General features: G+C 35.2%; 1 protein-coding gene across 3 annotated transcripts; it reads left to right on the plus strand.

Moving 5' to 3' along the window:
• Positions 1–1009: 1009 nt before the first annotated feature.
• On the plus strand, positions 1010–96400 carry LOC145286129 (caspase-3-like). Of its 3 annotated transcripts, none has more exons than XM_080134836.1 (11): positions 1010–1144; positions 21917–22261; positions 36498–36739; positions 39109–39150; positions 43334–43414; positions 50687–50932; positions 60052–60093; positions 79981–80058; positions 89060–89374; positions 94719–94881; positions 96179–96400. In XM_080134836.1, the coding sequence occupies exons 2-11, from the start codon at positions 21930–21932 to the stop codon at positions 96306–96308; spliced, it is 1671 nt and encodes a 556-aa protein (XP_079990962.1). In that variant the 5' UTR covers positions 1010–1144; positions 21917–21929; the 3' UTR covers positions 96309–96400. The 3 variants fall into 3 exon arrangements, with proteins under 3 accessions (XP_079990962.1, XP_079990964.1, XP_079990963.1); XM_080134837.1 differs by lacking the exon at positions 1010–1144 and adding an exon at positions 3255–3278; XM_080134838.1 differs by lacking the exon at positions 50687–50932.
• Positions 96401–131673: the final 35273 nt, after the last annotated feature.

Consider the following 131673-nt stretch of genomic DNA (forward strand, 5'->3'; position numbering starts at 1 on the left):
ATTTGAAGGATCGTATCAAGGCCGAGAGAGTTAGACTCTCTCCGTCAGACTTTGTTGAAAAGTGGGTGTCAGTTGCGCGTGTGTGTCGGGTGAGAGAAGCAAGTCTTGACTGGTTCTTGGATGTTCCTTAGGAAAAAGAATTTTGGGTGACAGGAACGAACGTCAGCCCTGACTCGTTTTTAGTCCAGAGTAGGTCACGATATAGGCAAGAGTAGGACCATTATTTAGGCTTCTTTGTTCATAACCTAGCTAGTGTGTGATAGCGATCATTAGGTCCCTTTTAAGTTTGCCCCCCCCCTTTTTTTTTTTTTTTTTTTTAACCCCACTCCCCTCCCCAATTAGGTGACAGGTCACTTGATTCGCCAGAGATGCAGGTTCCCTTTCGAAGTTTTCGTAAGAGGTGTTTTAAATAAAGCGTTCGGACCCGCATCACCCTTTCGACTGGCGAATCGGTGTATCTGCCATAGTTTAACAACAGGGGGGTCTTTTGTTACTAACATTGTAAATATTTCATTTGTATTTTGTATATAAAATTTTTATCTTCCCAAATCCCCCTTTCTTATGGGTTTTAATTAGGTTATCATGGTATGATGTTCTTATGGTGATTGATGAAGGATGTATACGCTGATGGATGTATAGTATGAATGTGGTATTATGGTGTAAGTAGAGTGAAAGTAGGAACTAGTTAGGTTAGATTAGTTAGCACTAGTCAGAGAAGACCGTCCTTTCCCCTCCCCCATCTTCGGCCTTGTGCCAAATTTTTCTGATTTTTTACTTGTAAATTTTCTGGAAATAAATACCTTCTTTCACTCTCTGAGTGAAGCGAAGCGGGCGTTGTCAGTGGTTTGCACGATTTTTTTTTTTTTTTTTTTTACTACATTTTATTTATTTATTAAGTTGAACTCTGGATTCGCACCCTAATTCATTTCAGGAGAGAGAAGGCAGTGCCTGTGAGGAAGGACCTCGGATAATATAACAGAATAAATACAACAGCTTGATGGCAGGGTACTGTTTCCATAATGGCTATGTCTCTCGGACTGAAGCGCATTAAAGATACATAACAAAAAAGTTAGCGGGGTGTGGAATTTACGTCATCAAGCAAAGGGAGACAACTCCCGAAAACGAAAAAGACGAACCGAATCTGGTAATGTTTTTTGGTTATTCTTTCTTTTACACCTGTTAATATTCGGTATTTAAAGTATTTTAAAGTAATTTATTAACTCTTAAATCGATTTATATATATTACAAAAATAGTAAATTTGTTATAAACAGTAAAATATATATGCTTAGTAATACTGAGGTAGTACTTTTTACTGTTGCGTGTTGCGACCAAACTTTTTTTTAATTTCATTTTCCTTGTTACGTATAGAATATATTAGTAAGAATCGAGTTGATACAAATATAACTTTTTTTCTTCTAACAAAAAGTTAGTTGTTAGTGGCACAAAATAGTTAACAATAGCCCACCTCATTTTAAGAATGGATTTCTAAATTATAACTTATTTAGAAACCCATTTTTAACAGAGTCGGCAGGGGATGGGGGGATGCTTTGTTTAGTACTGTCACGAGTTCGTGTGACAACACCTTTTAGTTTATTTTAATTATTTTGGGGTGCTTACACAGTTCAGCTTTCATGGTCGTCAATATCGAATTGCTTATATTCGGTAATGATTTACGACAAGAAATCCGAAAAGCAACTACGCAAAATGAAACCCGTGTTCCTGAACCAAAAAAAGGAAAAAGAAAGCACTCGTTGATTTACATTGAATCGTAGGTGCTTCTACAGTTTATCGCCGAAAATGGAGACACCATTTTATTTCGCGCACCTATCGTTGAAATCCAAGGGTGAAATAAGTATTTTAAACTATGACCGAAGTTAGAAATAAATAACAAAAAAATTAAACTAGATATTAATTACTTCCCGGAAAGAACTATGAAAAAAAGTAAATAAAGAAAGTGAAAGAGAACATATATCCGTAATTGTTTAATTGGAAATGTTTCGACTTAATTAATGGGTACTATGCACTTATTGATCCGTGCTGAAATAATAACGTTATTATTTTAAAAGCCATTCTTAACATGGGGAGGGGAGGATGTTTTGTACCTATTCTGTACTTTAACCTTACAATTGAATAAAAAAACATAAAACTTTGGGTGTGTATACTGTACACATAAAGTTGTCAAAAAAACAAATATATAACAAATAAATATTATCAAAGGCAAGATAAGTTACTTTTCTACTAAACTGGATACATTTTTTTGTTTTTATTCAATGTAACATGTTTATTCAGCTCGAAAAACATGCAATGTTTACCGATGTATTGGAAAATTCAAAATGGCGCCCGACACTCTCTTTAACATGGTAAGTTTGGGAAAAGGTGTTATAAATAATAAACTAGATAAAATACTATTTAAAAAACACCGAATATATGTCAACTTATGTCACGGTAAAATATAATGAGCGAATTTCTAACAGTATTTTGTCTAGTTTATTATTTATAACATCTTTTCCTGAACTTACCGTGTTAAAGAGAGTGTCGGGCGCCATTTTGAATTTTCCAATACATCAGTAAACACTGTATGCTTTTCGAGCTGAATAAACATGTTACATTGAATAAAAACACGAAAATATATATCTAGTTAGGTAGAAAAGTAACTTATCTTGCAATTTATAACATTTATTTGTTATATATTTGTTTTTTTGACAACTTTTTCGAATCTATGTGTACAGTAATACAAACCCCTTGTACAGTTTAATCAAGACATTAAGAAATGAAAATATTGAAAAAATGGTTATATTGTGCGTATCCGTTTTGAACTGAAGATCTCCGAAAAAAAAATTTAATTTAATTTGATCGAGTAGTTTCTTTTTTTGTTTTTGCACTTCTACAGTTTATTCAAGACATTAAAAAAATGTAGATCTCGAAAAAAGGTTATATTGTATGTATCCGTTTTGGACTGAAGATCTCCGAAAAAAATTTTCGGTAAATATATATACAACAGAACACTGACCACTCTAATTTATTTTTTTAGGGGTAATCGAAGTCGCTGACAATGAATCTGATAATCAAACCCGGGGCAAATTTACCGTTTTCATGGTATTAACCCCTGAACCCGCGAACTACTTTCCGCCATTTTACAGCTTCCATTTACGCTATGCGCGAGCGGTAACATAAACGACGGCTGCCTTCACGTATCTAACTGCCTTTTCACATGGCGTACGAATCTTTTGTGGAACATTTAAAATTATATGAAAAAGAAAAGCACTCCAAGTGTTGGGTAATGTCGGAAAGACTTTTTTTTCTTTTTTTGTTTTTAGAACATAGAATTAAAAAAAAAATTTTTTTCTCATTGGCGGACAACTTAAAATTCAAAGAAAAGGTTGTCTAAAACAAAATTTAAAGAAAAAATACATTACAGTACTTTGGGGGGATTTTTTTTTTTTTTTTTGTCTTACATAGTTTTAATGCATTTTAAACAAAGTTTTCACGAGTGGTTTACAAAAACATAAGCACCAAACATTTTTATGTTTTTCGTTCTTTTTTTTGGGGTGGGAGCAATTATAGACTTGTGTGGCTTAACAGGTGCTTGTGACGTTTAATTAACCGTTATTCCCTAAGTAACGCGCCGATATTTACCAATTAGAATACATTTTAAAGAGATTTTACTGTTTTCATTGGGGGAGGAGACTTGCGTGACTTAACAGATGCTTGTTTTTTTACCACTTTTTCAAAGGACTGTGGGCAGTAAAGCATACCTAAACAAAGATATAAAACTTGCATTTAACTTGAAAATAATATTTCAAAAGAGGAATCTCGGTACTTCTATATTATAATAACGAAAAAATATTGAATTTCATTTAATACAAATGCTACGTACATAATTGTCATGTCGCAAATAGTAACATTCAAAAATTCCAAAAAACGATAGGTAGAAAAATAATTATTTATGAAAAACAGTTCCGATAAGAGTAAAAAAGTTTACATGCTGGGTCACGTGACATAATCAAAAGGAGAAGTTGTATTAAAAAATAATGGGGTAATGTTGACCGAGTCCTTACCCGGCTTCGAGATGTAGAATAATTCATCTCAAAGTTGTATTCATGAACAGAAAAAGTGAATTTATTTTTTTTTTTAATCACCACTTTTTTGAATAATTGCTTTGCAATATGTAAATTTCAAACCTCACACATACGATTAAATAAATGGCAAATTTTTATATTAGGTCCTGTGAGAAATTCTACAATTATAAGCAAGTGATTTGGCCACCTACTGTCTTTGTTTAGACTAAGTTGTTGTTTTAACTGCCGGCGATGCTTTTTCTTCAGTTCCAGACATGCAGCCGATGAAGTACATGGAACTCAACTCTATGTATATGAGGCATTTGGGTACCCTTACCCTTTTCGTCTCCTTGAGACTTTATTATTAAGCCTTAATTAAATGATTAGGCTAAGTTATTATTATATGTATCTTCTAGAGACTTTTTTAATGTTTGAATTATCGACCTGTCATTACTGACTTTCTTCAAAAGAACATTAATTATGAACTTCTGTAATGTCGACTCTAGTTGAGAATGGGATCTTTTCATCAGAAGGCATCATACGAACCACCTTCAAACGGCTGTAATTAATCCAATCTTCAAACAGAGCTGTATCTGAATACCAGTTTCTGCTGAAGATAATGAACTATTACCTTTCGAGGTTGTTACCAGTTCTATTTCAGAGGCAAATTAGGCATTTCCTTTTTTGCAACGAAAAAAAAAAAATTTGTGTCAAATTTTAGAGGTATGCTTGTTGTAGTTATGTTAATTTTTCCCACTGTCTGGGAGCCAAAATAGGAGAGAAAATATCTTACAGTCCACCTCTACAATTTTCTTTAAAATGACCACTTTTATAGGTTTTTGACTACACTCTTTGAAACTATAATTTCTTCATATCTTAGAAACTATTTGTTTCCTAGAATTTTAAATGTTATTTTCGTTTTCAGCGCCCTTGAAAGCCTACAATGGTAGTAATTTTACAAGAATTTTTTGAGGGTGGAAAGATACTGCACCTTTACCTAAAAAAAAAAAAAAAAATGAAACATAAAGTTGTTTTGTTTCATTTCGATAATAAGTAACTGAGAAAAATAGAAATGTGATAATATGAAATGTTTCGTTTCATTTCATATTTTCATTTCTGGTTCAATGTTTTGCTGTCTTAATTCCAATTCCAAGCAAACTATTTCCTTGGGCCGAATCGCATCTATGGTAAGGACTCCGTCAACATTATCAATAACGGTACTTCTGCATTTATAAACCCACGATTTCCACGAAGTTAATCAAGTGTGCTGGCAGATGATGAGAAGAACTGGAAACTGTCGACAAGTAGTTTTTTGAATGGCGCAATTGATAGAGACGTTGAATCTCTACGGTTCCAGGTGAAAATTGTCTGAAAATAGCAGCTTCAATCCTACCCAAAGCCAGTCAGAGGCTTACTTGGCCAAAAACGTGGTGAGACGACAACAACTACTGAAGGCAGTAATTGCAGTGAATGCAGTCAGAAGATTCAGAGTTCCTATCCGTCGCGGTTACCACCTGACGAAGGCCAGAGGAATAGTTGGCTGAAACGTCATGAAACAACTAATAAAAGATGAGGATAATTGTCCGCAATAAATAAAAATTAATAAATCATACTCATCTCAATAATGAATTCCAATTAAAATAATATAAGTAGTTTTATGGATAGTAAAATATTTTTTCTAATGGATTACTTAATAAATTTCAGTGGTTTTCACCATTCTTAACATGGGGAGGGTATGGCTTGTAACAATTTGTGTTTTTTTTTGTCATAAGTCTCGACTGGCCATTTCACATTCTTTTCTGTCGTCTGCTAGGTACACCCAGGTAACTTTGTGAAAATGCAGAAGCACTAAAATAACTTTTTTTTTTTTTAACTGTTTGAATTTTTATTTTTGTTTTTTTTTTATATAAAAAAAAATAATTGATTGAATTTATGGGAAGTTGAAAGCTTAATTACCTCCCCTGTTAACTTCCCAGCTCAAATTGGTAGATTTTGAAACTAAATCGCTAGATTTTACAAATGTCTTTTTTCATGAATAATTAATTTTCTACCGTATTCGTTTTTCATAATTTGTGGATATATTACTATTTGCGACACGACAACTATGTAGGTACCATTTGTTTGACATGAAATTTAATTTTTTTTTCTTTTATTATAATATAGAAGCACCGCAATCTCTAACAATAACCAGGATGATCGATAGCGAGAGCCACCAAGCATGAAACAAAACACAAAACCAAACAGAAAAACCCTATTTCAAAAAAAAAAAAAATTTTTTTTTTTAAAAAGACTTTATAAAAATGTAAAAAAAAAAGGGGGGGGGGGATTTCTGAATTTTTTTTCATTGTTTTGTGTGTGATAGCATGTAGAGGTGTTTTGAGTTTAAATGGGTAAAATTGACACTTTTGTGCTTATTAAAAAAAAAAATTGATGCCTTGGATTTTTATAAAACTTTCTGAAAGGTTGTAACAAACTGATTTTTATGTAATTTTGGTTGTCTATACTTCACGATAACTCTTGGGTGTGCCCTAGGGGCTCTTAGAGCTAATAAAAACACTCCATTTTTGGGACTATTTTACCATATTTGTCTGAAATTTTCTGTGTATGTCTAGTTAGCAGTTTTGCATGGTGCTGAGCTCAAATTTAAATATGTTAAGACCTTGGGGACTTTTGGGGCTAAATGGGAGGGGGGGTCCAATGATGGACTTAGTCATTTCTTTTTTTTGCATGGTGCAAAACACAAATTTACATATGTTACAGTCTAAAACTGCATCATTTGGTCATTTTCACCAGGATTTGATGTCCCCTGGGGACTTTTGGGGCTAAATGGTGGGGGGGGGGGCAATGCTGAACTTAGTCATTTTTTTTTATGCCTCGTTCACTGTGCACTCATGGGGGATTATGTATGCTTCACTTGTTCAGATTGGCATTTGTAGCGATAGACAACAATGAAGAAAAAGTTTTATATTGTACATACTTGTCGCGGAATGAAGATTGTATATTTCAAAAATCACGAAAATTGAGCAAGTACTTTTTTTTTATTCACGAAAAACAAAATTGCCATTTTTTTACTGATAGGTGTAAACAAATTCTTGATAAGCCATCCCCTTAAGTAATCCAATTTACCAAATTTCCTCTAACAATTACTACGATATGTTCCATTGACTACTGTTCACTCATTAACTCTTATCCTCGAGTGGCCTCCGAGCCTTGATAAGTGGTGACTCCTATGTAGTTAAAAAAGAAAAAAAAAATAGCAGACGAGACCATGTTTCTGTAGAGAATAGTAAGTGGAGGTAATCAGTGATTATTTTGACAATTTCCATCTTCATTAGGATTGTCTGCCCTTGTCTACCAATTTGATTTTCTTGAATAAAAAAAAAAAAACTACTTGATTGAATTATGTGATTTTTGGAATTTTTCATCTTCATCCCATGACTGGTATGTACACCATACGGACATTTCTGTGTTTTCTTTAATTTTGAATACCGCCATAAGTGCCAATCTGTATTCAACACCAAAATTCTGGACCCAAATCAATAATATTAATTAATAATAATATAAATCAACAATATTTAATGAAAACAACATAAAATTACTTTTAATGTTTAAGCTGAGTTTTTCTTACATTCTTTCATAACCGCAACCTTTATAAATTCCCCACAAATGACAGTTGAAAACTTTTTGCTGCTGTTATTGTTATAGTATTTCACATATTTTGTTCCATTTTTTTTTGCCAACATTTTGTCAGTCTTAAATTGTATTTCTTGTCTAAAAATAAAATTTTAATTTTAATTTATTGTTTTAAATCTTTGGGAGCTGTTGTGATCATCATTTATTGTTGCTTTTTATTTAGTCACCTAAATTAAAATGAGATAGATTACTCCTAAACAGCATATGTCTTTTATTTAAACCAGGGTAGTACTTTTTATATCCCATCCTGCCCATCACCAATCAAAATCAAAGATTTGTCTTACATGACTCAAATTAACCAATCAATCGCAAGAATTTTAATTGAAAGAAAATTTGTTTGGTTTGAGCATTAAAAAAGAAAAAAATGTGCTTATTTTTATGTCCCCTTTTGAATATTGGCCAACGTGAGAAAAGCAGTCCAAATAATCCAAATTATTAATCCACGTCTAAAAAATTCCAAATTAAGCCAAAGTAATCAATCCAAAAATATTGTGATGTTCATCAAAGAAGCAAGCGGCCATGCGTTTGTGCTTTGTGTGGCTATACAAACCATAAATAAATAATCAACACTCACATCAGACACGTCCTTTTGTCCTGCGGGCAGAGAAGAAAGAAAAATCAAATGATCCAAAATGGCGTCCATAATCTTTTAAAGCCCTTGATCTCGCACAGTTCTCGCATGGTCACATGACACCTGCTAATGAGGCATGTTGGACACGATAAAAGAAGGTCGCTGGGAGCAGTTGGGTCAGTGTTCAGACTTGCGTACCGTGAACAGTGCTCTGCATCTCATCAGACTTTTTGATACAACCCGTGTAGTGAAATTTGCTTTGCGTCTCGTTAGACCTTTTTTTTTGTTTTGCTATAAATATTCAACTATATTCATACCATTCTGAACCCCCTTGTACATTTTGATCCAAGTGACATGGCGTTTATGATGATTGGAGTTTGTCAGAGCACTTTCCATTAAAATATTGATAAAATAGGCACAGGGATGCAATATTTTGTCGATGAAACAGAAATTGGAGGTTGTTTGCCAGTGCAAGATTTACTAGATTGGTGACTCTTTCTTGAACCCTTTCTAGGAGTGAGGGATTAGTAGCAAATGCACTAGCCCAAATGTAACAATAATATTTCATGCATGGGCAAAGAGTGGCCTTGTAGAGGTACAGGATTCTGGATTCTCTTGGGTGTGAGTAACTTTCTAGCATGGTAGAGAGAGCCCACCTTCTTCGCAGCAGCCTTAGCAATGCCCTCAATGTATTTGTTCCAATTCATACTCCCTTTGAACATTAAGTTGAGGAGTTTGAATGAACAGCTTTCAGGTAGTGTCTCATTAGCCATAGCTATCAGTTGTTGATCAGCAAGTATTGTATTTAGTTATTGAATAACCCAAAACAATTTGATATATCTTTAAAAGGACAAGCTAAATAAAGATATGCATTATTTAGACTATTTGAGCTACTATTATCATCTTGATGGTTATTTTAACAAGATTCCCACTGATCTAATCTTCAATCTTTTTCAGGAGTTTTTGTTTTTTGAAATTTTGGAATCTTTATCAAACTCAAAAACTTCTGTAGAATTTTAGATTAACGTTGTGAAACTAACAACCAAGATGAGAAAAGTAGTCCAAATAATCCAAACTATTAATCCACATCTAAAAAAGTATCCCAATCATTCAAAGTAATCAATCGAAAAATATTCACACCATCCTGAACTCCTTTGTACATTTTGATCCAGGTGACATGGCCTTTATGATGCTATATATAAGGTGTAACACTGTCCACAATATTCCTGTTGATCCTCACTCTGGTTACATCCATTAAAGTTCAAATAGACGCTCATCATAATGAGAGACCATTTGTGCCATCTCCAAATCTAAATACTTTGTTGCTTTGGTTATAGTGTACCATCATGAACTCCCTCGTACATTTTATAATCATGGTGATTCAGTTAAAATATAACTTACAAAGTATTTAAAAGTAGTGATTCTGGTAGCAAATATAGGATTTGACATTGAGAGAGGGTTATTGCCTTTAACTCTAACTATAAAATTAGTAATCACAATAGAAACTGATTTTTTTTTTATTCAATTTTCACTCCAAATAAGGCACAGTGCCACTTTGAAGTAGGGGGCTACTATCGGGGACATACGTTGCAGGGGTATTATGAAGAGGGATGAGTAGCAAGATGTCTGTTCACATTATACTTGAACTTCTGCATGTCAGTACAGTTGGGAAAGCAGAATCTCGGAAGGGAGTTCCAAAATCTAAGAAGAAACTATTGAAGTAAAAGGCCTTCTTACACCTAGGGATCTCTACCGTGAAGGGGTGGGATTTGGCTGCTTGTCGGGGGTATTCACATCGGAGGTACAAGTGCTTGTAGTTCGTCAGAGCATTCACCATTAAAGTACTTGTAAAACAGGCAGAGGGATGCAACATTTCATCGATGGGACAGAGGCTGAAGCCTAGATGATTGTTCAGGACCTATCAGGTTGGTGACTCTCTTTTGAACCCTGTCCAGGAGTGAGAAACAAGTAGTAGATGCACCAGCCCAAATGTGCCAACAGTACTCCATACATGGGCGAATGGTGGCCTTATAGAGGTACAAGATACTTTCAGGTGAAAGTAGTTTTCTAGTATGGTAGAGAGAGCCCACCTTCCTTGCATCAGCTCTGGCAATGCTCTCAATGTATCTATTCCAATTCATGTTCCCTGTAAACGTTAGGCCAAGGAGTTTAAAGGAAGTACTTTCGGGTAATGTGTTCTTGGCATTGCTATTGGTGGTAGAGAAGGTTTCTTGTAATTATTGAAGGAGACAAGCTTAGTCTAGGCAGCATTGAATGTAACGATCCATTTTTGTCCCTATTTCACTACAGATTTGAGGCCATCTTCTAGTGTTTCTGCCATTTCCTTGGATATGTGTTCATTTATTTTCCCCTCGTGCCTGTTATAGAGAGTGGTGTCGTCAGCAAATATACCCATCTCCAAAACAAGTTTATCAGGAAGGTCATTTATGAATATCAGGAATAATAAAGGTCCAAGGATAGAACCTTGAGGTGTTCCAGCATTTATACCATATTGTTTAGATGTACGACCGTCGAGGACAACCTGGATTTTTCTCTTACTTAAGAAGGATTTAATTACATTATGTATTCTTCCAGTGATACCATATGGTCTAATTTTCCTTAGAAGACCATTGTACCACACCCTGTTAAAAGCCTTAGATATATCGAGGGCTACCTTTCTACCCGACCCTGTTTTGTCCAGTGAACAGTATATACATTCAGAGATTACTTAGGATGTCTGCTGTGGAACGTACTTGCCTAAATCCATATTGTTTGTCAGTCAGGAGTTTAGCAACTGTAAGGTGATGGACTAGAGCTTGATTAATTAAGGACTCAAATATTTTGGCGAAAAGCAGGAGAAGGCTAATGGGGCAATAATTTAATGGGTCAGTTCTTTCACCAGAATTCTTGAAAATTGGTACCACAGAAGCGGTTTTCCAGCAGTCAGGAAAGAAGAGTCGTTTCGGCACTTATTGAAAAGTTTGGAGAGAACTGGAGCAACCTCAGCAGAGCATTTTTTTAATAGCACAGCCGGGATGTGATCTGGTCTACATGCTTTTGCGGTGTCTAGGTTGTTTATGGTACCATGTACCTGAGAAGGGGTGATTTTCCAATCATCTAGTGTGGCATCTTTCCATAAAGGAAAGTCAGGGAGGGAGTGGTGTACCGGGTCGAATGTAAAGTTAGAGGCAAACCGACTGGAAAGTAGATTAGCCTTCTCGGTTGCCGTGCAAACAACCTCACAATTGTTTAATAGTGTGGGAATCGCTGACTGCCCATTATTTACTACACTGTTGTAGATTTCCCAAAAATCACAGGTTCCTGATTTCTGTGCTTTTATGCATTTTCTGATGGTTTCAGTGTATTCAGTCTTAGCTGTCGCTATTTCTCTCTTACAATTACTTCTAGCTTCTATATACTTCCGTCTGTTTGAACTGGACTTATGTTGGTTGAATCTGCGGTATGCATGCTGCTTTTGAGCAATGGCAGCTGTACAAGTAGAAGTGATTAACAGACTAAATATGAAAAGTGTCATTTAAAAAAATCCCTTTTTCTATTCCCTTATTTTTTCCTCTGAGCAGGATGTACAAAGTCATTAAAATAAACAAAAAAAAACTTCCTGTTTCTAGTTTTAAAGAATTGTTTTCAAAACAAAATGTAGTAAACCAAACTTAATGTTTCTAGTCACAAGTTAAATGTAGTAAGTCATTTAAAAAGCTCCCTTTTTCTAGTTCTCAATTTTTCCCCCCAAAACAAGGTGTAGTTATTAAAATAAACAAAAAAGACTTCCTGTTTCTAGTCCCAAAAAATTTATTCATCTCTTTGTTGCCAAACATTTGAATTATTCTTAACGTAGCTAATTCATTCATATGTAAATTAATGCATTTATATTTTTTAAACCCATGCCCCCCTCCCTGGTCTTTAAAGACTATTTCACATCATATAGACTTGTGTCCAAATTGACATTTACATCTCTAGGGCTTCTTACATGGTCAGACTTAATTAGCTGTTGATACATGGCCAGACTAAACTAGCTGTCGATACATGGCCAGACTAAACTAACCGTCGATACATGGCCAGACTAAACTAACCTTCAATACATGGCCAGACTAAATTAACCTTCAATACATGGCCAGACTAAATTAACCTTCAATACATGACCAGACTAAATTAGCCTTCAATACATGGCCAGATTAAATTAGCCTTCAATACATGCCCAGACTAAATTAGCCTTCAATACATGCCCAGACTAAATTAGCCTTCAATACATGCCCAGACTAAATTAGCCTTCAATACATGCCCAGACTAAACTAGCCTGTGATACACAGCCAGACACAGCTGGCTCACACTACATGGCTAGAGACAACTAGCCCTCTACACATGGCTAAACAATCCATACTTCATCCAAAAGAACTTCTTGTTTTTAGTCCCCCAAAATTTTGTTACAGAACCAAATGTACTAAGTCATTAAAAAAACATCCTTTTTCTAGTCCCCCACTTTCTTCAAAATCAAATTCAGTGGGGAAAGACTGTGCGAGCCTTTTCTAGTCTCGCACAAAAACACACATTCACATTTCAAGCTATGTCATATACATACGTGCACGCAAACATACGCGCACACGTCCACACACGTACATATATTCACGTTCGCGTACATACGCTCACATTCACGTATATATACACACACGCTAATGTATACACATATACTCACACGAGTGCACACATGGACAACGTCACTTCCACTTTCAAAGGAAATATACACATACGTAAAAGACACTCTGGAAACGAGTATAAAAGGAAGAGCAATAAGCGACTCCTTTTTTTAGGCTGAGCTTTTGAGCCGGTCGGTTTTCGGACCGACCGCGTGCGTCACGCCCACTTACTACTATGTATGGGGCATGAGCTAACGGACAGTATGTACACATTCACACTCTTTCTCTCTCTATCTACTACTGGTCCCTGAGAACACCTTCGTGTAGCTGACTGCTAACTGACATCAACTCTCCATTCTTTGTCTTTGTCTACATGCTGGACTATCATTCCAGTTTCCACTACAACACTCATTTCTCTTCCCACGCGCGAACAAACGATAGTGACCCGAACTTGAGATGAACACACATTTCCTATTCTTTCTACAACACCAGTCCCGCAACGAACATTGGTTACACACGCGCGGACATGAACACGTTATATCTAAAACGTTCATTCTTTCAACAGTAAATAAACAACGTTTATCTTATCCATCAATTGAGTCTTTGTTTCCTTCAATTCCATTCGTTTCATTATTTTCTTGTGGCGAACTGGGGTAATTTATACTCTGGTCCGCAACAAGACTTGGCTGGTTACCTTTAATGCATCTAAAACCAAACTCCTATCTTTACATCATCAATGCTCTGATCTCCATCTGGCATCAATTGAAATGGATGGCTCTTGTCATATAAATCAAGTCTGTTGCCAAGATCGCTGGAAAGATGGTGGGATCCTTCTACCGCTCCAGAAGATATCTCACTACTGATGCAATTCTCTATCTATATAAAAGCCAAGTACGTCCAAGGATGGCGTACTGCTGCCATATCTGGGCAGGAGCTGCTAAAAACAGCCTATCCTGCCTTGACAGAGTACAAAATAGACTTTGTGGCTTAGTGGGAGATGCCCTTTTCTCTTCCCTGTAACCTCTCTCCCACAGAAGAGACGTTGCAAGCCTATCTTTGTTTTAGCGTTATTTCCATGGCAGGTGCTCGTCTGAACTCCAATCTCTAGTCCCCCCCTCGCCAATCTTTTACGAAAAACACCTGTCTAGCTGAATCCACTGTCAAAAACTTTCCCCACTCTTTATCTATGCCTAAATCAAAACGTAGATTCCATGAACAAAGCTTCTTTCTTAGAACTGCATGCCTGTGGAACTCTGTTCCGTCTGCCTGCTTCCCACCTGACTACAACCTGGATGTCTTCAAGTCCAATGTAAACAAATTACTGATGAACCGCCCCCTTAAGTAGACACTTTATTAAATCTCCACACTAATGTACTGTACTTACAATAACCCTTATCCCTGAGTGGCTTCCAGGCCTTAATAAGTGGTGACCACCTTGTAAAAAAAACCAAAAAAAACTTGCTGTTTCCACTCGCAGACATTTTTTTCAAAACCAAATGTAGTAAGTCATTAAAAAAAAAATAACTCCCTTTTCTAGTCCCCTACTTTTTTTCTTCAAAACCAAATGTAGTAAGTCATTAAAAAAAAAAAACTCCCTTTTCTTGTCCCCTACTTTTTTTCTTCAAAACCAAATGTAGTAAGTCATTAAAAAAAAATAACTCCCTTTTCTAGTCCCCTACTTTTTTCTTCAAAACCAAATGTAGTAAGTCATTAAAAAAAATAACTCCCTTTTCTAGTCCCCTACTTTTTTTCTTCAAAACCAAATGTAGTAAGTCATTAAAAAAAAAATAACTCCCTTTTCTTGTCCCCTACTTTTTTTCTTCAAAACCAAATGTAGTAAGTCATTAAAAAAAAGTAACTCCCTTTTCTAGTCCCCTACTTTTTTTCTTCAAAACCAAATGTAGTAAGTCATTAAAAAAAAATAACTCCCTTTTCTTGTCCCCTACTTTTTTTCTTCAAAACCAAATGTAGTAAGTCATTAAAAAAAAAATAACTCCCTTTTCTAGTCCCCTACTTTTTTTCTTCAAAACCAAATGTAGTAAGTCATTAAAAAAAAAATAACTCCCTTTTCTAGTCCCCTACTTTTTTTCTTCAAAACCAAATGTAGTAAGTCATTAAAAAAAAAAACTCCCTTTTCTTGTCCCCTACTTTTTTTCTTCAAAACCAAATGTAGTAAGTCATTAAAAAAAAGTAACTCCCTTTTCTAGTCCCCTACTTTTTTTCTTCAAAACCAAATGTAGTAAGTCATTAAAAAAAAATAACTCCCTTTTCTTGTCCCCTACTTTTTTTCTTCAAAACCAAATGTAGTAAGTCATTAAAAAAAAAATAACTCCCTTTTCTTGTCCCCTACTTTTTTTCTTCAAAACCAAATGTAGTAAGTCATTAAAAAAACAAACTTACTACTTTTAGTCCCAAGTATTTTTTTTTAAGTAAATGTAACAAGTGATTGAAAATAAAAAAATTTAATAAAATGAAAGCTTCCTGTTTCACTCAAACTATTTCATTGTACTGGAATTATCAATATGAAAAATAACTTTTCAGCTGATCGCACAATTTGAACCACTTTAACACATTTTCCAGCACTCTTTTTTTTTTTTTTTTTTTTTTTACACAGTGATCACCACTTATCAAGGCCCGGAAGCCACTCAGGGATAAGGGTTATTGCAAGTACATTACGTTAGTGAGGAGATTTGCTGAAATGTTTACTTAAGGGGGCGGTTCACTCTTACCAAATGGCCAATTTCAACAATTATGCAACTATTTCAACAGTTATGCAAGGTCAAAAAATAAATCCTATTTATGCCATGATGCAAATAATATTGTCTGTTGTATTATTGGCGTGGGGTTCCATCAACAAGGACCGACTGCTGGCTGACCACTCCAGATATTCGTCCTCGCTTGAACTTGGTGGTGCACCGGTTTCCAGGGGGTCTTACCCAAACTGGATCCCCTACCTTGTATTTGTCATGACTCTCCTCGTTGATTGGCTGGCAGTATCAATGCCCTTTATCCTAACACGGTATGTGTGTATGGCATTGGCCGGTGCTGTTGTTAGTGTCTTCCCATCCTTTGGTGTGATGTTATACCAATACGTGGCCTCCGTAATGGTGCATTGCTGTCTGGCAGCAATTCTCTTGATGCTGCGATAGCTCCTCTCAGCAATGCCATTCCCTGATGGCACATGAGCACATCACAGTCGTAGTCGGACACCCCACTCATTCAACAACTGCCGAACTTGGTGGCTACAAAAAGCAGCATCGTTGTCCGTCAATATCTCTTCCGGCGCACCTCGCTCAGAAAAGATAGATGACAGTTGGCGGACAACATTCGCTGAGTCCTGCCTGGTCATTTGCCGTATTACATATGTGTGCCGATCATAGCTCGTATGGTCTAGGGATTTATCAGCACCCACATGTAATAAAATTAAAACAAAAGAAAAAGATTCAACGAAAAAGAAATTTATTAAAAAATAAATTAACAAGAAAAAAAACAAAAGAAAAGATTACCATGTTTGAAGGGCAACAACTCGCTAATAAATTGTCTCCCTTAGATCATAAAGAAAGTATTTCTTAATGTATTGTGTTTTGAAATGTTTTGTTTAGTGTATTTTTATATGTATATGTGTTTCGGTCAACAAACTCAAAGAATAAATAAAACTTTACCAGAATCCAGACAGCCAGTTCTTCAGTGAGGTTTGTTTTTACGGCCTTATGTGGAAGCCGGAATTCGGACGTTGGTTGCCTCTTTTTGCATCCCAAAATATGTCACGAACTTGTTTTTACGCCCTTATGTGGAAGCCGGAATTCGGACGTTGGTTGCCTCTTTTTGCATCCCAAAATATGTCACGAACTGACTTTACCCACCAATAGCGTTTCTTTTATATGAGTTTTAAAAGGAACTTCCTGGAACCTTCTAGAGACTCAAAAAAGGAGCAAAAAGGCGTTCTACGCCTTTTTATATTTATAGACGCCGATTATTATTTATTTTTATGAATAACAACGTTCTAGAAACGTCTTTATGTTTTAATTAATATATCAATAAACATATTTATATATTATAAGAAATATTTATATATTTCTTAATCCAATCATAGGAGAGAATATGTTCTCCTATGACATGCCGCCACACCACAAAACAAGTAGGTCCACAGTCGATAAGGGTTAGAAAGGGCTTACCACTGTAATGGGTAATATCCATCGCTACTCGTTGCCACACATGCTCAACCTCCAATCGCCCCTTCTGCCATTGCTCAGGTGCAGTATCGATAGACTGCCATGCCTCACAGTGCTTGATGATCTGCCTGATATCTGCCCTTGTCACTGCCAGGTCCACACGCCTCGCAAAATACAGAGTTCTTTTGATACCTGGATGTCCACTCTGCACATGAATTCTTTGTATCTGGCATGAGCTAATCGCGCCAACTGCGCAAGATCAAGCAGTGAACTCCACGCCTGTCTTCACAGCTTCATACCATTTGTGAGGCACACGGGTTAGTTGGTCTGCACAATTACAGTGTGATGCCACGAGCGTTACACTCACCGACAGGTCATACTCCGATACCAGACTCTTCAGGGTGTTTAGCCTCCACCGGATTAACATCTCACTGGCTGCCTTAGTGCGGACTCTCGTTCGTCCCGAAAGAGTGTCGGACACCCAGTGGTAGACGCAGAGAGAATCCGTGTACAAGTGCAACTTCTTTGACTGCCATTGCAGTGCCAGATTTAAACCCTTCACAACAGCATCCAGTTCCGCCAGGTTGATGTGTTGAGCATCATTCACGGGTCGCAGCCAGCATGCGTCCTCAATTACATTTCCACGTTGCTCCAATAACACTCTCAATGCCAAAGAACTAACGTCAACCCACACATTCACAGTGTCCCCATTGACACACCATTCTCCACAGGTAGGGTCCTCCTTGTCAACTCTCTCTAGAGTTTCTGTCGTCATCAGAGTTAGAAGAGCATCATCAGATACATCATCCCAACCTGTAGTTACTAAACTTGCCCTGCGTTTGATGACGCTCACAGCTGCTCGGAGCCAGTCACATGCTGGTAAGTGACCAATAAGTTTCCCACACAAGGAAAAAATAGTCCGCCGCGTAATAACATTAGGGATGTTTCGAATCTCACTGCCACGCCTCCATCGTAAGGTACCGTCTTTCCCGCAGACGTCCAATCCTAATACCCGTGCTCCATCCCTCAAACATTCGGGATCCTTGTACTCCAACCCGAATTGAGCTAACTTTTCTCTGACGCACAACGCAGATTGTATATCTTCATTGACGTACACATCGTCAATATAGGCCGATGTTGCGTCCTCAGTGGTCTTTTCCTGGGACAACACTGCATTTACAATGGTCTTCATGATTTGTGGTGCCACATTCAGCCCAAAGCCAAGTCGAGTAAGGCAGTATCTCTGACCCCGGAACCACACTGTCTGGAACGGCCACAATGTCTCATCCACTCGCACCTGCAAATAAGCCTTCTGCAAGTCTACTATAGACACATTGGAGCCCTTCTGGCGCCATTCTCTCAGCTTGCTGGCGCACACGTCAGCATCGGCAGTGTACGTCTCAGTGTATCTATTGAGTTCACGATAGTCCAGCACCGGACACACTTTTGATTTGTTATGCTGGACTACCGCTATTAAGGGAATCAGACCCTTCGGTGGTCCCAGCTTGTTGGGGTAGGGGATCAGCCATCCATCCTGGATCCATGCCTGAAGCTCCTTCTCATATTCGTTATGGGCCTTGTCGGGTATCGAGTACTCTGCAATGCGATTCTTGAGTTCGGTTGGCGTCCTTCCTTCTGTCCACTTCCACGATGCAGTCCATGCTTTTTGGTGATGGTCGTAGTCCACCTTAAAATCAGGCCAATCAATGTGAACTGCAACACACACTGGGCTGTCCAAAAACCGCACAGTCCCATCTCTTCCGATAACAACTCCCCCCAGTGCTTTAATAGCATCATATCCCAACAGTACATCGAATCCCAGCAAATCCCCTCGCATCACCAGCACATTAATGTCTGCGGCCACACCAGAGTCTGTGTGGATTTTGACAGTTCCGGCTCCACAGCAAGCTTGCGTATTGCCATCTATTGTGGTTACTTTGATGTTCTGCTTTGTCCAGTTTCGACACAACTTGGCACTCATGATGGTGTGTGAGCACCCGGAGTCGAGAAGAGCTGAACAAGGCACTTGGTCCACGTACACATTTATTGTCGGTTGCGCCTCAACTAAATCTTGTCCGGGGAACAGGGCGGCACTGACGTCCTGCCCCCTGATGCATTTCCCGCACAATTTTAGGATAAACGTCCATAACTACCACATTGGAAACAGCGCGGGTGCCCTCGCCCCTTGTTAGTACAACTTTTTGCAAAATGGCCTCGCTGGCCGCAGCAGAAACATCTCCCATTGGTCGTGGGTCTCAAACTGGGACTCTTTTCAGCATTAGTCTTGGCTGCCTGCGCCATCATTACAACCGGTTCCCTCAGGTCCTCCTCATCTCTGATAATGGCTCAAGCGCGTTCCAACAAATGTTTCATGGGCGTTACAGATACGCTGGTGGAAGCCCTCAACAGTTACTTAACATGGGTGGGAAGGCCGCTACAAACGCATACGCCAGTGTCTGCTCTGACACTCCATTGCCAAATAAAACTGCAAGTTTCTTCAGCTCCGCGAAGAAGACGTCCACGGTTTCTCCTGGCATGAGCTTCCTAGAGGCAAATGTTTCGTAGGCCGTGCAGGGATCCATGGCAAATGCGTTGTATGAAGCATTTTTTATAGAGGTAACATCAGCCTTCTCCACGGCACAAAGTTTCTGACACATTCAGGGCGCCTCCAGCCAATCTCAGGGGAATCACGGTATGCACCCCCTTTACTTCACAGAGGTTGCAGGTCAGCTCAACCTTTTCGACCCAGTCGACAACAGAAGTAGATCCGTCGAATTCGGGTATCAGTTTGAAATCAAATTTTGCCCCAGCCATAGTTGTCCAGGAAAAGAGACAAAACGAAATTGCCGAAATAGCTTATGACCTTCACCTTCACCGAGGTGCACGACTTATATGACCTTCACCGAGGTGCACGACTTGACACAAAAAAAACTTTTTAATCAACTGCTAACGCACGCGTCACTGTAACGTCCAATGACAACAACAACCTTCTCACTGAACCTGCCTTTTATACCACTCTCTCAATCCCTCCTCTTGCGCATGCGCCCGGAGATTCCTGACAACCTCGAGACTTCCGCTTTTTTTTTTTTTTTTTTACATAGGCGTCACCATTTATCAAGGCCGATAGGCCACTCAAGGATAAGGGTTAAAGAGTGTAGAGTAGTCAAAAGGACAATATAGTAATCGATAGTAATGGAAGTTCGGTAAATTTGTTAACTTAAGTGGAACGGCTCATCAGAAACTTGTTCACGTTGGACTTGAAGACAACCATATTATAGACAGCTGGAAAGCAGGAAAACGGAAGACAATTGATAATGTTTTCAGCTAGTCTAGTGTTTCTTGTGAAAGTCTGGCGAGGGGGGGACCATAGATTGAAGCTCAGTCGAACACTTTCTATGAAAATAACAATAAAGCAGAGACAAACTCGCAACATCTCTTCTGTGAGATAGATGTTGCAGCGAAGATAAAAGGACATCTCCCACCAGGCCACGAAGTCTATTTTGAACCCTATCAAGGCAGGACAAGTCTTTTCTAGCAGCTCCTGCCCATATGTGGCAACAGTATTCCATCCTTGGACATATCTGGCTCTTATATAGATAGAGAATTGCATCAGCAGTGAGATATCTACTGGATCGATAGAAGGATCCGACCATTTTTCCAGCGGCCTTGGCAACAGATTTTATGTACGTATTCCATTTAAGATCAGGAGTAAAGGTCAAGCCCAGAAGCCTGTCAAAACTGTAGGCCTCCCCAAGACGAGAGACATTCATTTTAATTGATGCCAGATGGGGATCAGAACGTTGATGATGTAAAGATAGAAGCTTTGTTTTAGATGCATTAAAAGTAACCAGCCACTCCTTTCCCCATTGAACTTCCACTTATAAAAACCCAAGTTTTGTTGTCGCGCATGCCTACACAAGGCACAAACACGTGGGCGTTTGTTTTGTTGGTAAGTACTACATGTAATAGTTTTTGAAGACAATTATTGAAAATTGAGTTTTGAAAAAAAAAAAAGAAACCAGACAGTTCTAATTGTAAGAAAACGGAAATAAATATTTTCTGAAAACTGAAAATCATTTGCCAATTTAGCAAAACTTAATTTTTGCTAATTGTCTTCAAAAACTGTTTTCATTAATAATTAATTTTTATCTTATTTTTTTTCATAATTTTTAGATATTTTCATTATTGTAACACAACAATTCAGTAGATACCATTGGTTTCACTTGAAATCCAGTATTTCAATTTTTGAATTTTGCTACAATAATGAAAAAGAACCAAAATGTTTTAGTAATTTATCCTTTTTTATTAAATACTTCTAATTATTATTCATATCAACAAAACTATTGTTATATGGAGCAAAAATAGAACAATAAAATTACAAACAAATAATATCAAACAGTAAATAAACTGTTCAAAAAATAATTATGAAAATTAGGCATCCAAGTTGTTTATTGATACTATATATGAGAGTATTTCAAAATATGTTATATTATTTATTTAAATCACAATCAGCTCTTTTGATGGTAAAATAGAAGTGTTAATTGTAAAAACTTTTGTATTTATTCATATAGATAGGATACTGTTTGACGGGAGAAGTTTTTCTAACCTTGTAATAGGAGCCTATTTTCTTTGCAGCAGACTTGACAACATCGATGCACTTGTTCTAACTCATGTTGCTTGAGAATGGTTGAGGAGTTTGAATATTGGATTCTTGAGAAGTTTGATATATAACATATAATATGTCTATTTTATTTTTTCTTTTATTTCAGTTAAGATTACAAGATGGAGAGTGATGCTGAAAGAGTCGCTTTTGGAGATGATCTCTTCAAAGTGATAGAGGGTATGACAAAACTCGAAACTGAACAATTAAAATTCTTGTGCTTCGGACATATCCCAGTTGGAACCATTGAACAGATGGATATAACTGATCTTCTACAATCTTTGAAAGAAAGAAGGATTATCAGTGCTGATAAATATGATTTTCTTATAGAATGTTTAATATTGATTGGACGAAATGATATTGCTCATCAATTAGGATGCGATACAGATGACATGCACGCACTTGATTCTAGTCTACAAAAATATAAAAGTTTTGCTGGCTTGGAAAGTTTCATGTAAGTTACATGTTTTTTTTTGTCTTTTTTTGCCTTTGTTTTTTTTTTTTGGTCTTTTTTTTTTTTGGTCTTTGTTAATATTGTACGAATGCAACTCCTTATTTAACATTTAAGATCTTGCTAAATTTATCGACAACTCCTTTCACACCAATGTATCAATATGTCAAGATGGCAACCAAAACCAAGTTGGTTCTGTACCTTATCCAGAGATTTTTTTTCACTCGAACAGCAAACACTTTCCATCTTCTACACATCTCTAGTATGGCCCAATTCTTGAGTATACCATCTAAGCAACAAATTCTTCAGAAAGATATTGTACATCTGAAACATTTCAATGGTTGACTCTTCATGCTTACCTATGAGTGTGCCCTGGGGTCAATGTTAAGTTGTAATTAATTGTGATACTATTGTGCTGTGAATATATCCCTTGGTTGGATCCTGGGTTGTAAAGTATCAAGCTGATACTCTTATCTTAGTCTTACTGCTATGGGAATATAAACCACAAAATATAGTCCAAGTTTGAATATAGAGCTATAAGAACCACAGGAGTTTTAACCACCACTATCCCTTTGCAATTCGCAACAAGTGAGCCAAGAGGTTTAATCTTTGAAAGTTCTGATAGCAACCCCCAGGAAGCTGCCAATTCAGTCAAATGCATTGGCTCACCTCGAACCCTTGTGAAATCCACTGACTTTGAGGCATCTAAAAACATAAAGTGCATGCTTTCCTTCTTCACCGTTGGGACGAGATTTTGGAAATCGTAATACTGAATTACACATGAAAACAATGGTATCTACATATTCTTTGTAGTTTTAAGATGATTATATAAAAAAAAATTAAGAAAATCGATAAGGTAGAAAATTATTTATTAAAGAATATAAAAAATACAATTTGAAGAAAACAATCATAAAACACAGGAGAGTTCAAAAGGGAGGTAATTTTCCGTTTTGATTTAAACAAAATGACAGAAACTTTTCAATTGCTATCACAATTAATGTTGTTTTTTTTTTAATAATTCATTAGTATTCAGGTAATTCCGGCTGCATAATTTGGAAGCTACCATTGTAACTTATTAGAATTGACAAAAAAAATCGGTTGAAACCATTGTTTTTTATCTGAAAACTCTATTATTGACTACAAAATCTCGTCCCAATAATGTAGAAGCATCGCATAATCTTTCAAATTAAATCAGTTGTAAAATAATATTTAGCAGTATTTCATGCATTCATGTAAAAAGATTGGCTGTTTAAATTAATCGCCCCATAATAAATTAAACTCATTGTGCCACATCCCTACCCCATCTATCTTATCATTTGCACATGGGCTAAATGGCAAAAGTTATCAAGGCAGAGGCACAAAGAACACATAATATCATAATGTTAAATTATATGCATTGTTGTTTTTTTTCTTTGAAAAGAAGAAACATTTTACTTTTATTTTTAACACTAGAATTTTTCATTTTTGTCCAGAATTTCCCCTTATTAAAAACAAAAATAAAGAAAAATCTTTATGATGTACATATTGTGACAAACCGAAAGCATCATATTTCAAAAGTCACATAAATTGATCAAGTAGTTTTATTTTTAGATAAAAAAATCAAATTTGATGAGTATCCAAGAAGTGAATGTCTCGCATATAATTTTGAAAAGAAAATTTCAAGAAAGAAAGGGAAGTAACTCAACAATAATTAATACTTACTAGATTTTTGTTGTAATTCCTATGAATTCCCATTATTTGCTTAAAAATGATTTTGGATAAGAATTAAATTTTATTTCAATAAATTAGAGCTGTTTTTGTGTTGGAGGTTGTTTTATAGGAAAATCTCCTTGTTTGTAGTTATTTTTATTTTCTGGTTGGTTGGCTGGCTGTTGTGTACTCCTATGCCACACAATTATGCTATTTCACCTTTGTTTAGTGACATTCTCTCAACCCTTCCGACACCTTTGTGAAAATTTATTTGTTCATGTGCAAATCTGGTTCATTTTAATTTAGGTGTGATGGGAGAGCCTCATTGCTCATCCATCTCCATTGTCTTACATGCCAGTTATTCTCTCTCAACCTACCAGTAATTCTATTGCACTTTTATAGTACCACACAAAAAAACTTGAGTTGCATTCGATTCCTTATAAACTAAGCAGGAAAACTTTCCTCTTTATGGGAACTTTCCAACAGTACAAACACTGACTTCATTTTATTTTAAACTTATTAAACTCTAATCAATGCAGAAAAAAAAACCCAATTAATTTAGCATAATGTAATTGCTAATAATGCTTTTTTTTGTTTTTGTTCACTCCAAACAGAAATGTCTATGGGATTTTGACAAGAAAAGAGAAGGTTTATACTGGGTATTTTGTTTCTTTGTTTTTCTGACAGGGCTGAGTGGAAATGCTGCAATGGCTGCATTTCCCCCATAAGGATGGAAGAGATATGACACTAATTGGTGTCATGAATGCATGCAGCGAGGTGCATATTGTGGTGAGAGGGGTGTTTGACCAGACGGGATAAAGGAAGAGAGGAGGCGGATATGGCAAGACCCCGGGTGACACCAAATAGTCTTGTTGCCAAATAGAGAAAGAGAGAGCAGAAGAGAGGGTGTTGATGTTTGATTGGGACAGGGCAGAAATGTCTATGTGATTTTGACAAGAAAAGAGAAAAAAAACAAAGAATTGTTTTTATCTCATTGTCGTTATATATTTGTTAATATGAAAGGTTGTTTTTAAAACAAGCCAACTTGTAACGAGACAATGTACGATCGAGAGAACACCTGCCACATCGAGGGGAATCCGATGAGGTTAAGGACACCCGGTGTGGTTGTAACGGTGGGAATGCTGCAGGTATCGGGTCATCGTTATGAATGGTGCTGTGACCAGGATATCACATCTCTATGAGATGTCCACGAGCGAGTTACCACAAACACATATATAAATTGTACCATTAAGCCAGAATAAAATCCTGAGAAGATATGGGCTGTTTCAACAAAACAAAAAAACAAAAACAAAAGAAAATGCTGAAGACTAGACACAAAGAATGCTAGACTTTGCAAAGAAAAGACGAAAAGAACAAAAAGAAATAATCATAATCATGAAGTAAAAAATGCACAAAGCAAAGATTGAAAAAGAAACAAACTCAAAAAGAAAAATAACAACAAAAATCTCGAACATGAAATGAAGACGAAGACAGATGGTGGAATGTAAGGACGGTTCATTTTCTCCTTTTGTCTGTCTCAGTGTCACCTGGATAGGTTAAGTTTGTTGTATTGGTTGAGACATATTTGTAATATGTAATGTATTGTTGATTTTCTTCCCCACCCCTCGAAGGAAATGTGTAAATGTGTATTTTTCTGAATTATGAGTCTAAAAATAGTTCTATCCACAGGAGTAGATATGGGGATATAGACAGAGGAAATGGGTTGATATGTCGCCGTACGTACGCGCATATGTTGTTGTACAAGCGAGCGAGAGAGAGAGAGTGGGGCAGAGAGATAGAGAAATGAGAAAAAGAAAAAGAGGCAAGTCCCCTTAAAAGGCATAGCAGTAAACAGATTTTAGTAGATATGATAAAGAGGAAGGTAGGGAGGGAAGAGTCAATCCTTGAATCAGGCTTAACATGAAGGGGAATTTAGTGGCCGTGCGATTGAAAAAAAAAAGAGAAACAAAGACTAGAAATGAATGAAGCAAAGAAATAAGCAGAATGGAGAGAGCGGTAGATATGATAGATAGATAGATATGGCGAACGGGTTTAGAAAAAGAAAAGACGAAGTAGAGATGAGTGAAGAAAAGAAATTGTTGGCAGTTTTAGAAGAAAAAAATGCAATCGTTTTTGTAGTTTCTGAAATTGAATTGGTTTATGGTAAAAAAAAACAAAAAAAAACGAAATGTGTGATTTTGTTGTATATTTTAAATCGTAGTCTATCGTTATAGATCGGCATAGACCATCAAGAGATAGTGAGAAATAAATAAGGAATTTCACGAAGTTACCGGTTGATTGGGGAAACCATAGTTGATGGTGTCGTGTGGGCGGCGAATTGAGATCCAAGGGAAAATGCGGTGAGGAAGCCGGAGAATTGTCCCAAATGTTATGCAAACCCTGCAGAGGGTGTGTGAAAAAGTGCAGAGTGCACTGAGTATGAGCTAGAAAGTTGAGGTTGAGAAGTGTGAAATGTGCACTAGTCGTAAAGGCATGAAAAATTGAGTGGTCAAAGAATTAACGAGACACAGGGTATGTTTGCGTGAGGTTCCAGAAAAAAAAAGACATGAAGAAATGTAATGGAAATGCGGTGAGGAAGCCGAAGAGAATGGTCCCAAATGTTATGTAAATTCCGCGGAGGGTGCGTGAAAAAGTGCGGAAGGCACTGTGCGTATAATATATGGAGTTTGACGGTAGATTTAACAAGACACTGGCTGTGTCTGCGTGGGATGCCATGAACAAAAGGCATGAGGGAATACAAAAATAGATATGTGATCTCTCCGCCCGATCCGCAGTGCATGACAGACACTGTGACCCACGGATGAACGGGAAAACTCTTGATAATAATGCACCATGAGATAGAATGGTCAATAAGTGAGAGAGAAAGACGCTCATGCCGAGATAACCTGAAGAATGGTTGTGAAAAAGGAAACCAAACAAGGATTGAGAGAAGTATACCGATCCTTAGAGAAATAGAAACCGGCAGTATCGATGCCGTTCTGATTTTGTAATGAATAGAAGCTCTCATAAAAATAAATTCAAGTAATGATTTGCCTGTGATTAGTTGTGAGACATTTAGACTGTCAAATAAAGGAACATTTGGTTGGAGAATTTTATGAAAATTAAAGGAAAAAAAAACTGAGATTAGGGGAAGCAAGGTTCCTGTCAGCCTAAGAGCAATGAACCAGATAGACCAGAAGTAGTTAACCGGGTAGCAATCTGATAATGGACTGGGTTGCAACTGTTGGTGCTGTCATGTGCATGTCGGGCCCTTGTGCGCACGTGGTATAGACAGGCTGTGCCACGGACCACTCTCTCAGATGTGCTAGGAATTAGAAACCAATGGGGATAGACAGGAGAGAAACTAAAGCATGTGTACCATGGAATTTGAACCTTAAATCTTGAAGGATAGAACAAATGAAAATTGATAGAAACGTGATTTGATAGAAGAAAAAAAATAAAGGGAACTGTTTCGTCTATTTTAATATTTGTATTGAAATGCACTATTTTTTTTTTTTTTTTTTTTTTTTTTTTTGAAAAGGAAAAAATTTTTAGATCAGGATTGATAACGTCTGTAATTGTTGTGTAGCATTCTCACCTGCGTTGAATAGAAAATTATTTAGTGTGAAAACTTTCATGAAAGGTGAATAATAGATTGTTGGAAGTGATGTTAAGGCATTTAAACTGCCGAATAGCAAGTCATTTGGCCTGAGAGTTTTTACAGGGTGTGAGGTGGTAAATTGGTTGGAATTGGGCATTAAAACATTTAGGCTGTCAAAGAAAAAAATCATTTAGCCTGGGAATTTACATAAAAAATGAAATCAATCGCATGGTAAATAGTTTTGAAGCATTTAAACTGTCAAGTAGAATGTCTTACAGAAACTAACGTTGCTGATATTATTCTGTTTTGGAAAAAATTAAAAATGCTTCAGTCGAGAAGGATTTCTCCTTCACAGGACGGGGATTGAATATGTTGAGTGTAGTGTTGGAACAGTTGTTACCCTTGGTCCCAGGCCAGAATGGCGCTGCTGGGACAAATTCTGGGAGTGAAGAGTAGGATTGCCTCGGTTGAGGAAGATCTTCACTTCGCTGGATGAAAATGGTGCATGTTGGGTACGGCATCAGGGCGGATGCTGCGCCTTGTTCCGAGTGAGAGAATGCTTATGGGACAAGTGAAGGTACAAAAAGTTTAGGTATCATAGAGTTTAGTAAAGGCTACACAGGAAAGTGTGACATTGTGCAAGTATGGTTTGGGAAAGATATTGGCTGTGGTGGAGACCTAGTTTCTTTGCACCAGGGTAGTTAGGAGGGACGGTGTTCACCTTCTTTGGCTGGCACATTGTGTTGTTTTTATATTTGGGACTGCTGTGAAGAAATAATGGGGTGTAATGGAGATGCTCGGTGAGATAGCGGATGATGGTTGTGCAATAAGCAAAAGTGTTCTGCAGGTTGGCGGGAGATATGCAGTCCATTGAGAAGGTTCTGACATTGTAGAAGTATGAAATATCATTGGGAAATTTTCCCCAATGCCAAGAGGTGTGCATGAGCTGAGGAAGTGAGTTATTTCTATTCATGTAAAGAATTGAGTGAAAAAATAATAAATAAATAAAATAAAATACAAAAATAGGTTGAAAAATTGGATGTGTGTAAAAATAATCCCCCAGCAAACAATTTTAGAGTAGAATTAAATAGGCAGAAAGGCCTAGAACGAATTGAGGACACATTATTTTGGGACAGCAAATGGTGATTGAAGATGGGCTGAGCCTTCCCAGTTACCGAACAAAATTATGGTTGAACTAGGACTGAAATGAAAATCTAAAGAAAAAAAAAAAGAGATTGTTTTGCATGCATATAGACCAAGTCGTATAGAAGGACTGAAATTAAAAAAAATTTAAATGAAAAAAAAAAACGTTCTGCATACACATGGTCTGATGGGTTGTAGTTAAAGGGAAGAAAAAAAATGTTTTGCATGCACATAGATTAAGTCGTGGAGATGGACTGAAAGTAAATAAGAAAAAAAAAAAAGTGAAAGAAACCCATGTTTTGCATGTACATGGTTGGATGAGTTGCAGTTATAAAGAAGAACTGAAGATAAAGAGAAAACTGTTTTGCATGTACGTAGTTTGCAGTCACCTTAAAAGGACTAGTAGAGTGAAAAGAAAGAGGAATTAACCCCTGAGAAAAACATGATGCATGTGTAGATGAATATAGAATCCCTGACTTAGAAAGTGTTGAGGTTGCAATTGAACTTTTTACTTGGGGTCTATACTGGGTATTTTGTTTCTTTGTTTTTCTGACAGGGCTGAGTGAAAATGCTGCAAATGCTGCATTTCCTCCATAAGGATGGAAGAGATATGACACTAATTGGTGTCATGAATGCATGCAGTGAGGTGCATATTGCGGTGAGAGGGGTGTTTGACCAGACGGGATAAAGGAAGAGAGGGGGCGGATATGGCAAGACCCCAGGCGACACCAGATAGTCTTGTTGTCAAATAGAGAAAGAGAGGGCAGAAGAGAGGGTGTTGATGTCTGATTGGGACAGGGCAGAAATGTCTGAGATTTTGACAAGAAAAGAGAAAAAAATCAAAGAATAATTGTTTTTATCTCATTGTCGTTATATATATATATATCTGTTAATATGAAAAGTTGTTTTTAAAACCTCTGTTGAGAGATCTGAAGAGATCCAGACCCTTAGCTGATTAAGGCTGACAACTTAGAATGGGGGTCAAGGGTAGGGGTCGCCACCAGGCATTGTTCGACTTGGAATGACTAATCACTCCTAATTTGATAATAAGTAAAAACCTCAGTACAAATTAATAAGATAAAAAGGAGGGGGAGAGAGGTGCTGAGTGGACAAGACGAAGGGTAAGCTCTAAGAGGAAGAAAGAAAGGGGTTTGTAACCACTCTCTGAAGGAGAGGTTGGGGAAAAAGGAGTTGGATTTAGAAAAAGGATTAAAAAAAGAGTTGAGTCGTAGCCAGCAAGCTGAACGGCTGGGCTTGTCAAGCGCTCCCGATTTGGGAGCCCTCATGGCCTGATGTTATGATGTTAACTAACCTGTGTTAATGGGAAATCTGTGACTTTACTGGTCTGGTCTTACATCGTTTCACCTCAAATTAGACAGTAGCTGTCATGAAGTAATGAAAACAATAAATAGTTTGTTATTGTTATAAACTGGAGTTCTGTTTGTTTGTGGTGAGGACTCTTCATTTTGCAGCAAGCCGCAAGGATCAGTGGAGTGATTGATGTACCTGGAGACTACCTACACAGGGTAGGAGATGATTCGATCGAGAGGCAAAGTACCCCACCATGAAAACACAGTGGGTAAGGACGATCAACAGGTCAACTTGTAACAAGACAATGTATGATCGAGAGAACGCCTGCCACATCGGTTGGAATCCGATGAGGTTAAGGACACCCGGTGTGCCCGGTGTGGTTGTAACGGTGGGAATGCTGCAGGTATCGGGTCATCGTTATACAATGTAGAATATATTAGGGGAGAAATTCTGTTTTGCACTTTGTCCTAAATAGAAAGTATTGTGTTTGGTGCACCAGCCTAGATGTGGCAACAATATGTCACACATGGATTAGTGGTATTCATCTAAAAGGGAAAGAAAGTTTAGGGATCCTCGATTATGGAGTTGAAAAGAGTCAGATACGCCCTTAAATAGATTACTGCTGCTATATCGGGGGAGGTCGGATCATTTTCCCGTTCCAGTAGATATCTCACTGCTGATGCAATTCTCTACCTGTAAAAGAGCCAAACCTGTCTCTGCTCTATCGTTATTTTCATGGCAAGTACTCATCTGAGCTCCTATCTATAATCCCCCCCTTGCCAAACTTTCACGGAAAACCAGCCATCTTGTTGAAATCACTATCAATAATTTCCCTCACTCTTTATCTGTACCTAAACTTAAACATGGATTCCATGAACAAAGCTTCTTCCTTAGAACTGCTCATCTGTGTTCTGTTTGCCTGCTTTCCAGCTGATTTTCTTCAAGTCCAATGTAAACAGATTCTTGATGAGCCATCCCCTTAAGTAATCCAATTTACCAAATTTACATGACTAACAATTACTACAATAGTGTCCCATTGACTACCGTACACTCATTAACCCTTATTCTCAAGTTGACTTTGAAATCTAGTTGAGGATAGTCTTATTTCTACAGCCCTGTTCTGGTGCTTAACTAAACTCCAATCTCCAGTTCCTCCTTGTAAGACACAAATATCTCCGTTACAGCCAGATGGCTGCATATTGTGAAAGAAAAGCGAGTAAGCACAGTGTATTTACACAATTTTTATTTACATGAAAGAAACAACAACAGTATTTCTACTGTCTCGTCGCTCATCAGTCCTGGGTTGTATCTCCTTGAGTGCTCTCGAGTGGGTCGTTTTCTTTCATCCAGCACCAGATTTAATTGTTGTAGATTCTCTTGGCGGAGGATCTGACCATAAAGTCATGGACATAAGGGTTCCAGTCTCTCAGATGCTGCTGGAGAATATCAATGACGTTCTGGAGAATCTGCTTTTCATGGACAGTAGCTGATGGTGGAAGGGTTACAGTAGCTAGCCTTACTTCATTCTCTTTTTGAGCATGATCAGCATCCATAACATAAAGCTGGGCAAACCTGGGTTCTTGTCAGTCCCCCCCATTAGTATGGATACCTTTCCTTGTATGGTAACTGTTATTGCCATCCATGGTGTCCAGGTGGTCCTTGTGGGTGATCAACTTTAAGACAGGCCATTGCTAGGGAATTGTTTATCTGCCTAATGTACTTGAGGAAGTATGCAGAGTGAGGTGATTTCCTTCCCAAAGCTGTTTCAATGGATCAGGATGATCAGGGAATGTGGGTGGGGCAACCTTTCCGTTCTTACAACACATGCCTCTTGTTTCATTTTTCCATTTAATCGCATAACAACTTAGGCATACTGTGGCTATTGGGGAGGCTGCGCCGTCTTCAGTGATGAGAGATCCAACACTGGAGTAGGAAACCAATTGGTCTCCAGAGAGGATTTTTTCAGCAGCACGTGCTTTATTGTAAGCAAGGCCTAGTTGTTTTCTCTGGTGCATTCGCCGATCAGCTGTCTGTCTTCTGTCCTGATCACGCCATAAACTCCTGGTGTGTAGTGACTCGCCTTGCATTAGCAGTGGCCTTCCAATCCTCTTGCAGTCTTACATCCCTGGTGTGTGGTGCTTCCTGTCACCTCGCATCAACTGTGGCCTGCCAATTTCTCTCAAGCCTTTTTTTTTTTACTCTGGAGACATTTGTTGTGTTCTCTCTTGAAATTTCACAGCTTGATTCATTTTCCAACCCAACAAACTTTTCCGTCTTTTAGGCATAGTGATCGCTGGAACAATAATACTATAGAATAAAATGATGTTGATGAAATTGAATATTAGACATGGACAGATAGACAGACATACATAGACACACACATACATAGGACATTATAGGCATATAGATATATAGATACACAGAAAAGTATATAGACATAGACACAGATATATAGCCTAGATATATAGATAGACACATATATATAGATATATATAGGTATATAGATACACAGAAAGTTATATAGACACACATAGATACATAGGACATTATAAGCATATAGATACACAGAAAGTTCTGTCAGACACATATAGACACAGATATATACGTATATAGATATATAGAGACAGGGATTGAGAACGCACTAAAAATGTGACTTTTTTGCATTTTTGCATGCATTTTATTGCATTTTTTTTTTTTTTTTTTTTTTTTTTTTGCATTTCCATACACCAAACATAGATATAAATATTGCTAAAACATCCGCTGAGTTATAAGCTTCATTTTGGTACCTAACTTGCCTGGGTGGGTTGCTTGTAGGCTGAGATAAACTGCGTCACCCCCCCCCCTCCACAGACACACACAGTAGGAAAATTTATAAATAGTCACAACAAGAATTCATAAAGCTGCCACAATGGAAAAAATGCTTCCCTTCATATACTCAGCATCCCATCCCATGGAATTTCAGCAAACAGAGCTTCTTCTCCTCTGTGGAACACTTTACTGTGAGAATGCTTCTCTACAGATAATAACATAGTCATCAACAAATACTTGTTCTAAACCATCACATAAGTTATCATCATCAATCACATTTAGTACTCCTATAGTGCTCTTCATTTGTCGATGGTCCTGGATATGACCTTAAACTATATCCAGTGGTGAGGCCTCAGCTTGTGGGCTTTGGAGAGTGTGGAGCCACCCCTTAATTGTCATTGCTCCCAGCTCCACTCTGATCCGGAGTGGTAGTACCTGTTAGGGTCCCAACTATGGGTTAAAGAGAAACTGGCTTGAAAAAAAATATATTTTCTATTAAAAAATTTTTCTTCAAAATCACTGGATTCTGCATTAAACAACCTGAAAAGGGTTGATATGCCGTAAAACAAAAACAACCAACTAACCAATCATTTTTCAATTGATGATCATTCCATCTCTTTAACCCTTTTCCTAGAATAGCTCTTGACATTGTCAAGTGTTGATCCAACAGTAAAAATAACAAAACAAAAAATAAATAACTCTGACTATTCCAAGACATACGGCTCCTTTTTTTTAAGTCTTCTAATATTCAGTCTTCATACAAGGAAACAGAATTTTTGTTTTCTTTATTATTCGAAATCTGGTTGATGATAATCTCATCTCTATGCTGCATCTTTTTTCTCACAAAAGAGACAATAATAGCCTTAACAGTTTAACAGTTCCTGGATCATATGGAATTTGGCAATTGGATTAGTCCGGGATTGATCCGGAATTACAATCTTATCCAAAAAAAACTGGCCTTAATCAATAAGAAGCAGCCCATGCCACTATAACCCTTTATAACTTTTTCCTTATTTTTTACATAGGAGTCACCACTTATCAACGCCCAGAGGCGACTCGAGGATAAGGGTTAATGGGTGTACAGAAGTCAATGGGACAATATGGTAGTAATCGTTAGTAGTGGAAATTTGGTAAATGGATTACTTAAGGGAGACGGCTCAGCAAGAATTGGTTTACGTTGGACTTAAAGATGACCATATTGTAGTCTGGAAAGCAGGGAAATAAAGAGAGTTCCACAAGCGGGCAGTTCTAAGAAAGAAGCTGTGTTCATGGAATTTACATTTAGGTTTTGGCACAGCTAAAGTGTGGGGGAAATTATTGATAGTGGTTTCAGCTAGACGGGTGTTTTTCATGAAAGTTTGGCAACAGGAGACCATAGATTTGAGCTTAGACAAGCACCTGCCATGAAAATAACAATAAAGCAGAGACAAGCTCGCAACATCTCTTCTGTGGGAAAGAGGTTGCAGGTAAGAGAAAAGGCTAGGCTACGAAGTCTATTTTGAACTTTGTCAAGGCAAAATAAGGTCTTTCTAACAGCTCCTGTCCAGATGTAGCAAGAGTACTCCATCCTTGGATGTACCTGGCTTTTATATAAGTAGAGAATTGCATCAGTAGTGAGATATCTACTGGAACAGTAGAACGATCCCAACATTTTTCCAGTGACCTTGGCAACAGATTTGATGTATGTGTTCTAGCTCAGATCAGGAGTAAAAATCAAGTCCAGAAGCTTGTCAAAACATGGAGCCTCCCAAGGCGAGAGCCATTCATTTCAATTGATGCCAGATGGGGATCAGAGCATTGGTGATATAAAGATAGAAGCTTGGTTTTAGATGCATTAAAATTAACTAGCCATCTCTTTCTCAATTGTACCACATGCTCAAGATTAGAAGAGAGAGAATCAGAGAGAACTTGGTCATTTATGGCCTTTGATATGTTGCCATAGATGGTAGTGTCATCAGCATAAATGTCTACGAATGATCTTAGGATGTGATTTGGAAGATCACTGATGTAAATCAGGAAGAAAGTTGGGCCCAGGATGAACCCCTGAGGGACTCTGGCATTAATACTAAGTTTCTGATTTCTGCCTATCAACCACTCTTATATCAGAGAGAAGTGATTTAATAATTGATAAAACATTCCCAGCTATACCATAGCTGGATATCTTGTGGAGTAGACCTTTATCCCATATCCTATCAAAGGCCCTTGATATGTCAAGAGCAATTATCCTAGAAAGGAAGCCTCCATCGAGAGATTTGCTAATTCTATAAGATATAACTGTCAGCACATCTGCTGTAGATCAAGCAGAATGGAAACTATATTGCATGTCACTAAGAAGATTATTTTTACTGAGGTGGTTAACTACTTCTCTATTTAATATGGATTCCAGTAGCTTACTCATGACGTAAAGGAGACTTATTAGTCTGTACTGAGAGGAAAATGACTAATCATCTGCATTCTTAAATACAGGGCATACGGGTGAGGTTTTCCAGGGTGTTCAGAAGCAATTCTCCTTAAGACAATGCTTAAACATCTTTGTAAGTATGGGAGCTAGTTCTGGTTGAAGTTTTTTCAGCACTATAATTGAAATGTTGTCAGGGCCAGTTGCTTTACTGGAATCAAGATTTTTTTATTAGTTTGGCAACATCATGCACAGATATTTATATGTCGCATAGCGTGTTTTCTTATACAGGAGGAAATACGGGAAGTTGACAGCCTTGGTTGCATAGGGTAAAATTAGTCGCAAAGTTCTTGGCAAAGAGTTTGGCTTTATCTGATACTGATGATATTACCTCAGGTTCATTGATGATGGTTGGGATAGAGTACATGCTTCTGTTCAGGATCCTGTTTGCTATTTGCCAACTTTGGACTTAACGGACTGAGCATACAACTCTCTCGCGTTCTTTATTACTCTTTTACAGTAATTGCTGAAAGTCCTGAAAGCAGCTTTAGTCTCAGTACGGTTTCCTGTTTTTCCTTTGATCCTCTTTCCAGAAAGGCAATATTATCTTTTAAAAAATTTCTTCTCTGGATAACTTTACTCCCCTCTTCTGATGAGAAGTGTTTGAAGAAGTGTATTCCCTTTTGAACTGATAGCATAATAAAATTTCATTTTAAATTTTTTATCCCTTGGGAGGCTGATATATGGATCTGCAGAATAGATTTCCACATAGGGGTCAAGGAGTCCGGAGTTGGAGTTGGCATCCTAGGAATTCTAGTTGGACTTTTACCATCCGACTCCGCAAACCTGCCAAATTGTCAAGTGGTAATATGCCTAAAAAAAATTTTAATAAATAGACCATAAATAATCAAAACTTAGTTCATTCCATCGATCAAATTTAGTACTCTCATAGTGTTCTTCATTTTTTGGCTGATAATCATTCCATTGCAATAACCCTTATTCTTGAGTGGCTCTTGGCCTTGATAAGTGATGATCCAATAGTAAACAAAAAAAGTCTGACTTGGACTATTCCAAAATATCTTTTATTCATTTTAATGCTTGTTTCGTCCAATTTCCTTTGTCTTTCCAGCAGTTTTTTTGTTTCTTTTCTTTCACAATTTCCAGGCCTGTTAGCAATAGAATTACAGCTACAAAATGAATTAAATACCAAGAACAACCTTTTGCTGTTTTTTTTTATATGAAACGTAACAGTAATTGATCAATATATATTATTCCCATTTCTCTTACAGAATTTTGCTTCATACTGTGGCTGATAATATGGAGGAGAAGGAAGTCAAGAAAATAGTTGTATATTTCAGTGAAACTGCTTATATTTCAAGAGGAAAACTTAAAATGTGTCACAATGGATTTCAACTTCTGTCATTGCTGCTAAAAGTTCGACATATCCATGCCAATAATTTAAAAACACTTTTGGATTTAGTACAAGTACTTAATCGAAAAGATTTAGAAGAAAAAATTAAATTATATCAAGGTAATTTGAACATTTGTATATTTACGATTCTTTTTTCTTCCTTTCTATTTTGTTATCTGTGTTCTAATTACATTAAGGTTTCAATACTTTTTCTTTTTTTATAAACAATTGAATTTATGATAACCTATACTAATACATTTTTAGTCTATGATGAAGAACATGTTATGGACTGGTAAAGGGTCCAGAAGGATGATACAAACTCTGCATTAAGTGAAACAAAGTATATTGAAGAAAATATAAATACAGCATACAGAGTGGAACAATAAATGTGTCGCCATAAAGAAAACAACGCTACAGCTTTATTTTTAAACATTTTATTGAAAAAAAATCAATTCAGGTAACTTGATTATGTAGTAGAGCTGACATCTATTCAATGTAGCCACCTTCAGCTTCAATCACCACCTTGATACAGGTCCAGAACTGGGAGCATGCCTTTTCCACATTTTGCTGCAACAGTCAGGGTCTGCCAGCAGCCACCTGATGGCACCAGGGGATCTTAAAAGCATTAAACTCTAACAGACAATTGCCAATTTTCTTACCTAGTTTGCACTCTCGAGCTGCGCACATGACTGCTTTGCCGTAAGGTTCTGAAAGTTTGCCAGCATCAACGTTTTCTTTTTTTGTTTTCATGCAATCTATCTACAATGTCTCTGTAATCAACTAGTCGATCGCGATTGACATCATAGGTACCTCTGGTTTAAAACATTCATTTATACTATATGTAAAAATTAGTGGGATCTGTGTCCCAGTATTGCCCGGGGAAATATTATTTATCAAGAATTGCTTAAAGTGATGAGTGTAAAAGAAGTTTCCAGTTAAAACTGTTGATGACAGGGAAAATCAAGAACATTTTATTATATATATATATATAGATTAAGAATTATTGGAGTTATTAATTATATTAATTTTGAATCGCATAGAAAAGAAAGCTACTTTTGTGGCAATATTGGTAGGCTAGAAAACGAAAAACGTGAAAAAAAAGGATTGATATTTTGCTCCCGATAAAAGCGGATAAACAGTTAAAACAGGCAGTTAAAAACTGAGATTACACTGTGCATTGTGTTGCGAGATATATGCTGAATTGACTCTAAAGGAATGGTAACACTATTTTTCGGCAAATAAAACTCAAGTGGCTGATTATTGACCTCAATATTTGGGGGAAATGATGTTAAGCCTCTCAGACTTGGAATGCTAAGTGATTATTTTTATTACCATCATAAAGTCGATGAATAGGGACGGCCAAGCCGAAAATGTATTATAGACCTCACACGCATACTTGCACTCTGACGTATCCGTTGATTAAAACATGGGTGAGAAAGCAGAGGAAAATAAAAAAGATGTGTTTGCTTAAGTCCCATGAAGGGGAGCATAGACAAAAGCACAAAGCAAATCTACTGGCCAATCCCAATAAAGAAGGTTGGACCCTTACATATTGGGAACCAGTAAGTGGAAGAGGGTTGAGACAATGGTGTATTCACAATAAGTGAGAATCGTATGCAAGCGGGGTGGAGCCTAGCCCTATTTTTTAAAATATAACTCAGACAGCCGTTGAGAAAACAAGAGAATAAGCTGCCAATAAGATGCAACAAACCAGACAAAGACTCTCTCTTGCTTCTCCACGAAAAATACTCATTGCTATAGGTCTAACCCCCTAAGCTTTTAGCGACAGCCACACTCGAAAATCACCCAGACTTTATTAAAAAGTGCCATCCAGCCATGACCTAAGCTGATGATCAATGCGTAAAATCTGTCTCTGAATAATTATTGTTGTGTTATTTAAAAAGACTGTTGTTGCAGTGTTTTTTGTATTTTTTCTTTTGTCTTGAAATAACCTTTGCTCCCCAGTGATACAGCCCTTGGTGATCAGTACCAGATGGCTTTCCCTCCTCCTGATCTGTGATAACGTGGGGGAGGTGATAATTCGCCGGACAGGACCCGTGAACATGCAGAGCCACCACCAGAGTGACCACTAAGCAGCAGGAAACCGACTCAGAGATCAAACGGCTAAATTAGTTGACATCACTCGCTGAATGTCGTTGAGGTGCAAACAAGGGTACATTTTGATGTTTGTAATTTTGAGAAAATTGAATGTCTTTTTACTTAGTTACCTCAGATTGAGAAGAGTGCCCTAGTAGTAATGTTGTTTTTTTCTCCCACAAAATGTCTACATCTGCTCTAACATAATTCGAAATTGTATCTTGCCATGTGAATTGAAGGCAATAAGTAATTAATAATACAAAGTAATATACAAGGCATTCCTACTTAATTTTTAAAAAAATATTTTTGTTTTCCTTATGCTAAATATAACATACTTTTATTGCAATTCTCTCCAAAATAATCATGTTTAATACTTTTTCTTTCAATTTTAGATATTAACAGTTCAAGTGATGAATCATATAAGCCTACCAGTTGTAAGTATAAATCAGATATATATATAAAATGAAGATATTTTCTTTCTCACTGTTTGAAAAAAATATCATTGTATATAAAATGATATGATAATTGATAAAAAACGATATTTTATTCTAACAAGCCAATCATTTATAGAAATTACCAGTCTGTTTTCTTTACAATTAATTAAGGACTAAGGAGAATATTTTATAGAATAATAATCTGTCATGAAACAAATATATCTTTAGAATGAATATGTAACTGTGTTTATTTTTGTTTTGAATAAATCTGTGATTGTTTTTATAGGGGCAAACCTGGAGAGGGAAGTTGGGCAGCAAGGTGCTTATTCACATTATATAAGAATTTCTGCATGTGAACCTGTATAAAATTACATATGATATAGAAAATACATATATATAATCTATATATAAAAAATTACATATAATATAGACAATACATTTATATAATGTATATATATATAAAATTACATATATAATATATAAATTACATTTATATAATCTATATATATATATAATTATATATAATACAGAAAATACATATATATAATCTATATATATAAAATTACGGTACTTGTACAGTTTAATCAAGACATTAAAAAATGAAAATATTGAAAAAAGTTTAAATTATATGTATCCGTTATGGATTGAAGTTCTCTGAAAAAAAATTTCACTTGATTTCATCAAGTATTTTTTTTTTTATTTTACAGCGAAAAAAAAATTTGTTATGATACTGAGCAAAAGGTTCGATTTTTAGGAAGAGAAGCTAGTATTAAAGATGGGGAGGGAGTGTCGGCGCTTTAAATTGAGTTATCTTCCCATGACGTGTTCAATAAATTCCATAATGGCTGACTTTAACGTGTTCTCATAAAACATGTTTTTCCGCTGTAAAAAAAAAACTACTAAATTAAATTAAGTGAAATTTTTTTTTGAGATCTTCAGTCCAAAACGGATACGTACAATATAACATTTTTCAATATTTTCATTTTTTAATGTTTTGATTAAAATGTACAAGTACCAAAATTACATATAATATAGAAAATACATATGTATAATCTCTATAAAATTACATATAATTTAGAAAATACATATATATAATCAATATATATAAAATAGAAAATACATATACATAGTCTATATATCTATAGATGTGAGAATGTGTGTGAGGACACTTCTCAACCTATATACTCAGCAAATTTTTTATCTACAGACTTGAAATTTCGTATATAGGGCATTCAGACATGTAGAAAACTTTTAAATCCATTTTCATCTGGAAAAAAAAAGGACTGCTAAGGTGTAAAAATTGAAAAATTGGTACGTGGGGGTGATCGGATCTTTATCTGTTTTCAACTGTTTCATAAATGCGCATGCTCGGCCTTGAAACATGGCAGCTTCTTTATGTTAAGAATAAGTAGGTTGGAAAATACTTTGTAAAGATCCTGGCAAGCTGGCCTAATGGTTATCGTACTTGACTCACTGTCCTTAGGTTTTGGTTTTGATCTCAGCTTGAATATTTCTTTCTTTTTTTACTTACAAGAAATGAACTATTTAGAAAAACCATAATATTCATGTGCACAGCTCTCAATTTCTGTATGAATTAAAATATAATATTTATGCATATTTTATGATTGGGCAATGCTAAATATAATATAAAAAGCTAGTATAATATAAAATTATAGTCAAGCAAAGGTGTTCATTTACTCTTGAAATTTGATGTATATTGACAAAATAACACAGGTAGTTCTCTTTAAAATATACTTACATATCAGGCAAAAATAGATATTTACACCAAAAGTTATGGAAAATTATTGAGTAGAATTTGATTGTTTCTATATTTCTGCAAAGATGACCATTTACTTGATTTAGGATTCTTCTTTTGATATTTGAATGTACTGTTTCTTTCCTTACTGATGTTTGCTCACAAAATAGTGTATTGCAACTGAAGCATGACATACTACTGTGATGGGTGGATTTAGTCACAAGGCAAATTTGGAGGTGAAGTTGGACCCCAAGACGTTTATTCACATTACATTTAAATTTCTACATGTTGGTATGATCAGGGAAACAGGGAGCAGCAAAGTAATTCCAAAGGTAAGCATTTCAAGGAAAGAAACTATAAGAGTAGAAAATCTTCCCGCATCTAAAGATCTCTATAGTGAAGGGGTGTGATTTTGCTGCTAGTCAAGTTAATTGCGGATATTTACGTTGAGGGAGTATGTGTACAGTAAGTTCATTGGAGTATATTCCATGGAATTACTTGTAAAACAAGTGTAGGATGCAACTCTGTAGTGATGCAACAGGGGATGGAGCTTGGCAGACAGTACAGAACATGTTAGGTTGGAAATTCTTTCTTGCAACCTATTCAAGTAGGAGAGGCTTGTTGTGTGTGCACCAGTTCAGATATAGTAACAATACACCATGCATGTACAAATGGTAGCTTTATAGAGATATAGATGTGATACGTTTTCTAGCTTGATGAAGAGAGCCTACCTTTGAGACAAACTTTCAGAGAAGCTTAGTTATATTTCCTAATTCTATTCATACCTAAAGACAGTGCAATATCTATTTAGGTTAGAAATTTTTTTTTTGCACCTTGTCGAAGAGTGTGAGGCTAGTGGTTGAATTACCAGCTCAGATGTGGCAACAATGCATGAGCAAATGATAGCTTTATACAGATATTATGATGGTGTCTTATAAAATAATATCCCTTTTGGTTGATTGTCTCTGATCTGATGTAATTGTGGACAGAATCTGAATTTTAAAAAATAATCTCTCCCTTTAACAAATGCAGTTGAAATTTATAAGATTGCCCAAATAGGGTTGTTTTCGTAATATGTATCTTTTTTGCTTAGTCGAAGATTCACCTTGATTCCAGTATCTAATGAAATATAACATAGTTCTTTTACACAATCTTGGATTCGAACACAGAAGGATGACTTAAAGTATAAATACAAATAAGCTTCAAAAACAATTCCTTGCAGTGAAGCTTGGAGAGTTATTGACCTTTTTGATGGCCAAAGTAAAAATATCTTTTTCATTATGTTTCTGAATTTTTTAAATGAGGATCAGTTATTTGTATAGTTTCAACATTAAGCCTGGTGGCACTAGCTTGAAACCACAGCATTGCTGTAGAATTCTGTGAATAGGAAAGTCCGCAAGGACCCATGGCACAGTGGTGAGAGTACTTGGAAAAATGTAAAAGTGATATACTCCTGAAGGTTGAAGGTTCAATTCTCAGTGTAGATAACTGAAAAATACTATTGTGAATTACTTAAAACCTCTATCCAATCATGGCTGACAGAATGGGTGCATGCTACCTCCGTGAAGTAAATAAAGGGTTCTGTTTGAAATTCCATCCAAATTCTTGAGTTCAACAAGATACACTTTAAGAAGGTTGAAGATTACATCGACTAAAACATTGTGAAAATGACACTCAAGATGAGAACAGTAGTCCAAAGATTCCAAATAATATGAATCTTTTTCATTGTCCGATAAATTAATCACCTTCCACAATTAGTGCGTCAATGACTGACCTATTCAACTTGGCTGAAATTTAGGTTGACATCTATCAGTAACTTTTTTATTGAAGTCTCTGACACTCTGGCACCAGTTATTTGAATTTGCAAATTAAGAACATAGAGAGGATATATTATTCCATGACAGATATTTAAAAGCTTTTAACTTGCAAAGTTCATATCAGGGATGAGAATGGAAGGTTTATGGTTTCAATAGAACTAAAAGAGGATATGTTAGGAGGTGGCGGTAGCAGTTTGTTAAAACTAAAAAGTGAAAATCTATAAATCAAGTTTTGACATAGGTCACACCTATTACAAGGTTATGAGTTTTGAATTAAACTTGATTGGATTTAAAAGTAATGTTAAACATTTTCTTTTCTATTTTAAAACTAACTCTAGCCAGATTTTTAATCATTCTTCTTTCTCTCAAACCCATTCATGTCACTTCCTATGTTTTGGTTTTTTTTTTGCCTTTCTCTGCTAACTGAACTATTCTATATCTAATAACCCAATAACTCTTTCTGTCAATGTGATCAAACCAACAAAATTCCCTTTTCTACATATAAAGTTTGGATATATGTCATATTTCTTATAAGGTTATGAGTTTAATATTGGATTAGATTTGACAGGATTTAAAAGTAATATTGGATCTCTTTTTTTTATTTTAATAGATGTGCCGGAAGAAAACAAAAATAAGAGCGATGATGATGATGATGATGATGATAACTCTGATAAAAATGCTGATAATGGAGGTAAAAGCAACATAAATAATACAGTTGAAAAAAAAGTTAAAACAATATATTTTGGTTTACTTACACATTTCTGCATTTAAATTATCTTTTAAATAAATTCAAATTATTTTACTTAACATAATTGCCTATAAGTTACAAGTTTGATTTAATTTCCATAAATATTGGTTGTGAGTAAGGTATATAACTGGGCCAGAAGAACCATATTTGATTTAATGACTTGAATTCAAGTTTAAAATATAGAAACACTCGCTCCTTTCCAGTTTTGTTACATACCTTACTTCATGACAATAATCAAGATGATGGTGACCACCATTACACTCATTGTAACCAATCTTCAGGGTAATTAAAATGCTTCTAACTTACATTAAATATCCTCTTTTTTAATGCGAATGAGTAACTAAAATATATTGTATTTTATTAATTTCTCAACTGTATTTCTGTTAATTAAAAATAATGTCATCAATAGTAACGCTTAACTTTCATTCTATAAAGTAAAGCAAACTGTGGTTAAGAAATTAAAGAGAATCTCCACATAATTCACATAATTCCAAACACACATGCAGGCATGGTGGCAACAAAAGATGACAAAAAAAATTGGTTAAATAAATATGCATTCATTCACAGTTTGTCTTCACAAACTATAATAACACAAAAAGTAAACAATGAACACGTCCTAACACAACCAAATACACATAATAGTAATACAAGCAAAAAATCCGTGTGAAACATGCAAAGAAATTGTAAACAATTAACAAATGAAAGTTCGTAGTAAGAGCAGGTGTGTTTAGTCCAGTGACCAGCAAGAAAAAGAGTAAAAAAGAGTTAGAGTCATTGAACCCTCACTGAAAAAGAGAAGGCTTTTAAAGATGTTAATTTTGTTGTCGCCATTAATCAATGTTAAGACATGTCCTTCCCTTTTCTCTCATAACTTAATATTAGTATTTTAAACAGACAAGAATTAGATTTATCAAGGCTATTAGGCTATAATCATACTTCTCCACTTGGTTCTATCTTTACAGTTGTTGGTTCTGATATTTCTCCGTTTCCACTGTATCTTTGAAGTTTAGCCTGGGTCTTCCCTGCTTTCTACTTCCTACACACAATTGTGAATACAGAAGTTGCTTTGGTAGTTGTCCAGATTTATTCTAAGATGAAGTATTGCTGCTCGAATCACTTTTTCTTGTATTAGGAATACAGGTGATTGATTGCATCTCATCTGTACAGCCTCTGCAACACAGAAGAGATGTTGCTAACATCTCTTTATTCTATCGTTATATTCATGGTAGATGCTTGAGTGAGCTCCAATCTCTAGTCCCCTCCTATAATACATTTACAGCAAGAACTCTTTTAGCTACAGCCACAGCAAATAATGTTTCTTTCCCACTCTCTGTACCAAAAACTACACTGAACTCCCATGAACAAAGTTTGTTTCCTGAAACATCTTTATCTGTGAAACAAGATACGAGTCTGCTTCTCTACTGACTACAGCAGGGTTATCTTCAAATCTAATGTAAACAAATACTTGAGCCATCCTCTTAAGTAATCTTCTGCCCATTCCATCCACCGTTTCCAATTCTCTAATGAAAGTGATTATTGTCCAACTAACAATCTTTTTAACCCTTATCCTTGAGTAGTCCCTGGGTCTTCATAAGCAGTTACACATCGATTCAAAATAAAGTTAGATCTGCCAGAGATGATAGGTCCACACATTTCAGTATGTCCTGGCTGATTACTTTCTCATACCAGACTACATTCATCATATTTTATTTATTTATAAATCATAGCTGTTGTTTCACAATGGCGGTTGTAGAATTTTTACAGCCTTGTCCTTTACTGTTTTTATTCCACCTTCCTGACAATTTCTACCTAAGAATATCCTTCACTAGATAAAGCAATAATTTGTGCTCTTTTAATCTCTGGAAGCTGCTTCTTTGGATGCATTTTCAATTAAATATATGGTTGTAGCACTCGCAGGAATCAAATATTACCTGAAAAATAAGAAACAACGTTTAGTATAACAATGAATAATTTTGAATATATAATTATAGTTAATAATAAAACGAAAAGAAAACGTTTGTGTTTTGGTCATTTATAATTTTAAAGGTACTTTCAACTATAATAGTTTTGAACATTGGGATAAATTTAGTATGAAACTCAGCTAAAACTCTTGAGAGAGGCTTTCAAGTAAATAAATATTATAATCTGATGTTAAATATTTTACATTTGCTCTCAACTGTTCATTGTACAATCCTTAACTTTTAAGTGTGTAGGTTTAAACTATTATCTACGTTTTTATAGGTGTTCCATAATTTTGACCATGTCTATATATATATATATATATATATATATATATATTAATGAAATCAAAGGGATGTCGTGTTTACCTGATATACGCAATGGTAAACTTCAAACTAATATAAATAACAGTATTTACATATAGACTAGCGGGGGGGGGTACCCGGCGATGCCCGGGTGTCTTGAGGTAAATCGAAACTCCGGGGGGGGGGGGGGATAAAAAAAAAATGTTTTGGTAGGTAAGTATGAGAATCGAACCCGTACCCTTGAGTTGGAAATTAATGTGTGAAAAAAAAACCGGGAGACGTTACCAATTAGGCCACCGCGGCATACATACAACATACTCAGGTTTGAATTTATTTATTAAACTATAAAAACAGGCGTGCGCAATAAAAGTTAACTCTGCTGCTTCCATTTGACCTAATTAAGAAGGTCAAATAGAAGTCACGCAGTTGTTTACCCAACTTTGACTGTTTTTTGTTTCCCCCCCCCCCAACAGATGTTGGGGGGAGGGGAACTAGCTCCCAATTGTCCAGATTGAATAACAATTGTCTGATGTACAACATTGATCAAAGCTGATTGCTTCTGGACATTTCCCGGCGCAATGCCGAGAACGTTGTTCGTTGTTAACTTTGAATTAGTTTCGCTTTTTATAAGAAAAAACCTCATCAACATGCGAGAAGCCAAAATAGCAATAATTTTGTAAAAATCGACGTAAATAAATCTAGATGTGAAGCACTTTCCCAAATCGTACATATTATTATTTAGGACCCATATAAACAGTTGTAAGCGATAGTAATGAACCCGGGACCATGTGCGAGAAAAGCCTTTTGAAGACATACACGAAATGGTCACACACATTTTGCCTTTTATATATATAGATAATTTAATCCCAACCAAATAAGAAAGCTCAATGCGCAATAGAGAGTAGAGCTTAAAGAGCTAAGTTCAACTTAGTTTTAATTTTCTTTCTCTTCTATATATATATATATATATATAGCTCATTCCATAAGGGGTAGAACCCTATTCGACACAGATTTTTTCAAATTTGCTACACTTGAAAGGAATTGAATGGCACCTATAAAACTTTTCAAGGTCAAGGGCTTCTTGAGATATGACCTTGACCTTTTTACGGAAATGTCAAAAACTGTGAATGGTGATCAACTTCGAAAGACCATATCTCAGTTGTTTATTGACCTACAAAGTTAGTTCATATATCATTCTAAAGTACTTAGATTGATGTACAATTTTATTTAGGTATATATATATATATATATATATATATATATTTTAGAGGTCAAATAAAAAGTTGACCATGACCTTTTACCTGACTTATCTCAAAAACCGGTATTTTAATTTTTTTTTAATTTTGGCAAAAGATTTGTTTATCTTAGGACAGTATATATTACAAATTTCATGATGAGCCTTCCACTAGAACTATTGCTACAGCGTTTTAAAGAAGTGGGCAAAATTTAAAATGGCGGAATGTAGTACCGGCTCCTTCATATAAAAAAACATTTTACTCTTTCACAATGCTACAAAGTGCATACAAGATCTCATTTCGATTTGTGAAGGTTTCTTTGCAAGAAAGCAACAAATTAGCAAGAGCAGCGAATACATCGTTGAACGTTTCCATGGCACGTACAGTTGCTGTATACACCCACGCAATTTTTGCGATCGTAAAAGCTAGAAATTGTCTTGTTTTCGCTGACGTGGTTGAAAGTGTGTTTTCAACCAATCGCATTGCAAGGAAAGAGAATAAAAAAAATATTTTCCCTAACAGCCCTTACTGGAGCTGGTCTGACCACTATAAAAAGGTGGCAAACGCGCCAAAACCAGTCAGTCGAGCCCAGAGTCACAGTCAGTCAACCAGCATGAGGTAATCATCGGCTCCATCAGATTTCTTTTTCCCGACGTTTAACAATCACTTTCGTGCGCATCATTCATCAACTTCTCCACATGGAAGCACCAACAGCGAGAATTAACATTTACATTTCTTATTTCATCATGATTCCTATTAGCGCCCGACTTTTCTCTCCTAAAAAGTTACAAACATCAACTTTATGCCAAAAATCTTCATTCCTGAACATTCTAACATTCTTACAAACTTTGAACACTTTAGTTTGTTTTTGCTTTCGTTAAGTTTTTTTTTATTTTAAATAAACAATTGAGAAATCAGTCATTTAAAATTTAAATCTATATTGTTTGTCTGGTTATACCTAATATAACAACAATATGCTCAAGTTGTATGTCTTTGCAAAGCTATTTTAATGCTGATTAATGTTCACGTAAGGACCCGGGTCATGAAATCAATAAAAAAAATTTCCGGTGATGAAACTGAATTTTCTTTCTTTTTTTTTTTTTTTTAGGCAACATACAAGGTCAAGATCAACTTTTTTATTTGATCTCTAAAAAAAAATATACCCAAATAAAATTGTACATCTCTCCAAGTACTTTAGAATGATGTATGAACAAACTTTGTAAGTCAATAAACAATTGAGATATCGTCTTTCAAAGTTGGTCACTATTCACATTTTTTGACATTTTTCGTAAAATAGCAAGGTCATATCTCAGTAACCTCTTGACCTTGAGAAGTTTAACAGATGCCACCAAATTTCTTTCATGAAGATCTATAAGTGTAGCAAATTTGAAAAAAATCTGTCGGACATGATATCTGCCCCCCCCCCCCCCCAAAAAAAAAATTTGTTGATTTTATATGAAATATATTGAAATAAGTGTTATTGAAAAGCACAGAATTTTTCTGTTTCACTATTTTCTTTTTTTTTTTATCTTCTCCAATCTCCGAATAATTTTTTTGCATTTTTCTCAAAATTGTTTAGGTTGGATCCATAAATGTCTTTAGCGAGCACTTTGGATAGGAATACTTCCAGGCATATTGTGCTGTAAAAATTATGTTTTTAATTATTTATATATATATATATGCACACATATTTTTGTCACGGTCACATGGTGGCTTATTACGAATTAGGTGGGCAGACAATTTTTTTTATATATACATATATACATATTTAACATTTACTACCCTATGCATTTCAAAATATTTCAACTATACTCGTAATTAACACTCTACCATGATTCTTTGGAATTCAGAATGATGGCAGCCATGTTTTATCCAAATGCTGCAATATTCAAGATGTGGCAGACCCTGACAAAAGGACCAAACAGTAGATGCAGATATATTTAGAGTTGGCTAGAGTGAGCACTTTGTGAAGTGGCTGTGATTTTTTGTGACAGTTCACAACAGTTAGGGATAGTTTACAATAGTTAACACAAGTTACAAGTTGAGAACAATATCAAGTTTGGTGAACTGGACACAATAGAAGGCAGCTTGTGGCTTGGATCAAGTCAGGAGAGCTTTGGGAGATCAAAATCAAGATCAAGATGAGCTGACAGCAACTGATTAGCACAGCCTTGACAGAAAAACCAAGATATGAACGTTAGCACTTATAGGGTAGTTTTGCTTGAGTGTCATAAACACCCCCAGAGCCCAACTGACATCCACAGAATGTGTTTTCTATGTTTTCTTTTGAGTCATTTTTTTTATATACTTGTGAACCCATGTGCACCCCCTCCTCCCTACAGCCAGTTAATGTGAGAGATGACAACCTGGCCAGAATAGAAGACGGAAAGAAAAGAAGACGACGGAAACAACAATTAGGATCAGCAATGTTGTTGGTGGGGGCACTATGTGTTATCACATATGTAAAACCTGGAATCCTGTTTTTATTTTGAACTAGCAAGGAAACTCGATAAACAGGATTGCATGATGATTAACGAATGTTTCACAATCCTATATTTTTATTGTCATCGAAATCAATAAAATCATCCATTTTTCAATCAAATCAATCAATTACCTGTTCTAGTTGGGATCCATTGCAGTGCACCGGGATGAAGCTTCACTTGCCTATGCAGTGAATAGTCTACAGTACATTGTGAGAACCGACTGTTGATTTTATAAAAAATTTTTATATATAATGGCTTGAATTAAAGTTTAAAATGCAAAAGTCAAGTATCATACTTCTATTGTGCTCTAAAGAGAAACATTCATTTGGATGCACCCCTATCATATCAATGAACCTATTATTGATTTTATATATCTGGCCTTTCTGCTTGTGCAGTGATAATGGTTTGAATTTAAACTTAAAAAGTCAAGTATCATTCAGTTGTGCATTGAACAGAAATATTCATTTGAATGTGCTCCTTTCATATCAAAGAACTTACTGTTGATTTTATATGTTGGACCTTCTTGCTTGTGCAGTAATAAAACTTATCAAATGAACTTGTGATGTTATGCTTCTAGAAGTGTAAGCCATGTTTAGTTTCAGAACAGTTTCCGATGGTTCATTGTTCTAAACAAGTCTTGAGAGGTGACTGGTTTGCAGTAGACAGAACAGTTTCCGATGGTTCGTTGTTCCACACAAGTTCTGAGAGGTGACTGGTTTGCAGTAGACAGTTCCACAGAGCAAAAGATTCTTACCGTGTCGAAACGGAAAAAAAACATGCGAAATTGCTACAGAAAAGGTTTAATATTTATGGAGTAATTCTGGTTTCTGATTGGTTGGTAGCAGAACGTGAATTAATTCAATTCGTCAGTTCCTAGCAGCATCGTTTATAAATAGAATCGCCCGACTGTGTGGGATCATACCCCATTATGAATAAAAAATATTGCAACAAGGCTGTATAAGGTGTTAACTTTAGTCAAAATTGTCTGTTCCTTTTTCATCATATTTTTTTCTGATTATCGATAATTGATACTTATTGAAGACATTCTGATACAGAAACTAAGAACACTACTAGATACATAAAGTACATATGTGTAAAATTTCACAAAAATCAGTCCAACCGTTTTGGAGTTCATAGGGAATGAATACACAAAGTTCCTTTTATATAATAGTAAAGGTTCATGTCTTTCCTTTTTGTTTTCCATCAAGATAATTTTTTTCTCCTAATTTCTAGGTTGGAAAGAACTGATAAACTCTGTGCCTTCTATAAAACATTATGCACTGTTTGAAAAGCTGGGCATTTCAGAGACACAATACAAAATCAGCAATAAAACAAAGAAACTGGACACACTTTTAAAACACAATTTTGAGCAAAACAACTTTGAATTGTCAGACTTGGAAAAGGTTTTCAAGGAACTAAAGATACGTTTTCCCCCAGGTTTCAAGGAGCATCCAGATATTTCTTCAAAACTAGAAACAGGTAAATCATCGTCATTATCATTATAATTTAACTAATCTCTTGCCAGGTCTTTATTTATCCCTCTTTCTCTCAAACCTATTTTTATTACTTCCTCCTATGTTTTTCTTGCCCTTCTATGCCAACTGAACTGTTCTGTGTCTAATAACCCAGGAACTCTTATCCATTTTTTTTCGATGTAACCAAACCAACAGTGTTTCCTATATGATTTTATTCATCCCTCTTTCTCTCAAAACCATCCTTATCACTTCTTCCTATGTTTTTCTTTCCCTTCTCCTGCCAACTGAATCATTCTATGTCTAATAACCCAGGAACTCTTATCCATTCTTTCAATGTGACCAAACCAACAGTGTCTCCTTATACTCTCCAGATTCCATTTTCTTCTGTGGTCATCAGATATAAGTCTTATATACACATTCATTGTATCAGTGTTGTGTCATTTCTCTATAAATGTTACTATTGGTGACATAGATTATTTTAAAGGGAATATATTTGGGAAATTAGTCAAACACAGCTTAGTTTGCTTACTCATTTTTGACAGATTTGCATTAAGGGAAGTCGCTGAAAAAAAATATAAAGCCTGTGAAGTTACCCTAAATATTGATTGTTAGTAACATGATCAGTTATTTACTTATATACATTGAAGACATTGCCAAGATTGCTGCAAAGAAAGTAGGCTCTCTCTACCATGCTAGAAAATTATTCGCACTTGACAGTATCCAAAGCCACCATGTATGAAGTATTGTTGCCAGATTGGGGCTGGTGCATCTACCATTAGTCACTTCTTCTTCGACATGGTTCAAAAAAATATCTGTAAGCTAATAGATCCCACATTATCCACCCAGCTTCAACCTCGGTCCCATCATTGATATGTTGCATCCCTGTGTCTGTCTTAAAAGTGCTTGAATCCTATTCTCTGCATGACAGTTCAACTAATCTCACTTCTAGTTACGTCTTTATGATAGTTTCTTTTTTTTTTGTTTTTTTTTTTTGTTTTACATTCTTTTGTTTTATCTTTTTGAAAAAGAGATTATATTCTCAAATTATTATTCTACCATCTTGTTAATATCAAATACTAAGTTCATATTTACTGATTCGTATTTGTGATTGTTTTTGGAAAAATGAATAGACATTCGAGGATTTAAAAATAAAATTTACAAGACTTTGTTCATTTGTCTATTTTGGTTCATATCTCACATCCTTTCAACACTCGGTTTCCTGCATTGCTATAGCTTTCTCATCTATATATATATATATATATATATATATATATGATGATTGCAATGTCTTGTCAGACGAGTGCAACTCCCTCAGACACTTAAAAGTCCATGAGCCCAAAAATGACTTCCATTGCCACGGGACCATTTTAATAGACAAATGCCTGAGGGAGTATCTATACACAGATGATGTTACAGAGTCCTAGCTTTGTACGACAGCTAAGTCTCTCTCTCTCGGTTCAGAATGTTGAGATCCAGCAACAAGCAAGAGCAAGATAGCCAGCAACAAGTTAAACTGCAGACCAGCTTAATGCGGGTACTGGTCTCCCGCTTTATGGTTTTTTTAAATCAGAGATTTGCTTCTCCTAGAAAAGTTGCCTTCACCACAGCTTACGGGAGCCCTCTCCACCCCAACACACACATATATATACACATAAACACACACAATGCTAGTTGGCCGTTGACCCCGAAAATAATATACAGGCAGCAAAAAGAAAGTCCGTTCATATTTGACTTTTAATCTTTTAATTGAAATATTCTAGTGTTCACGTCAATTTAAAAAAATTATAGAGAAATAAAAGGCGAATCAAATGAGGTATATGTTGTTAAACAGTTACATTAAATTTAGCTTAAATTTGCAGTTTTTGAAAAAATTACAAATGCAGACTTTCTTTTTGCCAGCACTGTATATATATATATATATATATATATATATATATATATACATATATATATATATACGCACAAGATGCTTTCAGTACGTTTCTAGACTTCTTTTCAACAATTTGTCTGCTTTGATTCACTCTCCCAAATACGACATTCTTATGGTGATAATAGAACAACTTAGCTACTATTTATTTTCTACTTTAATTACCTCAGTTTTCACCGGAGCTAATTAATTATAATCTATGCTTATCGTGAATCACCGTAAGTATTTTGTTTTGACATTACGTCTCTTCATCTTCCACTTACACCTATTTTCATAAGCAAATAATCTGATTTTAATTCATTACTGATTCTAACGGCAATTTCATTGGCTACTTGGACATAAACCTTCATTCTGTATTTCCCATTTAACAAATACTACAAAGTACGTTCAGTTACATCCAACATAGCCATCACATTTTATTATTTCCGAATAACAGATCCTTTACTTATCCAGTTTTACTCAATTACGACCAACGTTTTACAACTTAAATTATTATTGATATTACACACATGAAACTCTAGTCCCCTTTGAAGTAATCTCCTCCAGTTGCAATGTACTTTTTGTACCATTTCAATAAATTCTGGAAAGTGTCATGGAAGTCCTCTTGTGTGAGCATGTCAATGACTCTTGTCACAGCCTGTTTCATCTGCTCAATTGTCTCATAACGATAGCCTCTAAGGTTTTCCTTGAGCTTAGGGAATAACCAAAAGTCACAGGGAGCAAGGTCTGGACTATAGGGAGGGTGAGGAACTGTCTTGATGCCCGCCCATCTTGGTCTGTGACAAAGATGGAGTTGTGGACGTGCATTGTCCTGGTGGAAATGCCACTGACCCGATTTGAAGAGTACTGACCTCTTTCAACAGAATCTCTTCCTGAACTCCCTTAAAACATCAACATAGTATTCCTTGTTGACTGTCTATCCAGTGGAAACCTAGTGCATGCCTATGCTGTCAAAAAAAGGGATCATAATTTTCTGGGTGGATTTGCTTTATCTGGCCTTATTGGGCATGGGAGAGCCAGCATACTTCCACTGGGAACTCTGTCTCTTGATCTCTGGGTCATAGCAATAGATCCAGCTTTCATCGCAGGTCACCAGAGCATCAAGAACTGTGGGATCTGAATTGATCAGCTCGACCATCTCACTGCTGTCATGAGAACCCTTCTTTCTGATCTTACCCTTGACTACCCTTGGGACAGACTTTGCGCAAATTTTCTTCGTCTTCAGTTCCTCGCAAATAATTTTGTGTATAGCTGCCACACTAACATCACCTCTCATCATCCCTCACAGACTCCCCGCCTTCCTTGAATCTCTTATGCCACTCAAAACTGATGCTTGATTCATGTAAGATGGTTCAAAAGCAGTCTCATGCATTCCATACATTTCTGTGGCATTTTTCCAAGTTTAAAACAATTTTATTGCATATTGTTCTTCTAAAGTGTACTCATGTCCGGATTGCATTTTTGAAATTCACCAGCTGTGACAATCAGGCTTTAGTAGGGTTCATTCCAGTTCCTGCTGTAGCTGTTCATTTGAACCTGAAATCATAAAAATTGGTCAGTTATTTCATAGTATGTATAGCATAACATACTGAATTTTCAATTTTTTTTTTTTTTTTTTTTTTTTTTTTTTTTACAACAATTTTAAATACCTCTACAAAAATGTCTGGAAACTTATTTAAGGCACCTCATACATACATATATATATATATATATATATATATATATATATATATATATATATATATATATTGGGTGTTTATTTTAGAGGTAGCAAACTTTAAATTGACAACTCTATTTTCTTTAACTGCAGTTATTTTGAGTCCTAAAATTAATCTTTTTGAATACACCACATATTTGTATAATATAAAATACTTTTCTGTGATTCATTTTAATTTGAATTTTGCCACCTTTAAAAAAAAACACCCTTTATATATGGGTATATGTATATACAAGTAATGTAATTAATCAATCAACATATATATATAGATATATATTATGTATGTTTATATATTATATATGTGTGTATATATACACATATATTTTATTTTTTTACAACAATTTGAAATACTTCTACAAAAATGTCTGCAAACTTATTTAAGATGCAGTAATTACTTCATTTAATCACATAAATTAATATACGAATGTATAAATTTATGTGTAAACTTTAAGTATTTACTTCAACAGTGCTCAATATGTAGGTAGAGCTAGGTAGTAAGTTATAAAATATATATGGTGATTAAGCTACACAGAATATCCCACGTTTTCATTCACACGGAATATTCCTCGTTTCATTCACGCGGAATATACTGTGTAGCTTAATCGCGATATATAGATAGATAGATATCAGGTGTTTATTGTAGAGGTAGCAAACTTTAAATTGACAACTCTATTTTCTTTAACTGCAGTTTATTTTGAGTTCAGCTTGGTTTGGCAATTCATCATGTGGTTTCAGCAGAATTTACTTGAAGAAATATTAAATGAATGAATAATTTCATGAAATTGTCCTGTGAACTGACCACCTCATTTGTACAATTTGACTCCATTAGATAGTTTTCTTGGGTGATATGTTAAGTCCTTTGTTCATGCTGGTAAACCAGAAACAATAGACCATTTGGAAGACAAAATTCAACATGTTATTACCAAAATACCACCTAATTTAATGCACTAAGTTCTGAAAATTGGACCTGTAGATTACACCATATATGGGGGTATATGCCCGAAATTGTATTTTAATTATAAATACCAAAATTAATCTTTTTGAATACACTACATATTTGTATAATATAAAATACTTTTCTGTGATTCATTTCAATTTAAATTTTGCCACCTTAAAAAAAAACACCCTTTATATATAAGTATATGTATATACAGATAATCAATTAATATATATATATATATATATATAGATAAGTCTGGGTAGGTTTATCCATTAAAGGCGTTGAGTGAAATTTGAAAATCAAATAAGAGACGTGTTAAATTTAACACTTTAAAGCCAAATAACAACGCAATTTTTTTAAAAAACTTTATAAAATAAATGGATGCTTATTTTTAAAGAGAGAGATATATTTCAGAGATATACACTCCTTTTTCAATCTGTATATATATGTATATATATATATATTTTTCTTATTCTTCGTCTCTTATTTGATTTTCAAATTTCACTCAATGCCTTTAATGGATAAACCTACCCAGACTTTCAAATCACGCGCGACCATGCGTAATTATCCGGCTACAGAAAAAAAAAACCCACAGCTAACATCAAGTGGACTTAACTTAAAATTCTTCCATTCAACATCATGATGAAGAATAAGAAAAAAATATATATATACATATATATATACAGATTGAAAAAGGAGTGTTTACTTCAGAAGATCTCTAGCTATGGAATAGCTGGAAATGTCTTCTCAGTTATTAAATCATTTCTTTCTGATAGGTTCATAAGAGTAGTAGTCGAGGGGCAAAAATCAGAAGCTCACAATATTAATGCTGGAGTCCCTCAGGGGTCCATCCTGGGCCCAACTCTATTTCTGATCTACATTAATGATCTTCCAAATCACATCCTTACATCCTTTGTAGACATTTATGCTGATGACACTACCATTTATGGTAGCACATCTAAGACAGTAAACGACCAAGTTCTCTCCGATTCTCTCTCCTCTGATCTTGAGCACTTGGTACAATGGGGAAAGGAGTGGTTGGTTACTTTTAATGCATCTAAAACCAAGCTTCTCTCTTTACATCATCAACATTCTGATCCACATCTGGCATCAATTGAAATGAATGGCTCTCATCTTCAGGAGGCCTTAAGTTTTGACAAGCTTCTGGACTTGACCGTTATTCCCGATCTTAAATGGAACACGTACATCAAATCTGTTGCCAAGGCCGCTGGAAAAATGGTGGGATCTTTCTATCGATTCAGTAGATATCTCACTGCTGATGCAATTCTCTATCTATATAAGAGCCAGGTACGTCCAAGGATGGAATACTGTTGCCACATCTGGGCAGGAGCTGCTAGAAAGGACTTGTCCTGCCTTGATAGAGTTCAAAATAGGCTTCGTAGCCTCATAGGAGATGTCCTTTTCTCTTCTCTGCAACCTCTATCTCACAGAGCAGATGTTGCGAGTTTATCTCTGATGTATCGCTATTTTCATGGAAAATGTTCGACTGAGCTTCAGTCTATGATCCCCCCTCGCCAAACTTTCACAAGAAATACTCGTCTAGCTGAAAACACTATCAATAATTCCCCCCACTCTTTATCTGTGCCTAAACCTAAACGTAGATTCCATGAACAAAGCTTCTTTCTTAGAACTGCACACCTGTCGAATTTTCTTCCGTTTTCCTGCTTTCCAGCTGACTACAATATGGTTGTCTTTAAGTCTAACGTAAACAAGTTCTTGATGAGCCGTTCATTATAAGTTAACAAATTTACCAAATTGATTACTATATTGTCCAATTTCTACTGTACACTCTTTAACCCTTATCCTCGAGTGGCCTCTTGACCTTGATAATGTGGTGATGCCTGTGTAAAAAAAAAATATATGTATGTGTATATATTATGTGTATGTATATATTATATGTGTGCATATATTATATGTGTATTTATGTGCATATATATACATATTTGTGTGTGTGTGTATATATATATATATATATATATATATATTTGTGTGTGTGTATATATGTGTATATATATATATATATATGGGGGAGTTAATAGAATAAGATTGATTCTTTAAGACGAGCCTTATCAGGATAATGCAAAGCTCAGCAAATTGCTTTGAAGCTTATATAGAATATCAATAAAAAATAAGAAAATGACAATATAAAAATATATACTAATGTATATAGATTTATTCGTTTATTCAATCGGGATGATACATCAATTAAGGGTATACAGTAAGTAAGAACTCTTTATACCATGGGATTTCGAAGTCTAATGCTTCTGATTAGAAGGGGAGAGAAGATCCTAGGTAACATAATAGGAATGTGATGTTGAGTAATAGCTACATTAGGAGCAAAATAATTGTGCAGTGAAAGGGAATGGTAAAACTAAAGTGATTTCTGTGAAAGAGAAAGAATATAGCTTTGATTATAAAATGAAGGTAGGTGTATATCATGTGTGCCACAGTGAGTTCAATATGTGTGCCTATGTGCATCTATACTCTTGAGAAAAATATGGGAGATATGATCGTAAGAGGATGTTTATTTAATCATGTATTTATGCGTTATAACTATGGATTTAATTGAAATAGGGAGCTTATGCTAGGTCCATATATATTAATAGGAGTATTGGAATTATAACTTAGTATTTAAATTAGGTATAAATCATTAGAAATAATTAATATAATAAAAGAACAAAGGTAAAAAAAATAAAGTATAAAACGATAAAATATACAAAATATAAATGAATAAGACAGAGGATTAACAATACAAGTGGAATATGGAATAAACAAGTATAAAATCGTAAAAATTCATATTGAATAAACGAAGAAATCGATATGCATTAGTATATATTTTTATATTGTCATTTACTTATTTTATTGATTCCCGTTTTCTCTCTATATATATATTTATATGTATGCATATATATATATATATATATATATATATATATATATATATATATTACTTGGATTTTACTTGTGCAAATGGAATTTCAATTAACTTTCTTGAAGTTATATATTTGGATTTTACCGTCATTGGATTATTTATCTTCCACCAGACTATCCATTCATGTGTAATCACCTTTTTCTTCACCATATTCCCTCTGCTTCACTTTTTTTGTTATACAAGTAAGATCTTTGACTTACTTGTTGTTTCATCAAATACTTTTGCATGCAAAATCCGATCCCGCATTTTGCTAATTCCTACCCTCTGATGAGAAGGAAAGTATTTTTTTCGAAACTCCGCGGATTAAGGACTATCCACTTATCTAGTGTTTCCTTTTCAGATTAAATATGCTTTTAACTCTTTTTCAAAGTGTTTTTTAACATGTTTTATTAACTGTTTGCTCGTATATATATATATATATATATATATATATATATATGTGTGTGTGTGTGTGAACAAATGATTAATAAAACATGTTAAAAGACATCTTGAAAAAGAGTTAAAAACATATTTAATTTTAAAAAAGGAAGCACAAGATAAGTGGATATATATATATATACATACATACAGGGTGACCAAAAAAAACAGAAGACATTCAATTGTTTTTCTGAGCATTTTACAGTCAACAGAGAAAAAAAAGGCCAAAGACCCTAGTGTTTTGATGTGATGTTTTGAATATAATAAACTAGTTATACCTTTTTATATTGTTAATAAACAGAAGCCTTACTGTGAGAACTTCCGTTTCAATCCAATTCAAACAGTGATTTAGGGTAGTGTGTGATGGTGATGGGATTTTAAAATCTTTTTAAATAGTAAAGCCAGAACAAGAAATATAATGTATGGATGTGACCGCTCTTTTTTGACAAAAGGTGGATTGAATTGGTAATTATCTCAGGATGTAGTCTTGTGATTCCAAATTTCTCACAATAAAAGTGGCAAATAGGTTGGTCTGTGGTGGCTGATTTAAGTAGTCCTTGTTCGAGTTACGTATCCACAAAGGTTAAAGTAATGTTTTATTTACTTCTATGAATAAACCTTGGGTATATATTACTTTTTTTATTGATACTCATATATATATATATGTGTATGTGTATGTGTGTTGTTATAAGTTCAGACATCTCCAATATCTTGTGAAATTTTAATCATAAATATTAGGCATCAATATTCTCCAAATTTCAGTTTCCAGACATAATATGGGTATAACTTCACGTTTGAAAATTCAATTAATTCAAATTTGCATTAAATTTGATTTTTATTCATTTCACCATTTCGGCAAAATTCCAAAATTTCGATTTCTTCATAAAACCACTTAAGCCTTTTTAAGTTTTTTCAGAAATCAAAACCATGTAATGGATTTTGATGTAAAATTACAATAAGAATTACTTATATAGGGTTTACTATCATTATATCTTGATTTTAATGTTTATAAGGAAGTGTAAAAATAGTGCAAAACTCTTCTATTCAATGAATTAATTTTACCCATTCTGGGGTGGGCATTCTTCTAGTTCATTTATATATTTTATTTTAGTTTGTTTCACAATCTTTAAACTTGAAAATCATTAACTTTTAAATATTGATCTTTGCAGAAAGAAATTTACAACATTATAAAATGACAGCTAAGCCACGTGGTAAGTACTTATTTTTCTTATCTTTTTTATTTAAAAAAACATACTTTTTAGCATGTTTCTTATAAAAAATAAAGAAAGAATTCTCTGCCTCAACGAAAAGAAAACAATCCAACATGTGTTTTTTTTTGTCATTTATGATTTTGAGGTACTTCAACTATCATGGATCTCAAGTTTCTTATAAAAAGTACAGTAAGGAATTAATATATATATATATATATATATATAAGAGTTTATTTGTGGTACAAAATTAAAAAATAATAGAGAAAAGAATTCTTTTAGACCCTAGACATCTTTCGCCATCCTTATCAGGGGCAAACAATGGCATTTTCGAACTTTTTAAAAAAAGAAAATATGAGGCTGAAATTAAAATTAATAATGAACATGGGAAGGATTAATTTACAATTATAATAAAATATATGTACAGGAAAAAGTTGGGGGAAAGGATAAAATAAAATGAATTACCGAGTGTATGTGTGTGTGTACATAATGAGTATGAAAATAAAAAAAATTATCACGAATAGAAAATGATAATCCGCATATAAATATACGGGGAGAGAAAAGAAAAAAAAAAAAGAGGAAAAAGTGGGGAAACATGTAAAATATCTCTACAATTCGCCAAAAAAGTCCAGGGTGTTCACAAACCATTTCTGCCTACAGAGAGAGGGTTTAAGGCATGCAATAGTGACTGATTCGAGAGTTTTCAAATGACTACTTGATCGGCCTCGAAATAAGATTGAAAAAAAGTCGTCCTTATAAGCCTGCCCACATTTTGGGTTATTTAATAGATGATTTCCAACCGCGGAATCAAAATTATTGTAGGTGGGGTTGAGGATAATTTTGTTTTTATTTTTATTTTTATTTCGAAAACCTGAAGGAACATGCTGTCCAATTCTAGTTTCAAAATGAACGCTGGTTCGCCCGACAAAGACAGCATCACACTGACATTGGAATTTGTATATAATATTGCCAAGTTTAATGCAAGGCAAACCGTCCTTTTTGAAAGGAGAAAATGCAGGTTTCGTATGAAAAACAACTCTAGGTACAACAGACGGAAAACAGTTGCTGATAGTTTGTTTAAGTTGATTTATGAGCAGGACACATTTTTCACCAACCCACAGCAACTTAAGATAAACAGGACATTTTGAAGGGCCACAGGTTACGGCTTTATTAAATTGATTGATTTTGAATTTGATACATTTATCAATCAAGAATTCTGGGTAGCCATTATCGACCAGAGTTTCCTTAATTTTAACAATTTCAGTATCTAGTCGACAGGGGGAACAAATAACCAAGGCCTTATGTACCAACGTATAAATTAATGTCAACTTAGTGGTTTTAGAGATAAAAGAACACCATTTAGTATAAAGACCGGTAAAGGTAGGTTTTCTATACATAGAAGTGAGAAAACCTCCTCTGGACTTTTCAATCACCATGTCAAGAAACAGGAGAGTTGTCCTTTTCTATCTCCATAGTAAAAGATAAAGCGTGATGTAAGGCGTTAAGACGTGTAAAGAAATCTAAAGCCAGGTCCTGAGAAGTTTCCTGTGTTTCTGATTCTTTCTCCAAAATCATTAGAGATACTATTCCCAATCAAAACAATGCTTTCTTTTGCTCATTTGATATCTCTAGTTTATTTACTAACATGCCTATCGATGAGACTATTACTATTTGCTGCAATGTGTTCTATCATAGTGAACTTATTCCTCCTTCTTTACCGGAAAAGTATTTTATTGAACTCCTTTCTCTCTGCACTAAATCCGTCGAGTTTAGTTTCAATAACGTGATGTACTAACAAATTGATGGGGTCTCCATGGGCAGCCCTTTAGGTCCACTTCTTGCCAACATTTTCATTGGGTTTTATGAATTAAAACTTTTCAATTCACCCCATAGCACCCCTGCTTTATATTTTCGTTTTGTGGATGATACGTTTGCGGCTTTTCCTTCTCTCCTCGTATATTTATATGCGGATTATCATTTCCCATTCGTGATAGTTCAATTTTTTTTTCATACTCATTATATATACATATATATATATTTATATACATATATATATATATATACACAGACACACCCAGTAATTCATTTTATTTTATCCTTTCCCCCAACTTTTTCCTGTACATATATTTTATTATAATTGTAAATTAATCCTTCCCATGTTCATTATTAATTTTAATTTCAACCCCATATTTTATTTTTTTAAAAAGTTCGAAAATGCCATCGTTTGCCCCTGATGAGGATGCCGAAAGACGTCTAGTGTCTAAAAGAATTCTTTTCTCTGTTATATATACTAGCATGGGTGCATGGCGTTGCCCAGGTGTTTGGAGGTGTGTGTTGAGCAAAAAAAAAAAAAGTGGTAGTAGGAAGGTAGGCTCGAACCCGTACCGCAAAAGAGGAAAAAAACTTTGCTATTACGACTATCGCCAAACCGGAAGTGACGTAGGTTTAAATTAAGGCTAGACAATCGAAAAGAGGAGATGCCTTTTGACAATATCAGCGAAAAAAGCAACCCCTCCTTGTAGGAAAGTGCCCAGTTGAGGGTGAAGAAATTAATGTTTTTAGCCAATTTTTCTAACTTAATAACTTGATTTGAGCCCAAAACAATAAATGTTAAAGAGTAATAATAGGGGTCAAAGATAAAAAAAATTTGATGTCCACGGTCTCTATCAAATTACTCAAACAATTTCTGGTCTAAACATTTTTACATGAAGGGTATTCAGAGATAAGGCAAGCTTTTTAATTGGTTTGGGTCAAAAATTTGAGCTACCAATATATAAATGTATGTATGTATGTTTGCATGTCTGCCTAAAACTTTCGACAGAGGCGACGGATTTTCACAAGATCAGTATCGTTTTGAAGCTTGACCCTTCAGATGACAAATACCGAAAAATTGGCTAAAACATTAATTTCTTCACCCTCAACTGGGCACTTTTCTACTGGGAGGCGTCGCTTTTTTCAACGATATTTTCGAAAGTCATCCTCTCTTTTCGATTTTCTAGCCTTAATTTAAACCTACGTCACTTCCGGTTTGGCGGTGGTCATAACAGCAAAGACGTCAGGTTTTTTTCTTGTTCTTTTCCTCCTTTGCGGTACGGGTTCGAGCCTGCCTTCCTACTACCACTTTTTTTTTTTTTTTGCTCAACACACACCTCCAAACACTCTGGCAATGCTGGGCACCTATGCTAGTATATATATATATATATATATATATATATATATATATATATATATATATATATATATATATATATGATAAAATGAAGTAAATTTTTCCCCTCTCAATTCAGTCACTATAAGATTATAAACACAGGTGTTGCATATAATCCAAATATGATCACACTTTCCACTAATAACAGATGCATGTTTCTGAAAATTTACATTCACTTTAATTTGATTTCAGAATTTCCTACAATTTTTCTGTCAAACCTGACTATCATAAAGTAGTAAGACTTAGAGGAAACGGGCGTAACTTTTATTCACTCAAAAAGACTATTTTACACTCTTCCATCAATGACTTGGAATTCTTCTTCATTGACTATGTATGTATACATGGAAAACAGGTGTTAAAATATTTATTTTAGTTGAGCGAACATGTGTCTTTTAGTTAATGAATTTATGGTGCTTCAAGTATAATTGATCTCAAGCTTGCTATGAAAATAAAGAAAAAATTCTCTTCTTTATCATGTCCATGGATGTGTTTTGTTTTTAAGTTTTCAGATTAATCTTTAACTTTGATAAAATATGAACATGCTAAGGAATAAAATTCTTTCTCTATCTATTATTATATAAAAGGAACCCTGTGTGTTTGTGTGTGTGTTTATTCCCTATGGACTCCAAATTGGCTATGCCGATTTTTATGAAATTTCACACAAATGTACTTTATGTATCTTTCAGTGTTTTTAGATACGTTTTCTCTTGGAATGTCTTTCATAAGTATTGATAATCAATAATTGAAGAAATTTGATGAGTTTATACCATATACAGCCTAACATCAAAAATGCCCGTCTAGCTGAATCCACTGTGAAAAATTTTCCCTGCTCTTTATCTGTGCCTAAATCTAAAGGTAGATTCCATGAACAAAGCTTCTTTCTTAGAACTGCACACCTGTGGAACTCTGTTCCGTCTGCCTGCTTCCCACCTGACTACAACCTGGATGTCTTCAAGTTCAACGTTAACAAATTCCTAATGAACCGCCCCTTTAAGTAAACACTTCATTAAATCTCCACACTAACGTACTGTACTTGCAATAACCCTTATCACGGCCCGGAAGCCACTCAGGGATAAGTGGTGACCACCGTGTAAAAAAAAAAAAAAAAAATTTGAGAAGTTTTATTACTGCACAAGCAGAAAGATCCGCCATATAAAATCAACAGTAGGTTCTTTGATATTACAGGGGTGTGTTCGAAATGTATGTTTCTGTTTAGAGCATAACTGATGCATGATACTTGACTTTTGCATTTTAAACTTTGATTCAAGCCATTATGTATAAAACAATTTTATAAAATCAACAGTTGGTTCTCTAAAATGCAACGTATTGTAAAATAAGTCACTGCAGGAGGCATGTGAAGCTTCTTCCGGTGCATGACGATGAGTCTCCAACTAGAACAGTCAATCAATCTATTTGATTGAAAAATGGATGATTTAATTAATTTCGATGGCAATGAAAATATGGGAGTGTAAAACATTTGTTGATCATCATTCAATTCCGGATAATGTCAGGTTTCCCTGCTTATATAAAATAAAGTTGACAAAAGTTTAATTTGATATCAAATAAAGTTATATCTTTTGGAAACGTGAGTACATAGAGAGCACGTTAGAAAATATTTTTCCAAAATTTAGTTTGAATATTTAAAATTTTATCGAATATGTTTAGTTTATCCTCCACCCTATAATAAAGAACAATGTGTATCTGTGTACCTATATATATATATATATATATTTCGCCCATAACCTCTGACCTTGATGGAGCGGAGACTAAAACTTGCTAATATGATTTCAAATAATCTGAAATAACAACAAGAGGAGACTTGATTCCAAACTATTTAGATTATTCTCAATGCTTGTCTATAAATTTGGTGAAATAAAAATGTTAAATCATTTCTATATTTTAATTAATATATTTAACATGTTTATTTCACCAAATCTATAGACAAGCATTGAGAATAATCTAAAAAGCTTGGAATCAAGTCTCCCCTTGCTGTTATTTCAAATCATTCGCAAGTTTTAGTCTCCCTTCCATCAAGGCCAGAGGTTTAGGGGAAAAATATCAGATATTTTGTAATTTAAATGCAAAACTTGGATAATAAATAGCAATGATTGACACATTTAATGCGTGACATAAAGGGCAAAGTTTACATTTACTATTACATAAACTAAGCTAAAGGCTGTTCAAAAAATCTTAATTGGTAAAAATCTAATGATTGGTTGCTTATTTCTTAAAGGTTAAAAAAGTGCAAAAAATAGGGGGTGGATGATCCCCTTAGTGTAGCAACACCAGACACCTTAACATTCAGCACTGGACAAGGCGCACACTTCTACTTAATTTGATGCTCATAGTCTTTAAATCAGTAATAAGTACATTTCACCTATGTCCATCAAAATAAAACTTATATAACTGGATTCACAATAAAATTTACTTTAAAATGGTATTTTAATATTTTTGTTGTGATTTGTATATTCGAAGAAATTGCTATTTAAATTGGACTATTAATGACAAAACATGCCAGCATAGCATGCCCGCTGGTGGTAGATCACTTCTTTGCAAATAAGTAGTCGGGATGTGTTCACAAAAATGTTCGAAGTGGAAGTTGTACCCGTCAACGATGTTTCTAGTTGTTTTAGCTAATCAGGGAAAAGAATTGTTTTTGCTAAGGAATTTGAATAAAACATGTACATCTTTCCAGCCAAAAGTTAGAATGTCTCAAAGTTGATGCTTTGTAGTATAAAGATAAGTAAAGATAAAAACTGTGTTCAAACGCTATTTAATACTGAATATATTAATTTTTTTTGTCCTAAAATTTGAAAAGAATTGGATAAAAACTTTAATTGCATGCATCAATAGAAATAATGACAAACGCATATAAACATGAGATTTTTCGTGTGTCGTGATGCGCACAAAAAATCTGTAAACAAAATGTTCATCAACTAACTTACGAACATAAAGTATTCACTTTTTATTTTTGTTATTATTTAGAAAACATGTTTTTAATTATGGAAAGGAAAAGAATATTTTTAAAAAAATTAATTCTTTAAAAAAGAATGACTGATATGAACACTTTTTTACTTACATAAAACCACTTTTAAATGTGTTAAAACATATAAACCACTCATCCAGTTGAGTAAAAGAATAACTTACCTTGCCTATGATAGCATTTATTGGGTTTGTTTTACAATTCGATGAAGTATGAAAAAGTGGTCAAAAAACAAATGTATAACAAATGAATGTTACCAAAGGCAAGTTACTCTTCTACCGACCTCGATAAATTTTTGATGTTGTAAATGTTTATTCTGCTTAAAAAACAAATAGTGTCGAGCGTTACACAAGAACAAAAAAAAATGGCTGCAATGTCTCTTGAAGTCTCGACAATGACTTAAAAATAAAAAATTATACAAAATAGTGGAAGAAACTCGCCCGATAATTGTCATGGTAACTTGAAGCCATTAAAATGAGAATTAATTATCCTAATTAGTTTAATGTACTTGAAAACATAATTGTAATCTGTACAAAGTTTCCTTTCATTTAATATGTTACAAGGTATATTTTGTTAATAATTTCTTTGAATAGTGTCATGGTGGCCATCTTGGATTTCCTAGTCGCCATCTTGGATTTTTCATGATGTGATAATGACAAATGATAATGTCCATCAGAATATTATTTCCTATGATGATAAAGTCTTACCATTTTTCTTAGCTGTTTTCTTAAAGCCGTTAAAATGAAATCAAAATATGCTAATTAGTATGCAAGTTACCAAGTGAGATGGTTGTAAATAAAGCCAACTGAACCTTCATGGTATTATGATAATATGTTCAAAATTTCATCATAATACCTTAAAAAAATCTGAAGATACAGCTTTTTAAAGATGTGTTAATGTGTAAATTATGCAAATTTCCTACCATTTTCAGTCACAAGCTTATATGCATTTGAATAGGACTGCTTTAAGGCAAAAGGTCCAGGGAACCACACATTTTTGGATGCTTTGAATGGTCATAGCAACCAGTTCTAATGAACTTAAATGAACATTTAAAAAACTAAAGATAATATTTCTTTGATTTTTATACTCTTTTCAATAATGCTTAATTTGAGTTTATTCGATCTAAAGAAAAAAATGGTATAGTATTGCTACTTAATGAGCGACCTTAAGGGCCAATGTCACGTAATGCACTACACAAATCAGGTCATTACCTTTACAACGAGCCTTCATTTGTTAAATTCTGACCAACAGTTGTAGAACTTATAAAATTGCCAAAAATGGTGATATATATACTGAATTGAATATTGAAATGCTCATATCTTTGGTTCTATCAGACGAAACTACATTAAAAATTTGAAGGCTTTTTAAAGATTATAATACTATTCTATGGTTAATATTTTATGGCAATTGGTAAAAAAAAAACCTACATTTTCAAACCAATAAAATATGCCCAAATTTGCCTACATTTGTATATATAGTGTCTTAGTAGGCCAGCTTCAGTTTTGCTGTTTTGGGATGAATTTTGCTTAGGTTTTTTTTTTTTTTTACTTGGTTGTCTCCTCTGTGACCTTGTCAGGCCACTAACACAAGTAATATATACATATATATCATTGTGAGTGAAACACTCACATTTGCAGATGATTTTTCAAAGTGGCGACTAGAAATAATGGAACACTTATCTTTTGGCGATTGTATTTATTTCACTGACAATCTTCTGAAGCTCACTACTGAGTGAAAAAATATCTTTTCAACTTTTTTAGTTAACTTATTTAAACAATAAAAGTTTAATAGAACAATATACTCTTTTTTTTTCTTTTTAAGGTTGTTTAAAAAATATCTGAAGAAATTAGAATGTTTATGCCTTCAAATATCAACATAAAATTTATTGTATATTTAGAATTACACTTATAAAAAAAAAGCACAGAAAAATCTTTATGATGTACATACTCATCACAGAATGAAGATGTCATATTCTAAAAATCATGTGGATTTGGCTAGTAACTTTTCTATTTAGCTAGTAAACAAAAATATTTGTATGTGTATATATATATGTGTGTGTGTGTTTATATATATATGTGTGTGTGTGTGTGTATATATATATATATATATGTGTGTGTGTGCCTATATATATACACACATGATGAATAAATGACAAAAGTCTATATTCCAAATTTCATGATGTTGACCATCTTACAATTTATTCCTTTAATTCAGTTGATATTTACAATTCTTGACAGTATCTGTTTCATAGCACAAAATCAATCACTTATTTATTATATCAATCAATGAATCTCTTTTACTCTTAACTCATCAGAAGAAATAACAACAATCAATCCACCAAATGAAATAAAATGCATTTGGACATGATTATAAAATCTGAAAATTGGAAGAGAAGTTGCAAATCCTTTATATTTTTCTTTCATTACGCCATTTTAAATTCTAGAAATAAAGTCAACTAAACCCGCATATATGTATCGACAATTTCTATTAATTTAGGTATATCCTGTCAGAAATGTCCTCTTTATTAATTAGTAAATTTATTATTTATAATTAATTCATTTTCGGTCCTTGCGAAAAGTTTCAGATCATCCATGTACATCAGGTGGTTTATTTTTTTCTTGCGTGTAAGAGAACTTGTATCCAGCTTGGCACTTTCTCAAGGGCATCATGGCTGTGATGAACAGTAGTGGTGATAGTGAATCTCTTTGGAAGATGTCTCTTTGTATGTTAATTTCTGTTATGTCTTGTCTGTCAGCTGTCAGTTCGAGTCTCCATGTTTTCATTGCACTTTCTATTTTTTTTTTTTTTTTAATTACATTTTCAATGCAGATCTTGACATGAAAGGCGGGTGATGAAGTTTTGATTATGAAGAAAGCACTGAACAAGGATTTTTGCTACACCTTATATAAGAATTTTAAAACCAAATTATTCTGCAGCAAAACCCAAGAGAACCGTCTTACAAAAAAACTAAGAAACTTCTCAACATGGCCAAGCACTTCGAGTTGAGATGGGTATGCCCTGGTTCTTTTAAAGATCACTTGTGCAACATTTAAAACAACAAATCGTGAAGAAATTTTATTATCCACTTTGTCCCGTGGAAGTTAATTCTTCTTTTCAACTTCTATTATCTTTTCTCGATAATAGTATTAGTTTTCAAGTGTCTTAGAAAACTAGGTTCTTCTTTTCAACGAATTTAATGTCTCGTCAAGACAGAGTTGTACAACGCCTTAGTAAATTCCAGGCGTCCCTTTTTATCCGAGACCGACAGTTCGACCGTTCTAGTCTCTTCGAAGCCTTGTTCACAACTGACTATTTTAACTCAAAATATCACACACGTGCCTCAATTTAGCGCGAAAACGTCGCATCCAATCAACGGGCATAAGGGAGTCAGGTGACATAAAAAAAAGGGGGAAGCCAGGGAAGGGGGTAGGAAAGGGGTTAAGAAGAAAGGAAGGAAGAACCGAAACAGGAGAAAGAAAAGGGAAAGAAAGATAGTGAAAGATAATTTTCACAATCGATAACTTCAGATAATGATAGTCTTTAGATGTGTTTCCAGTGCAGGTCACATCATCATAGTCCTAACCTCATACTTCGAAAAGAAAGTTGGGCTCAAATTCAGATGGCTTTATTGAGAGTGTGGCTGTGGGAAGGCCATATGTGTAACAACAGACTTCTGCTTCATGTCACACCACCGAGAAAACTAGAAGTAGTTGTCCAAAAACTTCAATAACTTCATCAGTTTCAATATCTGCTCCTCCTCAATACACATAATTGCAACTCGATGGACATGTGGGAGCACAATTGAGAAAAACACCAACCGTACCATCTGCAGTACCAAGTACAAACTGATTATCAGGATCAAATTGGTGTGCAGTCATCTCTTGAAGGACATTCGGCAAATAATAACGAAATCAATTAAGTGTTTGTTCATTTTTTTTTGTTTACTATTGAGTCATCACTTTTAAGGGCCAACAGCCACTCTACGATAACGGTTAATAAGACAAAATGATTGTCAGACGAAAGCTGAGAAGCAAGCAACAGTATGAACTAAGTTTCATTACTTATAGGGCAGTTTATGGCTAGTATTTGTTGATATTGAATTTGGAGATGTCTACGTTGTAATCTTTGGGGAAGGAGTCCTACAATAAGGTGTTCCACAGATAGGAAGCTCTTGCAAAAAAACTCTGTCCATGCAAATTCTGTCTGATGCAAGGTAGATGGACGAAGAAAGGGAAACTTTTTCCGTTTTGTTAGGTAGACGAGTTCTTGCTATGAATGTTTTACAATGGGAAACAGGATGTTGGATCTCAGTCAAATAATGAATAACATCATGGGAGGATCGAAAAGAATGAATATAAAGAACGAAATTTTATTTCTTATGAATGTAGTTTCTACCAAATATTTGTTGAGATTGGATATGCAAACGATCATGTTAAAGCCTGCAGGAAAGTAGTTGTGTTGTAATGTGTTCCCATAGAGAGAAAGATTTTGAAAAGAAACTCTGTTCATGGAAATTTCCTTTGATATTAGAGATAGGGAGGAAGAAAATCAAATTATTTGCATCTGTGGTAGAAAGTGGGTTCTTGCTGTAAATGTCTTACATTAGCAAACTAATGATTGAAGTTTAGTTGAGCTCCTTCCAGAATAATGACATCAGAGAGGGATTAGCAACGTGTCTGCTGTGGAAAAGGGGCTGTAGGGAAGAGAATAGATCATCCCCCACCCCCCACCCGTTAGATTGCAAAATCAAGGAACGAAAGAGTATTTTGAGTGGCATATCACTAGATGTGACAGCAGTGCTATATATCTAACTATTATATTGGTATAGGATTGTATCTTTTTTTTTACAAATTTTTTTGTATAGGATTGTATCTTTTTTTTTTTACAAATTTTTTTAATCAAATATCAAGGTCTGGAGGCTACTCAAGGATAAGTGTTAATGTGTGTATTGTAGTCATTGGGACAGTAGTGTAGTAATCATTTGTGGTGGAAATTTGGTGTAATCAGATTATATACAAGGACAATTAAGAACTTGTCTACATTATACTTGAAGACGACGGTATTGTATTTGTAGTCAGCTGAAAAGCAGACAAATGGAACAGAGTTCCACAGACAGGCAGCTCTAACATTCCTTGTTGATGGAATCTATGTTTAGGTTTAGGCACTGATAGAGAGTGGGGGAATTTATTGAGAGTGATTTTGGCTAAAGGAGTTTTTTGTGAAAGATTGGCAAGGGTGACCATAAATTGGAACTCAGTCGGATACTTGCCATGAAAATAATGATAGAGCAGAGACAGGCTCGCAATGTCTATTTTGTGGGAAAGAGGTTGCAGAGAAGATAAAAAGGCATCACCAACTAGATTATAAAGTCGGTTTTGAACTCTGTCAAGGCAGGATAGGAAGCTCTGAACAGCTCTAGATGTGGCTCTAGTACTTCATCCTAGGATATACTTGACTCTTATACAGGTAAAGAATTGCATTGGCAATGATATATCTACTGGAGCGGTAGAATGATCCAACTATTTTGCTGGCGACTTTGGCAATGGTCTGGAGTCAAGTACTTTCTGAATAATAAAATGAATAATACTTTCAGAATAATAAAATGTCCGTAAGAAACTCTTAGAAATTAATATTTGTTGATGCATCATGTTTTTATCAAAATTAATGATACACATATTGCAATTATATACAAGACATAAAATATCTTTGTTTTTTCTCTATTTCTATAAATCTACTATCAAACCATGTATGAAGCACTGCTGTCATATTTGGGCTGATGAATTTCTGTCCCATTTTAGGGTTCTGTACAGTGCAGAAACCTATCTGTAATCTGATTGGACCCCCCCCCATTCTTCTCTGCAATCTCTCTTTCACAGATGTGATGTTGCTAACCTCAATCTTTTCTATAAATACTATCGTAACAGGATCCCAGGCAGTGCCAGGTATCCTATACAGCTAGATGAAGATGGGAGAGGATGAGGTGGGGGGGGGGGCATGCTGACACTTGGTCAAAGAAAAACAGATGTTTATGAGATTTCTGTCCACCAGAGAAGAAATAGTATCTTTTTCAATGAAAAGAAAATATAAAATCTGATAATAGGATTCGTGGAACAAGAGATTGTTTTTTAAGTTGGATTGGTAAAAAAATGAATTTTAACTACTAATTGAATGAGACAGGTACAATGACTTGGGTTCAAAAGGTCTGCTTTGGTGTCTGGGAGATGTTGTCATTTGGGTCCACCTGTTGTATTTAACTACCAGACCACCAAGCCAAGTGATAAGTTAGTTGGACAGATAAATAAATAAATTGAACCTAGGGAGAGATATGGTCATTAAAGAGGAAGAAGAGGGTCACAAGAAAATAGAAAATGAAAAGAATAAAATAAGGCGATAGAGAAAGGAGTTTACGAGAGAAGAAAAAGAATAAGATAATGGGAAAGAGAAAGAATAACTCCAAAAAGGTAGAGGGAGGACTTTCTGATTTGATAAAAACGATTGGCTTTTTAGAGTTAGTCCTTTTTACTGGCTGGCATCGAGGCATCCACATCGCTCTCACCCCGCCTGGGGGGTGCGAAACCCTCATAAGAGCTGTTGAAAGGCTCTTGTTCTTAGCTGTGAAATTAATTAGAGGAACTTAAGTTATACAACCTGAATCATGAAGCTCGGATCAATGAACTCAACTTTAAACAAGTGTAGAACGATTTATGAATAATTATTTTGTTGGTTTTTATGAAAATGAACCAGAGTTTTTCTTTCTTTCTCGATTGCCGGCCTGAATGAAGATGCAGTTTATTTCAGGTATGCCCTGATACTAGATGATGAAGGAGACAGACTGGATCAAGCACAAAGCCAGAGTGACGGCCAAAATCGACAATGTTGCCACACGGACTTAGGGTCATGCACATTTCGCATGCCCTGAGCAGCAGAGATATTTTCCAGTGACCAGTGAGAGTCTGATCACCCTTGAGGGGCCCACCACTAGACAAGTAAGAATAGCCCTGCTGGGTTGCATCTATGGTTCTGTGAACTGGGAGCGACGAACACGGCCAGAAGTACATCACAAGTATGCTCCAGTGAACCAGGATAGCGACGGATGCGGCCCGGCCCTCGGACAACAGAGGGAGTTAGGGTTATACTATTATAGCATGTGTCTTTCAGAATTGTTGGATCTTTTCCCTGCTTCCTTTGTTCCAGCTCATTTGATTTGTTGGTCTAGTGGTCTTCATCGATTCACTGTCTTAATGCCTCATTCTAATACAGTTTTCTATTTCAGTAGCTTCTTTCCAATTACCGCAAGCTTGCGGAACTCTCTTCCTGCTGACTGTCTTCCCCCTACCTATAATCTTGGTCTTTTCAAGACTAAGATCATAAGCATCTGCTCTCTTCACAATAATTATCTCTGGTGCTACCAGATCAGGCTGCCCTGTGGCTTCCTGAGACGAAATGCACCTACATTGACGTTTTTTTTGTTTTCTGATCTTTTTTGTAAAACTTAATTATGTTCTGCAAAACCAAAAACAAAAACAACAGCCTATCTCCCTCCCCTTTTTATTTTTTTCCTACCCTACTCCTGGTCCTGGATATGACCTTAAACTACATCCGATGGTGAGGTCCGGCTTACGGGCTTTGAGGAGTGTGGAGCCACCTCTTGCCATTGCTCCCAGGTCCACCCTGACCCGGAGTGGTAGTACCTGTTAGGGTCTCAACTATGGGTTAAATAGAAACAGATTTTAAAAAGGAAAAGAAACAACAACAAAAAAAAAGAAAAAGAAAACAAATATATTCGATTAAATTTTTTTATTTTTTATTTTTTTAATTTCTTTTTTTTATTTATTTTTTTTTTTTGCCCTGTCAGTAGGGCATGAGAACAAACCGACTGCCCCCCTGCAGAGGGTAAAAATCCCTCAATGGGGCAACCAGTTAGCCGTGGGTTGCTACCTGTAATGTCTTAGGACGTGATCCTGGTGATTGAGCGAACCTAGACCAGGATACATAGAAGTTTAGGCACCGCAACACATTACTTTGGCCCTTACTTCGACTAGACCGGCGGTCGGAGAGGCCCGATCCGACCAATCGGCCAGTCACGCCAAGCCCCACCATATATTGCCCATTCCAAAAACTCACTACTAACACAACACATCCCCCCCTCTCCCACAAATAACCCTACTCCCTAATATATGATGGAATGCGGTGGCTGAGGGTCAATCGATTAGGTGTGAATATCGATGACGAGGCTATAAACCCCTCAGGATTGCTACAGATCCCATAGCAATATCAAGAGAGAACAGATAATCATTATGATACCACCAAAGTCGGTTATATCATCATTGTATCCCTGTGGAGGCTGGGCGAATGGGTTTCCCCCCCAGGCTCTTCCCAAATAGGACTCCGAGGTGGGTGGGGAACAAAGATGACGAAAAAAGAAAACAAAATATATGGCTTATTCCTTCCAAAATCCACCCAACCACCCAAAGAGAACCCACTCTGATGTCTCTGACATCAGTAGCTCTGAGGAAGAGACGATAAAACCAAGGAACTCAACATTCGTAGTAATAGAATCAATGGAGGAAACTCCTTTGAGCAAACTATCACCTTTTAAAATTGAAAGAAATCTTAAAACTTTAAAACCAAAGTCTATTAAAAAACAATTTTACGGCAGCCTACTAATAGAAACCCATAACGAAGAACAAACTAAAGAAATATTGAAACTAAAATTATTTGAAAACATCAAAGTCAAATGCTACAGACATCCAACCCTAAATACCTGCAAAGGAGTAGTGAAAAGCCACGAACTTGCACTTTGTCCCTTGGAGGAAATCAAGACAAACTTACAGAAACAGAATGTGTTAGATGTTCGTAGAGTCCAAATCAAAAAAAAACAGTGAGAAAATCGATACCAATACATATATACTAACTTTTGATTCCCTCACCATACCCAAAGAAGTGAAAGTTGGATATATGAAAATAAATGTAGAAATTTATATTCCAAACCCCCTCCAGTGCTTCAAGTGCCAGAAGTTTGGACACCATCAAGATCGGTGCACACGATTACCAGTGTGTGGAAGATGTGGAGAAAGCGGCCCACACATTGACTGCAGAAAAGATTTCAAGTGTGACAACTGCTTTTGAAATCATGGCACTGGCTCTAGATATTGTGAAATATGGAAAAGAGAAAAAGAAGTGACCAAACTAAAACATATAAAGAATATATCCTACCCAGAGGCCAGGAAAATCATTGAAACTAAAACATATGTAGATGTAACTGAAAAAACTACTCCAATCAACAATCAAAATGGTCATATACATGTAACGGATACAACTGACAAGAAAATTGATGTCTTAAGCAAACTAATAAAGGAAATGAAAGAACTATTAGAAGAAATGAGGAAAATGAATAGTGCAATGTCTGCAACCAATCCAAGGATAATATTAAGTAAAGACACTACTGAACCACAAAAAGAAACAAAACCACAAACCATTTCTACAAAAACAACCGAACAACCATCAAACACATCACAAGCCAGAAAAGAATCAAAAATCCACCCAGACAAAAAAAACAAAAAAACAAACAAAAACAGGAAAAGAAAGATCCTGATCTATACCTCGAACAGGGACTCCGACAGAAAATAGATTTGAGGGATTGGAGACGATGGAAGTTGAACACAATTCCAAATGATGAACAAAATATTACAATGGAATATCAGAAGGATAAAAGCAAACCAAAATGAACTCACATTATTAATAACAAATATGAGCCCAGCACTTGTCTGTCTGCAGGAGACCTTTCTGAAAGAAAACAATACCATCAACATAAAACACTACACATCTTACAACTACATAAATAAAGATACGGACAGAGCTTCTGGAGGCACATCAATACTCGTGAAGAATGAAGTCCCTCAAAGACAAATAAATATAAACACAAACTTGCAAGCAATTGCAGTTTCAGTGACTCTACATAGAACTATAACACTTTGCTCAATCTACATCCCTCCAAAAGATACAATCAACGAAACTGAGATAACTCAATTAATAAAACAACTCCCTAAACCCTTTTTTCTACTAGGAGATCTCAACAGTCACAATGTAATATGGGGAAGTAAAGAAACAAATAAAAAAGGAAAAGAAGTAGAAAACATAATAAACAAAAATAATTTATGCCTCCTTAATAATCAAAACTATACCTATATGTACCCAGCAACAGGTACTTTCACCGCCATTGACCTTACCTTATGTGATCCTTCCATATATATGGACTATGATTGGAAAGTACACAATGTCACCTGTGGGAGTGATCATTTCCCAATCATCCTGGAAAGTCTAAGTACTAGTACTGAACAAAAAACATCCAAATGGAACCTACATAAAGCGGATTGGAAAGACTTCCAGGAACAGTGCAAAAACCAATTAATTATCGAAAAGAAAGATGAAAATGACCATTTGAACTACTTCATTAAAACACTCACAAACATAGCAAATAATACCATACCGAAAACAACCAAAACCAACAATCACAATAAACCTTGGTTCACAAAAGAATGCAGAAAAGCCATCAGAGCTCGACGAGCTGCCTTGAGAAAATTTGAAAAGTACCCAACAAGCGAAAATCTGGATTTCTTCAAAAACAACAGAGCAAAAGCCAGACGAATCATAAAGGAATCCAAAAGAACAACATGGAGAAATTATATATCCAAAATTAATGTGAATACCAAGGCAAAAACAGTTTGGAACATGATAAGAAAATTAGAAGGAAAGTGTAGTAGTACACCAATATCCCACATCTCTAAAGACAACAAAATATACACCGATCAAAAAGACATTTCCAATAACCTGGCAGATAATTTATCAAAAATTTCATCATGTGTCAGACAAACAGAAATTCAAAAAGATTAGAGAAAAGGAAGAGAAGAAGAAAATTCTATTTAAATCACAAAATACCAAAAAATACAACCAACCTCTTACCTTGCCTGAATTAAAAGAATCGTTAACCAAATCCCATGACACAGCTACAGGGCCCAATGAAATTCCATATGAAATCCTCAAAAAACTTCCAGAAACCTCAATGAAATACCTACTTGAAATTTTCAATATTATATGGTCCAGTGGAAACGTACCTGAGACCTGGAAAGAGGCCACAATAATACCAATCCCCAAATCTGAAAACTCAAACATCCAATCCCAATCAAGTAACGTCTCAGATCCATTGAATTTCAGGCCAGTAGCTCTAACAAGCTGCATCTGTAAGACAATGGAAAGGATTATAAACAAAAGACTAATCTGGTTCCTGGAAACAGAGAATCTTATTACAGAATTTCAAACAGGATTCAGGAGAAACCGAAGTTCAATAGACTACATAGTCAGACTTGAAACCTTCATCAGAGAAGCCTTTGTAAGGAAGGAACATTTAACAGCAGTGTTTTTTGACATGGAAAAAGCCTACGATACTGTGTGGAAGTACGGTGTTACAAGGGATCTGAAGGCGCTTGGACTAAAAGGCAGAATGCCAATTTTTATTGAAAATTTTTTAAAAAATAGACGGTTCAGAATAAAGGTTGGCACAGCTCTCTCGGACTTGAAGGAACAAGAGAATGGAGTACCTCAAGGGAGTATACTGTCAGTGACCCTGTTCAGTATCCGAATTAACAACATTGTAAAAAGCCTTAACCCTGGGGTAGATTGCTCCCTATATGTGGATGACTTCCTAATATGCTGTAGATCTAGATATATATCTATAATAGAAAGGAAGCTTCAATTGTGCTTAAACAAAGTAATGAGATGGACGGAAGAGAATGGATTTAGATTCTCCAAAGGAAAAACGAAATGCATGCATTTCTGCAAACTAAAGAACATGCATAATGATCCTGTCCTAACCATGGAAGGAACGCCCATACCCGTTACTGACCAGTACAAATTCTTAAGGATTCTATTTGACAAAAAGTTAACATTCATCCCACACATAAACTATCTGAAAAAAAAAATGTAACAAAGCTGTAAATCTTTTGAGAGTGGTAGCACATACCGATTGGGGTGCAGACAGGGAAACACTCCTTAAACTTTACAGAGCACTAGTCCGCTCAAAGTTAGACTACGGTTGTTTCATATATGGATCAACCCGAACATCATATATAAAAAGCCTAGATCCTATTCACCATACTGGCCTAAGATTGGCCCTAGGAGCATACAGAACCTCCCCTGTGAACAGTCTATACACGGAAGCACATGAACCCCCACTAGATCTAAGGCGAGAAAAGTTAGCCCTTCAATATTTACTCAAACTGAAGTCTTGCCCAAACAACCCTGCATACCAATGTACCTTCTATCCTAAATATGAAGAACTCTTCAACATGAGAGGAAAAACTATCAAAACTTTCGGGCTCCGACTGAAGGAAAGCATTGAAGAATCGAAAATTCCAATCTCCAGCATTCACAACTTCATACTACCTAAAACACCCCCATGGACCATGAAACAAGTAGAAATAAAACTGAACCTAAACAAAAAGTCCAAATCTACCACAAACCCTATTGAATACCACGACGAACTTCAACATTTAAAATTACGATATTCAGACTACACCTTTATCTACACAGACGGGTCTAAAAGCAACAATCACACTGGATGTGCAGCAACGTACCATAAAACCACAATGAAGAGAAATCTTCAAAATGAAGCATCTACATTCACTGCAGAGACTATAGCTATCGATCTAGCACTCAACATAATTTCAGAGGAAACCACCAAAAACTTCATCATTCTCACAGATTCTCTATCAGTCCTATTATCTATACAAAATCAAAAACAAGAAAATCCACTAACAATAAAATTAATAGAAAAAAATCAATATCCTTTCAACCACTAAAAACATTATTCTTGTCTGGATCCCCAGCCATGTGGGGATCAAAGGCAGGGCAGATACAGCTGGAAAAAAATCTTCTCACCTTCCAACTGACAATTTTAAGATTCCACATACTGATCTTAGACCCCAGATAAAAGCATACATACAGGAAAAATGGCAACTGCGGTGGAGTCAGCAAGAGGGCAGCAAATTATACTCAATCAAACCTGAACTTAAGGAACGATGTCCGGACATCAAGAGATCACACCGAGAAGATGTGATACTGACTCGGCTGCGCATAGGACACACCAACTTTACTCATTCTTATATACTAAATGGAGAATCAGCGGCAGAGTGCATCCCATGCCAGGAGACACTCACAGTAAAACATATCCTAGTTGGGTGTGATGACCTCGCCCCAACTAGAAAACTATATTATACAGAAAGCAATATGGAGGACCTTTTTGAAAAGATCAACTCAACAAATATTCTAGCATACCTAAGGAAAGTAAATTTATATAAGAAAATTTAAGGAAATTTAAAGTCACCAAAATATACACATCCATGTATAAATACATTTAATTTCTTAGTTCGATTTTATAAAAAAAAGGGAGGAAAGGCTGAAAAAGTCCCCCCCCCCCTCTCAATAAAAAATAGTTTAAAAAAAAAAAAAGGACTCCGGCATTAAATGACCACATAGGTTAATATGCTGTAAAACCAATCAATCAATCAATCAATCAATCAATAATTATCTTTCGTTCTTTTCAGCGCTTTTCATCAAGTGGCTTCACGCCTTATCTGGAGTAATTTCCATGAAAAAATGATGTACAATACATGTAAAACAGTTTTGTTTTTTCTCATTTCAGGCATATGCCTTATCTTCAACAATGTACATTTTATGACTGAAAATTTAAAGGATCGAATCGGATCTGATGTAGATAAAGGTAATTGGTCTTTCTTTTTCTTTTATAATTAACATCTATTCCACTGGGTTTTGTTCTATTTGAAAAATCTAATACAGGTGTTTTTAGCCTTATTCTACTTGTGGACCTCTTGAAACATACTTATAATTAGTGACTATCTAAATTAGCCTTATATATACGGCTGATTTCTGGTAAAATTTTATCAAAACATGTCTCCAATTTGCAACTACTTAATTCGGTTGTATATACTTGTTGACGGAGAGTTGAACATTCAGATTAAGTACAAATACAACCAAAATATCAATAAAAGTTAATTAGAAAATAAATTTAAATTTTAAAGATGAAAAGTCTGATTTCATGTAAATATGGGTTTAATATTAAGAAAACTGTTTCCAAACAAAATATATAACTAATTAGATGGTGATATATGACGTGAAAGAGACATGGCTATACACTGGTTTATATGATGTTATCTCAAGTAGCAGCATTCAGCACCGGACCAGATAAATTCAGCAATTGTGCACTAGTGCGAAGGTACAACTTTTTTGTTTTCTGTTAGAACATTTAGAGAGTGTATAGCAGGGGCAGACAAATGCAATTTCAGAATTGAATCGAAAATCTCACAACAATAAATGCATGTTTTCTTGTTTTTTTAAATAGATGTAAGAAAATTATAACAAAATACAGTTTTTTAAACACAAATTAGAGATTTTTTGATTCTTTACAATTTTTTTTGTAACAAAGCTAAAATTCTGAAATTTTTTAGTGTTTTTATTTTTGTTGAGAAAGTTTTTGTTACACATTTATTGAATAATAATAAATATACATTTATTGATTGTTTTTTTTTTTTTTTTTTTTTTTTTTGCTGCATTTTTCTTTATTTATGCACGCATTTACCAGAAAAGAACTAATTACCATTTCATTATCCTTCTTACTAAAACAAAATTGTTATTTCTAGTATTTTTTCCATGCATATCTGCTCGAATTACTATTTTGGGTTCTCCTGACCTTTTTGTCTCCCAATTTTTTGTCTGCTAAAATTTTAATCACATGATTATAGTTTGGCATCAATAAAATAAACCATTCATTTAAGTGCCGCTTGTTATGGATTTATCTGAATATGATAGTAAAAATCACTTTATTGTTACTTATGCACTTATGTTACTGGGCTGGGCGGTGTTTTGTAACTATTCTGTACTTTCACCTAACAATTTAATAAACAAAAAGATATCATAAAACTTGAATTTATATACAGTGATAATCATTTTATTATATATATTATTGGGGGTGGGGGGTGACCTAGCTTGATAAAGGACTGTTTGAATAAATTCACAAAGATTTAAATTTGTAATTATAAAAAAAATCATTTTATTTTCAGTTGCATGCACTTATGTTACCGAACTGGCGGGTGTTTTGTAACTATTCTGTACTTTCACCTAACAATTTAATAAACAAAAAGATATCATAAAACTTGAATTTATATACAGTGATAATCATTTTATTATATATATTATTGGGGGTGGGGGGTGACCTAGCTTGATAAAGGACTGTTTGAATAAATTCACAATGATTTAAATTTGTAATTATAAAAAAATCATTTTATTTTCAGTTGCATGCACTTATGTTACCGAACTGGTGGGTGTTTTGTAACTATTCTGTACTTTCACCTAACAATTTAATAACCAAAATGATATTGTAAAACTTGAATTTAACTGGAAAATACTTTTTAAGGACATAGCATGCTAATATAAATGCATAAGCACCACTTCATTTGACATCGCATATACTTTAAAAAAAGTAGTATTTTGTCAGTTACGCTTTATTTTATTATTTTATTTACTACTGTAATCACGTGAATATAATTTTAGTAGACGAAAAATTGTAAGACAGAAGGGTCAAGAGAACCCTATTTTGTTATATTTCTTATTAAAAGGAAATATGATTGTTAATTGGTTTATTTTTTCCATGTGTATGTGAATATAATGCACCAAAAAGGGAATGAAATAAAAAAAAGAAAGCACACAACACCAAAGCAATAAATTTAATAAGTTGGTTTTCAGGCCAAGGCTGAAAGTGTAGTATGTGTTCTGATGCTGCATGTTAAAATAAATACATATGTACAAAGAAAACACCCACACACACACATACTCAAGATAAACACACACGCACGCAAGCCCAAAAAAAAGCAAACACACACATATGTGTATTTAGGCGGCCTAATTAGTTTTATGGTACACACACACACATACACAATCTTGCAGCTTATTAGTTTAATGGCGCGCACACACACAAACACACATATGAAAGTAAACAAATACACATACACGCAGTGTATAAACACACATGCGGATGTTTCTGTGGCCTATTAGTTTAATGGCACACACACACAGCAACACTGCGGGTTTATGTGTAAATACACCCATTACCTTAAAAAGACATGTTATTATTTATTTATTATTACTAAATATTTACTTTTACGAGTCTGTGTGTTCTTATCAATGTTCTTACATATACGTGTGGGTGTGTGTGTCCTTATGTATAAACGCGTGTCAGTTCACTGTTATATGTGTATGTGGGTGTGTGCTTGCTATTCTTCTACAGTTTTACAGTCTCTTTTTGCCTTGGGGAGTTTCCGAGACGTGTATGTGCAACAATATAATACGGACGTACCTGGTTTGCCTTAGCCAACGCATGACATCTTCTTGGTCACTGGTCTTCCATCTTGCTCGGGGGTGGTGCTGCAGACAGATTCATGAATGAACAACAAGATGAAATTGAAGCTTCAATCTTTTTTATTCAAGGCAAGCCTAACATCTCGGACCCTGGTTGTCGGGAGAGACCCAAAATCTCCCGTCTGCATTCCTCTGCTGCCCGAACCAAACTCTCACATTTCCATGTGGTCGTCAACCGGAAGGGCCTACGATCACAATTCCATGTCACCCCTTAATTTCCAGTTCATTCTAATCTAGGTCGTTCAAGATGCCTGTCAAACCCAACCTTTTCTGGCCCTGATGGAAAATCAAAATATGTTTATATATCTTTCTATTTTCTAAAACTACCTATATAGCAATTAAACTGGGATTCCCAATACTACATCTCCTCCCCCATCATCTTATCAAAATGTATGGCCTGAACATACATTTTCAACTATCCCCATTTCCTTCTAAGGAAAACACCTATATCTATCCGGATAGCGAAGAAGGCTGTCGCCATAATCCTCAAATTCCCACGGTCCATGGCCAGTTCATTACATGTCAATGGTCTCCATCCTCTCATCAACTCACCGATTACCACGGTATTACATGTCTCTACCATCTTCTGCTTCACGTGGAGGAAACACACATCTCCAAGTCTGGGAATTGCAAACCAGCTTTATTAACCCATAACACGTGGGAACAATGACATTCGCACATAAGCATCACTTGCTTAAGCTGGTTCATACTAGGTACCAGAGATCCGTCCCAAGAAAAAAAAACATAAACCCAGGAATCCTCCTGTACTTCCTATTTCACCGTCCGTAACAATTCATAACCCCCAAAAAAATACTCCTATGGTCTTCAGACAAACCCTTCTTCCCGGATTACACACAAACTTCATTATTCAGGCCCCACCCCGTCTGTCGTACTTTTCACTGACACACCAATTATACAGGGGGCTAACAGAAAACCCCTCCCTACTGCTTTACTGAGGTCAGTTTCTAGTTCTGAGATACCCTCTATAGTTCAGAATCATCATCTTAAATTCCCTAATAAAGGTATCTCAATCGATCTCCCCCCCACCCCATGTGGGGCAACTCAATGGGACAATACCGCTCAGGTCGTACGCAATAATATTTACAACATATAACATTTAACATATAATTTATATACATATATACAATTCACAACCTATCATTGCTTTGGTCTGAAATTTGCATAAAGGACCCAAGTTATCGAATTCTATCTAATTCACTGACCTTTGTAAGCTCCACATATCATAGACTGTTTTTTTTTTCTCTTCCCAGTAATCGCCTAAAAATTTTTAAATTATACTTCCATAATTATTAACTAACAAAATTTAATGTTTACTCCCAAACAACCAGGGACCTCCCCCCCCCCCGCTAGTACATTGCAGACAATCACAATATAAATGTGTGTAAAAAAATAATATACAATTTTCTTTTTTTTTTTTTTCCATAAAAAAAAAATATTCAATCACAATGCCACCCAGTCAGAAAAAAAAAAACAATACATGGTTCACAGACAAAAATTATCAGTACATCATTTAAATATTTTTCTTCAACGCGACCGCCTTACAGCAAGTCAACCTTTTTATTTTTTTTCGCAGGGCCTCACTTATCCCCGCTTGTAAAACCCACAAATGATCTCGATACGTCCTTTTGGCTCTACACTACTTTTTTTTCAAAAACACCATTTTAAAAACCAATTTTTTAACCATTTGAACCATAAGAGACTCTTTTTCTCTTTAACAGGACCGAAAACAAATTCTCGCGGCCACACCCATTCAACAACATATCACGTGCTTAAATAATCGATCATCTCCAAAAAAAAAAAAGATTTCTGTCCATCTCGCAATAACAAAATTCGTACACACTCCCAATTTACACAAAGACAAAATTCTCTGCAATCACAACAATTCTTTTCTTCCCGTGTAAGGAAGTTATTGAACCCCACTCTAAAATTTCACAACAGTGTAACATTTACAAAGATAATTATTCCGGAATTTTTTAACAAAAATAATAATTGGAAAACAATTAAATCTGATAACAATCGGTCACACTCAACATTTCTTACACAAAATTAATCCGCACGTGTCCACCTGGACCTCCATCTGAAGGTCAAATCAAGGAGAAATCCTTTCAGACTGAGGCAATCTGAAATCTCGACATTCACGCAGCCACAATTTTTCAAAAAAATATTTTAAATTAAATATTCACTTGTTTTTTCTTTCATGTTTTGCTTTAAAAACATACTACTAGTAACAATCATTATATTTCAATAGAACATACCTCCTCCCCACAGGAGTATGTGGCAAAACGCACAAAAATAAAATTTAAAAAACACAAAAAAATCACCCGACAAAATGAAAGGGGGGGGGCAATTCTCCCCGTCTTTCTCTCTTTTCAAAAAATAACAAAATGCATAATTACGAAAAATCTGTTAAAAAAAACAAAACAATTAATACTTTTCCCTTTTCTTTCTTCTTCGGACTTTCACAGAGTAATAAAAAAAATCAAAACAACAACCTCAAAAGAAAGAAAAAAAAAAAATGTCCATGCCATGCCATGCGTTACCACCTTCGAGTGTTCAGCAAAAGCCATTTCAGTTCTGCGATAACAATCAATATTTTCCACCAACAGTCACTTAATAACACATTTAAAGTCAATAAGTCTTAAACACATGAAATCAACAACAATAACACAAAAAACAAAAAAAAACATTCGCTTTTCTCCACAAAAACACTCTATGTAAGCATGTGGATTTTTTTTTTTCTTCTTTCTTACTTTCTCTTTTTTTTTTCATTTTTTTTTTTTTCAAAACGCGCAGATGGCACCCCCACAAAAACAATAAAAAAAAACATTATTTGTATTAGAGTTCTGTCTGTCTTTTCTTTATCATCACGTAATAAGCTCTGCTTGTGTCTTTATTTTTATTTTTTTCTTCAAAGCAGCATATCAACTGATCCGAAACTTTTCTCGCTATTTATTTTGTTTGTTTTTTATTTTTCTTATCAATTACGTCGTCTAGCTTTTCTTTTTTTTTTTTTTTTTTTTTTTTTAAGGACCCATTTACATCGTGATTTTCCGTTGTGATAACAGGGTTTATTCTCGCATCGATGATGCAACCTGGTCAAAAATCGGCATCAATGTTACCTTAAAAATGATGTGCTTATTTTTTATTATTTATTACTATTATTTATTATTACTAAATGTTTACTTTCATGAGTCTGTGTGTTCTTATCTATGCTCTTACATATACATGTGGGTGTGTGTGTCCTTATGTATAAACGTGTGTCAGTTCACTGTTATATGTGTGTGTGGGTGTGTGTTTTCTATTCTTCTACAGTTTTACAGTCTCTTCTTGCCTTGGGGAGTTTCCGAGACGTGTATGTGCAACAATATAATACGGACGTACCTGGTTTGCCGTAGCCAGCGCATGACATCTTTTTGGTCAAACAAAAGAATATGTCCGTTCAATCTGCTCATTTAGTAATAAAAAATAATATTTTAGAGTTGAACATGGCAGCTGGACAAACAGGCTATATTTGCAGACAAATAGACAGGGACTTTTGTAGAGCTACATAAACAAAATTACGATGTGCCTTCAATAAGTTTCCAGACTTTTTTGTAGAGACATTAAAAATTGTCATAGATTCTTGAAAATTCAGTATTTTATTGCTATACATGTTTGAAGATGACACCAAGTTTTATGATTTCAGGTTCAAATGAACAACTAAAGGAGAAATTGGAATACACCCTACTATAGTCTGATTCTCACCGATGGTGAATTTAAAAAATTCAGAAATGTATGGAATGTTTCAGACTGCTTTTGGACCATCTTGCATGAATCGAGCATCAGTTTTTGAGTGGCATAAGATATTCAAGGAAGGCAGGGAGTCTGTGAGTGATGATAAGAGGTGTGGGAAGAGTAAGGAAGTCAGAACACCAGAGCTGATTGACCAGATAAAATATTTCATGGATAAGAAGTGCACAGTTCGATATCAGTGTGGGAACTGTACACACAATTATTCATGAAGAACTAAAGATGTGGAAGATTTGCGCAAATGCACTGGTCCACAACTCCATCCTTGTCACAAACTATTTGACCAAGATGGACATCAAGACAGTTCCTTACTCTTCCTATAGTCCAGACTTTGCTCCCTGTGACTTTTGGTTATTCCCTAAGCTCAAGAAAAATTTTAGAGACAATTGAAGACATGAAAAAATATGTGACACGCTTACATAAGATAAATTTCAATGGGGCCTTCCAGAAATTGTCCGAACGATACAAAAAGTGCATTGCAGCTGGAGAAGATTACTTTGAAGGGGGACTAGAGTTTCATGTCAGTACTATCAATAAAAGTACCCATGAGAAGAAAGTCTGGAAACTTATTTAAGTCACCTCGTAAAAGTACTATTTTTCAAACTAAGCATAGTAGAAAGACAGATACATAAAAAAATGTAAAGTTATTATTTTAGCAGATTGGCAGACAAGGCTTTTTATAAAGGTACTGATGAAACTTTGTATTAACCGTCCAGATTCCGTCTTCAGGTAAAAATAAATGAAAGAAAAAAAAGGGAGAAAAAAAGAGGCCAATGAAAAGCGTGACCCAAAAAGGTAAATTAATTTAGTTCAATTTATATTAAAAGAAATAAAAGGCTGTTGCTTTTGCTTTCCAAAAATTATCCTCATTGACAATTTACAACAAAAAGCATAACATATTGTTAACTAAGAAGAGCGCCGGCAGAAATACAGAGGGAAAGGAAGATGGCCGACCACTGCTACTTCTTACCGAGGAAGAGAAAATAGGAGGTAATTTGTGGCAGGAAAGAAAAGAAAAGTTCTTTTATTTTCAGGTCACATACAAAAAACATACATAAAAGAGAGATCTGTACATGGGAGACAACTTTTTAAAAAGAATTATCGACTTGAGCAACAAAAGTTAGTTTATCGGTGAAAATGATGACAAATCGAAGGAAAAACCGGAAATATTCACGCTTTTCTACTTAAATAAAAAACAGTTTTGCTTGAATAAAGCTGAAAAGTAAGCAACATGTAAAAATATAATAAAATTTGTCTTTGTTAAGAGATTTTTTTTTATTAATTAAAACTCTTTCTGTAACATCTTTTGCACATTGATTTCAAGGAAATATTTGGACTTTTGATTACATAACACAGCTATGCATTTGCTTTTAATTATGTCACATTTATTATTCATAAATTGATTACAAGTTTTTCTATCTAAATGACTGAGTCTGTGATAAATATATTTTGTCATTCATGAAGTTTGCATGGTGACAAGATGGTGACAACATTCTCAAAGTTTTAGGTTTTAAATTCAAACAGTGTGTTATTTCAATCTGACGATTTAGTAATGAAAATAATAGTTTTAAAATTTAACATGGTAGATGGACGAATGGGCCCCTTTTTTCAGACAGATAAACAGTGTTGCAATATTTTTGATTCATAATGGGGGTATGGTCCCTCACAGTTGGGAGATCCTATTTATAAACGGTGCTGCTAGGAACTGATGAATCAAATTAATTCACATTCTACTACCAAACCAACCAATCAGAAACCAGAAGTGCTCCATAAAAATTAACCCTTTGTTTTTAGCAACCTTGCATTTGTTTTCTTCATGTCAACATAGGAAGAATCTTTTGCTCTTTGGCTACAAAACAACTCTCTACTGAGAACCAGTCATGCAATCTGACGATTTAGCAATGAAAATAATATTTTTAAAATTCAACATGGCAGATGGACGAATAGGTCCCTTTTTTCAGACAGATAGGCAGTGCCTTTTATAGATATATGTGGACAAATCTAAAGGTGTTATTTTTCAAAGTTAAGCATAGCCAGTATTCCCAAGTGGTTACCCAGCAGTTAACCAACGTTAAGCATGGGCAAGAATTGCAAAAACCTAATGTCATCATCTCTCGTGACCAGGATATATAAGTGACTGAGAACTGCTTGTGTATTTAATATTCCTTTGACACTTCCTCCTTCAGAGGAAGCCAGTTCAGCCTGCATAGGATGAATGTTGCTCACATACATAGCAGATGGATAGGGCTTTCTATAGAGGTGCATGAACAAACCTATAGGTGCTATTTTTCAAAGTTGAGCATGGTAAACAGATAGACATAAGTTTTTATAGAGATACATGGACACAGCTGAAAATGCTATTTCAAACTTAAGCACCAGACACGGACAGAACCTTTAGTAGAGCTGCTTAGGATGATTTGTTTTTTGTTGTTGTTTTATGTTTTTACTTGATTATATTTTTTTTTATTTTTTATTTTAAGATGAATTAGTGAAAGTTTTTACAAATTTTCACTTTGAAATAATTGAGTATAGAGATCTTACCAAAACTGAAATGCGAGCAAAACTTGGTGAAGTCAGTTCCATGGATCACAGAGAATATGACTGCTTTGTCTGCTGCATTCTTTCACATGGAACAGAAGGAATTGTTTATGGAGTGGATGGTGAACCTTTGCCTTATACCAACATTACATCGCCATTCCAACCATCGAAATGTAAAAGCTTAACTGGAAAGCCAAAACTATATTTCATACAAGCTTGTCAAGGATTAGCTTATCAGTCGGGGGAAGAGGATATAGGTGAGTGCAATTTTCTTTTTTAATCTATATAATAGTACTCATGTTCATGCATATGTTCTCACCCTCCACCCTTTTTTTAAAAGATGGGATCATCCCATCAAAGAAGATGTAATGCACAAAAAATAATTTTTTAAATTTAATCTGGTGTCACTGTTGTGTTCAATATAAAATTTGAATTAAATTTTGCTTTCTTGACCTTTGGTCTAGGATGAAAGTGTAGTTCTCCTGTTCAAGATGGTACAATAATATTGTGGGATCTGTGTTTGCACTGAATGTCCAAAGAATGAGAGAGTCGGTGGGAAATGTATGTTAAAAAAGTAACATGACTGGGGTAAACTTTTAAAATAAAAATGTTACGCTCACTTGTTTGAACTATTATGTGGAAATATTCATCAGGCCCATAAGGCATTGTAGTCTACATTGCACTGTAGAGAACCGAGTGTTGATTTTATAAAATTATTTTTATATAATAGCTTGAATCAAAGTTTAAAATGCAAAAGTCAAGTAATCATGGTTCAGTTGTACTCTAAACAGAAACATTCATTTTGAATGCACCTCTGTCTTATCAAAGAACCTACTATTTATTTTATAGGCTGGACCCTTCTGCTTGTGCAGTTATAAAACTTCTGAAATGCACTTGTGATGTTATGCTGCATAAGGATGTTAACTTTGGTTAAAATCAAACTTCTTTAATCGTTTTTTTTTATCAATTATTGATTTTCGATACTAAATAACGCGATTATTGACATAATTTTTAATATATATTTTGAATCGTTGGAACTTTTTTGGATACAAGAATGTTCTAAATTCTAAAAAACTTTTTAATTTTTTAAATTTTGTTATTCAAAGCTAAATGAAAATTTTAAAAACTAGTGCTACATTAATGAAAAACAATATAGCAAATTATAAATTACAAAGGAAATGATGCTGCTTGTTATATAAACTTGAATATACCCAAGGAAAAAGTGAAAGCTAGAATTATAATACAAAGTTGCTTACACCTGAAAGTATCCTGTGCCTCTATAAGGCCACCATTCGCCCACGTATGGAGCATTGCTGTCATATTTGGGCTGATGCATCTGCTACTAGTCTCACACTTCTGGACAGGGTTTGCCAACCTGATAGGTCCTGAACTGTTATCTAAGTTTCAACCTCTGTGCACCAACGAAATGTTGCATCCCTCTGCCTGTTTTAGAAGTATTTTAAAGGTGGATGCTCCGACAAACTACAAGCCCTTATACCCCCTCAGCGTAAGTACCCCTGTCAAACCTGACAAGCAGCAATGTCCTACCCCTACATAGTAGAGATCCCTAGATGTAAGAAAGCCTTTTATAATAGTTTCTTCCCTAGAACTGCTAGACCCTGGAATTCCCATATGGGTTCCTGCTTCCCCAACTGTACTAACATGCAGTAATTCAAGTGTAATATGAATAGACATCTTGCTGCTCAACTCTCTACATAGTATTTCTGCAACTTATGTCCTCGATAGTTGCCCCCTACATCAAAGTAGTGCCGTGCCTTGTTTGAGGTGAAAATGTAATAAAGAAAGTTAAAAACAAATATGAGGTGCCTTCAATAAGTTTCCAGACCTTTTTGTACAGGCATTTAAAATTGTTGTAGACTATTGAAAATTCAGTATGTTATTGCTATACATCTTATCAGATGACTGACCAATTGTTATATTTCAGGTTTAAATAAACAGTTACAGCAGGAATTGGAATACACCCTACTAAAGCCTGATTGTCACAACTGGTGAATTTTAAAAATGCAATCTGGACGTGAGGACAGTTTAGAAGAATGATATGCAATAAAATTTTGTTTTAAACTCAGAAAAAATGCCACAGAAACGTATGGAATGCTTCAGACTGCTTTTGGACCATCTTGCATAAATTGGGCATCAGTTTTTGAGTGGCATAAGAGATTCAAGCAAGGCAAAGAATCTGTGAGGGATGATGAGAGGTATGAAAGGAGTAAGGAAGTCAGAACACCAGTTTTGATTGGTAATAATTCATGAATCCATCAGACTGAGATATCCACGTTGGCTTGCAAAACAATCAACGATAATATTTGACCTATCTAAATACACAAAAAACAAAACTTATTTAGAAATAATCAAAGATAGATTCCAAAACTATATGGAAATATAAACAGATGGATCCAAAGCTGAAGACAGTTGCATTCTTCATCAGCAAAAGAATAACATCCAAGCACAGTAGTTCGAATAATCCAAATAATACAACTATTGGGTCTTGTTTTCAGGCAAATAAAAAAAATCGATTTTTCTCGGTAGTGTCTAACAAAGACAAATTGTTCATAAGACTCTCTAACAAAATATCCTTTTATATTATTGAAGCATTGGCCATTGACAGTAGATTTGATGGAAATCAGTGGAAATAAAAGAAACATGTCATATTTACAGATAGCATTAACTATAAGGGACTACTGTGATAAGGGCTAGATTTATAGGAGGCAACCTCGGTGAGTAGTTGAACAGTAAGATATTTGTTCACACGTGTATGGTTGAGGAAACAGAGCAGAGAAGGAATTCCAAAGGTAAGCACTTTGAAGAAAGAAACAATTAGAGTAGAAAATTTTCTGGCATCTAAAGATCTCTACAGTGAAGGGATGTGTGGAGATTTTGCTGCCAGCCGGGTGGGTTGGGAATAAAATAATTCATGGTAGCCATTTTGATTCTGGATAGGAACTAAGTACATAACTGGAGTGGAAGCGATTAAGGGCTGAAATCTTGGCTTCTGCAATTTTAGGCCTTATTTACTTCTGCTCTATGTATTTGTTCAGAATCAAAATGGCTACCATGGATTATTTTACTCCATCACTAAAGTAAATAGGTTTAAAAACTTCTTTTAAATATTAAATTATGTTGAACACAAATAGTTTACAAATGAGTAAATAAAGCAAAATGTTTTTGATTAATTTTCCGGATTGTATTTTCTTTAAAATGATTTATATCACCAATGATAATGTTTAACTCTAACATGAAATGATCACCTTGTTTTTAATGGCATAGCATAGGACACAACAAGTAATCATTTTCTTTGCATTTCCAAAATGGTTATGCACTCTATACGACTCGGTGGTCAAAACTGGGTGATGAATAACATTTTCTGGCCAAACAATAATCATTTTACGTTATATTTATATGTAGTAAATGAACCCCAAGTCTAAAGTCTAAAATATTATTGTTGAAGTTTAATATCACAAAACAAAATAAAATCATTTTTATTTTCTAGTTAACAGTGTGGAGAAAAGGATACCATTTTACCAGTTCTGAATGACCTAAAAAGGTCAAATTTTTGTGTATTTTGTTTTTACAAATTCTTACAAGGTATTAAAAGTTTTCTGAAATATATTTCCTTTAAAAATAATTTTTGTGTACTCTTGAATAATTTGACCCGGATTCTTGGGAATTCTCATCAAGCATGGATTGGGCGAGACTGGCAATCATCGGTTTAAGCTGATCATTGTAACAGACGCAGAGTAATTTCAAAATAAACAAACTGGAAAAAAATACAAAAACAAATAATCAAAAATAACATAAACATACCTCATAAGGACTGAAAACATTTTTATTTATTTTTTGTTTTTGCAAAATATTTATCAATAACATTTTTTTTCTTTTTTCTTCAAGAAAAGATGAATATTTTACCCTTTTTTTTTAACCGTAAATTGTTAGGTGTACGTACAAGTTTTTTTTTTTTCTCAAGACATCTTGTTTAGTCAAGTTTTTTTGGGGGGAAGGGGGGGGGGTCCGCAGAAATATTTTTATATATTTTTTTTAAGAAAATATGTAAAAGTATGTTTACGAAAAGCATAAATTGTACAGGAAAAAATTTAGGTTTTTTTTGGTTTTCAAGAAAACTTAATATTTTTATTTTTTACTTTTTGATGGCGGAAGAACTTTCTTTGTCCCATGATGAGGATATTTCCTTAGGAATCTTTACTTCAGTCAACTGCTGAAGTAACGGCCATCGACGGCAAAGAGGGAGGTGATGGTAGTAAAGGAATTGGAACGAAGCTTCCCAAGAACCAAGTAGCTTTCGGAAATGCAATTTATAATGGAGACATAAGGATCATTTCCGAATTTTTGTCTCCACATAAATTCAAGTAAATATGTACCCTGAAGCTCCCGGTAGGTCCTGCATTCTTGTTTCACTGTTTTCCTTCCCACATCCTCTCAACATGGTCCGTTGCCTTTGTCGTGGGGTCTACAAAATGGATACTATGATTCACTGTCAGGTGGTCGAATCCTTCTCCTCCTACTTTGTTATAGGCCCTTCCAAGAATTGGATATGCCTGTAGTCCCCGGCAGAATATATTTGTTTATTATTGGAAGGATGGTTTCAGCATTGCGATTTGATATGGTCCTTGTTGATAATGTCATAGCTGCCAAAGACCCAGAGCGGTTTGAGAATTTTCCCTACATTGTGTTCTCTTCGGTTGAATAGAGACTCGTCTATTTCAACTGTGTGCCCTAGGCCTCCAATTTAAGGAAATACTCCTCACAAATTTCTCTTAGAAAGTTTTTCCAGTCTGTGTAAGTGTGTTCTGGTATAATACTGCATTCCCTTTGCATTTTTTTCAGGGTAGCCATTTTGAATGCCCATAAATAAATAATTTTTACTCTTGTTAGAATCTCCAACTTGAATTGCGCAAAAAACGATCCTGTGCACAAGGATATCCATTGTTTGCACTGTCCATTTGTGCATCTCCAGGAGAAATCATCCTTAACACATGATGTTTGTTTTTTTAGTAAGCATTTGTGTTTACAATTCTTGCACCTCACTTTTTTGGACAGCAGTTTCTTCTGACAATGTAAGGTTATCTACATCAGTGTTTTCATTTCTTTTTCTAACATGCATAGATTTATTTCCATGCCTGTTATTTTTCTGTTTGGCGAGTTTGAAATTATATTTGTTTGTTAGCTTTTTTGTTTATTCACTTTCTTCCAATTCGAAAATCGTCTGCTTCCATTTTCAATAGCTCTTTTTCATTGGCTAATCAAACGCGCAGCCAATGAATTACAAAAAAATAAATAATCAGAAAAAAAAACTCTCCCCCTTAATATCATCATAAAAAATACTAAAAGCATTACATAAAAAAACAAATAAATAAAATAAAAAGTCGATTTAGCATTTCAACATTTGAACAATGCTCAGCTGAAAACAATGATTGCTGGTCTTGCCCAATCCATGCTTGACGGGAATTCCCTTGAATCTGGGTCAAATTCTGCAAGAGTACCAAATTTTGTTGTTAATAGTAATGATTTTTGTGAATTTTTGAGAGACCATAATAGCTTTAATTATTTCATTTTTTTTTTTTTTAGAATTCGATGGCCTTTCAATGTCAGTGCCAACGTCAATTCCTAATGAAGCTGATTTCTTAATGGCATATGCAACAGTTTCTGGTTACGTATCCTTTCGGAGTAAGAGGAATGGATCTTGGTTCATCCAGAACCTATGCAAAGTTTTCCGCGATTGCAGTAAAAAGTAAGAACCATTTATGTATTTATTTCAATTTTCTTTTTCTTTTGTGAATTTAATTAAGGTACTGGATCAAACATCACGGGGGAGACTGACGTTGGAGGGTGGGAGGATGAAGCCAAACGCAATTCTGTTTTTGGATCACTCACCGACGATAACGCATGAGTACGCATTTGTAGACTGCAAAAGCAGCATGTGTGTTTGCAAAAGACTATGTGCTTCTATGTGTTCCATGTGTCCCCATTCATTTTCTAGCTAATATCTCTTTGTGTCGTGGTTATGGGGAAAGGGTATCATTTTATAGTGTAGTCGGTTACTATAGCAAAAGAAATCAATGTCCGCAGTTTACATAGATGATAAAACAACACATTGTGTACAAGTCGAACATGAGAGGGGGATTAGAGCTTTGTCTTTGTATCTTTCACCTTCAAATGCAGTTTCAAATTCTAAAACTAACTGCATTGCTAACGACCCTTGTCTGTCCCTTGCCTTTGTGCTTGTTTATAGTTTTCTAATTACTTTCACTGGAAATTAAAAATGTCTGCTTTCTTTTTTATCTTTCCAATTGTCTGTCTTGATTTGCCAGCTAATTGTCAGGGCGTCACTTTGTGTCATTCAATGGATTTTTCATTTTTAATGTCTTTCATTTGTTATTCATTTTCTAGCTAATCTCTCCTGGTATCTTGGTTGTAAGTGTGGGATACTCTATAGTATCAGAAAGCTCTTTAAAAAAAAATGAATACTCATGCAGAATAAGGACTGCACTATTGTCTGTATAATGCCAGGTGTTGTGTGCAAATTTTGTGATGTTTTTTTTGTTTGTTTGTTTGTTTTTTTCACATAAATGCAGGCTAATTTTTTCAATGGAAAAAATTATTTCTGTTATTACAAAGATAAGTCAGTAACAAATTGAAAAAAAACTGAAAATAGTATTCTTTTTGCTGTTACAAAAAAAAGTACAGTAAATAATTATTGGACAATTTTTATGAAACTTTTAGAAAATAATAATTCAAATCAAGAAAACAAAAACACTCATTGTCAGGTAAGTTTTGTGAATAAATATTTACTTTTTGAATAACAAATGACTGATAGCAATCAAAATTTTAAAAAAACTTTTGATTTGTTTTTCTTTGTTCAAATCAAGATAAATATTTAATTTAATTTTTGTTTTTGTATTCATGAGAATATTTTAAAAAATAAGTGGCAAAACTTTTATTCAGCAGCTTGGCTGTTTTACATAAACTGCTCAGAAAATTCTGATGATAGCAATGATGTATTTTTTTTTAATCTTTTTCTATTTCAGATACGATCTGAGTGACATGTTACTAATGGTGAATAATTCTGTCAGTAAAGAAGATGGACTTATGGGTAATCAGATTTATAAACAAATTCCAGCTCCATTATCTACACTGCGGAAAAAAGTATTTTTTTAAGTACACAAATTAAACTTTAATTATGAATGATGCTTTCTCGATATTTTTTATTGAAAGTTTTTAAAGACTTGACAAAAAAGTGGAAAAGTATATTTTAACTCGTTTTGTTCTCTGTAAACTTATGAAGAAAGTGACAACATTTTACTTTGGAAAACAAACTTTTCCAGAAAGTAACAATATTTTACTTTGGGAAACTAATTTTTCCAGAAAGTAACATTTTACTTTGGCAAACAAACTTTTCCAGAAAGTAACAACATTTTACTTTGGAAAACAACATCTTTAAGAAAGTGACATTTACAACTGTGTTATTTTATGAGGTATCAAGTAACTAGGATAGGAGTATATCATAAGTAAGGCTATGACAATAGCATATTCTTTTTCCTTGTTTAGATTCTCATTGATATTTTATATGTTTTTATGTAAAGTGATGTGATCCTTGGTTGATTAATTGTGTCTAACCATGTCAGATATATACTCGAGAGTAAAAACGATGAAAAGAATATGCTGTTGTCATAGCCCTAGTCATAAGCCTAAAACCTACCAGATCAGTCTCTTAGACTTTTAATATAACCAATTAAATGATCGGTCTATTCTTATATATTTTTCTATTTTAGTCCTTAATATTTATTTATTTAAAACAATAGATGTTTATTTTGTTGGATATGAAAAATGCCACCATGTAGATGAAGTCATCATTAATAGTTAACAAACATAACTAGTGGTGGGACGATTAATCATAATCGTTAATCGTAAGAATCGTGTATGTTGGGAGGAATCGGAATCAGAATCACATTGTTAAAAAATATCTTAGATTTACAATTCTTTCATTACGATTCTCTTATATTGTTAAGTTGAATTGTTTGTTTGAAGTGAGATTAATGCTCTCAAAAATTTATGATAAAAACATAGAACTTTTCATAACATATTTAATATGATGTACAAGAATTTTATTAACTACTTTAAAGGTAATCTTTATTTATCTTAATGAGTTTTGAAATTTCTTTGAATTTTTTTCTTTCTTTAATTCTTTGAATAAAAAACTTCTTTTTTTTTTTAAATTTTAGCTTAACTTGATTTTATATTTCACCATTGCATTTTTTAGTAATAAATGCTTCTCTACATTAAAAACCAACCTTGTGTCTAACTCTGCCCTCGTCGGGAGGCAAGTAAATAGGAAGTAATATGGCAGCTGAAAAACGTTTTTCGACCACCATACCTTGAAGAATTTCCGCTATGCGAACTTGTTGTTATAAATTAACTAGCCACTACTTGTGTTTCAAACTTACAAAAAAAAAAGCTTTAAAATAGTAAAAACACTAAAGCTTTTTCAATTTGGAAAGGGGCTTTCAGGCGCCCCTATTATTCCAAAGAACCAACTATGTAAGCACTTTGCAGTGTTTTTCAATAATTATTATTTTTTTAATTCTTTAAAATCAATTTTTATTTAAAATTAAGAAATTATTTTCTAAAATATTTTGTTTATATATGTTTACATTTTGTTTTTAAGTAAAATTAAGAAATTAATTTTAAAATTATTGTTTATATCCATCTTCATTCAAAAGAGTGCCTCGCCCAATGTTTGAAGACTTTCTAATTGTTTTTTAAAAGAAAATTGGTGAAAGTCAACATTAGCACTTGTGGCGATAAACAAAAATAAACAAAAAGCTTTAGCATGTACGTACCTCTCATAGAATGTTGTACATTGAAACACAGTGAAATGTTATTTGGTGCTAGTGCACTTATTGATCCGCACTATTTTTAAATAGTATTTTCAAGTTTAATTAAAGTTTTACGATACCTGTTTTTATTAAATTGTTAGGTGAAAGTACAGAATAGGGACACAACAGCCTCCTGTCCCCATGTTAAGAATGGCTTTCTAAATAATGTCATTATTTCAGCACGGCTCAATAAGTGCATGAGTACTTTTTTATTTTCTTGAATGAAATAAAAACTACTCGACGAGAACACTACTGTTTTTCTTTTAATAATTATTTTTTATTCAAAAATAAAAAATTTCAATTGTTCAAAAAATGTTTTTTTCTCAAAGCTTATTGGGATTTTTTTAATTACCATATTTTTCATGAACATGCTCTAAAGATGTTTCAAAATTATCTAACATTTCTTCAGTTTTAATGTTATAAGCTTCTCTATACATGGCCTCATCGACATGAGACCATTTCATTTTAGATATTGCTCTTTTTTCATGACATCATCAATCAATCTTGAGTAAGCTGCCTGGGCCACTATCAGAGAAAGAACCCCAAAGCATGATGCTACAACCCCGATGCTTTACAGTAGATATGGTGTTTCTGGAGTTATTAGACTTCACTATCCTTCTTCCAAACCCAAGAATCATCCATATGCCCAAATAATTCAATTTTTGTTTCATCTGTCCACAAAATATTGGAGAAAAACTGGAGGAAGGGGAGGCACATATGTCCTAGCAAAAGTTAAACAGGCTGTAAGATGTTTGTTTTTTTTTTCTTGGGTTGGTGTACTCCGAGTCTGTTTTCATGTGAAGCTCTTTACACTATTTGTCTAGATATTTCAATACTAGATGCCTTAAAATTTTCCAAAACTTCCTCAAAATTTATTTATGGGTTTTGATTCACTAATTGTAAGATATTTTTAGTGCATCTGGAAGAAACCTTTTGTTTTCTTCTGCATCCAATCATGTTATTTATTGTGTGAAATGATTTATATTTTTTTAATGATGCTTTATATTGTTGAAACGGGAACACCATACTTCTTGCAAACTAGCTTGGGTGTTCGGAGGTGTGTGTTGAGTAAAAAAAAAGCAAAGTGGTAGTAGGCAGCTCGAACCTGAAATGGATTTAACTCCAGCCATTCCTTATGGAAATTGACAATCCTGTTTCTGAGGTCCTCAAAGAGTTCTTTTATCTTCCTCGTTATCAAATTTTAGACTGACCCTTCTGTTAGACCTTTTTTCTACAAAAGTGAATAAAATGATGAATATTCCTGGAAAAAAAAAACATAATGATGCAACAATACTTAGAATAATGGCTATGTCACAGAAAATGAAGAAAATCCAAATTATTCATCTAAAAAAGAAAAGTATAAACAATTATGAACAAGACTGATTTCACAAATTAACATAAAACGGTTATTGATTGTACTTTCCTGATTCTTTCAAAAGTTCTATTTAATCAAAAGGAGTGGAATGGGGACAAAAATGGATGGTCACATTCAATGTTGCCAAGACTAAGCTTGTTTCCTTTAATAATTACAAGAAGCCTCCGCAACTACCAATAGCCATGACTAATGATAAATTACTTGAAAGTACTTCGTTCAAACTCCTCAGCTTTATATTCACAGAGAACATGAATTGAAACAGATACATTGAGAGCATTGCTAAGGCCACTGTGAAGAAAGTGGTCTCTCTCTACTGTGCTAGAAAGCTACTTACACCTGAAGGTATCCTGTACCTCTATATTCCACCATTCGCCCATGTATGGAGTACTGTTGTCACATTTGGGCTGTTGCATCTGCTATTAATCTCTCACTCCTGGACAAGGTTCAAAAGAGAGTTGCCAACCTGATAGGTTTCAATCTCTGTTCCACAAAATATTGCATCCCTTTTTTAATGGTGAATGCTCTGACGAACTACAAGCACTTGTACCCCCTTGACATAGGTACCCCCGACATGCTGCAAAATCCCACCCCTACACAGTAGAGATCCCTAGATGGACACTCCAATAGTTTGTTCCCCAGAACTCATAAGAGTAGTGGTAGATGGACAAAAATCGGAGGCCTACAATATAAATGCTGGAGTCCCTCAGGGGTCAATCCTGGGCCCAACTCTCTTCCTGATCTACATCAATGACCTCACTAAACACATACTTAAATCATTCGTTGACATCTATGCTGATGACACAACCATCTACGGCAACACATCAAAGGCTGTAAATGACAAAGTTCTCTCTGATTCTCTCTCCTCTGATCTCAAGCGCATGGTTCAGTGGGGGAAGATGTGGCTGGTTACCTTTAATGCATCCAAAACCAAACTCCTATCCTTACATCATCAACGCTCTGATCCCCATCTGGCATCAATTGTGATGGATGGCTCTCGTCTGGGTGAGGCCCCGTGTTTTGACAAGCTTCTGGGTTTGACCTTTACTCCTGATCTGAAATGGAACACGTACATCAAGTCTGTTGCCAAGGTCGCTGGAAAGATGGTGGGATCCTTCTACCGCTCCAGAAGATATCTCACTACTGATGCAATTCTCTATCTATATAAATGCCAAGTACGTCCAAGGATGGAATACTGCTGCCATATCTGGGCAGGAGCTGCTAAAAACAGCCTATCCTGCCTTAACAGAGTACAAAATAGACTTCGTGGCTTAGTGGGGGACGCCCTTTTCTCTACCCTGCAACCTCTCTCCCACAGAAGAGACATTGCGAGCCTATCCTTGTTTTATCGTTATTTCCATGGCAGGTGCTCGTCTGAACTCCAATCTCTGGACCCCCTCGCCAATCTTTCACGAAAAACACCCGTCTAGCTGAATCCACTGTCAATTTCCCCCACTCTTTATCTGTGCCTAAATCAAAACGTGGATTCCATGAACAAAGCTTCTTAGAAGTGCACGCCTGTGGAACTCTGTTCCGTCTGCCTGCTTCCCACCTGACTAGAACTTGGATGCCTTCAAGTCCAATGTTAACAAATTCCTAATGAACCGCCCTCTTAAGTAAACACTTCATTAAATCTCCGCGCTAACGTACTGTACTTGCAATAACCCTTATCCCTGAGTGGCTTCCGGGCCTTGATAAGTGGTGACCACCATGTAAAAAAAACAAAAAAAAAACACATGATTTTGTTTTCTGTGAACAGACAACTCGCTGCTCAACTCTCTACAGTCCTCTGTTAAATACGATCCCCTTTCATTCCAAGTGGCAATATATCTTGTTTGCAATAAAAAAAAAAAAAAAAAAAAAAAAAAAACATGCATAAACTCATCGGTTATCTTTTGTCTTACATTCCTTATATTAATAGAGATCAAGCTACATGAATATATGGATAAGAAACATCAAGGTTCCATTTTAAGTAAATGCACCCTATATACAAGACATATTTCCTTGGTTTTCTCAAATTGCCAACGATATGGTAAATCTATCTATCTATAGTACCCTTTATAAAGATTGACTCATAGCCATTCTAAGTCCTTTTTAGCACAAACCAAATAAAAGATATTTTCCTATAAAAGTGCTATGCTATCTGCTAATTCGTCTTTGGAGACAGTTGAACCTTTTATAATAGGCTGCAATAAGTATAATGGAGAATGGATATCACTTGTTTGTTAGATATTCGATGAGGAGACCCGCTAGTGTATAAAATGGTTAGTTGAGAATAACAGGAAATGATAGGTCAGCCCTGGGTTAAATTGCTAAACTGTGTGAATTAATAGAAATTTATATGACATCATTTGACTCAAGGAGAAAGTGTGAGAGAGGAAAATTGTCAGTTTTAGAACACGCAATGTGTGGATATGCATTGTGACATGGCTCGAACATGTGATTACAATTCACACATTTAAGGAAAGCAAAATTGGTTGGTGTCAATTGACGCTGCAAGTTGAAATGCAAACACTATTATTTGTAAATTCACTTTATGAGTTGTGGCTACCAGACATGGACTCCTATTATTTTACCTAACAGAATAAATTTATTCTATATTTTATATCTGCGTATTGTTTTCTATGTGATGACTAGGGCTGTGACAACAGTATATTCTTTTTATTCTTTTGACTCTCGAGTCTGACACAGTTAATCAACCAAGAACCACATCTGTCTATATAAAAACCTATAAGATATTAACGGATATATACTTTGTATTGTTTTCTATGCAACGACATATCAATGTCTTTTGTCTTCCATCAGCTTTGCTTCAATTTAGTAATTTTGAAATTATAAATAAGGATATATCATTTAATTGGAATTCATTATTGAGATGAGTATTGTTTATTAATTTTATTTATTGCGGACAGGGCCCGTAGCACAGTTGATAGAGACCTTGAATCTCTACAGTTCCAGATGAGAATTCTCTGAAGATAGCGGTTTCAATCCTACCCAAAACCAGCCAGAGGCTTACTTGGCCAAAACGTGGTGAGACGACAACAACTATGGGAGGCAGTAATTGCAGTGAATGCAATCAGGAGATGCAGAGTTCCTATCCGTCACGGTTACCACCTGACGAAGGCCAGAGGAATAGTTGGCCGAAACGTTGTGAAACAACTAATAAAAGCTGAGGATAATAGTCCGCAATAAATAAAATTAATAAATAATACTCATCTCAATAATGAATTCCAATTAAATGATATATCGCAATAAATAAAATTTATAAATAAGGAGTTTTGATTTCTGGACAGCAAGTCCTCAATTTGGAAGGGTTGCACAGGAGTGCATACAAGGAGAATTTAAAAGTATGAATTCAATTTGTGAACGTTAATGTTTCTGTAACAATTATAGCAACTATGTTTTCTTTACTATGGCACAATCCCACATCATCATACTCTTGTCAGAATTATTTCAAATGCCAAAATAAATCCATACACACTCTCTCTCTCTCTCTCTCTCTCTCTCTCTCTCTCTCATTTCTATTTAAAAAAAAGAAGAAAACGTGATATCACCTGTGTATCTAATACTTATAGAGATGATTCTTGAACTGGTTGTGCATTTTTCTATCAACTGCTTAAGATAGTTATGGTCCATGCCAGCACTTCTTCCTTGGGTTATTTATTTGTTTCCCCACGGAACAAATTAGGCATGAGGCCGTTTTTAATGTGGAGAGGGGGAAGGGGGGACTGGCTCCACCAGGGGGGGGGGGGGGGCTGGTAGTGACAATTGGTATGCAGGATTGCCCCTACATTGGCCAAGTCAGATTGCTACAAGCTACAAGAGCAATGGTTTTATCTGATATGTGGGGTTACCCCCCACATATAACGTTTAGTGCAGCATCTGCTGAAACAGATACTACACTTTGATCTTTGTTGCCTGGGCCAATTGGACAACTTTAATTTTGCAGTTTAATCAGCTCCCTGTGCCATTCTCTCTTGATTTGCTTGTCGTATAACATAGTTTATGCATGCAGTTGGATTGCTATTGTTAACATTCAGCCCAACTCCTTGTAAAAAAAAAATAGATATAAACCAGAAAATAATGGGTTTTTTGAGATCTAGACTGTGCTACTAGGAAAGGGCTGATTTGTAAGCAATGTTACATATCATGTATTATTATTAAATAAATTTCTGATTTTTAATGAGCAAAAGTAGGAATATTTCTGAGTGAAGATCTCCTCTTCCTTTCTATGAAATATCGCTAAGTAAACAAAAGTATTAAACAGACTTGTATTATATTCAGTTTAATGTAAAAAAAAAAAAAAGAAGCAGCCAATTCATACATTAAATTTACAGAAATGGCATAAAATTTTATAGTTTACTATATGAAAAATTAAGTTTAACCAAGTTGCTTAACACATTAACAAGATGCTGATGTGTCCATATTCACTCGTCCCTTTGAGAGGTCAGTTAGAAATAAGGTCTTTTCCCTAGGGACAGTCTGGATTAGGACAAAAATAAAAATTGTTCCAATCTAGAAGGTTGTCTCCTTCATTGACCAAGGAAAGAACAGATAAAGCATAGCATCAGAACAAACTATGTTTCTAGCCAAAAGGCCAAGCAGATATGTCTATGTTCACGGACATATTATGTCCGTTAACCCCCAAATAAAATGAGTCATGTAAATCTTAAAACCAAGAAAGCATATCTTTTCATACATGCAATAGATTTGTAAATATCATCTTCAGTAACAAAGTATTTCAATTTATATTCATTACTAGTTTTGCCAGCTCCTTTTGTAAAGTTTGCTATTTGAAACAACACTATTAGATAATAAACAAAACTGATTCACCTCCTCCCTTGAATGTTGCATTCACAAATATCCGTGGGCTTAGAGATAATATAGATGATGTGGAGTCTTACCTCTTAGTAAACTCCCCAGATATGTTAGCATCAAGTGAAACAAACTTACACACCTTAATCTCCTCTAACTACTTTAACATGACAGGATATCTCCCTCTCTGCCATAAGGACTCAGATATGCATGGGCTTGGAGTCTATATTCGTAGCACCTACCCTTTAAATAGAGAGCAACGTCTTGAATCGAATGTCAGGCTTTTATGTGCTTTTGATTAGCCTTTCATCACTGCATTAGTTACTTATATTTTCTCTACCGTCCTCCTTCAAGTCAGGACTGTACCTTAATCGATCATGTCTCTAATAGCTTAGATGCAGCACTCTTCTTAGATAGTAACACCTAAATACATGGTGACTTTAACGTCCATCATAAAAATTGGGTTAGTTTCTCAGGTTGCACAGATACAGCTGGACGCTCTATTTATAGCTTCTCTAAAGCCCATTCCCTCACGCAAACAGTAATGTTCCCAACTTGCCTAACGGATAGTGACCACCAGCAAGCTTCACTTCTAGACCTATTCCTCACCACAGTACCTGAGGACTAACGACAGTCCACTTGGAAACGCAGATCACCTAGTGGTATCAGTTGACATCATACTTAAATCCCAACCCCAAGGTGAGGAGTCATTGCTGAAAACAACAAGGTACTACAAAAGGGCTGACTGGGAAATCATCAAAGAACACATCAGAGATGCCCCATGGACCAATATCTTCTCTCTTCCTGCTAAACAGTGTGCCAATAAGACAACTGAATGGTGCAAAGCAGGCATTGAAGCACATGTTCCCATACGGAGTATTATAGCAAGCCCCACTCAAAGACAGCATGCATTCCATCAGTTTGTACATCATAAGTCAAATACAAATAGGCAAAAATTCATAGATGCTAGAAATCATTGTAAGAGAGAAATAGTAACAACCAAAAGAAAGCATGCTGAAATAATCAGGGAACACATAGAATTGCAAAAGATAGGAACTCGTAATTTCTGGAAAATCTATAATAGTGTAGTGAATAAAGGGAAATCAGTAATTCTCCTACTATCCAACAACCAGAAGGTCGCATGCACAACAACCGAAAAGGCGGAACTGCTTGCTTGGCGATCATCTTAGAGCCAACAAACAATTCTTTTCCAAATTTCCCTGTGTGAATGGAAGCCACATTAGATGATGTGGAAATCATCCTTTGTCATGTTCACGATATCATAAAAAAGCATGTAGGCTTGATCTCATCCCTGCTATATTTATATTTAGATTGTTACTATAGGCAGACTTTGGAATTCCCTGCCTGTATCCTGTTTCCCCGACTGTACTAACATGCAGAAATTCAAATGTAAAGGGAGCAGATATCTTGCTACTCAACTCCCTACTTAGACTGTCACTGTAGACATATCCCTAATTCACATTAGCCCCTTACGTCTCAGTGGCAATTGTGTCGTGTTTGGTGTCAATATGAGTAAAAAAAATAAATAAATAAATAAAAAAAAATAGATATTTCGTTTCTATTTAATCTGTTGATAATTTTTAAAATCTTGTTTACATTTGTTTGGGCCAAACAAAGTATAATGCCACTGAAGTCCAAGGGACTACTGTGATAGGGACCAGATTTATAAGGTGTAATCTGAGTGAAGAGTTTAGCAGAATACTTGTTCACATTACATTTAAATTTCTGTATGTTGATACGGTTGGGCAAAAATAGAGACCAGGGAGGGAATTCAAAAAGACAAACAGAAAGAAGCTATTAGGATAGAAAATCTTCCTTGATCTAGGAACCTCTACAGGGAACGGGTAGAGATTTTGCTGCTAGTTAAAGGGTCAGGGATATTTTTTGTTGACAAGTGCAGTTAGGTCATTAGAGCAAATTCCATGGAAGTACTTGTACAACAAGCACAGGGATGCAACAGGGTGGAAATGCAACAGAGGTTGGAGTTTAGCAGACAGTGCGACACGTATTAGGTCAGCAATTTTTTTTTTTTTTTTTGTATTCTGTCCAAAAGAGAGAAGCTAGTGATTATTGCAATATCCCAGATGTAGCAACAATACTCCATGCATTTCTTGCCAATATTCTAACCAATTTACATGTCGGAGTGTAAACTATAGAAACATTTCCAAATTACATGTTGTTGCCTTTGGAGTAATCACAAATCTATTTCTGGTACGTATACAGTTTAGTCAAGACATTAAAAAATGAAAATATCGAAAAAAGTTTAAATTGTATGCATCCGTTATGGAACAAAGTTCTCCGAAAAAAAATTTCACTTAATTTCATCAAGTAGTTTTTTTTTGTTTTTTTTGGGGTTTTTTTGTACAGCGGAAAAACACGTTTTTATGAGAGCGCGTTGAAGGCGGCCATCTTGGATTAAAAAAAAATGTTTGAATTTTAGAAATGCCAAAGGAAGATAACTCCAGTTAAAGCGCTGACACCCCTCCCCATCTTTAATACTAGCTTTTCTTCCTACAAATCAAACATTTTGCTCGGAATCATAACAAATTGTTTTTTCGCTGTAAAAAAAAAAAAAAAAAAAAACTACTTGATGAAATTAAGTGATTTTTTTTTTTTTTTTTCAGAGAACTTCGTTCATAACGGATACATACAATTTTAACTTTTTTCGATATTTTCATTTTTTAATGTCTTGACTAAACTGTACAAGTACCCCATTTCTTGTAATATGTCGTGTTTATGCCCAGAGTTGCGTAGTAGTGACATCATCAGCGCAGTGTCCACTTTTCCTTATTTCTGTCCAGACAGTGTGACACCACACAAATTAGTTCCGGCCAAGATGCAGACGTAACAAAATGTTACATTTCCTAGATCATCTCTCATTATGGCTTTGACAGGAGGCAAGACCAGACCTGAACTCAGTTACATACGATGTATGTGCCAGCTGAATTATGTATGAATTATGGATCATGTGTGGAAAAAAAAAAAAGACTGCAGCCTAGATTAAAAAAAATAAATATTGAATACATTTTCTTAAATAGCTAAAAAAAAAAAAAAATCAAAAGCAAAATAATTGTAGAGATTAAATAAGCGTAGAGAATGCACTCATCTTAAAACGAGAAATTACTGCGTTTGTTTATTGTAAAGTTTTGTTAAAAAAAGGAAAACTCCCTTCACAGAAAAAACGCTCCCTATATAAAAAAAAATATATATTTTCTCACACTTTTCTTTAAATCTTTCCTTAATATTTATAATAAACGAATAAAACAAACAACTCTGGTCGTGAATGTTTGTTTACAAATGACATGGGTGTTAGCAGTAAACCGGTGTCGGTTGAGAAGTGTCTCCTTTGAATTTCTCATCTTCTTGGATCCTTATGTCATACTTCGTCCGGATTATTGTATACAGGCCAATCCTTGGCAGCTCCCATTTCCCACCTCTCGGGAGCTGGTACCCCCTTTCCCTCCCCCCTCCCCCCATCTCCACATTAAAAAACGGCCTTGTGCCTAATTTGCTCGGTGGGGAAGCAAATAAATACAACAGGCCAATCCTTGGCCTTTTGGTCAAGATCAAAGTGTAGTATCTGTTCTTCTTTCAGTGGAGGAGAAATCCTTCACGACTGAGACAATTTTTATTTTTGTACCTTTTTTCCACGTTAAAAAACGACCCGTGTGTCTAATTCTGTCCCGTGGGGAGGCATAGTAAATAGGTACACTAATTACTGTACAAGTCAAACCAACCACATTATATTCTCTTTATTTTATTTTTATCAATAATTGCGTTAAATACAATAAAAATTAAAATATTGAGTATTTGACTGGTTTCTTTTTCTTTTTTACTTTTATGCATATTTTTATTATAGACATATTTTAAACAATTTCTTAACATTATTCAAATATTAAAATGAATTCAATACAATGTTGTTTTTTCCATAAAATCGATTAGTAATTAAACTTTGTTTTAATAATAAAAAATAAATCATTGTATATTTATTTTGTTACAGTGTTTAAAGTATGTGGTTTATTTAGCAGACATGCTTATGAGGTGTCAGATTTTGATGGGGAGATAAACACAGAGCCGAGACCAAAAGATTTGGACTCAATTACTTTTATATAATACATGCCTGCCGAACCAACTTGCCTTACTTTCTTATGTTCCTATGTTAACGAAACTGTTTAATACAGTGGATTTAATTGTACAGAAGATATTGGTATTTTTATATGAAAGTCTGGTGGCTCCTTTTTATTCTTCATTCCAAATCAGCTAAGTCAGAAGAATACAAACACAACAACTTCTATAAAATGTCCATCTTCAACAAGCATCACACCAACAACTCCACATATTTAATTTTCATCACTTTTCTGCAATTTCTAAAGCTTTCAATCAACTTTTGTCATTTTCTGGACGAATTGTAAACCTATGCATATAATTCAATCGAAAAATTAAGACAACATTTTCACAGATAAAAATATACACAGTATCTAATTGTAAAGAACATACAATTTAAAAAATGAAGTGTTTATGATGTTCAAAGTATATGGTTCAATTAGTAGATATACCAATAAGGTCTTGGATTATTGTACACAGGTTACTTATAGGCGATAAAGACCAGTTCTGCTAATTACTGTAGTAGCCAAGCTAACCACACTATAGTGTCTTTATATTAAAAACCAATAATTATTTTATATAACTAGCAAAAACAAGATGCAATAAACATAAAACAGAAGGAAGATTCCACTGAATTGCAAGGTGAAACTAAATCAACTCTAATTTAAACTCTAATTTAATTTCTCAAACTTTTCTGCAATTTACCATCTTCCACAATTTGGCAGAATTATCTCCCTTGAAGCGGTTGAAAATTATTTTTCAATGCTCAGTTTGTTAAATACTCATCGTACCAATTATAAAAAAAACTAGTTACCTTCCTTTTCATCTTATTTCCCTTTCCTTACAATTTAAATAAGGCCCTGTCTCATTGGCCAATGGTGCCGCTCATCGCCAATCACGGCAACCCATTTATTAAGCGGGAGTAGAGACTCCCTTAAAAGCCCTCTTTCGTACAAACATCAGTGGAGAAAAGACGTATTATTCCATCTCTCTACTCCTTAACTTGAAAGGAGCCGTCACTCAAGACGTTAAAAGAACTTTTTTGGACTTCTTAAAAAGCCACAAACACAATTGTTTTGCAACCTATATATTTTACATTCGTATTTTACGTTTGTATTTTACATTTGTGTTAAATACACTTTTTATTGTTCTCCGGCTTGTATTCGTGTTTCTTTTTCGTATGCGTCCAAAGTCTGGTCGAAACACAACACAATTACTGTTGCAATAAGATTTTCTTTGTATTATTTGAACTACTGTTGTCATCTTGGATGTTGTTTTCAGAACATCTCAACCAATATAACATTTAACATTTTTTATCTTGTCACTCATAAAAGTATACAGAATTCTGAACAAAACTCTTTATGCACGAGGGTAACTTGCTCTCGTTCCGCCAGTGACCAGGTAAAAATCTTAAGTAATTCATAACTATATTCTTAGTATCGCCTGAAATGAAGAATGGAACTTCAACCTCCAGAAAACTGTCACTTAGCACATGGATCATCTGTGCCATAGGTCCTCAATACGGATGATACTAAGAATACAATTATTAATTACTTAAGACTCGGTTATGACTGATAAAACAAGAACAAGCTACCTCCGTGGATTGAATAAACGGTTCTATTCTAAATTCCATAAAGATTCTCGAGTTCAGCATATAGATTCCAAGGTTCAACGAGACGTACTTAAAGAAGGTTAGTTTACATTGGCTGAAACGTTCTGAAAAATACATTGGAGATGAGAACAGCATGTATTATATGGATTCTTCAGACTATTGTTTTCATCTTGAGTGTTCTTTGTACAACGTTTCAGTCAATGTAACCTCCAACCTTTTTTAGGTGTATATTGCCAAACTCTGGAATTTTTCTGTTGAACTCTGGAATCTTTGTAGAATTTCAAATGGAACTCTTCAATCAATCAATGGGGGCAGCACACTCTCACTCCGACAGCCGTGATTGAGTAGAAGTCTCTAGTGCAAATTTTAGGAACCTTAAAACTATTTTTTGTTTCTGTATGTAAATATTACCATTTTTATATGCAACCGCCCCCGAAAAACATATTGAATTCAAAGCACTCGAGAGGAAGATGTCTTAAGACGCCATGTTTGTTTTTAAGATAACGTTATATCCATACTTCTAAGATTTCTTAATATAGGTTCTAATTAAAAATAAAACAAAACCCTATTGTGGCAACAGTCGTGGAAGTCATGGAAACAAGTGTCCAAGGATGGCATGTGCGTATTATAAAAAGTCAACGACACTTGAACTCAAACTCAAAACCTACCTGATAAGAAATGAAAAAGTGACATATGCAAATTAAGACGTGGTCGAATTTGAGCATATAAAAAGCTGGTATTTCTTTCATTGGTGAGGACATTCTTTTTTGACTTGGAGTTGTTTGAATGTACGGTTAATTCAGATATCAGTGGGGAAAAAGAAATACGGATTTTTATGAACGTCAAAACGGGGAAAATAAAAAAAAAGATTGTCATTTTTGCATGTGTCAAGAACATTGCAAGTTGAAGAAAACCTTTTTTTCTTTTTTTTTTTTTTTTTTTGGGGAGAAACATTTAACAGTATTCGGCAGTTAACAGCCTAAAATGTAATTAAATTCATTAAAAAATCGTAAGTTCTTAAAACATAATTTACAAAACTAAAAAATTACTGGCAAAACCAATTATTTGTTATTGAAAACACGTTTTGTTCTCATAAATAAATATGCTTATTTTATTAAAGAGATGCTATTTTTAATTTTCATATTAATATTTTTTATATATATTTATTATCTTAATAACTGGCATAAGATAAAAAGAAAAAAGTAGTTTTACTAATTAAAACCTAATTTTTATACTAAATCAAAAGAACAGATCAAGGTAGATAGCACAAATTTTTCTTAGAAAATATGAGTTATCCCCCCCCCATTGAATGTTTGAAATTCCATATTTAACAAATCTCTAAAAGGCTGCATAACTAATTATTTAAACATACGATTTAGAAGTAGCCACTTCTAATATTTGAAATTATTATTTTTTAAAACTACTTTATTACTATTTATATATATTATCTATTATTTATAGTTAATGGCTCCTATATAGTGTTAAATTCTATACTAGGTCTGTTTAGTAGTTGATTATCATGGAGTATATGCTCTGTTTCTTTGAGTCGGCTTAATCTCTCCCACTCTTCACTGTCTATAATTTTTACTTTGTCCCTTAAGGGCAGATAGTTTTCATTTGTCTCTCCATATGTGGTCAGCCATTCATGACTTTTCAATATTTCCGCATATTACGGTTTTTTGATGTTTCTCTAACCTCAACAGAAAGATTCTCAAGTTCAACAATATACACCTGAAGAAGGTCGGAGGTTACTCAAGATGAGAAGAATAGTTGGGAGAATCCAAATGATACGAACAATCATTCCTTATCTCAAAAAATTTAAAACTGTAATAAGTACTTTGAATTATTCCGCATAATACAAATTATTAATCCTCATCTAAAAAATCAGAAACAAGATTTATTTTGTTTTGCAAATATAATCAGAACATGTAATTTATCTGAATTTAAAGAGCTAAACATTTTCATTATTGTATGAAAAATTTCAAGTTATACATACATGAGATATGATCACAAGGCCTGAGGTGTGTTGCATCTTTGAAGGTGGACAATCAACCCGTACAATCAGTGGAGTTCCGGGTTCATCACAACCATATGCCAAGACAGATGATGCAGAGTTTTCCACCATCATTCCCCCATATTTAGTCCATTCCTCTGTGGCTACATGCAGCTTCTGCCATGCGTAGTCCATCGATACAGTTCTTAATCTGCAGCACATTTTCTTTATCTGCTGGTCTTCAATCAGCCCTGGTGCAAAGCACAGGACTTTCCCACCAGTCCTGAGGTAACTGAGCACACTCTCAGAAAAAATGTTGTCTTGTTGATGCAAACCTCTGCAGCATGAGGAAATGGCAAGTGTTGTTGATCCATGGATCGTTTATCAATTGATTTTGTTTTAGATGCTAGATAGTGTACATTTCTGAGTTGATGCACTGGCACAGAGCTCTTTTCTGGTCCTCAAAATCTTTGCATTTTTTATCAGCGTTATGGTCCAGGGCTCTACATTGCAAGTGAAACAGTCGCCTTTGCCAGTGATTTTTCAAAGTAGCGACTAGAAATAATGAAACACTTATCTTTTGGCAATTGCATTTCTTTCACTGACAATCTTCCAAAGCTCACTACTGAGTAAAAAATATCTTCAATTTTTTTTTTTAATAAAAAGAAAAAAGTTAAATTAGACAATAAAAGTTTAATATAACAATATACTATTTTTATATAACGAAGGCTGTTTAAAAAGACATCTGAAGAAATTAGAATGTTTGTACCTTCAAGTATCAACATAAAATTTGTTATATATTTAGAATTACACTTATTAAAAAAAAATACAGAAAAATCTTTATGATGTACATACTCGTCACAGAATGAAGATGTCATATTCTAAAAATCACATGGGTTTGGCTAGTAACTTTTCTATTTGGCTAGTAAACGAAAATATATAGTTGTCTAAAGGTCAATTAAAGATAAATTTGTCCATAGAGCCCGTGGTCATCACTATTACCACAGTAATATTGATGATTGGTAGTTTGTCAGGAGATGGTACTGACCAGGTTCAACGTTGTATATACATCCTATTTACATTTTTATTTTTATTTTTCTGAGTTTGCAGGACTAACATCGACACCCATAGTCCCACAACAAATGTGTACATATGCTGAAATAATCGCTAACTTTTATTTGTATGAAAACTCCATTATTTTTTCTAATGATTATTTCAGTATATGTATACATTTCAAACATAACTCAATTCTATAACTGTGGAGGTCAGTTTCTAAGGATTTAGTCATTGTCATGGATAGATGTGCATTTGTTTTTTCTACATATCAAAAATAGAGCTCAGCAAATATTGTTAAATATCCGGGTCATGTATACTGAGAAATCATTATGCCAAAAACATACACCTGGTGATAAATGCAAGAAACAATATAAAATAACTGAGGAATATTTTAGCATGTATTGTGTATGTGATCAAAATATATAGGAAGAAATCCTTTGGAAAAACAAATTTTGATTGATTCAGCTTTAGTATAATAACAAATAATGAAATGATTAGTAAATATTACAAATTTAGCTTTTCTGGGGTAAATGAAAATTCAGACTTTAAGTCTAATGACATTTTTTTTTTTAAGTTTAATAAAATTGATAGCTAAATATGACCTAGCTTTCGCAAAAATTTTTAATTCATGTCATGTAAAATGGACAGTCATTATTCAAGTAAACACAACAAGAACGAGTTGATTAATCTGATTTTGATAATGATGCTGTTAAAAAAAATTTTTTCAGACAATTATTTTATTTAACTCCTCTGCAGGAGGTTAGACACAAGGTCAAGTTTGGCTTTGACAAAAATGTTTTGATGGAATTAACTGCATTCAAACTTGGCACAACTAGGTTTTTAATCCGTGTCATTAAACACTTAGCCATAATCATCCATTTTCAGACAGTTATATTAGACGAAAATCCTGATATCTTATAATCTGGTGGAAAAAAATGTTAGTACTTTTCAGATACATAAAATATAAACTCAGTGAAACTAAAAATTCATAAATCTTATTTCGGTTTTCTCACTGTAGATGCTACGATTGGAGAAAAAAAAAGAAGCCTTCTTACTCCTTCAATATTATTAAAAAATTTCTCCCCCCCCCCCGCCAGTATCCTACATCTCAACAAAGCCACTATTCATCCATTTTAAAAAATAAAAAAATTGACATAGATTGCAATGAAGTCTCAAGAAGGATGAAAAAAAAAGATAAAAGAGGAAAGCATACTAATCAGATCTCCACTGGAAGAGTGCGGAGAAAAGCTTATTGCCACCCAAAACCCAATGAAGACAGATTGTTCCTGCCAGCAAGAAATCACAAGCAGCTATTACAATAATGAAAGTCATTTACAAAAGTTATGGAAAAATGTGGAGACTATTGGAAATCTGGGGAGATTAGACATCAGACTGTTGTAGGTAAAGCTACGCTAATCTTTTTCAGATACATAAAATATAAACTCAGTGAAACTAAAGATTCATGGATCTTATTTCGGTTTTCTCACTAGATGCTACGATTGAAAAAAAAACAAGCCTTCAATAATATGAGGTTATTAAAATGTTTGACATAAATTGCAATGAAGTCTCAAGAAGGACGAAAAAAACATCGAAGAGGCAAGCATAATCAGATCTCCACTGGAAGAGTGCGGAGAAAAGCTTATTGGCACCCATAACCCAATGAAGACCGATTGTTACTGCCAGCAAGAAATCAATGGTAAGCGGTTATTGCAATAATGCAAAATCATTTGCAAAAGTTATGGTAAGAGGTAGTGAGTACAGGAAATCTAGGGAGACTATACATCAGATTGTTGTAAGTAAAGCTACGCTAATCTTGCAAATATGACAGAAAATACAAAAGTGTGCCATCAAGATTATTGGAGACCAGCAAGGACGCCTGGCTTTGCCAAGTTGTAAAATATGCTTAAATATATTTTAATTCATTCAGATTTCATATTTATTATTACAAAACTAATTCTCAATTGAATATTACATTTGATCTAATATAAAGTGCTGATTTCAAAAGTTTAAAAGAAAATGACTTGAGTGATATTAATGAGAATCGAAACCGAAACATTTAGCGCTCCAATTGCGTTTACTGCCAATGTAAATATCGAGAGATAGATAAAAAAAGTTATAAAATCAAACGACTTCAAGAAAAAAATTGAAATATATTGGCAAGTTGAAATAAACATTTTGTATTTTAACTTGACGATATATTTCTGGGTTGGTTATTCATCCATCCAAAGAAAGATTTCACTCATTATAAACACTCTTTGTTATATGATTAGTATTTCATGTAAATTTCAGTGTTATGTGGTCAGTAGTTTAAGAAGTTTATCAATTAAATTTTTTACACACAGACACACACACATATACTGTTTTATTTAAGATAAATTAAAAAAAAAAGCTTGGTAATTGAGCATAACATGGTAGCTTAACTTCCAGACATATCGCTCAAGGGTGCCTGCATTTCTCAATTGAGGTATGGAAGCACAAAATGGAAACAATACCTCCGTTTTTCTACAAAACTGTTTACTTACATATTTGGGCAAAATATTAAGATATTTTGTGTTAATATATTTATGTTTTAAAATATATTTAACAGAAACATGAAAAACGGCAATTGAAGCACATGTTCCTACACAGAAATTCTATAGCAAGCCCCACTCTCCCTAATGGTTTACTTCTACTTGTGCAGCAGCCATTGCTCAAAGGCAGCATGCGTACCACAGATTTAACTGACATAAGTCCAGTTCAAACAGACAGAAATATATAGAAACTAGAAGTAATTGTAAGAGAGAAATAACGCCAGCTAAGAGAGAATATACTGAAACCACCAGAAAAGGCATCAAAGCACAGAAATTAGGAACCCGTGATTTTTGGAAAATCTACAACAGTGTAGTAAATAATGGGCAGTCAAAAATTCTCTCGATATCAAACAATCATGAAGTTGTTTGCACGACAACTAAGAAGGCCAACAAGCTTGCCAGTTGGTTTGCCTCAAACTCCACATTGGACCCAGCAAACCATTCTCTCCCTAACTTTCCTTTACAGACAGATGGCACACTAGATGATCTGAAAATCACCCCTTTTCAGAGGCATGGTACCAAACCTAGATACCTTGAAAGCATGTGGATCCAATCTCATTCTGGCTGTGTTATTAAAAAAAATGCTCCGCTGAGGTTGCTCCAGTTCTCTCCAAACTTTACAACAAATTCCTTAACAAATATTGCTTTCCTGACTGCTGGAAAACTGCTTCTGTGGTACCAGTTTTCAAGAATTCTGGCAAAAGAACTGACCCATTTTATTATCGCCCCATTAGCCTCTTCCCGCTTCTGATCGACCATCAATATTTATTTAGGCAAACCCATTCCACAGCAGATATCCTAACTGTAGTCTCTGAACATATATACCATTCACTGGACAAAGCAAGGGAGGGTAAAGCAGTAGCCCTAGATACATCTAAGGCTTTTGACAGGGTATGGCATGAAGGTCTTCTCAGGAAAATCAGATCATGTGGTATCACTGGAAGAATACATAACGTAATTAAATCCTTTTTAAGTAAGAGAAGAATACAGGTTGTCCTTGATGGTCGTACATCCAAAAAATATGATATAAATGCGGGAGTACCTCAGGGGTCTATCCTTGGGCCTTTATTATTCCTAATATTCCTATACCGATGCCTTGATCTTAAGCTAGTACCACCAGGCTTAACATTGAAACTACCAGTCAGCTCCAGATTGCAAAACTGTGCGGTGACAGTGATATCATAATACTACCAGCAGACAAAGACAATTCTACAGTGGTAATGGATACAGGAGAATATTCCAAGAAATTGGCAGATTTAATAGAATCTGGTGACTACTGTAAAGTGAAAAAGAATCCAACCCTGAAAACGGAAAGGAAGCTGTCTCAGATCCTCAGTAAGAACAAGGACCTTATACCAACTGCAAAATACAGACAGCTTGTACAGCAAGCTACCACACCTATACAGCCTCCCTAAGATTCACAAGGACGGTACTCCATTAAGACCCATTGTTAGTGCCCAAGATTCAGCATGCCATCCATTGAACCGATTCCTGGTAGATATAAACAACCAATCATTGGCAAATTTCCATCATAGGTCAAGAACTCAGCTCACTTCGTGGAAATATTAAACAATGCTCCCATTCATTCCAACCAGATGGTGAGTCTAGATGTAGTGAGTCTGTTCACGAAAGTACCCACTGATGAGACTCTGGTACGGGATAAGCTGATATTGGATGGCTCACTGAAAGAATGTACTTGCATCCCAATTGACAATATAATGGAGATGCTGACCTTCTGTGTAGAAACTATATACTTCGTGATGGGATCTGGTATATATCAGCACGAAGAAGGTCTAGCAATGGGATCACTATTGTCCCCGGTACTGGCCAATGCATACATGGAATATTTTGAGGAAATGGCATTAGGATCAACACCACTAAAGCCAACAATGTGGTTGCGATATGTAGATGACACATTCATACTCTGGACCCATCAGGAAGATGTTCAAACGTTACTAGACTTTGTGAACTCGATCCATCCAAGAATGAAGCTATATCTAAAATTTAAAGTGCTTAGACCGAAAATTGTCGGAGGAGTTTGGTAGAGTTCTCAAAGGTCAAATCGTTGAACTTTGACCCCTTAATCGCCAAATTTCTGGCCGAAAACCGATTACATTGATTTCCCAAATCTCAGTACCCTGTATATCAAATTTCGAATTTTGTTGACTTAAAATTGACAGAGTTATTGCGTAGGGAAATCTACACACACAGACACACAGATACACAGACAGACAGACAGACACTTTCACTTATATATATATATATATATATATATATATATATATATATATATATAATCAGTTGATTAGTAGTTCTTTTAGTGGTAGATATTAGTAAGTTTAACTGAAACAGACAAGTGGTTAGGGTCAACTAAGTAATATGTAAAAGTATTTTGGTGCTCTTCATAAAAGTCACATAAAATTTACAAAGGTTTAATGATCATTTAATTTTCTCAATTCATTTAATGATAGCAATTTCTTTCTATTTTAATTTAAATCTCATTTTATTGTCCATAAAATATTTAATTGAGTTAACTTCTCTTGAACAGGCATGTGCTTATTTTTTATGAATGCTTATATTGTGTGGCCATGATTTAATCCTGTATCGTAAGTGTCAGTCTTGTCTTTAAGCATGACTATCAAGTATTGCCAGTATATATCTTTCTCTTAAAGCCTCCCTCCTTTCTTTTTTACTTCACTCTATTGCTCTAAATGTTGATTCCCTAACTAATCTTGTTCTTATTGACACCCAAAAGAAATAACATCGGAACTATTAATCATAACTTTTTAGAGTATCAGAATTTTTATGTGTGCCTATTTTCCAATGCCAAAAACGATTCCTTTTATTGTTTTATTAGTTTGTTTTTGTTTAAAACTTAAGTTTCCATTACTAGTACTTCAAACTAAAATCTATAGATCCCCCCCCCCACAAGTATGCATTTATGTTTTCAAAAATACATGCTCTCATGACATGGGTTTTTAAAGTTATTCGAAAATTTGCAAAAATAACTCTCTAACTAATTATTTAGAATCGATAATTGTATCGGAATTGGGAATTTAGAACAGAATCGGTAATTGTATTGGAATTGGAAAAAAATGTTAAAATTGTCCCATTACTAAAAATAATCTTAAAAAAAAACGTGCCAATATTTTGTCAAAAGTAATACTGAAATGCAATATATTAACTTTATGAGTGGGCTTTGTGTAGTTTATTTTTGTTTTGTTTAGAAGAGAGTCACCACTTATCAAGGCCCAAATGCTGCTTGAGGATAAGGACTAATAAGTATACGGCATCACTGAGACAACAGTGGGTGATTGTTAGAGTTGGAAATTCAGTAGAATTTGATTATTTAAGGGAACGGTTCAACAAGAACTTATTTACATTTGACTTGAAAACAACCGTATTGTAATCATTTGGAAAGCAGGACAGTGGAACAGGCGAACAGTTCTAGGAAAGAAGCTTTATTCATAGAATTTGCATTCAGGCACAGATAGAGAGTAGGGGAAATTGTTGACAGTGGTTGTAGCTAGATGAGCGTTTTTTGTGAGAGTTTTACAGAGAGGGGCGTAGATTGAAGCTCAGACGAGCACTTGCCATGAAAGAAGCGATCAAGCAGAGATGAGCACACAACATCTCGTCTGTTAGAAAGGTGGCATAGTGGGGGAAATATCATCCCCTACTATGTTTTGAAGTGAGTTTTAAACAATGTTAAAACAGAATAGGGTGCTTCGAGCAGCTCCTTTCCAAATGTGGCAACAGTGCCCCATTTTAGGATGTATTTAGCTCTTATACAGATAGAGGATTGCATCAGGAGTATATATATTCTGGAGCAGTAAAATGACACAACCATTTTTCCAGCAAGGAACTTCTTTGAGATGAGAGCTTTTCATACCAATTAGGGCCAAGTGGGAATCAGAGCATTTATGGTGAAAAGATAGAAGCTTGGTTTTTGATGCGTTAAAATTAACTAGCCACCTTTTGCCCCATTGCACCATGTGCTCAAGGTCAGAGGAGAGAGACTCAGAAAGATTTTGGTCATTGTTGGTGCGTGAAGTTTTGACATAGATGGTAGTGTTGTCTGTGCATATGTCAATGAATGAGCTTAGAATGTTATTTTGGAAATCATTGATGAAGGAAGAGAGTTTGGCCCAGGATGGATCTTTGAGGCACTCGAGTGTTGATACTTTGAGCTTTGGACTGCTATCCATCAATAACTACTTTTATAAAACTATCAGAGAGGAAAGATTTGATGGTAGAGAAGACATTTTTGGATATTCTATAGCTGGAAATCTTGTGAAGTACACCTTTATGCCAAACCCTATCAAATGCTTTTGATATGTTAAGAGCGATTGCTCTAGAGATAGAAACTTGAATTGATAGATTCATTTATCCTATGTGAAATTACAGTCAGTACATCAAATGTAGATCTTGCAGGACAAAAGCCATATTGCCTTTTACTGAGTAGACTGTTTTTGCAGATGTGGTTGAAAATTTCTCTATTCAATACAGATTCAAGCAACTTGCTCATGACACACAGAAAACTAATTGATCTGTACTGAGATGTAGAAGACGTATAGCAAAAACAAATGGGACTTTTTTTCTTTCATGAATCAATGCCTCTCCCCTGTGCTATTTGGCCATATATTGACTAATCAGGGGCACGGCGCATTGATCCTTTCTATTCCCTAAGGAAATCGGCCAGCATCCAGTTTGAAGAATAACAACTCATCCTTACTGAGAGAGACACCAAACAGAATGGACCCCTTTTCTTCGCTTTCTCCACCTCAGTGTTATTTCTACTGGTATTGACGATTCCACTGGGAATAACTACCGCGATAGCACCAGGTAGGCGGAGTCCAGCTTTTGACGAGGAACATATCACATTCTCCTTAATAAACCTTTTCTGTGTTACCTTTTATGAAGCTGTTGTGTTTGTCATTTCAGAAGCTTGTATTGAATTATTTATTTTCTTAGGTTGTGCCCTAAAAACATTAAAACCCTAAAACGGTGACCCCCACGTGATATACAAACAATTCTGAATGGCAAGCCTTTTTCTTGATTTTTTGTAAAACCCGACACAGCAAAGAAAAAAGTGCTCTTTCCTTGTTATGCATTGGACCTTTGCCGTTTTCTTAACCCGAGAATAAATATATACATAAAAATATTTTAAGGGATAAGTGCCACATCTTTTGACACACATATTTGCTCGGAAGAAAACACGTGCTGACACACCACATAGCAGTCCGTAAACGACAGACTGCGAGAGCATTCAAAAAACAAAGACAAAAAAACAAAACAAATGTCAGCCCTAAAAAAAGAGTAAACACCTTTTTTTATGAACACATTCCGTTTTTGAAACAACCACACCAACAATAAAAACAGGATGAAAAGTCAATTGCCCAAAACATTTTCTTAAAAAAAGAAAAGTGACTAAACATTTTTTTTGTTTAGGCTAAGAAGGACGACGCACGCCCGCACGCACACACGTGCATACACATACACACTGAAGCAAGAGACAACCAATACAGAAAAGAGAACTTTTCCAAAAAATTATATATATATAACATTTCTCTTCATCTCGGCTAAAGACGTAAGTACCCTTTAAAAAGATTTATCTAACTTCAGGCTTTACATACACACACACACACACACACTAAAAAATCTCTCTCTCTCTCTCTCTCTCTCTCTCTATATATATATATATATATATATATATATATATAAAGCTGAACGTCTGTGTGTGTGTGTGTGTGTGTGTGTGTGTGTGTGTGTGGTCACGAATAGGCTCCTATATGGTTGACTATTTTAAAAAACTGATTACATATAATGATAGAAGATGTATCGAGGATCAGGAATGGGTATGTTTGATCTGGCAGAACGGTGGTTCATTAAAATTGTGTGGTCTGCGTTTGCGCCTGGTCCACAAAGTATGGAAATAAAGAATTAAAAAAAAACGTTTACAAGTGCTTTTGATATAGATGTACATAATAATACTTTAATAAGTATGTTTTAACTTAAATAGAGATGGTATAATAAAATTGTGGTGTCTGCATTCGCGCCTGGCCTCCATAGAATGGAAATAGGCACAAACTTTAATAAAGACTTTTCATATCCATTTGCATAAGTATACTTTGATAATTATGTTTCAGTTTGAAGAAATATGGTATAATAAAATTATGGGGTGTTCGTTCACGCCTGATCTCCATAGAATGGAAATATGGCACAAAGTTTAATAAGGTTTTTTAATATAGATCCACAGAATATTGTGATAAGTGTTTCAGTGTGAACAGGTATGGTATAATAAATTATGGAGTTTATCTATTTTATTTTTACTTTCATCATATTTTGCTTTGGTTTTGATACTTCCAAATTCGAAGCTATCTTTTTACAACCCTTCCTTTTCATAACCTCTCATACTTTCATAAATCAGAGTCCATTTTCTGTAGGCTGTTTTTGAACCCAGTCAACGACGGGTACTTTTGCTAGTATATATGTATATATACATATTCACACTTACAAAAAAAAAAAAAAAAAGCACACACATGCATATATTAATTCTTTTACCACTACCTTTCCTTTCAAGAGTATATTTTTCTATTTTATTTTATTGTGGAATCTTTTCTTTTTTCATCTCTTAAGTATTTTCTCTCTCTAATTTATGTCTCGTGTTAAATATTTCCCCTTTTTTCCCCACGTGGTCCTGTCTGTATTTCGGATAGTTAATTTTGTTTTTGGTCTGTTGTCGCTTTCTTTATATATATATAAAATAGTTGCCACGAGCCTTCGCAATGATGTCACAACCTAACGACATCGTTGATATGGCTACTTTAAAGTCCATTGAGAAACTCACTCACGAGGTAAAAAAGCTTGGCAAGCTGGAGCCGCAGTTGCACAGGCACCGACTCCAGACTAACTCCTTACATTCACGCCACTACCGTCGCCAACACCGCCACTCAAACAAGCTGAAACTGTGCTTTTATCACAGTTGTTTTGGTATGGAGGCACAGAAATGCAAAAACCCCTGTTCGTACATGAACCAGATAGACTAAAGTCTGGGGAGCTGAGCACGGCAGGCTCTCCATGGGATATTTACAATAACCGTGCTTATTTTATTACAGACTCTCTATCCCAAGCACGTTGCTTGGTTGATACCGGAGATGCTTGCAGTATCTGGCTACTGAAACTTCTCATAGAGAAGCCTCCAGTGTCGGCCATCACACTGCAAGCTGTAAATCACTTCCTCATCCCCACATACGGTCAAATTTCTTGTTCTCTGGACTTGAAATTATGGAGAAACTTTACGTGGGTGTCCACTATAGCAAATACAGAACTTTCTGTCTCTGGTGTGAAAACAAACACCCCCTCTATCAGCCCAGTATTCTTCATTGCCGCTTCAGATAACCCGTATCGGACCGCCTTACACTCCTACCCGGAGTTAACAAATTTAAATTTTGTGGTAAGCAAACCCACGCACACCACAAAACACCACATCGAGACCACAGGTGCTCCTGTTTTCTCATGCCCTTGCCGCCTCCCTGCTGATAAACTTAAGGCAGCGAAGGCAGAATTCAACCATATGCTGCAGCTAGGAATAATACACCCCTCATCCAGTCCATGGGCTTCCCCTTTGCATATGGTCCTGAAACGAGACAGAGATTGGTGTCCGACTGGGGACTACCGACAACTTAATGCCATGACGGTACCTGATCATTACCCAATCCCACATCTACAAGACTTTGCTTCCTCTCTGCATGGTTGTAAGACCTTCTCCAAACTAGACCTAGTTAAGGCTTACCATCAGATTCCAGTGAATCCGGTCGACATACCCAAGACTGCGGTCACGACTCCATTCGGAGCGTTTGAATTCTTAACTATGCCCTTTGGTTTATAAAATGCTGCTAGCACATTTCAGCGCTTCATGGATGAAGTAGTGCGTGACTTGGACTTTGTCTATAACTATATAGGAACATGTCACTCACCTCCACCTTCTATTCGAACGGTTTCAGCAATACCAGGTGAGGATTAACCCTGGTAAATGTGTTTTCGGTGCATCATCACTAGTTTTCCTGGGCCACATTATCAGCCCAGACGGTATATCTTCATTACCGAAAAAGTTGAAGGCTCTATCAGGCCTTCAACCACCCACTTAACTTCGCCAACTAAGGCACTTCCTTGGTCTGTTAAACTATTACAGACGCTTCATCCCACACTGTACAGATCTCCTAGCTCCTCTTTCCGACCTGTTACGTAACAGGAAGAAGAAAAATGAGCAAATCTCACTTAATGAGATCAAGCTTAAAGCTTTTAATGAAGTGAAAACAAAACTGATGACAACATCTCTACTTGCACATTCTGTACCCGATGCCCAGTTTTCACTGGTTGTTGATGCCCCGGGCACAGCTGTAGGTGCAGTGTTGCAACAGCAGCACCAACAACAGATATAACCTCTCACATACTTTTTGAAACTGGCAGAACCATGTTACAGCACGTTTGGCCGTGAACTCCTGGCAATGTACCTCGCAGTGAAACATTTCCAACATTAACTCGAAGGCCGTCAATTTGTGATCTACACTGATCACCATCTACTGACATATGCACTGCATTCTAAGCCAGACAAATATTCTCCCCGTGAAATGCGCCACTTGGATTTTGTTTCGCAATTTACCAGCGATATCCGACATATCTCAGGTGAGCAGAATGCTGCAGCAGACGCTTTGTCCCGCCTTCCCATTAATTCTCTGTCCTCACCATCGGATATTAATTTGCAGCAGATGGCTTTAGACCAGCCAAGTCTGGACATGTTGGATCTGTCGTCACCTGAATTTGCAACTTGCAAATTCGCGTACCTGCCAGTGCCTACCTCTGACACGCAGATCATTTGTGACACTTCAACAGATTCACCTCGACCATTCGTTCCATTGACTCATTGTAGAGTTGTTTTTGACACCCTACACAATCTGGTACACCCCTGATACAGAGCCACAGTGAAGCTGATTACAGCTAGATTTTTCTGGCCAAATATGAGGCGTGATATCACTGCTTGGACACGTTCCTGTGTATCCTGCCAAAGGTCAAAGATGCACAAGCATATCCATGCACCTCTTGGAACATTCATCACTCCAGACGCTCAGTTTAGCCATGTGCACATTGACCTAGTCGGTCAGTCAGGGATTTACTTATCTCCTGGCCTGTATAGACCGTTTCACATGGTGGCCTGAAGCCATTCCCCTCACAGACATTTCGGCTGAGTCTGTAGCGCGAGCTTTTATATCAGGCTGGATATCGCGTTACGGAGTTCTCACCACCATCATCACTGATCGTCGCGTACAGTTTGAATCCCACCTCTTCCAGGAACTCTCCAGGATTCTAGAGATCCAACGTATTTGCACCACAAGCCATCACCCTGCTTCTAATGGGATGATTGACCGCTTCCATCGCCAATTGAAAGCTACATTACGTGCTTACCCTGACCAACAGCGATGGAGTGAATATGTATCAGTTGTCCTTCTTGGCTGTTGTGCTGCTATCAAAGAGGATCTGGGATACTCTTCAGCCGAACTTGTATATGGAGTACCTCTTTTGTTGCCAGGCCAAATGCTGAGCATGATAGATTTAACAACAAACGATTCAGCTCAGTATGTCAACAGACTGCGAGCTTATTTTAGCAAGCTCCCACCGATGCACACTAGGAAACAGGCCATTAGATCTTTGGTCCCAAAGGATATTTCGTCTTGGACTCATGTTTTTCTTAGAAAGGACGCCATGAAAGCCCCCTAACTTCACCTTATACTGGCCCCTATCGTGTGTTTTCGTGTGTTTTCATAAACTTTTTACTTTAGATATCAGTGGTAAAAGAGAAACTGTCTCTATTGATAGAGTAAAAAAGCCTTTCTTGACACAAAAACACATGAGCCACACATTCCCCCTACTTTCACACAGCATCAAAATATGTATACACTTGAAGTAAATGCTCCAAATGAAGACAATCATATCACCACTACACGTAGTGGTCGACAGGTACATTGGCCGAAGAGACTGTGTAAAACTTTGTATTTCTGTTAAGAAAATATTTTTTCTTGTTTTCCCTTCTTCAAAAAAAATAAATAAATATGCTATTACAAAAAAAAAAGTTGCAAATATTCCCCAACTTTTCACAGAAAAGTAAGAACATTTTTTTTTCTTCCTCATAAAAATAAATACAGTAAAATGACATTTTTATTTTTCGCTATTTGTTATGCTATCTTTTTCTCTGTCGGCTTTTAGCCTAAGCAGGGGGTTATGTAGCAGAAACAAATGGGACTTTTTTCTTCCACGAATCAATGCCTCTCCCCTGTGCTATTTGGCCACATACTGACCAATCAGGGGCACGGCGCATCGATCCTTTCTATCCCCTAAGGAAATCGGCCAGCATCCAGTTTGAAGAATAACAACTCGTCCTCACTGAAAGAGACACCAACCAGAACGGACCCCTTTTCTTCGCTCTCTCCACCTCAGTGTTATTTCTACCGGTATTGACGATTCCACTGGGAATAACTACCGCGATAGCACCAGGTAGCCGGAGTCCAGCTTTTGACCAGGAACATATCACATTCTCCTTAATAAACCTTTTCTGTGTTACATTTTATGAAGTTGTTGCGTTCATCACTTCAGAAGCTTGTATTGAATTATTTATTTTCTTAGGTTGTGCCCTAAAAGCATTAAAGCTCTAAAGACGAATCTCTAGTATTTTTAGATACTAAACAGACTAACGAGGTTGTCTAAGGTGTTGAGAAGCATTTCTTCTGTAAGCATCGATTGAACAGCTTTACAATAATGGGTACTAGTTCTGGTTGCAGCTTTTTTGACTGCTTCCATCGCCAATTGAAATGACTGGAATATTGGCCGGATCAGCTGCTTTGCTGGCATCAATGTTCTGAATGGGTGTGGCAGCATCATGAACAGATATGTAAATGTCACTCAGAGTATTTTCAGTCTTGGGAGGAAATTCGGGAAGTAGGTGGCCCTGATCACATAGGGTTCAGTTTGATGCAGAGTTCTTGACAAAGAGTTTGGCTTTGTCAGAAGCTGATGAAATCGCTTCAGGCCCATTGTATGCATAAATATGAAATACATGTTATAATACAATGCAAATATTTTGTAAAATAACCAAACATTCATTTTATGTTATTATTTGTTTAAAATCTATATTTCGACATTATATGTTTTCCTCATATTTTTTTTTTTCCGGAAATGAAAAGAATTTAGTCGTAAAAATCTGTGTGTTTTTCTTCAATTGTGATATTTTTTTAATGTCTGGGAGATAAATGCGTGGCGCATTTAGTGTGAAATAATTAAGGTTGTGTTTTTCGTGATATAAGTGTTGCTTGAATTTTAAAACGTAATGCGTATGTTATACGTTTATAAGCCAAAATATCATGCAAAGATTTAAAATAAACATTTATTTGTTTAAAATCAACATTTCAACATGATATGTCTTCCTCAGAACACAGTTATTAAAAAAAAAAACTGTACATTCTTTATTTTTACTAATTATATAAAAACTGTTACTCCGGTGTGTGGAGGTGTATTAAGGACCCCCCCCCCCCGGGGAAGTTGGGGGGGGGGTGAAGAGGGCTGTTAAAAAAAAGTGTTAATGTTGTGGGGTTCCCAGGTGTTGCTTGTGTCGAGTAAGGAACCTTGGAGGTGGGGGTGGGGGGTTGTAAAATAAAGGAGTATTAGCAGGGAGGGGTCAAAACAACAGTAGGTAGTTTTGGTGGAGAGAGTAGAAAAAAAAAGTGGTAGTAGGCAGGTAGGCTCGAACCCGTAACGCAAAGAAGGAAAAAAAACATGCCGTATTTGCCAATGTCTCCATCATCTAACCGGAAGTTCAGAACGTTGAAATTAAGCAAAGTCAATCCAACCAATACAACGACTTGCAAAAACGGCGATGCAGAAAAAAACGACCCCTTCTTGTAGAAAACTGCCCAGTTGAGAGTGAAAGAATTAATGTTTTTGGCCAATTTTTCGATATTTGTCGTCTGAAGGGTCGAGCTTTAAAACAATACTGATCTCGTGAGGATCTGTCGTGTGTGTCGAAAGGTTTTGCAAAACATACACGCACACACATACTCACACACACACACACATTTTGCCCTTTATATATATAGACTTGGGGGGGGGCGTTGCCCGGGTGTTTGGAGGTGTGTGTGTTGGGTGGGGGGGGTAGATCAAAGCAAAAATAAAATTAAAAAAAACGTTGGCCAGGTGTTTGGAGGTGTAAAAGAAAAACAAAAGTTTGGGTAGGAAGGTAGGCTCGAACCTGAAGCCTTGACGCGAAGGTGGAAAAGAAAAGGAAAAAAAGATGACATCTAACCCGCTCGGCCACGAGGGGAGAAGGAGTGAAGACTGTGTTAATTTAAGGCTTATAAATTTGACAAGTGCACGAATTTAATGATAATGAGGTCAAACAGTTAAGTTTTTCTTTCCCCAACTTAGGCTGTTTGTTTCCCCAAGATTAAAAATGTGGGTGTCCATTTGAAAAGCAATTGTCTGATATGACGGTTTTTGCTGCATTGATCAAACCCGACTTGCTTTGTGAACGTCCCTGCCATGAGTGCCAGGGAACTGATGGTACGGATTTTCAGTTTCAGTTTTTTATACAAAAAAAAAAGCAAAACGAAGATGCGGCGATCGAAAAAAATCTCAAAAATAGCGCGTAAAAGTTGGGCAAATTAAAGCTAGACACAGCCTCTGTTCATAACCTTTAGATATTATGATTTAGACGTATTACAAATGCAAACAAAAACATAATAAAAAGACATTCATGAAATACAAATCAACAATGAAACAAAGTGCCCTTTGGGTTCCGGTACATCTTGCTGAAACAGAAAGAATGAGGAGATTCTTTCAAAACCCGGAAAATATACAATAGACGAAGGAATAGCATATGAAAGTAACAAAGACACGACACATAATGGTTACTTTCAAAGTTAAATTTTATTACAAAAAAAATAAACTATGGTCGGGAGGGGAGTGAGATTAAGCAAAATAAAAAAAAAACAATTACGAGGGTGTGGAAGAGGTATCTTAATCTACTATTTGAAAATGCCAACGAGAAATATATCGATACAACAAAATATATCAGTCCAAACAAAACAATGGCAAAGTGAACTCATTAACTCAATTTATGAGAGAGAGAAGTATGTAGAGAGACGACTTACAGTTTTTATTTTTATTTTCTCTTTTTTTTTGTTTCAAACGAATGGTTGGTTAAAATAAATGTCTTCAATATCCGTTCCTTTGTTAGTCTATAATTTGAATATGTATTTGTAACGTTCGTCGTTTATCGCTGTCAACATCACCTTCTTTTGCTGTTGATATGGGATTTTCTTTTTTGACTTGGGCTCCTTCTACTTTTCTTGTGTTCCAGATGCTTTCCTTTCATTTCGTTTCAGGCGGTTTAATACACATATTCGTAAAGTTCACTGTTTATTGCTGTCGACATCATCTTCTTTTGCTGCTACCCAGACATTATCTCTTTTCTTTCGTTGTTGATGGGGGCGAGGTCGACATTATCTGTCTCGACAACATCGGTTTGTTCTCTGTTATTGGGTGGAGATTTTTCCATGCCCACTCGGCACGACGGCTCGGCGGAGTGTTCCCTGCTCAGCCAGTCGACAGAATGTTCTGTACCAAAATGTCTCTTTCCCTCTCTCTTCTTAATACTCTTCTTACCCTCCTCTTTTTCTTGGTTCACTTAGTAACTAGCAGGGGTCAGAAAGCATGTTGCTGACCGGATCACCTGCCAACTCACTAGCTTGTCTGCTGAACGTCTTTCTCACCTCTCCCTCTTTCTTCTATACTCTCTCTTTCTCTCTTTATAGGTTTAGCCTCTCTTTCTCTCTCTCTTTTTTTTCTTCCATGTTCATTTTGCCTCGGCAACAAAATATAAAAACAACAACAAAAAAAAAACAATACATTATTCGTCAGCCTAAAATTAAATTTTTAAATTTTCTTAAAACACATTAAAATCCAATTTAAGCATTATGTCACAGACGGTATATAAAAAGTTTGCCGGACATACACAAAATGTGCACACACACACACACACACACACACACACACACACACACACACACACACACACACACAAACACACAAACACACATTTTGCCTTTTATATTTATAGATGGATGAACTCGAGGCAGCCATTGAAAAGCGGAATGTAAAACAAGCACAGCAACGCACAGAAGACTAGTTATTCAATCATCAACAGCAAACTGAAGGATGACAAATTACACTGGGCTGCATTTGGAAAAAAAAAATTTGCAACAGAAATGTTATTAACATTTTTCATTGCAGTTTCGCATAGTAAACGCATAAAGCATACCCATTTTTTTAAGGAGGTTCTCATTTTTTTGTAACAGTTGGCACAATATTTATCAGATTCATTGTAAAGAATGCATCCAATTTGAAGTTAGAAAGCAGCTATTCCCCTTGAAATGCACGCTTTCGCAACATTCTCTTGTGTGCTGGCCTTGCAGGAGATGTTGTCCAGCTTCTTTGAAGAGACCAGCAAAAATCAGCCATCATGGTCACACTCCAATTGCCTTGATAGCGGTGCTCCATATCAGATATATCCTGATGGAACCTCTCTCCCTGTTCCTCACTGTATTCACCCAAATTAGCAGGAAAGTAGTCAAGGTGACTGTGCAGGAAATGTATTTTGATGCTCATGCGTGTGCCAGCAGTCTCGTATGCTTGAAGCATATTCTCAACCCGTTCCTTGTAGTCATCAGATTTTCTGTTTCCTAAAAACCCTGTCACAACTAACTTAAAACATTCCCAAGCTCTTCTTTCACGAGGTGTCAGTGCTTCATTAAATCCGGTATCAGACATAAGTTCACGAATCTGTGGTCCAACAAATATGCCAGCTTGTACTTTAGCATCACTGACAAGAGGGAATTTATTGGAAAGGTATTTAAACCCTTCTCCATCTTTCGCAAATGATTTCACAAAATTTTTCATCAACCCCAGCTTTATGTGAAGGGGAGGCAGAAGCACCTTCTCTGGTGGTACAAGTGGTAGTGTTTTGACGTTATGGCGGCCAGGAACAAATTCCGTCCGTTGTGGCCATTCCCTTTGTCGGTAATGTACGGAATCTGCACGGCTGTCCCACAAGCACAAAAAGCATGGGTATTTTGTGTAGCCCCCCTGCATTCCTAACAAAATGGTCAGAACTTTTAGGTCACCACAGAGAAGCCAGTTGTGATCTTGATATTGTATGTTGTTAAGAAGAAGTGACATGGTATCATAGGTTTCTTTCAGGGTAACTGAATGAGCAATGGGCAATGATGCTACGTTTTTACCATTAAAAAGTAGCACAGCTTTTAGACTTCTGGTGGAGGAATCTATAAAGAGCCTCCATTCTTCACGATGGTATTCTTTACCCATGTGTTCTACAAGACCTGAAACATCGTGGCAATATACCATGTCATTGGACTTGGTAAAGTACTGCACGAATTCCTGCTCTCGATGCCGATACTGTGCAAAGTGTGTATTACGTGCCAACAGATTTTTCTCTTTTAACCTTGAACCTAACAACTGTGCAGATTCTTTTGACAGACCAAGATCTCGTACAAGGTCATCTAGCTCACTCTGTTCAAATAACTGAGGGCTTTTCTCAGAGGTCCCACTGATATCTTCATAAACATCCTGATTTTCACTGTCATCACATGTAGAGTCACTTGCACTGGTACGTTCTAGAATCTCAGGAGGTCTTGGCACAGGAACAACATCACTATGTGGTACTGGTTGTATAACTGACGGAATGTTTGGGTATTTAATGTATTTCAAACTTATACCATTCCTTCCCAGTGGTTTCACCATACAAAAATGGCAGTCATCATGGTGATTCGTAGGTTCCCGCCAAACCACTGGTATTCCAAATGGCATTGATTTTCGGTTTCCTTTATTCCAGTGGCATAAACCAGCGAAACACTTCACACAAGCAATGTGTGGCGCCCATGGTTTATCCTGATGTCCAAGTTCGATGCTAAAGTAGGCACGATAGAGTTGTTTCACTGTAGAAGTGATTTTGCGCTTCTGTCTTGAAAGTGTGTAATT

Source organism: Euprymna scolopes, chromosome 10 (assembly GCF_053919585.1).
Source record: "Euprymna scolopes isolate OS-2025 chromosome 10, ASM5391958v1, whole genome shotgun sequence".
In the NCBI taxonomy this organism is placed as follows: Eukaryota; Metazoa; Mollusca; class Cephalopoda; order Sepiida; family Sepiolidae; genus Euprymna; species Euprymna scolopes.

What these genes read in the sequence shown, in the direction of transcription:
- LOC145286129 (XM_080134836.1), top strand. Translation starts at nt 21,930, where the DNA reads ATGGAGAGTGATGCTGAAAGAGTCGCTTTTGGAGATGATCTCTTCAAA. An exon ending in GCTGGCTTGGAAAGTTTCAT is followed by an intron (nt 22,262 to 36,497) that starts GTAAGTTACATG and finishes TTTCTCTTACAG; the next exon opens with AATTTTGCTTCATACTGTGG. An exon ending in AAAAATTAAATTATATCAAG is followed by an intron (nt 36,740 to 39,108) that starts GTAATTTGAACA and finishes TTTCAATTTTAG; the next exon opens with ATATTAACAGTTCAAGTGAT.